The sequence below is a fragment of the Sus scrofa genome, chromosome X, assembly GCF_000003025.6.
Source record: "Sus scrofa isolate TJ Tabasco breed Duroc chromosome X, Sscrofa11.1, whole genome shotgun sequence".
Taxonomy (NCBI): Eukaryota; Metazoa; Chordata; class Mammalia; order Artiodactyla; family Suidae; genus Sus; species Sus scrofa.
In genome coordinates this window covers 87,215,291-87,351,973 of record NC_010461.5, presented here as the reverse complement: position 1 = coordinate 87,351,973, position 136,683 = coordinate 87,215,291, and the positions used below count along the sequence as shown (strand labels likewise).

The window sequence follows — 136,683 nt, the reverse complement described above, 5'->3', positions numbered from 1 at the left end:
TGGCCCACCATCCCTAGGCCTTTTAGGTGACGTGGGAGGATTCAGGAGCAAAGATTGTTCCAGGGCCTGGAGGGAGTTCTGACATTCCCTAAGCTCTCTGTTAGGGGCACCAGGACAGACAGAGGAAAAGATAACTGCTCTAGAATAGAGGGCTTTGCAAGAGGCAGCCTTTAGCATCTCAGAGCTGTTCGGGATTTTGCAGGGTTCAGTGAGCATCCCCCCAGCCCCTGCCACTCTTACCAAGTTTCGACACATTAAGGGTCATCCTTCTCTCCAGCTATTGGAAGACCCTCCGACCCCACTACTTTTTCCACAATCTGGCTATTCCATTTTACCCTCTTCAAGATGTCTCTTTCATTTTACTCTCTTCAAGATTTCTCTTTCTCTAATCACCTCTTTTTTTTTTTTTGCCTTTTTGTCTTTTGTTGTTGTTGTTGTTGCTATTTCTTGGGCCGCTCCCGCGGCATATGGAGGTTCCCAGGCTAGGGGTTGAATCGGAGCTGTAGCCACCGGCCTACGCCAGAGCCACAGCAACACAGGATCCGAGCCGCGTCTGCAACCTACACCACAGCTCACGGCAACGCCGGATCGTTAACCCACTGAGCAAGGGCAGGGACCGAACCCACAACCTCATGGTTCCTAGTCGGATTCGTTAACCACTGCGCCACGACGGGAACTCCTTTTTTTTTTTTTTTTTTTGTCTTTTTGTCTTTTTGCCATTTCTTGGGCCGCTTCCGCGGCATACGGAGGTTCCCAGGCTAGGGGTCCATTTGGAGCTATGGCCATCGGCCTACGCCAGAGCCACAGCAACGCGGGATCTGAGCCACGTATGCGACCTACCACAGCTCACGGCCACACCAGATCCTTAACCCCCTGAGCAAGGCCAGGGATCGAACCTGCAATCTCATGGTTCTTAGTCGGATTCGTTAACCACTGAGCCATGACAGGAACTCCTCTAATCACCTCTTAAATGTGAGTCCTCCTTGGAAGCCCATCCTTTTCTCAGTCCTGGCTCTGTCCCTGAGCAAACATGTCCACACCCAAGATATAACCGCCTACCCTTTCATGGCACTCCCTAATCTGAATTTGCAGCATAGAGCTTCAAAGACTTCCAGAGTGATCACCTGTTTAAAATGTCCACTGGGGAGTTCCCGTCGTGGCGCAGTGGTTAACGAATCTGACTAGGAACCATGAGGTTGCGGGTTCGGTCCCTGGCTTTGCTCAGTGGGTTAAGGATCCAGCGTTGCTGTGAGCTGTGGTATACATCGCAGGTGAGGCTTGGATCCTGCGTTGTTGTGGCTCTAGCACAGGCTGGCAGCAACAGCTCGGTTTAGACCCCTAGCCTGGAAACCTCCATATGCCTCAGGTGCAGTCCCAAAAAGACTAAAGACAAAAAAATTAAAAATAAGAAATTTAAAAAAATGTCCACTTGGAGAGTTCCCTGATGGCCTAGCAGGTTAAGGATCCGACGTAGTCACTGCTATAGCTCAGACTCAATCCCTGACATGGGAATTTCCACATGCTGCAGGCATGGCCAAAAATCAATCCATCAATTATTTAAATAACATGTCCACTTGGAAATCTCATGGGCACCTCACATTTGGCAAGTTCAAAAGAGCACTCATCACCTCCTCCGTTGCATCCCTCCAAAGAGTTCTTCCCTGGGCTCCCTGTGGTCACTGAAAGATACCTCTCTCCATCTTCTTGCACCAGACAAGACCTAAATCCCTAAATCCTGGAAGGGATTTTTTTTTTTTTTTTTAGGGCTGCACCCACAGTATATGGAAGTTCCCAGGCTAGGGGTCCAATCAGAGCTGCATCTGGGACCACAGCCACAGTAATGCCAGCTCCAGGCTGCATCTGCAACTTCCACCACAGCTCATGGCAACACCGGATCCCTAACCCACTGAGCAGGGCCAGGGATCTAACACACATCCCCATGGACACTAGTCAGGTTCCTTTCCACTGCACCACAATGGGAACTCCCAGAAGGGATTCTTGAAACCCTCTCTCACACTTAACCTTCGCCTCTCACATCACAGTCTTATCCTTGGAGATACTTCAAACCCAGGGCATCCTCCATCCCCATTGCTGCTTCTACAAGCCAAGGCTTCATTATCTTCTCTTCCCTGGTCTATGGCAATGATTTTCTCCCCGGTCTTACTTCCAATCTTGCATCCTCCAACTTCATTCTCCATGCTGTTGCTAAGTAATCTTTCAGCACTAATCTGATCAAGTCTCTGTGTAAAACATTCCAGTGGCTCCCCATCGGCTAAAGTCCAAACGTGTTTGTACACTATGACCTGTCAAACTTCATCTCTTGCCATTCCCCTCCTCATACTCTATGCTTTTGCTTAATTAAATTACTTTCAGTTCCTCAATCATGTCATGCCGACTTTTGCTCCCAAACCTGAGTGCAGGCAGCTCCTACTGTGCAGGAGACTCGGCATTCTTCTCTCTCTGTTTAGCACCTTTTCATCCTTTAGGGGCTCAACTCAGATGTCTTTTACCCTAGCCTGGGTCAAGTTCCCTTCCTGTGTGTTCTTATGGTATCTTGTGTTTATTTACCTCAATCATCGTAATATTATTCCTACTACTAATAATAGCAACACTCACATAATAAAATAGCAACACTCATAGAGTGTATCCTATGTGACTTTTTTTTTAGGGGGTCCTATGTGACTATTATAAACACTTCTTGGGAATTCCTACTGTGGCTCAGTGGAAACGAATCTGACTAGCATCCAGGAGGATGCAGGTTCGATCTCTGACCTCACTCAGTGGGTTAAGGATCTGACATTGCTGTGAGCTGTGGTTGGTGTAGGTCACGGACATGGCTTGGATCTGATGTTGTGGCTGTGGTGTAGGCCAGTGACTACAGCTCGGATTTGATCCCTAGCCTGGGAACCTCCATATGTCATGGCTATGGCCCTAAAAAGAAAAAAAAATATTATTATAAACACTTATTTACCTCAATCATAGTAATACTACTACTACTGATAATAATAATAGCAACACTCATATAATAAAATAGCAACACTCATATAGTGTATGCTATGTGACTATTTTAAGCCCTTTAATACGTTAACTCACTCATCACCACAATATCTTGTGGTAGATACTAATCCCTATAGCGTGGATAAGGAAACTGAGGTAGAGATTGTACTTATTTCACTATATTGCAATCTTCTCTTCAAATCCTTATTCTGGAGTTCCCATTGTGGCTCAGTGGTTAACAAATCTGACTGGGAACCATGAGGTTATGGGTTTGATCCCTGGCCTTGCTCCGTGGATTAAGGATCCAGAATTGCTGTGAGCTGTGGTGTAGGTTGCAGACGTGGCCCCGATCCGGCAATGCTGTGGCTCTGGCCTAGGCCAGTGGCTACAGCTCCGATTAGACCCTTAGCCTGGGCAGCTCCATATGCCACTGGAGCAGCCCAAGAAATGGAAAAAAAAGACAAAAAACAAAAACAAAAAACAAGTCTTTATTCTTCCCCAGGATTCTATGAGCTACTTGAACCTAAGGCTTGTATCTTGTTCATCACTTTGTCTCCAGGGCCTTGCATGGCACATTACCCACCAATCACACACCCAAAGAAGGGGTTCAAAAATGTCTTCTGGACCTCTTGTTGTGGCTCCATGGAAATGAACCCGACTAGTACCCATGAGGATGCAGGTTCAATCCCTGGCCTTGCTCAGTAGGTTAAGGTCCTGGAGTTGCCACGAGCTGTGGTGTAGTTTGCAGATGTGGCTCAGATTTGGCACTGCTGTGGCTGTAGCGTAGGCCGGCAGCTGCAGCTCCAATTTGACCTCTATCCTGGGAACTTCCATGTGCTGCGAGTGCAGCCCTAAAAAAAAATGTCTTCTTAATGAATAAATAAAGATGGTAGAGAGGTTTGAGGGACTCTGAGCCATGGACTTTCTAAATGAGTCGATGACACTTCGGTGTAAGATTCCAGAGCTGCCCAACGTTGGAAAAGAGAAACGATCAGAGAAAGAAGGAAAGCAATAAAGAGGGGGTGGGGAACACAGAAGGGAGGGGGAGAGAGAGAGAGAGAGAGAGAGAGAGAGAGAGGCTGTGACTGAGAGAAAGGCAAACGGAGTTTCACCATTGTATACGTATCTTCAACCAAATGCCAAAACAGTTTGAGGGAGGAAACCATACATGAAGCTCGTATTGTGCCTCTGCAGAGTCTGTCCCAAGGTTGATGGTCATCACTCCTCATCAGTGATGGTTATGGTGATGCCAAGGTGGATGCAAAGCAGTGTGGAGCAGGGGCAGGAAAACATTGGACAGGAAGTGTGGAGGGAAATCTGTTTGAATCTCATCCCTGTCTCTTGTCCGTGGGGACACTGCTCAAGTCTCTAGCAGGCATTCATCCTCTTATTGCTAAAACGAGCCCCATGCTACCTGCTCCAGTCATGATTATGCATCTCAATGGGGGCTTAAGAGCTGGTGGAAGCCCTTCTACCTCTCCCTGGTGAGTGTCTCCTGGGGACCCCTTCAAATACTTACCGGGTCTTTGAGCTCCTTGAGCTCCCTATGCTTACCTCCTCCCTACAAAGCTATCACCCTATCCTAATCATCCCCTTTTGCAGCCAGGATTCTTTTTTTTTTTTTTTTGGCTGTTCATCTTTTTTAGGGTTGCACCCACGGCACGTGGAAGTTCCCAGGCTAGGGGTCCAATCGGAGTTACAGCTGCCAGCCTACGCCCCAGCCACAGCAATGCAGGATCCGAGCTGCATCTGTGACCTCTACCACAGCTCACAGCCATGCGGATTCCTGACCCACAGAGCGAGGCCTGGGATCGAACCCATGTCCTTACAGATGTTTGTCGGGATCATTACCTCTGAGCCATGACAGGAATTCGCTCCACTGGAAATGTTCTCACCAAAGTTACCAACAATGTCCTTGTCCCCACATCCAGTGGTCATATCTCTGCCATCTCACCTTGTCCCTCTCCTTCATGAAATTCTCTACACCCTCATTTTCTAAAACCGCACCCCCAGGTCTCCCTGCTCTTCAAAATGATTCCTCTACCGCTCCTTTATAAGTTCCTTCTCTTCTACACATGCTTTAAATCTGACTATTCCTCCCACCCAGGGTTTCATTTAGACATCTCTTCTTATTCTTTTTTGTGTGCATGTCTCTTTTTTGTCTTTTCTAGGGCTGCACCTGTGGCACAAGGAGGTTCCCGGACTAGGGGTCTAATGGGAGCTATAGCTGCGGGCCTATGCCAGAGCCACAGCAACACCAGATCCAAGCCGCATCTGCAACCTACACCATAGCTCACAGCAACACCAGATCCTTAACCCACTGAGCGGGGCCACGGATTGAACCTGCCACCTCATGGTTCCTAATAGGAGTCGTTAACCACTGAGCCACGATGAGAACTCCCCTCTTCTTATTCTTTACATTCTCCATGAGTGACCTCCTCCACTCCATCTCTATGCCAGGGACCCGTGAATCCATACATCTTGCCTAAATCTCTGTCCTGAACTCAAGAATTGTAGATGCATCTGTTTGGAATGTCCCATTCTGAACAGTTTAATGGCACCTCAGACTTAACATTTCGCAAACCCGAAATCATTTTCACTCTTCACTCTCTACTCCTAATCATTTTCACTCTTCCCTCTCTACCCCTAATATCATTTTCACTCTTCTCTCTCTACACTCACACCATGTTTCCTATCTCAATGGGACCATCACTCATCCAGCAACCCAAACCAGTCATCCTTGGCTCCTCACTTCTTGACATGCAATCAGCTATGAAGTGTATCAGATCTACCTTTAAACTGCATCCTGAATGCATCCACTTCTTTGCATCTCCACCACCTAGACTATAGTCAAACCCTCTAGCTATTACCTCTGTCCAGTTGGAAATCCCAAAGGTACCTCAAATTGATCTAATTCTGCTTCTGCCCTGCCCCTGCAATCAATTATCCCGCCAGTAGACAAGGAACTTTCGAAAATGGAAATCAAGGAGTTCCCATTGTGGCTCAGCAGTTAACGAACCCGACTAGTATCCATGAGGATGCAGGTTCTATCCCTGGCCTCGCTCACTGGGTTAGGATCCGGCATTGCTGTGAGCTGTGGTGTAGGTTGTAGACGCACCTCGGGGCTGGCATGGTTGTGGCTGTGGCTGTGGTGTATGCCAGCAGCTACAGCTCCGATTGGGCCCCCTAGCCTGGGAGCCTCTGTAGGCTGACGGTGCAGCCCTAAAAAGACAAAAAATAAATAAAAAATAAAATAAAATGGAAATCAAGTCATTAGTACCACCCCACCTCTTTGCCATGTTTAAAAAACCTTCAGGACCTCATCATTGTTTTCACAATGAAGTTCAAACTCTATAGCCCAAGAAACTAGGAGAGTTCTCCAATGTCTGACTCTTGCTTTTCTTTTTTTTTTTTTTTTTTTTTTTTTGTCTTTTTGTTGTTCTTGTTGTTGTTGCTATTTCTTGGGCCGCTCCCACGGCATATGGAGGTTCCCAGGCTAGGGGTTGAATCGGAGCTGTAGCCACCGGCCTACGCCAGAGCCACAGCAACGCGGGATCCGAGCCGCGTCTGCAACCTACACCACAGCTCACGGCAATGCCGGATCCTTAACCCGCTGAGCAAGGGAAGGGACCGAACCCGCGACCTCATGGTTCCTAGTCGGATTCGTTAACCACTGCGCCACGACAGGAACTCCTGACTCTTGCTTTTCTTCCAAGGCTCATCCCTCACCAACAACCACCAACCTCATGCTTTATATTCCTATGTGCATGCGCACACACACACACACACTCTCTCTCTCTAACCGTTCCTGAACATGTGTGCTTCTCTAAAGTTGCCTTTCTCTCCGGCTCCAAACCCTTAAGCATGCTATTCAAGCATCCAATATTTGTTTGAATAATGGCTAGTCATTCTTCAAGGCTCATCCTCTCCTTGAAACCTTTCTTAAACCCCTCTTCTGGAGTTCCCATCGTGGTCCAGTGGTTAATGAATCCGACTCGGAACCATGAGGTTGGGGGTTCGATTCCCGGCCTCGCTCAGTGGGTTAAGGATCCGGCGTTGCCATGAGCTGTGGTGTAGGTTGCAGATGAGGCTTGGATCCCGCATTGCTGTGGCTCTGGCGTAGGCTGGCGGCTACAGCTCCAATTCGACCCCCTAGTCTGGGAACCTCCATATGTGATGGGTGTGGCTCTAGAAAAGACCAAAAACAAAAACAAAAACATGAGGACGAGGGTTCGATCCCTGGCCTCACTCAGTGGGTTAAGGATCCAGCATTGCCATGAGCTGTGGTGTAGGTCACAGAAGCGGCTCGGATCCTGCATTGCTGTGGCTGTGGTGTAGGCCAGCAGCTACAGCTCCGATTCGACCCTGTAGCCTGTGAACCTCCATATGCTGTGGGTGTGGCCCTAAAAGACAAACAAACAAAAACCCCTCTTCCCATCCAAGCTGGCTTAAATGTTTTCACTTTGTAGTTCCTATCCATAGCTGAGCAGTCCATGAGGGTTGGTGAGCTACCCTGAGGACTTTCAGGGACAAGGATCCCTGCCTCCCAGAAGAGCAGCTCCTGATTTGGCCTTCCTCGGAAGAGCCTGGTTTAGGTTTCTCATGGGAGTCCACAGTGTCCTCAGGAGGAGAGCCTCTCCCCAGAGCCAATTCTGACTCAGGAGGAGTAAATAGGAAAGTGGTTTGGGGCAGAGGAAAGGCAAAATTTGTTTGTTCGTTTGAGGGGTGCACCTGCAGCATATGGAAACGCCCAGGCTAGGGGTTGAATCAGAGGTGCTGCTGTCAGCCTCCACCACAGCCAAAGCCACCACCAGATCCGAGCTGCATCTATGACCTACACCACAGCTCATGGCAACGCTGGATCCTTGGATCCTTAACTCACTGAGCGAGGCCAGGGATTGAACCTGCATCCTCATGGATACTAGTCAGATTCATAACCTGCTGAGCAGCCACAGGAACTCCCAGGAGCAGGCAGCTTTGAAAGAAGTCTTCCTAGAAGTCAAGCCCTGGTGGCTTCAGAGGGACGGAGAACTCTAGGCTGTACCAGCTGAACTTGTTTTACTGGGCTTGGGGCCAACACACTCCATGGCCCAGGGGCTGGGGAAGCAGGCTTCATTTAGGAGTCTTATTTAATCTTCCTTAAGGGAGGGATTAGAACTGCAGGAGAGGATTAGGAGGGTCAAGACTGACAGCAGCCTTGGAATTAACCCCCTCTTGCCTGAGCCCCTGCCCCCGCCACTTGCCATTTCTTGCTCCAAGAGTCTTGTGCGTGGGCACTTTCATAAGACTCCATGGGATGAGACGGGAGGGGTTCTTGGGCTCAAAGAAGGATATGCAGTACTGTTGTGGGGGTGATGGAGGCCACCACGGCCCTCCTCTGTTAGCCTCATTTCTCCATCCCTTGATCTCACAGCCCCTCACAGAAATCGGAGACCCTGGCTTTCCTCCCCACACTCCACCCCCAGTTCCCAAGGGCTCTAGTAGGTGGTAAAGCCATTCCTTCGAAACCTGGCTTTCTGGAAAGCTGGTCCTTGGAGCAGTTCACCTTTCTTTCTGCATCAGCTGGTTGATGATAGCTCAGGGAACTGCAACTGGATTGAGAGTTTCTACTTACTTGAGAAAGATGTCTAGGAGCTCCTATCGTGGCTCAATGGTTAACAAATCTGACTAGGAACCATGAGGTTGCAGGTTCGATCCCTGGCCTTGCTCAGTGGGTTAAGGATCCAAGGCCGGCGGCTACAGCTCTGATTAGACCCCTAGCCTGGGAACCTCCATATGCTGCGGGAGCGGCCCTAGAATAGGCAAAAATACAAAAAAAAAAAAAAAAAAAAAGTCTAGGAGTTCCCATCGTGGCTCAGTTAATGAACCCAACTAGTACCTATGAGGATGCAGGTTCAATCACTGGCCTTGTTCAGTGGGTTAATGAACTTGCATTGCCATGAGCTGTGGTGTAAGTCACAGATGTGGCTCAGATCCCACGTTGCTACAGCTCTGATTCGACCCCTAGCCTGGGAACCTCCATATGCTGCAGGTGTGGCCCTAAAAGACGAAGAAGAAGGAGGAGAAGGAGAAGAAGGAGGAGAAGGAGAAGGAGAAGGAGAAGAAGAAGAAGAAGAAAGAAGTTTAGTTTTGTCCTGATCATCAAAATAAGGCGCTCTCACATTTGAATGCTAGAAAACACAGAAAAGTAGAATTTAGAAAACAGATACCTCCTAGAATCTCCCCAGCTATCAGCGCTGTTCATGTTTTCGTTCCAATCCCATTGTCAAAGAGGTTACTTGAATAATGTCTCAGTCCAAAGAAGAACTGCCTTTTTTAAAAAAATTGAGATGTAATTGACATGTAACATTGCATTCATTTCACGCGTACAACATAATGATTTGATCTATGTGTATAGGGCAAAATGATCACCGCAGGAAGTTTAGTTAACATCCATCACCCCACGTAGTTACAAATTTTTCTTTTTTTTCTTCTGATGAGAACTTCTATCACCTATTGTCTTAGCAACTTTCAAATACACAGTACAGTATTAACTATAGTTATCGGAGTTCCCGTCATGGCTCAGTGGTTAACGAATCCAACTAGGAACCATGAGGTTGCGGGTTCGGTCCCTGCCCTTGCTCAGTGGGTTAAGGATCCGGCGTTGCCGTGAGCTGTGGTGTAGGTTGCAGATGTGGCTCGGATCCCATATTGCTGTGGCTCTGGCATAGGCCGGTGGCTACAGCTCTAATTGGACCCTTAGTCTGGGAACCTCCATATGCCGTGGGAGCGGCCCAAGAAATGGCAAAAAAGACAAACAAAACAAAACTATAGTTATCATGCTGTACCTGACATCCCCAGGATTTGTTTATATTATAACTGGACGTTAATACCTTTGACTTCCTTCACCATTTCATTCATTCATCCCCACCCGTACTTCTGGCAACCATCAGTCTGTTCTCTGTATCTATGATTTCTCTCTCTCTCTCTCCTTTTTTTTTTTTTTTCTTTTTAGGGCTGCACCTGTGGCATAGGGAGGTTCTCAGGCTAGGGGTCAAATTGGAGCTACAGCTGCCAGCCTACACCACAGCCAAAGTAACATGGGATCCAAGCCATGTCTGTGATCTACACCACAGCTCACGGCAACATCAGATCCCCAACCCACTGATCGAGGCCAGGGATTGAACCCGCATCCTCAGGAGTACTAGTCAGATTCGTTTCCGCTTCGCCACAACAGGAACACCTCATTTTTTTTTTTTTTTTTTAGATTTCACATATGATATCATACAGTATTTGTCTCTGTCTGACCTATTTCACTGAGCATAATGCCCTCAAGGTCCATCCACGTTGTCCCAAATAGCCAGATTCTCTTCAAAGAAGGAATTTCTAATGACAGACTTGGAGACCAGTGGGAAAGAGTTATTTAAGGGCTTAAGGGGGAGACTTCACCCAGAAATCCATCTTCTGCTGACTCCCTGAGTTCATGCCGAGAGGAAGGCACTAGAGCTAGCTATGAGGGAGTCCCCCTTCCAGACCTCCTCAGCCCTCAGCCCTTGTACCCACCAAAGCTAAGCAGAGGGGTAAACTGGGCCTCTGTTCCTCTCACCCCTTCGTTTCCATCTTTTTATCCTCAAAAAGCTCCATGCATCCAAAAAATTATTATCTGATTTGGCGAATGCTTCCTCTGGTCCTATAGTTTCAAAGAGTGGAAACTGGAATTCCCATCGTGGCTCAGCAGTGACAAACCTGACTAGGATCCATGAAGTTTTGGGTTCGATCCCTGGCCTCGCTCAGTGAGTTAAGGATCCGGCATTGCTGTGAGCCGTTGTGTAGTTTGCAGATACAGCTCAGATCTGGTGTTGCTGTGGCTGTAGTGTAGGCGGGCAGCTGCAGCTCCAATTCAACCCTTAGCCTGGGAACCTCCATATGCCACGGGTGCAGCCTTAAAAAGACAAAAAAAAAAAAAAAAAAAAAAAAAAGAAAAAAAAAGAAAGAAAGAAAAGAAAACAAGTGGAAAATTTGTGGTAGTCTTGAGGAAACAAATACTACCAACCTAAGTGCTTCCTTCCCCACCCCTTTCCTCAGAAACCCAAGGTGGTCCAGCCTGGCTTCAGCATGGGCCAAACTGATAACAACTAGAAAGCAAGAACTCACCCAGGTGAATTTCAAAGCTTGCAAATAGGGAGTTCCCGTCCTGGCTCAGTGGTTAACGAATCCAACTAGGAACCATGAGGTTGCGGGTTCAATCCCTGGCTTCGCTCAGTGGCTGAAGGATCCTGCGTTGCCGTGAGCTGTGGTGGAGGTCGAAGGTGTGGTTCAGATCCCACGTTGCTGTGGCTGTGGCTTAGGCTGGTGGCTACAGCTCCGATTCGATCCCTAGCCTGGGAACCTCCATGTGCAGTGGGTGTGGCCCTAAAAAAACAAAAAAATTAAAAAAAATAAAAAATAATAAAAGCTAGCAAATAAATCAGAATCGAGACACTTACGAAGCAGTTCTCCTGCAGAGCCTTGGAGGAGATGTATGGCCCTGGAGAGGAAGGAAGGGATGCTGAGGGAGGGGAGGAAGGTGCAAGGGGCCCAGGCTGAGGTGATAAAGGATTTCTAATTGTTAGCTGCAGCTTTGCAAAATCCATCTGCAAATCTCAGCCTTGGGTCAGAGACTTATTACAGATCAGAATTAAAGCCCTGGAGGCTGTGGGAGATTGAGGTACTTAAAAAAAAAAAAAAAACTTTCAGTGAGTTTTGTGTTTTTCCTGTCAAAAACTCCAGCTGGGCTTTTGTGTGGTGACCTGTGTGGGTCCAGGAGAGATCTTGAGAGGAGAGGGAGGAATTTGGAACATTCCAGCATTGGGGTGGGAAGAGGTGGGGGCTCTGTAAACCCCCATTAGGTGTTCCTGGCTAGCGGCCTGGAGGCCCAGCAGGAAGTCAGCCTCATAAACACAGCCCTGGTGAGAGCTAGTACCTAAGCGGCCCTGTACTGCCTACAGCCCCGCAGACGCATCTACCCTGCTTTTCTCCAGCAAGTCCCCAGGCCTACCCCATGCCTAAGACTGACTACAGGCTCAAGGGCAGACTTGTGTAGGTTCAGACTCCAGTGGCTTCGAAGAGCACGTCCTGGTGCCTACAAGATGGGACTGAGGCAGCCATGATAAGAGTGGGCCTCCTGTGTGCAGCATACACAGCAGTATCCCCACTCTGTCACGTGATTCTCTCAAAAGTTTCTGTGGAGGGAGTTCCCCCATGGCTCAGGGGGTTAAGGATCTGACATGGGCACGGCAGTGACTCTGGTTACAGTTGTGGCGTGGGTTCGAGCCCTGGCCTGGGAACTTCTGCATGCCTTGGGCATGGCCAAAAAAGAGAAAAAAAGAAAAAGGGTCCATGGTGTGGAGTGTGGTGATTGGGGGTTCCTCTACAAATGGGAGAAAAGAAGGCTTTCCCATGTATTTTTTTCTGCTTAGAAACATAGATGCTATGGCAAAGAATTCCAAAAATAAAGCATAAAAAAGAAAGAGGTCCCCCATACCACAAGCAAGAGGTATAATTTTAATCATTGTTAACATTTTAATGTATATAGAAGATGGGAAGAGAAATACTTTTTACAGAATTAAATTGCATCAGTCCCCACAGTTCTATAACTTTCTACCAATTCTAAACAATATAATGATATGACATTGACCTAGTGCATTGATATGGGCCCATTTTTTATGTCAATTAAAAAGCAGAGCGTTCCCGTTGTGGCTCAGTGGATTAAGAACCTAAGTAGTATCCATGAGGTTCGGGTTCGATCCCTGGCCTTAGCTCAGTGGTTAGGGATCTGGGGTTGCCATGAGCTGTGGTGGAGGTTACAGACATGGCTCAGATCTGGCATTTCTGTGGCTGTGGCATAGGCCAGCAGCTGCAGCTCCGATTCAACCCCTAGCTTGGGGACTTCCATATGCCACAGTTGTGGTCCTAAAAAGACTATAAAAGAAAAGAAAACAGATGTGCATCATTCTCTTATGGATGTGCTCTATTCATATAGAAATATAATTTAACCATCAACTATTAGACATTTTTGCTATTTCCATTTTTTCACTACTATATCCTAACATCTTTGCATATAATACTGACAAATTTCTCGGAACAGAATTGCTAGGTCAAAGAGTATGAATGCTTCAAAGACTAACACGACGCATTACAGAAGTAGGGCAGCTATTGCTATTTTCAGATGAGAAATCAGGGGCCCAGTGAGATGAAATGAATGACACCCAGCATCTCGAGTTGAGCAGTAATCGTTAGACCTGGAGTCTAGGTCTCCAGATGCCTGGTTCAATAGACTTGCCAGTGTACCACACTCCCTCCCCCAAGAATGCCTAAGTTAAATTGGAAGACTAGTGGCCACTATTCACTGAACACTTTCTAGGTGTCAGATATCATGGTGAGGGTTTCATTATCTGACTGAGCTACTGCTGAGCAGGACCAGGTCTGGACATTAAGAGCCAATCCCTTTTTTTTTTTCTTGGGCTATTTAGGCATATGGAGGTTCCCAGGCTAGGGGTCGAATCAGAGCTACAGCTGCCAGCCTATGCCACAGCCACCACAACACAGGATCCAAGATGCGTCTGTGACCTGTACTACAGCTCATGGCAATGCCAGATCCTTAACCCACTGAGAGAGGCCAGGGAGCATACCTGGAACCTCATGGTTCCTAGTCAGATTCATTTCCACTGTGCCCCGACGGGAACTCCAAGAGCCAACTCTTAATCATTGGGCCCTGTTCCATCTTGGAAGCAATTATCAAAGCAACCATCAAAGCAACCAATCAGATTTGTCGCCTAGTGTGAATTCATCGAAGCAAATAGGAAATCACCCTCCTTCCCAAGGTGGCCTGTAATTGTCTTGGGGATGCTAAAGGGATGCTGGTCCCCCAGCAGTGCTCCTGATCTCAGGCCTTGGGAGTCTGGGGGCATGAAAGCAAGCAAGATGAGTGGGGGGGGGGGGGAATAGCAGGCTAATCTTCCAAGCAGCTGTGTGTCCCAGGGTTAAGTCTTCATCTCTTCTTTCCCCAGGTTTCACCCAGCTGACTTTCCCAAACCTGGGCTAGAGTCTATGCTGACAAGTAGAAAATTCCGGTTGACATGAGGTTGCAGGTTCGATCCCTGGCCTCGCTCAGCGGGTTAAGGATCTGGTGTTGCTGCGAGCTGCGGTGTAGGTTGAAGACGCGGCTCGGATCTGGCATTGCTGTGGCTGTGGTGCAGCTATAGCTTGGACTGGACCCTTAGCCTGGGAACCTCCATATGCCGCAAGTGCAGCCCTAAAAAAGACAAAAAGATAAAGAAAAAAGAAAATCCTGGTTGAATGCGAGTGAGAAAGTATAATAAAGGGGCACCTTATCAGCTCACAGGGATTCTGTGCAATTGACGATAGGGAAAGGCAGAATCTTAGGGGCAGGTGCCAGGGCGGATGAGGGCAGGATGTGGTTACCAGATTGGCAGTCCCTCAAGGACTACGTTCTAACTCTGCATTTCCTCCAGGTCGGCACTGTCAGATCCTGGTGGAATCATGCCAAAGACTGCGACTCCTCAGTGTTAAGCCTAGAAGCCTCTTTAGTAATCTGCTAAGACTCCTGCTGAGATGCGGGAAGCCTCGATCAGTGGGGGAAGGGAGAGGACAGGAAAGAGGGGCAGTCTGAGAAAAGCAGTATCTGGGGAAGGAGGGGAGTCAGCGGTGAGAGAACAAAGGGAGGAAAATGAGGATCTGGGAAGATACAGCCTAGGGAGGAGAGCAGAAGAAACAGGAGAGGGGTCTTTGAGGAGGAAAATCTGAGAGAGATGTAAAGCCAGGTCTTAGAGAGGGAGGAGATGCTGCTAAGAAAAGACGAGTCTAGGAGGAATGAGAGATTCTAGGGGCAAAGGGGCAGGGATGAGAGGACTATGGGAGAAGGAGTCAGGGTCGGGGGCAGAGAGGTTTAGAACCATTCTAGCCCCACTATACCACCAAACCAAGAAATTCTCATCAAGGTCACGAATGACCCCTATGTCACCAAAACCAATGGCCATGTTTCAGTCCTTAACTTCTACGCCACCTTCGACAGCCCCTCTGACTTTGCCCTTCTTGAAATATTTTCTTCTCTTGGTCTCTGTGATAGTCTCCTGATAGTCCCCATCTCTCTGGCTACTTCTTCATTGACTCTTCCTTCTCCTCTGTTGGATTCTTTTTTTTTTTTTGTCTTTTTGTCTTTTTTTTAGGGCTGTGCCCACCATGCATGGAGGTTCCCAGGCTAGGGGTCGAATCGGAGCTGCAGCTGCCGGCCTACGCCAGAGCCACAGCAACGCCAGATCCAAGCCTCATCTGCAACCTACACCACAGCTCATGGCAACGCCAGATCCTTAACCCACGGAGAGAAGCCAGGGATCGAACACAAACCTCATCATTACTAGTCGGGTTCGTTAACCACTGAGCAACGACGGGAACTCCTGTTGGATTCTAAAATACAGGTGTTTCCCAGGAGTCTGACCTCAGTCTATTTCCCTTCTGGCTCTGCATTCCCACTCTTGGGAGACTCATCTCTCTTCCAGGGTTTCAATTACCCTATGTAGCCTGATGACTTCAAATCGTCATTTTCAGCCCAGACTTCTCTGACATTCAGACCCCTATATACTGACATCTCCATTTGGCGGTCTGGAAAGCTTCTCAAACTCAACTTGTCCAAAAATTATATCCTTGATTCCCTTTGAACTAAAACCAATCCTCCCTCCATCTTCTCCATTTGAGATAGCCATCAGTTTAGACTCATAGTTAGACTTAACATCATTCTTTTCTTTTCTTTATATAATGATTTTTATTTTTTTCCCTTATAGCTGGTTTACAGTGATCTGTCAATTTCCTACTGTCCAGCATGGTGACCCAGTTACACATACATGTTTACAATCTTTTTTCTCCCATTATCATGCTCCATCATAAGTGACCAATCATAGTTCCCAGTGAATGCCACTCTTTTCTCTCTCTCTGACCCTCCACACCCCATCGCATATGATCTGTAAATCCTTCCAATCCTATCTGCAGTATATGGCTCATTCATCTGTCTATTGGTTTCCCATGTAAAAATGATAACTCCATTAGTATCCATTACCATTATCTGTCTCTCAAAATTTGTGGTGTCGGGACCACCTGACACTTTCAAAAATTATTTGGGAAACAACTCAGTGTCCTTCAACTAGTGAATGGATAACAAACTATGGCACATCTGTACAATGGAATACTACCCAGCAATAAAAAGGAATGTACTATTGGTACAGGCAATCACATGGATGAAGCTCAAATGTATTATGCTGAGTGAAAGAAGCCAGACTCAAAATGCTTTTTACAGTGTCATTTCATTTATATGACTTTTTGTTTTGTTTTGCTTTTTAGGGCCACACGCATGGCATATGGAGGTTCCCAGGCTAGGGATCGAATAGGAGCTATAGCCGCCAGCCTACATCACAGCCACAACAACGCCAGATCTGAGTTGCGTCTGTGACCTACACCACAGCTCAGGGCTATGCCAGATCCTTAACCCACTGAGCAAGGCCAGGGATTGAACCCTCAACCTCATGGATGCTAGTCAGATTTGTTAACCGCTGAGCCACAGGGGGAATTCCTATATGACATTTTAAAATGACAGAGCTATAGGGCTGGAGAATAAATTAGTGGTTGCCTGAGTTGGGGTGGGGAAAGGCATTGACTACAATGATGTGGCACATGAAATTATTCCGGATGTTGGAACTGTAAAGATTGTTGTATAACTACAATTCGTGAAATTATACACCCTAAAGAATGAATTTTATGTGTCTTTTCACATTGTGTCACACAGAATATAAAATGACATGTAGGGAATTCCCATTGTGGCTTAGCAGAAATGAATCTGACTAGCATCCATGAGGATGCAGGTTCAATCCCTGGCCTTGCTCAGTGGGTTAAAGATCTGGCATTGCCGTGAGGGTGGTGTAGGTCACAGACAGGGCTTGGATCTGGCATTGTTGGGGCTGTGGCATGGGCCAGCAGCTGTAGCTCCAATTAGACCCCTAGCCCGGCAACCTCCACATGCCAAGAGTGGAGCCCTAAAAAGACAAAAAAAAAAAAAAAAAAGAAAAGAAAAGGACATGTAGACATATTTAAAAATAAATAAATAAAAAGTATTAGTTAAAAAATTATTAAAGGCCCCAAAAGGGCTTTCATCTTTCTGGGTTATATCTATCAGTATTTAACATATTGGAAATTAAAATGGATAAATTTTAAAACTACTTTTAATTTAAAATCATAACAATAAACCCATTGCATGTTAAAATAAGCTATATTTATGAAAAATAACTATTTTCCAGAACCAAAAAATTAGCAAGAAAAACTGGCATTGTACTACATTTTTGCAAATCTCTTTATTTTTTATATATTTGTTTATTTTGCTTTTTAGGGCCACACCTGCAAAGTGGCACATGGAAGTTCCCAGCCTAGGGGTTGAATCGGAGCTGTAGCTGCCAGCCTACGCCACAGTCACAGCAACGCCGGGTCCAAGCCTCACCTTCGACCTGCATCACAGCTCACGGCAACCCCAGATCCCTGACCCACTGAGCGAAGCCAGGGATCAAACCCGCATCCTCATGGATATTAGATTTGTTTCCACTGCACCACGATGGAAATTCCCACAAATCTCTTCAATATCTGGCTGAATAAAAGAGCAGCTGGATTCTCGTACCTGCTCTTGCATTCAATCGATTGCAATATGTTGTTCTGGCTAAAGGATATGAAGATATGAAGAAAGGCTGGGTATGTAGTAAGAGAAGGGGGCGATTTAATAACTTTTTAGGCAGAATTCTAAGAATGACCCCCCAAATGATGCTTACCTATGGATAAATTTCCTCCCCTCGGAGTTCCCTGGTGGCTCAGTGGGTTAAGGATCTGTCATTGTCACTTGTGGCTCTGGTTACTGGGGAGGTGTGGTTTTGATCTCTGGCCTCAGGACTTCTTCATGCCATGGACAAAGCCAAAAAATAAAATTCACTTCCTCTCCTTTGAGAGTGTGTGTTTATGATGATTCTCACTCCCGTGATTATGTTATTTGGCAAAGAGAATTTCTCCAGAGATTAGAGATTAGAGATTCTAATCTAATCATGTGAGTCCTTTCCAAGTGGATTGCTTCCTTTGGCTAGTGGCAGGAAAGGAAGTCAGAGAGATTGGAAGCATGCAACGTGCTTGACGTGCCAATGAGGGTTTGATCGTAGAAGGGGCCACATGAGAAGAAATGTGGGCAGCCTCTAAGAGGCAGAAAATGGCTGTTAGATGACAGTCAGCAAGGCCACAGGGATCTCAGACTTACAACCTGAAAGACCGAAATTTTTCTAACATTCTGAGTGAAAGCAGATTTTTTTTTCCCCTAGAGCCTCCAGATAACAGCCCAGCCCAGCCAACAATTTGACTAAGCAGAGAACTCAGGTGAAACCCCCTGGACTTCTTATCTACAGAACTGTGAAATAAGGGAGTTCCCGTCTAGGCTCAGGAGAAACAAATCCGACTAGCATGCATGAGGATGTGGGTTCGATCCCTGGCCCCTCTCAGTGCGTTAAGGATCCAGCATTATCGTGAGCTGTGGGGTAGGTCATAGACACAGCTCAGATCCCAAGTTGCTGTGGCTGTGGTGTAGCTATGGCTCCGATTTGACCCCCGGCCTGGGAACTTCCATATGCCACAGGCGTGGCCCTAAAAAGGGAGGAAAAAAAAAAGAAATGTGAAATAATAAATGGGCTTTATATTAAGTTGTTAAATTTGCGGTACTTTGTTGTGGCAGCAATAGAAAACTAATACACTGTGCATATTCTTTTTAATAGTACATGTAAACTTCGCAAGTGGTAGTTTCTTAATGTTTATTTGCAGTGTGGAATCTGAAGCCATATCAATGAAACTTTTGTACTCTGTTATATTAAAATCCATTGACCCAAGTTGCACTTTGAATGGATCTATTATCCATGCACGATTTTGTAACATCTTGCGTTAGTCATTTGGAAAATATTGGCCCGCCCAGTTATACATATCTTCCGATTGTTGACTCATTTCATGATTATACAATATAAAAATCCACACTTATTAAGATCACTACTAATCTTATCAGAAATGTCTTCAGGATATTGAGAAACTCTTGAGCTCACAGAGGCAGATACAGGTTTTCCAGAATTCTTTTTCTTACTTGAAAGCTTAAAGTTTATCATTGACAACAGATATAATCAGTCATTTTCCTTGAAATGACTGGATCACTTTATTCATTTATAACAAAATGTTGGCCAAATACCCAAGCCTGAATCACCATAGCTTTTCTATCAGTTGTTCTTTCAAGTAAAAAAAAAAAAAAAAAGCATTCCATGAAAAACTGGCTAGTTTAGCTTGCAATTCCATCCAACAAGTGCTTTTCCTATGATAACCATCATACTTCAGTGACCTGTAGAAGAGCTTTATATATCCTTTCTATTTGTGACACAGACTTTTAAAAACAACATGTACTCAAAGGGTTGAGATTTATTCAAAATGAAGGATCTTGACTGTTTAATCAAGACATTCTTAAATGAAACTGGTATTTCTTCTACCAGGAGTACATTGATGATGAAGAAGAATATGAATATAGTCTCATGCCTTGCCTTGATCTGTGCTAAGGGGCTTGCATTTAATCCACTGTTGCTTTTGCTCTGTTGGTGCAAATGTCAACGTGGTGAAAATGGCAAATAATGTCTCAGTATTATTATGAAAGTAGCTTTGAACCCCTTGATCAACCCTTAGTGGCCCCCATGGGTTTTGGATCACACATTTAGGGTTGCTGGTCTAGGCTGAGGCTGGCAGGAGAGGTTAAAAAGGAGGCTGGTGGTAAAATTTTAAATAGGCTTAGAAATGGTCTGTGGAGTAATGTGTATATATATGTATGACTGGTTACTTGGCTGCACAGCAGAAATTGGTACAACATTGTAAATCAACTATACTTTAATAAATTGATTAATTAAGAACAGAAATGGGGCATTCCCACTGTGGCGTAGTGGAAATGAATCCGACTAGGAACCATGAGGTTGTGGGTTCGATCCCTTTGCCTCGCTGCTCAGTGGGTTAAGGATCCAGTGTTGCCATGAGCTGTGGTGTGGGTTGCAGATGAGGCTTGGATCTGGTGTTGCTGTGGCTGTGGTGTAGGCTGGCAGCTACGGCTCCAACTAGACTCCTAGCCTGGGAACCTCCATATGCCACGGGTGTGGCCCTAAAAAGACAAAAGACAAAAAGAAAAAAGAAAAACAGAAATGGGAATTCCGTCATGGCTCAGTGGAAATGAATCTGACCAGGAACCATGAGGTTGCCGGTTCAATCCCTGGCCTCATTCAGTGGGTTAAGGATCTGGAGTTGCTGTGAGCTGTAGTGTAGGTCACAGACAGGGCTTGGGTCAGGCATTGCTGTGGCTGTGGTGTAGGCCAACGTCTACAGCTCCGATTCAACCCCTAGCCCCTAGGAACTTCCATATGCCATGGGTGTGGCCCTAAAAACCAAAAAAAAAAAAAAAAAAAAAAAAAAAGGAAATGGTCTGTTAACAGAGGAGGCAGCAGAAATAAAGAGAAAATAATTTCTAGATTCCTTCCCCACAAGGACATCTGCTGTGATTTTTTTTTTTTTTTGCCTTTTTAGGGCCACACTTGTGGCATAAAGAAGTTCCTTGGCTAGGGGTCAAATCAGAGCTACAGCTGCTGGCCTACACCACAGCCACAACTACAAAGGATTCAAGCCGTGTCTGCGACCTACATCACAGCTCATGACAACGCTGGATCCTTAACCCACTGAGCGAGACAAGGGATCAAACCTGTGTCCTCGTGCATGCTAGTCAGGCTCGTTACTGCTGAACCATAAAGGGAACTTCCTGTTCCCTATTGTAGTCAATAGCTACTCTCTAAATCGCACCCCCGCCCCATTCTGAGATCTTGGTTACTCCATCTTGCAAGGTCAAAATACTAACAGAGAAACCCATCCTGGCTCATGTGCAGCTGGCACCCTACCCTAGAGCCCCAAGGCTCTGCCAGACTGAATCTGTCCAATCACTCTATGTCAAAAGGCATTTCATTCCTATGGAATGAGTGCCTTCTGTGTACCCACTCCTGGGCCTGGGAGGGAGGAGAGATGGCAAGGCCACAGCCCCTCCCCTGATCACCTCAGTAGAGTACCTGGCTTCACATCTGAAAAGGGAGCTCAGATAATAAGCCTATGGAAGTAGGCAGATATTAGCACGGTCTTGGAGGTTCCCTGGGATAAGTGTGGGTGCAATGAGGACCTGAAAATGAGATGAAGAATTTGAATCAGAGGGGAGAGAGAAGGCATTCCAGACCTAGGCAGGGGCAGAGATGATCACGTCGGGGGCAAATGTAGTGACAAGCGCCAGCTGGGAGGGAGAGGGAGAGCTGGAATCGGAAGTGAGGCTGGAGTTATAGGGGAAATTGTGAATGCCTGACTTATTCCATGAAAGCTGTGTTTTTTGGTTTTTTTGTGGGTTTTTTGCTTGTTAGGGCCGTATCCATAGCATATGGGAGTTCCAAGGCTAGGGGTCGAATCGGAGTTGTAGACGTTGGCCTACACCACAGCTCACAGCAATGCCAGATCCTTAACCCACTGAGCAAGGCCAGGGATCGAACCCAAAACCTCATGGATCCTAGTTGGGTTTGTTAACTGCTGAGCCATGAAGGGAACTCCTGCAAGCTCTTTTAGGCAGCTAAACCAAGCATACAGAAAGTATGTGGGACAAAAAGAACGAATACCAATTTACCTACAGTATTTCATTCCATCCTCACTCTGGCCTGTGAGATGGGTGCTACTGTTTTTATCTCCAGGAAACTGAGGCTCTGAGCGATTGGTTAACTTATCCAAGGTAAACTCCAGAGGAGGGATTCCAACCCAGGCCTGCTTTCAAAGCCTATGCTCTGAATAACCGTAATGATGGAGGGGCAGATGAAAATAATTAAAATGGTAACAGCCAACATAGCTTGGCTCCTAAATATGAGTCCTGCTGAACAATCTACACCCTTTTTCATTCCATCTTCACTATAATCCTGTGAGGCAGGCACCATCATTACCTTATTTCACACGGGAAAATTGGGAATTGAAAGGTTAAGTCGGAGTTCCCGTCATGGCTCAGCTGAAATGGATCTAACCAGCACCTATGAGGACGCAGGTTGGATCCCTGGCCTTGCTCAGTAGGTTAAGGATCCAGCGTTGCCCTGAGCTGTGGTATAGGTTGCAGACACGGCTCGGATCCCGTGTTGCTGTGGCTCTGGCGTAGGCCGGCAGCTACAGCTCCCATTCGACCCCTGGCCTGGGAACCTCCATATGCCGCAGATGTGCCCTAAAAAGACAAAAAAAAAAAAAAAAAAAAAAGGTTAAGTCATTTGCCCCAGGGCACACAGCTGGGATACACACCCAAGCCCATCCAACTCTAAAGCCCAAGCTTTTCCACTTTAGGGTCTACTGCAGAAATAATGAAACCAAGCAGGGCCCTGTGGGCTCCTGGGCACACAAGCCTTTCTGTGGTCCCCATTTCTTGTTTTTAGGGAATTAACTTCAGCCTCCAAGATCTTCCCTGAGTTCCAAAGGGCGGGTTCAGACAGTTGCTCATCAGGGAGGGGAGGGGATGCAGAGATCAGAGAGGAGCAATCAAGAAACAATAGCATAGCTTTGGGGCAGGGGCCTGGTCCCTCCTCAAGGAATATACATAACAATATCTTTGAGTTGTTCTGCAGAACTAACCCCCGCAAGTGGAAGATGTTAATGAAGCATTCTTTATTTTATTTTATTTTATTTTTTTGTCTTTTTGCCTTTTCTAGGGCCGCTCCCGTGGCACATGGAGGTTCCTAGGCTAGGGGTCCAATTGGGAGCTGCAGTCACCGGCCTACACCAGAGCCACAGCAACGCAGGATCCGAGTCGCGTCTGCGACCTACACCACAGCTGACGGCAACGCCAGATCCTTAACCCACTGAGCAAGGCCAGGGATCGAACCTGCAACCTCATGGTTCCTAGTCCAATTCGTTCATCACTGCACCAAGATGGGAACTCCAATGAAGCATTCTTTATTCCAGAAAGAAAATCACCAGACCCCTGACCACCAGCTTTGAAAACAATGCAAGCTTGCCTCTACCCTGATCCTTATCTGCAGCCTTATTTTTCACTCCCCAAACTATAAACCACCTCCTCGTGTCCCCTGGGGGTGGGGGGCACAGTCTTTGAGGCATTAGTCTGCTATGGCCCTCCTTTGCCTGGCAAAGCAATGCAACTGTTTTTTTCTTCCTTCTCCAAAAACTCTATCTCCGCGTTTCTCTTTGGCACCAGTGAGCAGATGCCAAGTTTCGGCAGCAATACTAGCCATTAGATGACAAGGACCTGAACTGGAGTGGTGGCCATGGTGGAGACTTGCTCAGGTTGTGGCACCAGTCAGCCACTTACGTTGGGCCCTTCTGCCAGCTTCCTAACTCCACAGCCGCACACACAGACCTCTAAGTGGGGCGTCTGGGGCGACTACCAAATGGATCGCATCCTCCACACAGCGGTATTCCCAAATCTCACAGAGTGCTGACACAAAACAGACTTCAATTCCAACCTCCGATCCATTAGTCACAAGCTATTGGGCATGTCACTTAACGTCTCTGTGCCTCAGTTTCCTGCTGGCCTTTAAATGGGAGGAATAGGAGTTCCTATCTTGGCTCAGCAGTTAATGAGGCTGAATAATAGTATCCATGAGGATGCGGGTTCAATCCCTGGCCTCTCTCAGTGGGTTAAGGATCCGGTGTTGCCGTGAGCTGCGGTGCAGGTCGAAAACACAGCTCAGATCCCACGTAGCTGTGGCTGTGGTGTAGGCCGGAGGCTACAGCTCTGATTCGACCCCTAGCCCGGGGACCTCCATGTGCCGTGGGTACAGCCTTAAAAAAAAAGAGACAATACATAAATAAATAAATGGGAGAAATAACAGTACCTACCTCATAGGATTTCCCTGAGGAGTAAATGAAATAATAAAGCAAAAAGTGCTTAGCACAGTGTAAACGCTCAATAAATGTTACTTATTTGTGTTGTAGTGGGAGTCATTCTTAGGAGTTTGTCAGGCTCCACCTCCTAGAAAGTTATCTGCCGCTAGTTACCAGTATCCGCATTTACTTAGGCAGGATCAAGAGGGCACCAAGAGTTTTAAAAAATAAATAAATAAAGGGGGTGCAGGGAGTTCCCGTTTTTGCTCAGCAGTAGCAAACCCAATTAGTATCCATGAGGATGCAGGTTCGATCCCTGGCCCCGCTCAGCGGGTTAAAGATCTGGTGTTGCCGTGAACTATGGTGTAGGTTGCAGATGTGGCTCGGAGTCTGAGTTACTACGGCTGTGGTGAAGGCCGGTGGCTGCAACTGATTTGACCCCTTATCCTGGGAACTTTCATACGACACACATGTAGTCCTAAAAAAAAACAAACCAAAACGAAACAAAAGTAAGGATGCAAACGAACCTCTTTGCAGAACTAGACTCTCACAGACTTTGAAAAACTTATGGTTACCAAAAGGGAGAGGTGGGGGGAGGGGTGGCCTGGGGGTTTAGGATTGGCATATGCACACTGTGGCATATGGAATCACTGGTCAACGGGGACCTGCTGTATAGCACAGGGAACGCTACCCAATATTCTGTGATAATCTGTGCAGGAAAAGAATCTTTGAGAGAATGGCTATGTTTGTATGTTTGACTGGGTTGCTCGGTGGTACAGCAGAAATGATCAGAGCCTTGTAAGTTCATTATACTTCCATGAAAGTTTAAAAGAGAGAGAGAGAGAGAGAGAGAGAGAGAGAGAGAGAGAGAGAGAGGAGAATGTACACCTGAGGACTCCGCATCACTGCATCTTCCTCAGGAGGCCAGGCTGGGGGAGGAGCCTGGCTCAGGGAAGAGGCTGGAGAGGCCGGTGGGCGGAGCTAGGGGCGGGGCTAGAGAGACGGAACGGAGGCCCCAGGAAGCCTGGCAGGGAGGGACCTTCCCAGGCACCCTCCCTCTCACCCCTCCTGCTTCCTCTGTTTTTCTAGGCCCCTGCAGGTCCAAATGAGGAGCAAATGGGGAGCTGCGAGGGGGCTCTGTCCGGGGAGAGCCTGGCACCACATGGGCCACAGCTCCGGCTCAAATGGCGACCCAGACGGACGCAGCCAGTGCGGGAGCAGAGCTGACCCGGCAACAAACTGTGCTCCAGAGGGGACCCCGCTGTCCCAGGCACCCAAGGGGCTGGGGCCAAGACTTGGCACATTTGGGACATTTGGACTTGAGGGCAGAGGTCCCAGTCACCATTTGCTATTTTTTGCTTCGGGGAGAGGGTTGGGCGTCAAGAAAACCCTCTGCCCTCCCCTCTCAGCACAGACCCTGCCTTGCTTCTTCCCTCCCCTTGGTCCCCATTCTGTTTTCTAGGCTTCTGGGCCCCGGCCCCAGGGACCAAGGCTCACGAGGCAGAGGCTAGAGGGAAAAGGAGTACCTCTTTTTCCCAGGGGAGAGCAAAACCTGTTCTGGGGCTTTCCACCTGGCATCCTAGGTCCTCTTCCAGTTTCCTGCTGGCCTAGGCTCTCCCTGTTCCCTGCCGCCCCCTCCCACCCTGATCCCCGGGGGCAGAACTGACAGATATGCAGTACTGTGGTTAAGAGCATAGAGGGGGAGGGAGTGGGAATTTGGGGTTAATAGATGCAAACTATTCCATTTATTTTTATTTGTTTGTTTATTTATTTATTTATTTAGCTTTTCTGGAAGATGGAACTTTATTTTCAAACCACCTGAGCTTCGGTGCTGCCCCCTTCCAGCCTGGGAATCTCATACAAGGGGGTGTAGACCCCTCCCTTTCAGAGGGAGGATGGACAGCAAATTCCTTCCAAAGGGGTTATTATTTTTATTTCTTTTAATTTAATTTTATTTTTGGTCTTTTTGTCTTTTTAGGGCCGCACCCGTGGCATATGGAGGTTCCCAGGCTAGGGGTCCAATAGGAACGATAGTGGCCAGCCTACGCCAGAGCCACAGCAACGGGGGACCCAAGCCACATCTGTGACCTAGACCACAGCTCGCCGCAACACCAGATCCTTAACCCACTGAGCGAGGCCAGGGATCGAACCTGCATCCTCATGGATGTTAGTCGTGTTCACTAACCGCTGAGCCATGACGGGAATGCCCCATAAGTTATTATTTTTAGAATGGATAAGCAATGAGGTCCTTCTGTACAGCACAGGGAACTACATACAATATCTCGTGCTAGAACATGATGGACGACAATATGGGAAAAATAATGTGTGTGTGTGTGTGTCTATATAGACACACACACACACACACACACACACACACACACATATGACCGGGCTACTTTGCTGTATAGCAGAAATTGACAGAACACCGTAAATCAACTATCATAAACATTTTTAAAAAGATTCTCTGAATGGATTCAAACGAGAGACCACAAGAGTTCCCGTCGTGGCTCAGTGGTTAACGAATCCGACTAGGAACCATGAGGTTGCGGGTTCGATCTCTGGCCTTGCTCAGTGGGTTGAAGATCTGGCGTTGCTGTGAGCTGTGGTGTAGGTTGCAGATGCGGCTCGGATCCAGCGTTGCTGTGGCCCCGATGTAGGCCGGCAGCTACAGCTCCGATTAGACCCCTTGCCTGGGAACCTCCATATGCTGCAGAAGCGGCCTTAGATATGGCAAAAAGACAAAAAAAAAAAAAAAAAAAAAGAGAGAGAGAGAGAGAGCCCAGAAACTACCCAAGTTCAAATCCCAGCCATGTTACTTTTCACTCTGTGACCTTGGGCAAGTTCCTTAATTTCACCTGTAAATGAGGTGAGAAATAGTATCTTCCTCATAGGGTTGTTTGTGAGACTTAAATTAATCCATGCAAAATGCTTAGAACAGTGCCCAGTACATAAATGTTTAACAAATGTTCTGTCCTCTTACTATCCACTTCTGTGCCAAGATTATATTTCCCCTCCTCTCTGCCTGTGTGAGCCGATCCCTGGTCAGTCGCCCCTCTTCCATGAGGGCTTCCCGGGGTCACCTGTTCTCTTGATCTCTGTGACACTCCCCGGGTGAGACTAGATGCACTGTGAGAGCAAGGACTCTGACATGAGCAGAACTTATGAAACGAGTCCCAGAATAACATCTAGTCCCTTGAGTACAATCAAGTTTTGTAAAGTGGGATCCACAGTAAGAAATGTGTTTTATAGCATAACTCAGGTCATGCATTTAAGTATCTTTTTTTTTTTACTTTTTATTTATTTTTTTATTCTTTTCGGCCATACCCAGGGTATGTGGAAGTTCCTGGGCCAGGGATGGAATCTGTGTGCCACAGCAGTGACCTAATCAGCTGCAGTGAGAATGCCAGATCCTTAACCCACTGAGCCTCAAGGGAACTCCTTGAGTACCTTTGGTTTTTTGTTTTTGTTTTGTTTTTTTCTCCTTGAGTATCTTTCAATCTAGATCTAGATACATGCACAAAACAAAAGTTTCACAGCACCATGTATACCCTTACCTCATGTGATTCCCTCTTCTATTTCCTATTCATTCATTTTGTTAAATGCTGGCCGCAGCCCACTAGATTGATTTTAAGCTCTGCCACTCACTGTGACCCATCGTGTTCTCTGTGATAAGCCCTATACAAGGTGGGATTGCGGGTGGGCTTCAGAAGCCCACAACTCTGAAAAGATGACATGTGAAAGACATGGCCTATTAACAGAGTAGGGGTCCCTACAGGGGAGATGCAGGGGAGGGGGTGCAGAGGGCACTGGAGGTTGGAGAGGCAGGCTGGGCTTAGGCAGCAAAGGGCTTCGAGGGCCACACAAAAGAGATTGGCTATTTCCCCTGGGCAATTGGGAATCACTGGAAGTGTCTAAATAGAGGATACGCATCCTCAGTCTTGTGTTACTGGGGTGGCCGTGAGGAGGATGGATCGGAGAGGCCAGTTTAAGGATGGGGGCCGATATCTGGAAGCTGCATCAGGTATCCAGGTGAGATAGGACAGATGAGGCCATGACTGGAGAAGCAACCAGGATAGTGGGGAGCACAGGAGGCAAATGTGAGAAGCTGTGAAGACCACCATGAGTGGGGCTTGGTGGCTGAGGCTTTTAGCTTGAGCCACTGGGTCAATGTGACGCTCGTTACTGAGGCAGGTATAGAAGAAGTTTGTGGGGGGGACAAAACCAGTTCACTTTTGGAATGAGTTGAAAACACCAATCAGGAGAATTTCAGATGGGAAACATAATTCTCCATTTGTCATTCATTGAGTAAGCATTAATGGGACTCACCTAGATGCTAGCATCCACAATTGCCATCATCTCAAAAAAGGAGAGACTATTTTGCCACCAAAAAAGGGGGGGACATAAGATTAAAAAAAGGACAATCTTTTTTTTTTTTTTTTTTTTTTTGGTCTTTTTGCCATTTTTAGGGCTGCTCCCTCGGCATATGGAGGTTCCCAGGCTAGGGGTCTAATCGGAGCTGTAGCCGCCAGCCTACACCACAGTCACAGCAACGCGGGATGCAAGTCGTGTCGGAGACCTACACCACAGCTTACGGCAACGCCGGATCCTTCACCCACTGAGCAAGGCCAGGGATCGAAGCTGCAACCTCATGGTTCCTAGTTGGATTCGTTAACCACTGAGCCATGATAGGAACTCCAAGGACAAACTTTTATAAGTGAATACATTTAGATTATTTTTAAAAGCTCTACTTTTGATGATTTCCCCATTGAAAGCATGACTGTGTGCCCGCCTCCTTTGAGGATGGTAACTGAGATCCACAGATTCGAGGACGGAGCAGAGGAAGAGAGGGCAACAAAAGATACCGTGAGGGATGCTTCCAGAAATAGGAAGAAAACCAGGAGAGCATGACCGTGGAGGCCAAGAGAGGAAGGAGAGCTTCAGAAATGAAGGCTTGTACACCAGTGTCTTTTGCTACCCAGAGTTCAAAGAGATCATTGAACTTGGCAATTCAGAGGTCATTGGTGACTTCTGGTAGCGCCCTTTCACTAGCAGGGTAGGGACGGGGCCAAGTCACAGGAGGCTGAGGTACGAATGCAAAGTGGGGAAAAGTGTAGACTCGACTTTCAACACACCTGAGGGCCAAGGAGAGAAAAGAGAGAGAAAGAGATGAAGAGAAAGAGCCAGCAAGTTAGGGAAGCAGGAGAACACCGCCAGGGCGGGAGAGGCTTTGTTCTGGGCCCTTACAGAGACAGGCATTTTACAATCAGAAGGGAAAGACATGATACAAAGAAGCTTAAGTTTCCTGAGGAGAAGAGTCCTCGGGCCTGGAGGAAGGGCCCAGAGAAAGAGGGCGGATGAGGCCAAGGCCCAGGTGCACAGATTAGTCTTTAACTAACGAGAGGGGCACCTTGTCCCCTGAGAAGGGAGGGCTGAAGGGGAAGGAAATTGGAGAAGCAGGCCAGTTGGGTGGGGGTGGGCCAGGGCACTGAGGTAATTCACGCTTGAAAGCCTCTGTTTTCTCAGGGAAGTGGGAGGAGAAGTTGTTCCTTGAGGGGAGAGGGGGCAGGGCAGGAGGAACGCAGGCGCGGTAGGAGCTGAAGAAAGTTTGGAAGGTGGCCCAGGGCCATGTGGAGGCTGGAGCTGGGGAGGTGGCAAGGACACAGGCTCAAGGGTGGCAGAGGGGTAAGAGGCCCAGCTGAGGTTGTTCGAGTCTGTCTTCCTCTATGTAGGTCCTATCTCCCTCGCTAGGCCGTAAGCACCATGAGGCAGTGACTGCAGCCCCTTCCTCTTTCTAGTACATTTCCTTGCCTGGCAGTGCCCAGCAGTGTCTGGCCCAGAGAGGCCCCCCAGCCCTCACAGAATGCTCTGGCAAGGAAGTCACTGACACAACCCAGAAGCACTCTAGGGCTGTTAGGGGAAACAGAGGTAGGACCGTTAGAGCCCTGACAGGAAGTCCTTCATTTTGGTTCTTCCAGACCTTTGCTGCCACCTCATTCCTGTTCTGCGCTGACAGGAGAACAGCCAGGTGCTCACTTTTGCCGAGCAAACCTGGCAGGCTTTAAATCCTTCAGGCTAGGAGAGGCCCATGGGAAAGGCCCAACTGAGGGGCCCGTGGCTTCATCTCCTACAAGCTGAATGAGGCCGAGGCAATTCTTAGGAGGTAGTAAGACAGAGCAGTTAGGTAGGGGAGAAGAAAGATCCATGGAGACAGGCCTGGGCTCCCAGAGAGGAAGCTGGGAGCTGGTGTGAGAGGAACCTCAAGGCCTGCTGTTCCGGGAGGGAACGGGCTGGACAGCCTGGATTGTGAAAAACTGTGGCTGAGTGAACACAGGTTCGAGGTTGACCGAGCATGAGCTCTGGGCTCTGGAGGAATATCTACCTCTTCTCCCTGCTCTCCCCGCTTCTGCCTATGTTCTGAATTCGTGGCCAACCAGAGATCAAAAAGTTCCCAGGGTATGACAAGAAGTCTGCTTCTTCGTCCATCACATGCCACCTTCCAGCCCAGTCTCTTCCACCTGGTTCCCTCTCAGCCTTACCCCTCATTTGAGCCAGTGACACAGGACAAGCACACTCTCAACTTCTGCAGGTAAATTCAGCAAGAAGCCTCAGAGATGGATAGAAATTTGAGCTCCCTGGCAGGCCTCCTCCCCCATCCCACCCCCCCCACACACTTTCCCCCCACCCCCCACCCCAGACTTTCCTTTCCAGGATCCAGGCTGCACTTACACAATTCAGGGACAGAGAGCTTAGTCCAGTCCAAGGCTCCACTCATTTCACCACATATAATAAACCTCTGTTTATTGAGAGCCGGTATAGTGCCAGGCCTTTGGGTTAGGTGGTGGCTGGGCTGTGGCAAAGTTTTCCTTTGATCGAGCCAAAACGTGTCTCCCTGTAGATTCTACCCTGGGCTTCAGCCCTGCCCTTTGAAGTTACAGAGAACAAGTGTATAATCTCATTGCAGCTAATCCTCAGATATTTGAAAATGGCTGTCATTTCCCGAAGAGTTTTGTCTCCTCTGTGGATAAACCTTTCTTTCTTTTTATTTTTTAATGAGTCACAACTCTTTGTTTGTTACTCACATAATATCAGGGCTTGTGGAACTTGGTAGAAAAATTCAGAAAAGCCTGAAGAAGGAAGTAAAAACCTACCATAATCTTACTCCCAGAACCGACCACTATAACACACTCCTTTCTTCTTCTTTTTTTTTTTTTTTTTTTTTTGCTTTTTTAGGGCCACACTTGCAGCATATGGAAGTTCCCAGTCTAGGGGTCGAATCGGAGCTACAGCTGCCGGCCTACACCAGAGCCACAGCAATGCCAGATCCGAGCCGCATCTGTGACTTACACCACAGCTCACGGCAACGCCGGATCCTTAACCCACTGAGCGAGGCCAGGGATCGAACCTGCATCTCATGGATCCTAGTCGGGTTCATTAACTGCTGAGCCACGACGGGAACTCCACACACTCCTTTCTTCTAACCAGTCTTCCCCCCAATCCCGCCCCTGCACACTGTGTAACTCTAAGTTATATTGCACAGGCTTCTTTTTTTTTCACTTTTCAATATATTAACTTTCCCCCAATGTTTTACCCAGCCAATTTGAATATGAAATTGTATAACTGTTCAATGATTGCTTTAACCGGCTTTCTAAAGTGAGACATTTGGCTGGTTTCCAATTTTCCTTACTACAGAAAAACACAGTGGGGCTGGAATTTGAAGTAGGCTGGAGGGAGGGAGGGGGTAGGCGAACAGAGAAAAAAAAGAGCTCTTTAATCAAATTATTCATGCTATTTTATTTATGTATGTATGTATTTATTTATTTTTGCTTTTTAGGGCCACACCCTCAGCATATGGAAGTTCCCAGGCGAAGGGTCGAATCAGAGCTAGAGCTGCCGGCCTACACCACAGCCACAGCAATGTGGGATCCAAGCCACATCTGCAACCTACACCACAGCTCACAGCAATGCCAGATCCTTCACCCATCGAGCGAGGCCAGGGCTCGAACCCGCATCCTCATGGATCCTAGTCAGGTTCTGAACCTGCTGAGCTACAATGGAAAGTCCTATTCATATTATTTTAGCATCTGAATTTTTTTTAATTTTTACTTTTGTGTTGATAACATACTTCCCAGAACATGATGGCGAGTGCCTGCTTAGTACTCAGTTGCAAGGACTTACCCTAATTAATAGAACTGGTTTCCTATTATTGGACATTGAGGGGGTTTCTAATTTTTGACGATGACACATCTGCCTGTGATGCATCTGAGGAGCTAAATAAATCTGCGCCGGTGCTGGACAACTGAGGTCAGGAGGCATATTTTCGGGACCTCTAAAGCATAAGGAACCTGCCAGTAGCTGTAACTGGAAGCTTTCTGGCAAAGGCCCAGAAGACTGGCTGAGGTCAAGGACTGTGGCTGAGCCGCTGGGCTTGCCCCCAGGTCAGTACCCATTTACCCAGCCCACGTCACAGAGTGTCCAGGCTGATGGTGCCCTTGGGGACCACTGGGGTCACATCCTCCTCTCACACGTGAGGGACCCGAGGCCCCAGGGCCAGAGATGGCCCTTCGGCAGCTGCGCAGCTGGGCAGGGCTCTGCTTTCCCCCAGCACCCTGGCTCCCCGACTGGAAGCTGAGCTCTGAGATCTGGAATCTGACCTGGAAACCCTAGAAAAATGCTGCCTGCGCTCCTTTCCCGGACCACTTCCTGCTGAGGCTGGACAGGGGATTCCGGCACTTTTGCAAACAAACCAGTAAAGGCGAAGGCGTGGAAAGAAGACTTAAGGTTCATCCCCACCGACAGGCATCCGCGCCTGCGCCTGCTCCCCGCCCCCAGAATCCCACCCCCCCCCGGCCTTGGGTGATAAGTTTAAGGGCAGGACGCTATATCAGGTCCACCAGGGAAATCTATTTGGAGTGTGAGCTGAAATCACACGTGAGTCTCTCACTTGCCTTAGGAGCCGGCTCAGCTGTCTCTTGTCGCTGGGAACTGGCTCTGCTAAAGGCCCGTCCCCCCCCAGCCTCCTCTGCCTGAGCCCTCCCCCCCCTCCCCTCAAAGGCCTTGCTGCAGCCTGGGGAATTCGCACAAATGGTGTGCGATTTGCCCCTTTTGTGTTTTTCTTTCTGACTTGGAGGTAAAGAAAACCCTTCACCCCGCTCTGACTCTCTGTTTATTCAACTGGGAGAGATTTCACACCCAGGAACACCGCTCTCCCCGGCGTGAGCCTTTTTTCCTAAATCTTCGTCGTCGTCCCAGCTATTCCATCCCTGCAGGTCCCTGAATAATTTATGAGTCCACGCTGGCCTTATAAAAGGGTCTTGCAGAAAAGGCCAAAGGAGTTCAGGAGGTTCTGAGAAATAGGAGCCCCCACAGCCTGCCTGGCTGTGACAGCCAGAGGATGGACTCTGCCACTCAGGCTGCAGCCGCCCCCACCCCAGCCCTGACCCTGGCCCCAGCTCCAGCCCTAGTGCAGAGCCCCCCGGCACTCCCTGGCCCAGGAAGCCCATTGTCCCTTCTCTCCTCTGGACAAGAAATAGATGGAAGCAAACGGTAAGTGGAACTTGGCCTTGGGCAACTTGAACTCAGACTTAGTGTGGTTCCTGGGAGAGGAAGGGACATTAGATGTGCCTTGTTCTCTGCAAAGGCAAAAGGCGAAAGCCTCACAGCCCCCAGAGGGCTCCACATCTCGGGCTGCAATATCTCAAATGGCTTGTCACCTCACAAGTCGCTCTGGCTGGCAGGAGGGGACTCGGGGACGGGGGCACTGCCAAAGCCGAAAGCTGAACTGTCATGAAACCTGGGTCGAACATGACCTAGGCTGTAGAACGGGGAACATGGTCCAAAGTCCCAAGAAGCCTGTGATGGAGGGACAGTCTCTTTCTTGACCACATCACAAGATTTTCACTGCCTTTTTCTTTTTCCTACCTTCTAAAGTCTCGTGGGGAGGTGGTGGACCCAGACATTTTTTTTTTGGCCCCTTTCCCCAGCCCAGGAAGATGGTGGAACTGTGAGCTCTCCTGCCTGGAGGGGGAGGTAGGGGGCAAGATATTTTTTCCGCCCAACCCTCATTCATCCCTCTAACCATTTAACCTTCACCAAGCATTGAGGGAAGCACCTGCTGTGTACTGGGCCTTAGGCTAGTAGGTGTTGGGGATTCAGATACAGCAGGACAGAAATCTGCCCTTAAGAAGCTCTAAGGGGAGTTCCCATCACGGCTCAGTGGTTAATGAATCCAACTAGGAACCATGAGGTGGCGGGTTCAATCCCTGGCCTCTCTCAGTGGGTAAAGGATCTGGCATTGCCGTGAGCTGTGGTGTAGGTTGCAGACAGGGCCGCACCCTAGAAAAAGACAAAAAAAAAAAAAAAAAAAAAAAGAAGCTCTAAGACAAGTAAATCAATCATCCTCAGTGAGATAACATTGTCCTGGACTCAGGGTCCTTAAGAAAGTCTTCCTGGAGGAGGCGGAATCTGAGCCAAGTTTTTGGCAGGCCTCCTATGTATCTCAGGGGGCCCACAATCCCCAATCCAGTCTCTTCTTCCTCCACCAACTGACTTCTCCTCCTTGTCCTAGAGGAGCTTGTCTGTGGAGGCCCTGGCTGTCCTCTGCAAGTGACCCCCGGAGGCAGGTGAGGAAACCTGCGGATCTGGTGAGTTTGAACCCCTGTTCCACGCGGTCGCATGTGCCCATGGCCACGTGCCTTCATGCTGAGCAGCTCCCTTCCAGAGAGCCCTCTGACCTCTTTGCAGGGCTGCAGATCCGGCAAAGCACCTCCCCAGCCTTGCCCACGTTTCGATTCCTGCAACAGCTCTAGGGAGGAAAGCAGAGTCAAGGTTCCTGGGGCGATTTGAAAGATGAAGAGACCCATTCCCAGAGCAGGAAAGAGATGTGGGCAGGCTCCAGAGCGCATCTGCTGTGGAGCTGGTGCTAGAATTCCAGTCTCCCAGCATCCAGCCCCAGTGCTCTGCCCCCACCTCATCTTTGCTGCTCCAGTAGAACTCTGTCCCCAGGTCTGTCTCCAAACAGGTGTTAGAACGGGGGCAGGAAAGCACTCCCCCCCGGACTTTATCCACTTGTTTTTCAACCACAACCAGGACAGACCCCCTTGCTGGGGCGGGGGCTGGACCCCAGAGATATCTAAGGTCTCTTCCAGATCAACTTACCTGCAGGTTCCTAACCCCTGATACAAAAGAGCCAGTTATCTGGCCATGTACTTTGAGCCACATGCTAGCTTTTGCTTTGGACAGGCCGCCGGTGAGGCAACAGGTGCCAAGGTCACCAAGGGTGACTCCGAGTTCCATCATCCTGTCAGGTAAGCATCTGGCACCAGGCTCAGAACTTGATGTAGCTCCATTAGCCACAGCCCCGTGAAGCAGGAGGAGGGAGGCACCGCTGCGATCACCTTTTCACAGACCAGGAAACTGCAGCCCAGAGAGGTTAAGGGACTTGGCCAAGGTTGCCGTCCCTGGAGTCATGGTCAATGACCCCTAAGAATGAGCCCCAAGGGAGGGGTCAGTGAACAAAGCCTTAGTAGGAGTTGGAGGACAGAGAGCTAGAGAATCCTTGGCTGAAGGCCTTCTGAGGTGGGGGTGGGTGGGTGGGATCAGTGTCAGGACCGATACAGGCTTGCGGCTGGGGCTTCCCATAGCTTTAAGCACACCAGACATTACCTTCCTGCCTGGAACCCAGTTGTAACAATCCAGAAGGTTCTGTCGCAAAGCTCTCTTTCTTCCTTTTCCTCTCACCCGGTTACTGCAGGCGGAAGGATTTAGGAGCTGGCTTCCTTCTTGGCACTACCGAGCCCTCTGCACATATGAACCCTGCTAAGTTGGGGCCATATTTCTTCTCTGTCCACAGGCTCTTCTGGCCTAAATCCCGCTCCTTTGACTACCTGTACAGTGATGGGGAGATTTTACTGCAGAACTTCCCTGTCCAGGCAACCATCAACCTCTATGAGGACTCGGACAGCGAGGAGGAGGAAGAGGAGGAGGGGGAAGCAGAAGAGGAGGAGAAACAGGAGGCAGATGAAAAGGGGCCAGAAGGGTGTGGGAAGGTTCCAGGGTCAGCACCACACAGGGCCACAGCTCCTCCTCCCTCCCTGCCCCTGACCTGTCCCAATTGAACCAGACAGAGTCTGATTGGGGTTCAGTATGCCTGGTAAGGCCACCAGGGCACTGATTAGCCAGGGATCTCCAGGCACAGCTGTCTGGATTGAAAGCTGGGGCCTCAAGTCATTGGCTCACCCTGGCTCACCCACGAGTCCAGGCCTCTGGCATCTCATTGGGTTGCTGTTTTGTTGACAGTGATAGGGTCCTAGGAGCTCTAGGGGAAGGAAGACTTGCTTTCTGAAGTCCCCAGGGAGCAGATCCGGACAGAGCATGCCCGTGCAGCGGGGAATGGTTGCTCTTCAAGGCTCTTTGACTCCCCAGCCTTCCAGGTGGTTGTATAGTCCTGTCTCCCTAGAGAAAGCCCACCTGCTGGCTTCATCTCCAGGGATATGAGAGCAACAGCAGATCCAGGCACAATTGGGGTGCCTTCCTGATGGACCTTGCAGGAAGGGAAGGGCACATCTAGAGAGTCAGCTTGCTATGGGGACCTCCTTCCTTCTACTGGGGGTCTCTGTGTTGACACGAGATGAATCAGGAGAAAAAATAAACTAGATGATGTTTACCTTTTTCCTGGAACTGAACTGATTTCTTAAGTGAACTCTGCCCATGTTGTCAAGCCGCGGACGGAGGGTCAGAGACCAGCTCAAGGCCAATTCATTGGTCTACCCGAGGTCAGTTGACAGATCATTCTTCACAGGGATGTACCACAGGGGGCCCAACATGGGACCAGGCCGTCTTTGTCAACTTGTGCAATCAGTTTAATTAACCATCAAAGACCTCTTGGAAAGGGGACACAGAGGCCCCCTAGAGAGCAGCTTAAAAGTTGGAAGGAGGGCTGGGGGGTGGGGAAAGCGATATGTGCAGCCTCAATCGAACTATGGAGATGAGCGGGTGCATGTGCGTAGGGGACTTGGGAGGCTACTAAGTCCTATCAATTTTACCTTCTCAACTCCCTCTGTATCTGCCGCAGCTCAGGCTCTGGGTCACTCTGCAACTTACTTTCTTGCCTCCAGCACGTCCCTCTGCAACTCATCCTCCCTACTGGCCGCGAGATCAGATTATGTTTTATCCCCTGCTTGAAGCCCTACCATGACACTTCATTGTCTCATCAACAATCGGACTTATTATTTTTTTAAATCACAGATCCTCATGAGAATATATAGCTTTTCTACTCATACATTTCCAAACCAAGTCTTCAACTGGATATTCTAGGCTGTCCAAGTGCCTAGACACAGGTCCTTACCTGTGTCTTCAGACTCATCTCTCTCTCTCTCTCTCTCTTTTTTTTTTTTTTTGTCTTTTTAGGGCCACACCCTCAGCATATGGAGGCTCCCAGGCTAGGCATCAAACCAGAGCTATGGCTGCCAGTCTACACCACAGTCACAGTAACACGGGATCCGAGCTGCGTCGGAGACCTACACCACAGCTCACGGCAATACCGGATCCTTAACCTCATGAGCAATGCCAGGGATCGAAGCTGCGTCCTCATGGTTGCTAGTCAGATTCGTTTCCACTGAGCCATGATAGGAACTCCCAGACTCACCTCTTGACAGTTGAAGTTCATGCTGCCTGTTCTTGAATGTGTCAGGCTTTCTCACACTTCTGTGGCTTTAATCCTCTGTTCGAAATGCATTTTAGACTTTTGCAGGTCTGATCAAGTCCCATGCATCCACTAGGACTAGCTCAGACTTCCTGTGAGACATCTCCCCACACTCCCAGGTCCAGTCTTGGAGGCCCCCCCCCCTTATTCAGCACCTCCTCTACCATTGCAGCTACCCCTCTTCCTGTGCAGGAAGATAGGGTTGTATTTGATAACCCCACGTGACTTCTCTGAACCGCAAACTGCCTGGCACAAGGGAAGTGCTCAGAAAATGTTGAAGGAGGAGTTCCCGTCCTTGGCACAGCGGAAATGAATCCGACTAGGAACCATGAAGTTGCGGGTTTGATTCCTGGCTTCGCTCCGTGGGTTAAGGACCCAACAACTGAGCTGTGGTGCAGACGTGGCTTGGATCCTGCATTGCTGTGGCTCTGGCAGGCAGCTGTAGCTGCGATTGGACCCTAGCCTATGCCATGGGTGCGGCCCTAAAAAGCAAAAAAAAAAAAAAAAAAAAAAAAAGAAAAAGATTTGCAGGTCTTAAAGCAGTTTTTGGTAGAACCCCCTCTGTCCATCCAGCCCCCCACCCCTCGGTCCTGGCCCACCTGCTGGCTTCCCATGTCTTTGCTGAGCTGTAGGAAGCACAAGGTAACCTTATCTGATTGAGGAGCGAAATGCTGGCCATATTCCTCTCCCTCTTCCCTCAATACAGTCTATTCAGCTCTCCAAGCTCCCTGGGGCTTCCCTGAATTAGACATGGCCTTGAGCGGGCCACCAAACTCACACGCTGGTGCCATCTATTGGTCAAAGTTCAGCCTTGTTCCTTAATGAAGGCTGCCAGGCAGTTGACCCTTGATCATATTAATTCCTTCAGTCCATTCTGTTTCTGCTTGGAGGTAAAGTGGAATTTACCATGTGCTGCCTGTGTGACCTTGGGCAAGTTACTTATCCACTCTGAGCCCCGCTCTCCTCATCTGTAAAGTGGGCAATGTAAGGATACTTCCTCTCGGGGTGGTTGTAAGGATTCCGCGAGGTAATATAGGTAGAGTACTTAGCACGAGCCCTGGCACATAGTAAAAGCACACAAGGGAAATTATTCATAGTCATCATGGTTGTAGTAGTGGTTGTTATTATTAACTTCATGACTGAAACGAGCTAAGAGGCTAGAGTCAGGTAATGACAGGCTTATTCAACTCATGACTGATTTGTCAGCTCTCTCCACCTGGATCCCCCGGCACTATTTGATCATCTACCCGTCAAAGCATCTTTGTGGTGTTTGTGCTCCATTCAACAAAGAAAGAAAGAGACGGGACAAATGTAGCTTCCAGGGCTACTTGTTACAGGTTTCTGGTCCCTTTTTCCTAGGAGAGAGATTTCAAAACTTAGTTTTTTCTAACCTTTTTTTTAACTTTTTTTTTTTTTTGGTCTTTTCATGTTTTTCTAGGGCCACACCCACAGCCTATGGAGGTTCCCAGGCTAGGGGTCGAATCAGAGCTATAGCCACCTGCCTACACCACAGCCACAGCAAGGCAGGATCCGAGCCGCGTCTGCAATTTACACCACAGCTCATGGCAACGCCGGATCCTCAACCCACTGAGCAAGGCCAGGGATCAAACCCGCAACCTCATGGTTCCTAGTCGGATTTGTTAACCACTGAGCCAAGACAGGAACTCCTCAAAACTTATTTTATGTGCTTTAGCAGAACGCCTTTCTTCTGAATTGAATGCAGAACCCCAAAGTACAAATCAGAAAAGATGGATCTCGGGAGGTCCCTTTCATGGCGCAGCGGAAAGAAACCCGACCAGGAACCACAAGGTTGCGGGTTCGATCCCTGGCCTTGCTCAGCGGGTTAAGGATCCAGCATTGCCATAAGCTGCGGTGTAGGTTGCAGACATGGCTTGGACCTGGTGTGGCTGTGGCTGTGGCGTAGGCCGGTGGCTGGAGCTCCAATTAGACCCATAGCCTGGGAACCTCTATATGCCACAAGCGCGGCCTTAAAAAGGGCTATAAAATTTGGTTGTGATGACTGTTGTACAACTATAAATGTAATAAAATTCATTGAGTAATTTAAAAAAAAAAGATGAAGCAGCCCTGGTGGGAAACACAGTGGGAGACACAGAATTCCTCCCTGGGCAAACTCTCTCTGTTCTCTTTCTGTGAGGCACCTTCAGAGATCCCTAGTTTGTGAGGAAGACTGTTTGGAAAGCACTCTCCCAAGGGTTAAAGCAAGATTGATTTGAAGTCCAAGGGGGATTAGTATTTTAACATGTTCAGTGTTCCGTTTAAAATCCTTGTTTTGGGTTCTAAGCTCCCAGCATTTCATAGCTCAAAAATTGCTCCAGTCCTTGTACCATAGGTAGTAGGGGTTTAAAATCCTTGGAATCCCAATATCCTTGGTTTTAGGGTATTATATAGCATAGAATTACTAATCCCTAAATCCCCAGTGGCTTAAGAACCCTAAAACCCTTGGAGCAGTAATTCTTAACTCAGAACAACCTCCTCTCACTGCCCTTCTCCTGCCCCTTACTGCGCATGTGCCGGTTGGTAAGTGGCAGCCATTTTGTCTCACTTTCCTCCTCCGTCCTGAATGGCTTGTGATCTTCTTCCCCAGACAGTGTGGCTATGCGGTTGAAATTCACTATCTGACTCCTCAGAGCCCAGCCTGCCGTTACTTTGTTATGGGTGTCTCCAGTCCTTGCAGCAACTTCAAATCTAGTGCACCAACTCAGGGGAAAGCAAAAAATCTTTGTAAAACTTAAGAGCCCTTCCTCTGGCTCCACCCCAGCTGGCCCATCCTAGTGCCCCATCCTTCCTCACCCCGTGCTGATGCCTCCTGTTTCCCCCACCCCCTAGCAACAGACAGATGGCACAGGGTTTGGGTGGGAGGCTTGTTTGATCTGGGCCTTGAAGGACGAGCCCAGGTGGAGATGGAGAGAAAACATTCCAGAAAGAGGCAGCAGTTCGAATTCCTTCCTTAAACCAATATTGAGCACCTACTCTGCGCCAGGCATTCCTACTGTAGTGGTTAAGAGCATGGGCTTTGGAAGCAAATGTACCTGAATTCAAACCTCATATTGGCCTCTACTGGTTCTATCCATAGGCCCACTCCTCTCTGGTGACAAGGTCAGCTCTCTGCCCTAAGCCCTCTCACTGCCACCTCTGTAGTCCCTTATTATAGTGCTTAGAGACACAGACATACACAGACACACACACACACACACACACACTGCATATGTGCATTAAAAGTTACCTATATTCTCCCGTCTCTGTGCAAGGAAAGCCCCTTCCCCGACCCCACCTTGTCCCCCTCCCCCCTGACTGTACCTGTGTAGTTATCTACAGTGTGTCTCCTCTCTGCCCCAGGCCCCCGTTATAAACGGTGGCCTGTCCTCCTTCCAAACAAAGTTGTTAGGTGGACTGATCTCACTGTTTGGACTTGCTGGGGGCCTGGTGTTGGTTACTGTGTTTTTGGTTTACTCCCCAGCTGGCAAGGCTTATAGCAACCTCCAGGCAAGCACAGAAACCCAGGTAGAAAACCCAGCAAAGAGCAAGTCCTCAGAAGTGGTGGCCACACATTCTGCCAGGTGCTTGCTACTCACGTTACACCCATGGTTAACTCCTAAGGGTCTATAATTGCAACACTCCTCGGAGAGAGGCACAGGAATGATGCCCATTTATATATGAGAAAACCAAGAGTTAGTAAGGTTTTTGCCCTAGTGAGCACAAGCCACCATTTTAAGGACAGGGGTCTGGAGCAGAAAAGAGACAGACTGCTCCCCACTGGGTATCCACACAGTCACCTGGGTACCAGGTGGTAACACCTGCTGAGGTGGAAGAGGGGGCTCCCCCTTGCCCAGAGGGGCCTAGACAGCAGGGCACTTTACATGTATTACCTCGTTTGATCTTTACAACGACCCTGAGACCCAAATACCATTTATTATCCCCATTTTATGAGTGAGCAAACTGATATTCCAAGAGGTCAAGGAATCTGCTCAAGGTCACACCATGAGTCAATGGCTGAGTTAAGATTTGAGAGATTATAGCACTTGGCCCAGGTGGCACCAGTGAAAAGTGTCAGGACCAGCATGCAGGTCTGTCTCATGGTAGAGCCCCAGTGCTGGCAGAAGGCAGAGTCTACAGGATTTGGTGAAGGATGAAGTCTCTGGGGAGGGTGGCCGAGAGAAGCTTTCAAATCCTGCTGGAGGGAAGTGAGTCAGAGGTTAGGAACAGTTCTGAGCCAAGAAGAGCTTCGAAGGTGTCACCAAGAGAGGGACACGTCGGGGCCTCCTGCAGGGCAGGGACAGCCTCTTATGGAGCCTGGGCTCTTTGAGGCAAGGGATGGAGGAGGGAGCACGGTTGCTGGCCCTCAGCGCTGTGGAACCTCTGCGTGGACAGGGCCCTGGCTGGGCGAGCTTCCTTGTGGATGAAGGGTCTGGGCCCAGAAGGAGAAACTACCTATGGCCCAGCTCTCCCAAGATGCACCAGGCACTGAACTCAGCCCCCCCCACCCCCACCCCCACTTTATCAAGAACAAGGGCTCGCCAAACCCCAGCAGGACGGGAGGTGCTCTCCTCATGTTTACAGACAGGAAATGGGGCTCAGAGAGGTGAAATCATGGTCAGAAAGTGAGGGAGACCCCAGTCCTGGCTCTTAACCTCTTCTGTGCATCCCTCCCTGAGAGTCCCATTAGGGCGGGCAGCTACGTAGAAGAGAAGCACATAATAAACTGTCAGGCAAAGGCATTTCTAGCCGTCACTGGGGATACCTGGGGCCGGAAGCTAAGTGGGAATTAAAAAGTGTTGAGGGAGAACCCAAGAACAATCTGGAGTCAGGCTCTGGGGTCTTCCAGGAGTCTTCCATCCCTGGCAGAGAACAGCCAGCTCCTGCAAGTCCCGAGCAATTCAATAGCTGTCCATTAACAGTAGGGGAGGCAGCGCCCCCTCGTGGCCAAGATATAAACTGAGCCTGGACCTACAACACTGGGCAAGGGATCAGGAGGCTCAGGCGCCCAGAAGGTTCTGTGGCCAGCAAGTTAGTGCCCTTTGGTTATGTGGAGAAGCTCTGAAATTACACTACACCCGTGTTGTAAGCACTGGTTCTTTGTGAGCTCAGTGATGATGGCCCAAATAGCAAATTAGTCTCTAAGCCCCAGTTTCTTCATTGAAAAGATAGGAATGATAATAATACTAATTTCAGGAGTTCCCATTGTGACTCAGTGGAAACGAACCTACCTAGCATCCATGAGGACGCAGGTTCGATCCCTGGCCTTGCTCAGCGGATTAAGGATCCAGCATTGCCGTGAGCTGTGGTGTAGGTCGCAGACGTGGCTCAGATCTGGCGTTGTTGTGGCTGTGGTGTAGGCCAGTGGCTACAGCTCGTGATTCAACCCCTACCCTGGGAACCTCCATATGCTGTGGGTGCAGCCCTAAAAAGACAAAAAAAAAATACTAATTTCATAGGATAATTCTAAGGATTAAATGATATAATACATGTAAAGGATTTAGAATCTTTGGCACATGATAGATGGGAGATACACGTGTGTGGGGGGATATATATATATATATATATATAGTGCGTGCATATATATAATCATCTTCCTTTTTGACACATGCTATCATGTTAGTACTTCTTTGAGTCCCCTCGACTTCCCTTTCTAGCTCTGTTAGGTCCCTGATGCCTCCAAGCCCGCTGTCTTTGCCCCAAGGCACTGTCCACACACTTTCCTAAAGCTTATGGCTATTACACAGGCTAAGTAAGACATTTGCTTTACTCCATGGATACTTTCAAGCACCCTGGACCGTTCATCTTTGTCCCTCACTATCCTGTTAGTAAGCTTGCTTTACACACATGCTGGGCGGGCTCTGTCCGTGCTTCAGAGCAGCCTGACATCCATGTTCTCCCCAGGAGGTCCCCAGGAGGTACTCGCATTTTTCAATGAGGAATTTGAAGATGGTGGGAAGAGAAGTGATTTGTGATGTGTCTTTTTTTTTTTTTTTTTTTGGTCTTTTTAGAGCCGCATCCGGGGCACATGGAAGTTTCCAGGCTAGGGGGTCGAATCAGAGCTGTAGCTGCTGGCCTACACCACAGCCACAGCAATGCCAGATCCGAGCCGCATCTTCGACCTATGCCACAGCTCACAGCACCGCTGGATCCTTAACCCACTGAGCGAGGCTAGGGATCGAACGTGTGTCCTCATGGTTACCAGTCATTCGTTTCCGCTGAGCCACAATGGGAACTCCCAAGAGAAGCCATCTGCTCAAGGCCACACAGCAAGTCGGTACAGGAGTCAAGACTGTGCACACCCCCCCACCCCCACTGCCATCCGGAATCTTGTGTTGAGTCCAGTGCTTCTCCTTCAACCCTTGCAATGGCTCAGTGCCCTGAGCTCTGGCTAAACGTGAAGCATCTCTAATCCAGGATTCAGCTTTCTAGTTTGGAAGCTGCATACATCACTGCATTGTGACAAAGTTTTCTTGTTTCTACCAAGGCCAAGGTTGTATCTCCAGGAAACTGTCAAACTATGTTCCTTTCTTAAAAGAAATGCCAGTAAGTTACTAGGACTGGTGAGCCAAAACAGCTACCTCTCCAACACATGCCAAGAATCCCCAGCCGAGCTGCAGGCACCGCTGAGAAATTAACCACTGTCCCCGTGTTCACAGCCAACTGGATTTAGCTACTCATCTCATCTCATGTTGGACATAACCTCAGGGGCTGGAAAGGGCAACTCTGCCCCAAGTCGGTACAAAGATTGGGAGGTGTTGATGGGTGTCACCAGCATGGGTCCTTGTGGGGACACCTGTTGGCAGGCACTAGGGGAAACAATATGATAATAGCTCTCAGTGTCACCTGACGTGACTCTGGGGGATGCAGGATTAGGGGGTCCCTGTTGTGGCACAGCAGAAACGAATCCAACTAGTATCCATGAGGATGGGTGCTCCATGACTGGCCTCACTCAGTAGGTCAGGGAGCTGTGGCATAAGTCGCAGATGCGGCTCGGATCTGGTGGTGCTGTGGCTATGGTATAGGCTGGCAGCTGTAGCTCTGATTTGACCCTAGGCTGGGAACTTCCATATGCCGCAGATGTGGCCCTAAAAAGGAAAAAACAAAAAACAAAAAACAAAAAAAAGTAGAGTTCCCATCATGGCACAGTGGCAATGAATCTGACTACTACCCATAAGGATGCGGGTTTGATCCCTGGCCTCGCTCAGTGGGTTGAGGATCCTGCGTTGCTGGGAGCTGTGGTGTGGGTCGCAGACATGGCTCAGATCCTGCGTTGCTGTGGTTGTGGCTCCGATTCGACCCCTAGCCTGGGAACTTCTGTATGTCATGGATGCGGCCCTAAGAAACAAAGAGAGAGAGAGAGAATGCAGGCTTGAGTGTTAGTACCAGAGGCTGGTCTCCTCTCGTTCTGACACACTGGCAACAGCACAAACCCCGCTGAAAGGACGTATCACGGAGCCCAGAGACCACCTCCTCCCGCCCTATGTTATGTGGAAGCCCTGGCAAGCTTGGTTCTGCTGCGAGGAAAACCTTGTTACCTCCTCCTGGAGCACTGGATCCTCGGGTGACACTGAATTTCTCTTTCGGCTGTCACTTGCTCTTCACTCTGCCATCACCATGGCAACCTGAGAGGCAGCCAGCATCAAAAGCAACTCCTCCCCAGCAGACATATGTGGAACAGCAAATGTACTGTCTCTGATACTAGGGGAAGGGAACATTTTTATTCCATGCTGCAGCCTTGATCCGTGGTGAAGAGTAGCTTCTTCCACCTACAGTTCTGGTGTTGGACAGACCTCTTTTTTAGAGCTTCCTGCATAGGAACTGCTAATCTGATTGGTGTGAGATCAGTCACGAGGCTATATCTCACCAGTGAGCCGGTTGAGATACTTCTGTGACTCTGGTGTCCATTCCGCCTGCTCTGGATGATTAGGTCAGGTCACATTTGTGCTGAAGGGCTTAGCTTCTCAGATTCAGAGGAGACAGAGTAGCTTAAGCTGCCTGTTCCAGTCCATTTGTCAAACCAGATGACCCTACAACAGAAAGAGGGAAAGGGATGGAGTGGGATTACAAAAGCATATGCTGAATTCTTGAATCAAGCTTTTACTAATAAATGGCACTTTGTTTGCTGTTCTAATCGCTCCATGTGCATATAGCTTTCTTTCTCTTTCTTTCTTTTTTCTTTTCTTTTCTTTCTTTTTTTTTTTTTTTTTTTTGGCCATACCCACAGCATGTGGAAGTTCTCAGGCCAGGGATCGAACCTGCACCAAAGCAGCGACCCAAGCCATAGCCACGACAATGCCAGATCCTTAACCCACTGCACCACACCAGAACTCTGCATGCAGCTTTCTCAGTGGAAAATCTTGAAGAGAAGAAGGATGAGTGGTGAGATTCAGGCATGAAAACTCGTTGAGCCTACAATACTTAGGAAGGTTTGGCTAGAGTCAGAATTTTTGTCTTTTTTTTTTTTTTTTTTTGTCTTTTTAGGGCCCCACCCGCTGCATATGGAGGTTCCCAGGCTGGGGGTCAAATCGGAGCTGTAGCCACTGGCCTAAACCACAGCCACAGCAACGCCAGATCTGAGCTGCGTCTTCGACCTACACCACAGCTCACAGCAATGCCAGATCCCCGACACAGTGATCGAGGCCAGGGATCAAACACTCAACCTCACGGTTCCTAGTCGGATTTATTTCCACTGCGCCACAACGGGAACTCCTAAACCCAAATTTCATATTGGGCTTCTAGTTGCATGTAGCTCTTTCACAGACATGTAGGAGCGATGGGACTTTGTTGTGAAATTGTGAGTAGTGGCTTTGCCTTGGGCTAACAGTGGAATTTCCCCTGTTCTAACAGACCCATGGAAAATTGTTTAATTATCAAAGCCCTTTTGGAAAATGGATGACAATTTCCATAGGTTAAAAAAAATTAAATAAAAATCCATTCTTTGGAAACTTATCCAACTTTATTAATGGCTAATATTTTCTAAAGTGGGAACAGTGTTGTGGAAAGAATCTGGACACTTAGGTACTTGTTCAAGTTCTGTCATTTATTTTTTAATTTTATTATTATTATTATTAATAGCTATTTCCCCAAAACAATTTTTTTCTATTGTACAGCATGGTGACCCAGTTACACATACATGTATACATTCTTCTTATCATTTTCTTTTTGTCTTTTTGCCATTTTTTGGGCCGCTCCTGTGGCATATGTAGGTTCCCAGGCTAGGGGTCTAATCAGAGCTGTAGCCACTGGCCTACCCCACAGCCACAGCAACGCGGGATCTGGGATCCAAGCCATGTCTGCAACCTACACCACAGCTCACGGCCACGCTGGATCGTTAACCCACTGAGCAAGGCCAGGGATTGAACCCGCAACCTCATGGTTCTTAGTTGGATTCGTTGACCACTGCGCCACGATGGGAACTCCACATGTATACATTCTTTTTTCTCACATTATCATGCTGCATCATAAGTGACTAGACATAGTTCCCAGGGCTACACAGCAGGATCTCATTAAGTTCTGTCATGTATATTCTCTGTAATGTGTTGACTTAGTTTCCTCAGTTAGTCTTTCGCCTGCCCACCTCTTTAGGTTTCTTGGAAATGAGGTTTGAGTGGGTAGTTATATGATGCAACCATTCTACAAATTGTAAAATGTTATATACAGTTGTATTTTGTTTTATTTCTTTTATTATTTTAGTTTAACTTAGTTTGGTTGCACCCACAGCATGCGGAAGTTCCCGGGCCAGGGAACAAACCTGTGCCACAACAGTAACCAGCCATGGCAGTGACAACACCAGATCTTTAACCCACTGAGCCATCAGGCAACTCCATATTTTAATAAGTACTGTGAAAGAAACTTCAGTATAATAGTCTTCCTTTCAAAATGCAGGCACAAGCCCCAGATATTTCTGGGAGAAACCTTTGAAGATTTGGCATAAAAGCCATTCAGGTGAATTACTGGAGGAGCTGAAGCTCATGGTTTCACACCTAGAGGCAGCTGAAATATTTCTGATTTTCTGTCTGCTCAACTTTCCTGGATACTCGATTTTCTAGTCAACTTGGGGAAGCTGTCTAAGAGGCTCTGTGTACACAACTGTGAATATGGGAGCAGTAGCTTTGTTTGAATTACCGGGAGGGGTGACTTTAGGTAGTTGCCATTGGCAATTCTCAGTTCATGTTATTTCTCCAAGGTTCCCTGCACACTTCAGTGAAAGGAACATATTATGCTGAGTATTCCGAAAGTACTCAGCATGTTGGGAAAATGGATCTTTTAATTTTTTTTAATTTTTCATTTATTTTTTAGGGCTGCACCTGCGGTGTACGGAAGTTCCCAGGCAAGGGGTTGAATGAGAGCTGCAGCTGCCACCCTCTGCCACAGCCACAGAAACACGGGATCCGAGCCACATCTTGGACCTACATCACAGCTCACAGCAACATCAGATCCTTAAGTCACTGAGTGAGGCCAGGGATTGAACCAGAAACCTTGTGATCGAACTCGTGTCCTCATGGATGCTAGTCCAGGTTTGTTACCCCTGAGCCAGAACAGGAACTCCAGGAAAATGGATTTTTTATTCTAAAAACCATTTTAAGGACTCCCACTATTTAAATTCCAACCATGGTCATGAAAGGTGGTTTTTTTTTTTAATTCTCTAAAATCATGGAAAAACTTATAGGTAATTGTAAGGTGAGCACGGAGAAAAAGAGAACGGAGCCGGGTGTTCAGGCAAAGAGAAGAAAATTGATTAGAGGGAAAAAGGAGAGGGTGACTGACCCTTGGGAAGAGCCAGCTCCCCCCTTCTCGTGGGGCCTTCTTATACCCTGCGGATGGGAAATTGGATTCCCTGAAGCTGGGGGAGTTTATCTTTCGCCTGCAGCTGAACTCTGGTGGTCAGGGAGTCATGAGAAAGTCGGAGATGTCTCACGGTAGGGTGGTCTCGTAATCTTGAGAAAGCTGGAGGTATGTGGTGTCCCACGGTGAAGGGGGGGAAGGGTCTCATAGTCTTGGGAAAGGAGGCACCAGCGGTGAAAACAGGATGTCACTTAAGCAAGGCAGGCAGTCTCATGGGTCAGCAGAAAGAGCCATTGCAACAATGAGCCCCCATGGAGCCCCGAACAGAAATCTATAAAAGAATTACCATAGGTACAAGGACAAGAGTCAAAATGATGGGAGACATCCCAACTGACCAAAACATTAAAAGTAGAATGAGGAGTTCCCGTCGTGGCGCAGCGGAAATGAATCCGACTAGGAACCATGAGGTTGCAGGTTCGATCCCTGGCCTCGCTCAGTGGGTTCAGGATCTGGCGTTGCTATGAGCTGTCGCAAACGCAGCTCGGATCCCACGTTGCTGTGGCTCTGGCACTGGCCAGCAGCTGCAGCTCCGATTAGACCCCTAACCTGGGAACCTCCATATGCTGCAAGTGCAGCCCTAAAAAGACAAAAGGCAAAAAAAAAAAAAAAAAAAAAAAGCAGAAAAAAAACCAAAATAAAAGTAAAATGAAAGCAGAGTCATGGGAATAAAAATAAAAAGGATTAAAAGTATCACAAGGAGTTCTCTTCATGGCTAAGTGGTTAACAAACACGACTAGTATCCATGAGGATGCAGGTTCGATCCCTGGCCTCGCTCAGTGAGTGGGTTAAGGATCTAGCGTTACCATGAGCTGTGGTGTAGGTCACAGATGCAGCTCAGATCCCACGTTGCTACAGCTACAATTTTTTTTTTTTTTGTCTTTTTGCCTTTCCTAGGGCAGCTCCCGCGGCATATGGAGGTTCCCAGGCTAGGGGTCGAATCGGAGCTGTAGCCGCCGGCCTACACCACAGCCACAACAACGCCGGATCCTTAACCCACTGAGCAAGGCCAGGGACAGAACCTGCAACCTCATGGTTCCTAGTTGGATTCGTTAACTACTGAGCCACGATGGGAACTCCATTACAGCTCTGATTTGACCCCTAGCCTGGGAACTTCCATATGCCATGGGTGCTGCCCTAAAAAAAGCAAAAAAAAAAAAAAAAAAAGCTGAATAAATAAAAGTATCACAAGGAGAGTCATATACAAGGAATGTGAACTTGAGGGATCAGTTTCAAGAGAAAAATGAAGAAAAAGACAGGACCAGTGAGATGACAGATGGCCACGTGCTCATCAGTATGGCCCTTTCTCTCCTATAACCTCATGAATCTTGAAGAAAAAAAATGCAAAAATCATCATGTGCTTATTGTGTTTTGATTTCTTTTAGAAGATGGTGAAAGGGGTGGTGTTTTTGACCAGGTTCTGATTAAAGGTGCTAGAAAGCCTGTGTGCATTTAGAAGCAGAGAATGATTCAGAGAAACACAAGAAAAGAGAGACAAAATCAGAGAAAGAACTCTGAGTTCCCTGTGATCCTGGAATTGAGGTTCCAGCTAAATAAACTGAATCTTTTTTTTTTGTCTTTTTTTTTTTTTTTGGTCTTTTTAGGGCCACACCTGCAGCATATGGAAGTTCCCAGGCTCGGGGTCGAATCAGAGCTGTAGTTGCTGGCCTACACCACAGCTACAGCAACTTGGGATTCGAGCTGAGTCTGTAATCTATACCACAGCTCACAGCAATGACAGACCCTTAATCCACTGAGTGAGGCCAGGGATTGTACCTGCATCCTCATGGACACTAGTCAGATTCATTTCCAGTGAGCCATGAAGGAAACTCCCAATAAACTAAATCTTTGATGAAGGCTAGGGTAGCTACTATAGCTTGGTGTTCAGCTCCATTCCATCCTCATCTTAGTGTGTCATGCAGTTGATGGAAAGTACACACACTTTCCAGACTTCCTTGCAGCTGAGATTCTTTTTTTTTTTTTTTTTTTGTCGTTTTAGAGCCGCATGGGAGGCATTTTGAGGTTCCCAGACTAGGAGTCCAATCTGAGCTGTAGCTGCCAGCCTACGCCACAGCCACAACAATGTCAGATCTGAGCCACATCTGCGACCTACACCACAGCTCATGGCAACACCAGATCCTTAACCCAATGAACGAGGCCAGGGATGGGACCTGCAACCTCATGGTTCCTAGTCGGATTTCCGCTGTGCCACGACAGGAACTCCGCAGCTGAGATTCGGAATATGATTTAGGTTCAGCTCATCAGATGCAAAGGCATGAGATTTGGAAGGTGTAACATGGCTTTTGCTTCGTTTCTGCTGCCAAGCATAGGGGTTTAGATGTTTAGTTATTTTCCAGGGGGGTTAGCAGAGGTCCCAGGATCTAGTCATTAACTACACAGGAGTCAAGAGGCAATGCCTGCAGCACCCATTTGACTGGAAGTGCAGGTGGTACTATATGTGGCATGTTTCTGGAGTTGGTAGCAGTAGTAATGGGTTCTAGATTGTGGCAATAGTAACACAGTTCCAGAGCCAGAAGTTTCTTGACTGTATGGAGAGACAGCAGCACTCTTTGCTGGCTTGGTTTCACACCATGGCCTTGAGAATCATTCTTTTTTTTTTTTTTTTTTTTTTTTTTTGTCTTTTTGCTATTTCTTTGGGCCGCTCCCACGGCATATGGAGGTTCCCAGGCGAGGGATCAAATCGGAGCTGTAGCCACCAGCCTACACCAGAGCCACAGCAATGCAGGATCCGAGCCGCGTCTGTGACCTACACCACAGCTCATGGCAACGCCAGATCCTTAACCCACTGAGCAAGGGCAGGGACCGAACCCGCAACCTCATGGTTCCTAGTCAGATTCGTTAACCACTGCGCCACGACGGGAACTCCGAGAATAATTCTTAAAGGCTCAGCATAACATCTGTTTCTTCAGCCCTCCTAAATAATTCTATAGCCATTTGAGACCCTGTAATGAATGGCTTCCTCCTTAAACTAGCTAGTGTGGTTTCTGCTCTCTGAAACTGAACCCTGACCAATGAAGGATCGGGATATAGTACCAGGAGTGCTCAAAGGCGATAGTGTTTCAAGGAAATGGGAAAATGGAATTGATTACTTAACCTGATTGGATTTGAAAGCAGCAATAATCCTGTTAGTCTTAGAAGATGAGATGCTGGTAGTTCATGATATGAAATGGCAAACCAATGAAATTATTACCAATGGGCATCTAAAATGAAGTGCCTATTGAAAGCAAGGCTTGGCGTTCCAGTCGTGGCTCAGTGGTTAACGAATCCGACTAGGAACCATGAGGTTTCGGGTTCAATCCCTGGCCTTGCTCAATGGGTTAAGGATCCGGCGTTGCTGTGAGCTGTCGTGTAGGCTGCCAGCTACAGCCGATTAGATCCCTAGCCTGGGAACCTCCATATGCCATAGGTGCAGCCCTAAAGAGACAAAAGACCAAAAAAACAAAAAAACAAAAACAACAAGACGATGGTCCAGGTAGCTGCTACTATGGATTATTTTGGCACGAATGATGAACCCAAGAACCATGGAGTGGGATGACTCCTAATTGTGCTCTAGAGGTTTCAAATAGTGAAATGGCAATCTTAGGATTTAAATTCCCAGCTCCAGAAACAGAAGACAGTATTTTCTATTCTCTTTTCTCTTGTTAACATAGAGCTGACATAGGTGAAAATTAGTTGGTTTTATCCTATGGGTTTTTTAAAAATTTTATTATTTATTTTTTTTCTTTTTCTCTTTTCTAGGGCCATTCCTGAGGCATATGGAGGTTCCCAGGCTAGGGGTCTAATCAGAGCTATAGCCACCAGCCTACATCACAGCCACAGCAACGTGGGATCTGAGCTTCGACTGCGACCTACACCACAGCTCATGGCAACGCTGGATCACTGAGCAAGGCCAGCGATCGAACCTGCAACCCCGTGGTTCCTAGTTGGATTCATTAACCACTGCGCGCCATGATGGGAACTCCTCCTATGGCTTTTTAAATTTCAATGTCCATTATGTTGAACTCATAGCCTTGTCGGGGGTCATTTTTGTGAAAGTAAGGGCATTTAATTGAGTGAGTCTCCCTAGAATGGAAATGAGGATAATTTGGGTGAATTCAGATGACTTTAAATACTTCACCAATAAGCCTTCTTTTTTTTTTTTTTTTGGTCATTTCTTGGGCTGCTCCCACAGCATATGGAGGTTCCCAGGCTAGGGGTCTCATCAGAGCTGTAGCCACTGGCCTACTCTAGAACCATAGCAATGGAGGATCCGAGCCGCATCTGCAACCTACACCACAGCTCACAACAACACTGGATCCCCAACCCACTGAGCAAGGCCAGGGATCGAACTCGCCACCTCATGGTTCCTAGTCGGATTCGTTAACCACTGAGCCACGACGACGGGAACTCCCCCATGAGCCTTCTTTGTCAGTAGAAGCATCCGCAGCTTGAGGAAGCTGGTCCTGCCTTGCTTAAACACCCTACAAGTTACTTGTAAGGGAATGTCGGTTTTCCACCATCCCTAATACCTCTCACTGCTCCCGGGCTTATAACTAGAGTTAGATCACGGTATGCTCCAAGTGTAGGAGAAAATGTCCCAATAAAATGGTAGAAAGGAGAGACCCCGGCCATGATGACTAAGCAAAGGCCAGCCAACGGCCCCAACCACCCTCTGCTTCTGTAAACTTGTTTCCGCATCTATTACTTTGCCAGGTCTCACTCTGGTCCGCCAAGCACAGACCCGGAAGAACTAGCCCATAAAAGCCTTGTGATACAATAGCCAAAACATGGAAACAACCTAAATGTCCATCGACAGAGGAGTGGATCAAGAAGATGTGGTACATATACACAATGGAATATGACTCAGCCACTAAAAAGAACAAAATACTGGCATTTTTTTGCAACATGGATGGACCTAGTAACTATCATGCTAAGTGAAGTCAGCCGTACAATGAGACACCAACATCCAATGCTTTCACTGACATGTGGAATCTGAAAAAAGGACAGACGGAACTTCTTTGCAGAACAGATGCCAACTCACAGACATTGAAAAACTTACGGTCTCCAGAGGAGACAGTTTGGGGGGGTGGGAGGAATGTGCTTGGGCTGTGAGATGGAAATCCTGTGAAATCAGATTGTGATGATCATTATACAACTACAGATGTGATAAATTCGTTTAAGTAATAAAAAAAAAAAAAAGCCTCATGAAACCCCTCTTTGGGGCTCAGACTCCGGAGAGCAATCTCCTCTGAGCCCACTGGCGTAATAAACCTGAGTTCTCCAACTCTCCGAGTGCTTGCTTGGTTTCTTGCTGGGTGAAAGAGCTGCTGGAGCTGGTACACTGGCCATAGGGCTGCCACCAGAGCTGATACACTCCGGCCTTGGGCTGCTGACAGCCACCGCAACACAAGGACACAAATATTAAGGTCTGAACTGGAAGGAGGGAATTGCAAAATTTTGCTAACTGATAGTGGAAGAAATTCAAAGAATATGTGCAGGAATGTATTTTGAGAATACTATACCGGGGAGGAAGGAATGTAATTTTAGATGGGGCCTAATATTTCAACACCTGAATACTCACCAGAGTTTCTGTATTCAATTACTCGCTTGCCCAATTGGAAGTGTTGCGGAACTTGGCCTTTGCTTGCTGGTGCCAAATAGAAATATGGAGACAGAGTTTTGGGCAGAGGAGAAAAAAGTTTTATTTCTTTGCCAGGCAAAGGACAGTCATAGCAGGCTAATGCCTCAAAGACTGTGGGGCCCCCCCTTAGGGGATATTGGGAGGTGGTTTTACAGTTAGGGGAGTGAAAAACAGGTCCACAGACAAGGATCAGAGTAGAGGCAAGCATGCATTGTTTTCAAAGTTGGAGGTCGGGGGTCTGGTGGTCTTCTTTCTGGAATAAAGAATGTTTCATTAACATCTTCCATTTGTTGGGGGTTTAGTTCTGCAGAAGAAATCAAAGATATTGTTATCTATATTCCTTGTGGAGGGACCAGGACCTTGCTTCTATTTGCTTGGTTGATTGAAGCTAAGGCTGAAAATTAGCCCACATTTGGTAGTTCCCGTCGTGGCACAGGGGAAACAAATCCAACTAGTATCCATGAGGATGCGGGTTCGATCCTGGCCTCATTCAGTGGGTTAAGTATCTAGCATTGCCGTGAGCTATGGTGTAAGTCAAAGATACGGATCCCGAGTTGCTGTGGCTGTGGTGTAGGCTGGCAGCTATAGCTCCGATTTGACCCATAGTCTGGGAATCTCCATATGCCACAGGTGCAGCCCTAAAAAGCAAAAAAAAAAAAAAAAAAAAAAAAAAAAAAAAAAAAAAAGAGAGAGAGAGAGAGAGTGAGAGAGAGAGAAAATTAGCCTACATTAAATGAAGTTGATATGCCGGATATCCTTGGTATAATATAGAGGAAGTACTCCAAAGACTTAAGAAAATAGAAACATTGGAATACACTCAGGATACATGACTCACACACCTACATCCTAACCATGTCCCCGAGACATTGAAAAATATATCAATGAGAGCTGCCTTCTGATAGCCTTGGGACATACTACAGAGATAGAGGCGACAGGTGCTGACACTGAAAGGAACTTGCTCATTTCAAAGAAAATAATGGGATCTTGAATGGCAGAGACCTAGTGGCAGCATTTAATGACCAGAGGTGGGGTGAGCATGGTTAACATGACAGAAGCTTGGCCAGAGAAGTAATTGGAGTGTTTTGAGCTGCAGAAAAGTTTGGTAATGGCTCCTTGTTCTTCAGATCCCTTAGAGGGAAATAGATAATCAACCTATTAATTCCTACTTGATCTGTATAGCCAAGACATTTCTGTCCGGTGAATAAAAATCTAATTTTAGCTATTATCATGGAGATTCATGGCCTCTCACCTAGTTTGGAAACCTGAGTCAGTTCACACACCCAGAGGCCCCGGATTCAGCAATATATAATAATAATAATAATAATAATAATAAATGTTATATATTGCATATTATATAGTATACATAATACATATATATAAATTATATTATATTATATATTATATATAATACAATATATTATGTATGTTATTTAATATATACACTATATTATATATTTTTATATTAATGAATAATATAAATAAAAATATAATAAGCATGTATTACAGATTTTCTTCCTAGCTTTTCTTTTTCTTTCTGCCATCGTTTACCATGGTAGCCATGCACTGGGCAACTGGAACCCGTAATAATTTTCAGAAATTACTGGACACTGACCGAGTTCACATTCATCTGGGGCCAATATGGGAAGTCGGGGTAGCATTTGGAGCATGAAGTTCATCCAGCGGTCACAGTCAGGGGTTATGGAGTCAAGAAACATAATTTTTTTCTTTTTTCTTTTTGTTTTTTATTCTTTTATGGCCGTACCCGCGGCATATGGAGGTTCCCAGGCTAGGGGTCTAATCCGAGCTGTAGCTGCCATCCTAGGCCCCAGCCACAGCAACTTGGGATCCGAGCCACGTCTGCGACCTACATCACAGCTCACAGCAATGCTGGATCCTGAACCCACTGAGCAAGGCCTGGGATTGAACCTGCCTCCTCATGGTTCATAGTCGGATTCGTTTCCACTGCGCCACAGTGGGAACTCCAAGAAACATAACTTTATCTCAGATCCATCTACAATGGGTCCAGTGGATCTGCAAATGCATCATAGGGTCCTTGGTTTGTGAATATTTGAAATAGCAATATTTACCAATGGGTACATCTACTGTAACCAAGCAGGGCTCTGTGGGCTCCTGGGCACACAAGCCTTTCTGTGCCCATTTCATGTTTTTAGGGAATAAACTCAGCCTCCAGGACCTTCTCTGAGTTCCAAAGGGCAGGTTCAACAGTTGCTCATCAGGGAAGGGAGGGGATGCAGGGACCAGAGACGAGCAGTCAAGAAACCATAGTGTAGCTCTGGGGCAGGGGCCTGGTCCCTCCTCAACAATATGGATGAAACAATATCTTTGAGTTGTTCTGCAGAACTAAAACCTCCAACAAATGGAAGATGTTAATGAAGCATTCTTTATTCTGGAAAGAAGACCACCAGACCACCCCAACACCAACTTTGAAAGCAATACAAGCTTGCCTCTACCCTGATCCTTATCTGCAGCCCCATTTTTCACTCCCAATCTCGCCTAAGGGGGAACAGAGTCTGAGGCATTAGCCTGCTACGACCCTCTTTTGCCTGGCAAAGCAATGAAGTTATTTTTTCTCCCTCGCCCAAAACTCTGTGTCCGTGGCATTTCTATTAGTCACCAGTGAGCAGAGGCCGAGTTCTGACAACACTACCCAATTTGCTCCCTGAAGGGTGTAGGAAGGGCTATTTATGGTAGGAAGGGCCATGTAGAATTCACTGCATCTGTCAATACTGTATCCCTGGGGAAATCACGGAGGCGAGTACCTACAGAAGATGGGAAGGATGTGTGTGTGTGTGTGTGTGTGAGAGAGAGAGAGAGGTGGGAGGTGATATCTTTTTTTTTGGTCCTTTTGCTATTTCTTTGGGCCGCTCCCAGGGCATATGGAGGTTCCCAGGGGAGGGGTCGAATCGGAGCTGTAGCCACCAGCCTACGCCAGAGCCACAGCAACGCCAGATCTGAGCTGCATCTGTGACCCACACCACAGCTCACAGCAACGCCGGATCCTTGACCCACTGAGCAAGGGCAGGGATCGAACCTGCAACCTCATGGTTCCTAGTCAGATTCGTTAACCACTGAGCCACGACAGGAACTCCAGGAGGTGATTTCTATTACCTCCTTTAACTTGCTTGTCTGTTTTGCTGCAAATCATCATACTAAGTGACGTTAGTCATACAGTGAAAGACAAGTCCTATGATATTACTTATATGTGGAATCTACAAAAAGGACACACATGAACTTATTTGCAGAATAGAAACAGACTCAACAGACTCCGAAGGAGGAAAGTGTGTGGGGAGGGGGAGAGGGGAAGGATGGACTGGGGGTTTGGGATTGGCATATGCACACTGAGGTCTATGGAATGACTGGCCAACGGGAACCTGTCGTATAGCACAGAGAACTCTACCCAATATTCTGTGATAATCTATGTGGGAAAAGAATCTGAAAGAGCATGGATAACTGAATCACTTTGTTGTGCAGCAGAAATAATCACAACCTTGTAAATCAACGATACTTCAAGAAAAGTTTAAAAGAAAACTTTCCTGTCTGAACTGTGCAAAAGTTAGGCAGCACTTGGAGAATAATAGTTGATAACCAAAATTTAATAATTAATGCAAAACAGGATTTCTTTTTTGGCCCCACCTGCAGCATACGGAAGTTCCCGGACCAAGGATCAAATCCAAGCCACAGCTGCAGCAACACTGAATCCTTAACCCATTGCACTACAGCGGGAACTCCCCAAACGGAATTTTTTAAAGAGTTAGATAAATCATAAGAAACTGCAGAACACTGGCAACACTGAGATCTTAAAAGCAGTCATAAAGAAAACATATTACCTGCAAAGGAAAACAAGTAGAATTAGAAGCTAGGAAATCTACTGCTTGGTGCTTTGGTGACGGGGGAAAAGATGCAGTACTGATGACAGAAATGGAAGCTTCAGTATAAAGTGAGATTAAGGACAAAACGTCCTTCTGCCTGCAGTCGTAAGCCTGGGATGGTAGCTACCAGGATAATTTGCTTGCTGTGCCTTGAGTCAGTGCTACAGGGCTCTAAGTGTCACATGTATCAATCTGACTTTTTCTTTTTGGTCTTATTTATTTTTTTTAAGAGCCGCACCCATAGCATATGGAGGTTCCCAGGCTAGGGGTCCAATCGGAGCTATAGCCTCTGGCCTCCGCCACAGCCACAGCAACTTGGGATCTGAGCCGTGTCTGCGACCTACACTACAGTGGTTCAGGGCAACGCTGGATCCTTAACCCACTGAGCAAGACCAGGGATCAAACCCGCGTCCTCATGGATGCTAATCGGGTTTGCTAAACCACTGAACCACGACGGGAACTACTCAGTCTGACTTTAGAAAGCCAAAGCAACAGATTCTGGCTGATAAAAGCAGAACAAGACTTTATTGAACTGTTGGGCTCATAGATTCACTAAGAAGCCTGCCCCCTACCCCCGCCCAACCCCTGCCAAAAAAGGAAGGATAAACTCTGGGCATCTAAAAACACTTTAAATGCTATTTAAGAACCGGAGTGTTGATATGAAGATGTCACCACTGCCACCAGAATGTATTCTCCACTTGCGCTCCTGCTTTGCCACAGATTGAGAAATTCAGGCAGAAGCATCTGTTTAACCAATCCTTGGTCACGTGGCTACAAGAGGCAGGGATTGTGGGAAAGCAAATATCTAGTGTTTAATATGATGGACAGAAAACTGATGAGGGGCTGTTCGGGGTAGGGAGGGAGTGTGACTGTGAAGGGACAGCAGGAGGGAGTTTTCTAGGGTGATGGGACTGTTCTGTGTTCTAATCGTGATGATGGTTACAGGAATATATACCTCTGTTAAAAATTCCTACACGTGTACACCAAAAAGAAGTTAACTTATTGTTTGATAATTCTAAACAAACAAAAATAAAAGACAACTGGAGTTCCTGTCGTGGCGTGGCGGAAACCATGAGGTAGCGGGTTCGATCCCTGGCCTTGCTCAGTGGGTTAAGGATCCGGTGTTGCCATGAGCTGTGGTGTAGGTCACAGATGTGGCTTGGATCTGGTGTTACTGTGGCTCTGGCGTAGGCCGGCAGCTACAGCTCCAATTCCACCCTTAGCCTGGGAACCTCCATGTGCTGCAGGTGCAGCCCTAGAAAAGGCAAAAAAATAAAATAAAATAAATAAAATAAAAGACAACTATGGCCTCGTAGAAACAAGGACTGCAGTAGCTACCCAGTTTCTGCCTTTCTCTTTTAGATACATATATCATATATATAATAATCAATGTGTCGATTTTCTACTTTTCCTCTACTATTTTATAAGGTGAGTTGATGGTCATTTTTTTTTAGTCCACATCTTACAGGATATCGAGATGGAGTTGAGACTGAATTAGGAGTGGACATTACCCATCGAGGGATCCAAGTAACGAATAGACACTTGCATTTTCCCCTAGGAGAGAGGATCAGTGCATTTTTGTTGGGATGAGGGAGGCTTGTGTTATAGGCAGCAGCATGCCATTGATGTGATTAGCTTTTATGTAGAAGTACAGAAGAGTTGGACAGACTCTACACTTGCACCATAATCCCTGCCTCTTGATGTCCACACCCTTGTGTAATCCCCTCTCCTTGAAAGTGCGTGGGACCTGTGACTTGCCTTTAAGCAACAGAATATGGCTTGAAGGGGATACGTCATCACTGTGAGATTATATTATGTAAGACACTGTCTTGCTAACAGACTCTTCTCGCTGGATTGATGAGGGTAAGTGGCCATTTGGGGAAAACCCACATGGCAAGGTTGGGCAGCAGTGAGGAACTGAGTGAAGCCTCTAGGAGGTGAGGGTGGCCTCCAGCCGACTATCTGCAAGAAGCTGGGCCCTCCAGACCTATACCCATACGGAAATGAATTCTGCCAACTGCCTGAGTGAACTCATAAGTGGATTCTTACCCAGTGAAGCCTCCATGTGAGAACCAGCTTGGCTGACACCTTGGTTTTGCAGCCTTGTGAGATCCTAAGCAGAGGACCCAGCTGAGCTGAGCCAAGAGTCCTGACCCATTGAAATGGTGAACTAGAATTCTGGATGTATGATAGGCCAATCAGATGGCCTATAATGTGTGTTGTGGTACTTTGCTACACAGCGATAGAAAGCAAATACAGTGCTCAGTGTCCATTCCAGCCTCTCAGTGTGCCTTCCTGTACAGCAGGGGCTAAAAAGCTAAGAAGACATCTCCCAGCTTCCCTTGGAACTAGGATTCTGGATGTATTTTTTTATAGGCCAAGCAGATACACACTCGTGAAACTTAAACAGCAGAAGGGAGGTGGCGACTATGCTTCTGCCATTTCTGCTGGTACACGTGGTTGTGAAGATGTTTGGTTGTTCTACTGCAAGTTAGTCACTAGCTTATGGATGCTGAGAGGCAGGATGCTTGGTATCCATTTTGCTGGTGTAAATCATAGCAGGTGGAGCGTGGTTCTGGAGGTAGCAGCTGTAGTGTTGGCTTTTCATCATTGGCAGTAGGCAGGAGCAATTTCCTAATCACAGAAAAATGAGCAACTCCCTTGGTGGCCTGGTTCTGTGGTGTAGCTTTGGAAGTTGTTCTTGAAAGCTCAATTTTGAGTCATTCCTCTTGGTAATTCTGTAAGCCACTTAATGTCTGGTAATAAATCTTTTCCTGACTAAACTAATTATAGAGTGACTTCTGTTCTCTGCAACTGAACCTTAACTAGTATAGGAGGGAAGTCCTCAAGTGATAACCAAGTTAAGTACAAACAAAAAGACATCATAAGAAATAATGGTAAGATCTTTAAGTAAGCCATTTTTTCATGTTTATTATAACAGATTTATAACATTTATTTTTAGAAAGACCAGGAAAGCCACCTTATAACATTTAATTTAATGTAAAAGGTATAATGCACTGGTTCAGTGTGACACAATTACATAAGATTTTAAGTATTAAGAACAACCCATTTGCTTAACAAGGTAGCAACTACAAAACTATGTGTTCAGCTTATTTCTCCTGCAGACTCAGAAAATAAATGTCTGTCTTTTTAACTTACACTTATAATCTTTCTGCAACTCAAAAATCTCTTTAAAGTATTCAATCTTAATCTAGGCTAAAATACAATACTAGGTAATCTTCAATATTCTGATTTCAAAAATCATATCAAATATTAATAACATATGCTCTTAAAAAGTATCTTTTTTGTAAATACAACTGACAAAATTTTGAACAAAGTATTGGCAATAGTGCCTTTGCACATAAGCATAGAGCCTTGTGGTTATAGAGCTATTGTAGTGTAGTTTAACAATTACTGTATAATAGTTGTGATAGTTCTCATATAAACTATTAACTAACCACTAAAATTTGGACATGTTTTAGTCAAGCCACTTCTGACAAAAGGGACAATGCTTATTTATTGTCTCTTTAAGTGGCAATTTCCTTGAAAAGATAAGACTGGCAAAATCATTTTAAGAACACGACTAGAAGTGTTTGACCAAGTCCAATTTACAACATTTTCAAAAGCTCAATTTTGGAACAACTTGGAAATTCTTGGAACTCTCTGAAAATAACATATTACATGGTGATGAAGCCTCTGTGTTAGGTCTGTTTCATAGTGGATTCCTGACAAAGGCTGACTATACCAATTCTTTCCAGAAAGGGAGATTTCTTGGGTTGCTCTAAAGGATGTCTGCCCTTTCATTGTTTCAAATCTGAAAAGTCAAAAAGGCTTAAATCAAAGTCTTTTGTGAAGAAAGACACTCCAATGGATGACGTCTCCCCACAATGTCTAAATTAACTGATTAATAAACTCTCTTCTCAGAAACAGCACAGAAGATTGGATGGGTGTGATTTTTTTTCTTTAAAGTGCTAACAAAGCCCATTATCTCTAAATGAACTTGTATTGTAATGACTGAAATATAAGCAGCATAAAGTATATTGAGATTACACATCTCAATCAGATAGATTACAGCTTCTGAGCTAGATGCCAGGAATTCGATACATTATCTTAACAATCATCATGCACAAGTACGGGCATACCTCAGATATTGCAGGTTCGGTTCCAGATAACTGCAGTAAAAGTGAATATTGCAATAAAGTAGGTCACATGAATTTCTTGGTTTCCCAGGACATATAAAAGTTATGTTTACACTACAGTATAGTCTATTAAATGTGCAATAGCATTATGTCTAAAAAACAATGTACATACCTTAAACTATTTTATTGCTAAAAAATGCTAACCATCATCTGAGCCTTCGGTGAGTCATAATAGCAATGCCAAAGATCACTGATCACAGATCACCACGACAGACATAATAATAGCGAACAAGTTTCAGATGTTGCAAGAAACATTGGACACACGGAGGCAAAGTGAGCAACTGCTGTTGGAAAAATTGGCGCCACTAGACTTGCTCAACACAGGGTTGCCACAAACCTTCAATCTGCAATAAAACTATAGTATCTGTGAAGCGCACAATAAAGCAAAGCTCACTAAAATGAGGTATGCCTGTACACTTTGTGAACTTGCCAGACTAATACAATAATTCAGTCTATCTGATGTAACTTAAAATACAACCGGTGAAAATCCAAAATCTAAAACTATAACCAAAGCAGTCACAAGCTACTCTGAGACAAATGCCACGAAGGGCAGCACTCAGAATTTCAAGTAATATCGCAGCCTAATGAGAGACCTTCGCACAGGAAACTGTACTGTTTATTAAGCCTTCTGAATTGGCTGGCTTGAACCAGCTCAAATCCAAATCCAATATTGTTTTTCTTTATATCAGCCCAGAGTTTTGAGTTCTTTATTTTTATCAGTAACAGAGCTAGAAGTGTGTCAGCAGCTTCTGAACTGCTCAGGTGGGGAGAATGTAGAAATTACTAAAAAAAATATTATTAGAAGACCGAGTGAGATGTACTCTGAAAACTTAATATTATTTCAGTTAGGTAACTTGAAAATGAATTTCCCATTGGGTAATCGTGTGGATAATTAAGGCTACAGATCTAAGAGCCTGGTTTTCTAAAGCATTCTAATAGGACTTAGGCAATTTGGAAAGTAGGATTTATCACTAATACTCAAACGTAACGCCACATTTTCAAAAATCCTCAGTAATTCACATGTAAATAGCAAGACAAACTAGGAATTTCCTTACTAAAAGTGATATGGTGGTGCCCTCTGGTGGTAACATTTAGCATACTCCCCCTGATAGTGCGTGTCTTAGGAAATACAAAAAGTTTATTTGAATCAGAGAATATCAAAATATCAAGATATGACCACAAAGGAATAAATCATTGTGCTTCCAAATGTCTTCTTTTTAACCTTCAAATATATTAGTAACAAGATAAATCCCCGATTCCTACTCCCAGGAATCAAGCTGACAACTACAAGAATCTTGGTAAACTTGTCTATAGTAGGCAATTCCTGTTAAGAGACTTACTTCTTGGTTCTAGAACTTAACTGAGAGGTTTTTGCATTTTCTAATTTGGCTTTTACATCTATAGGTTTCTCAAAAAACTTCACCAATGCTGGCTCATTCAACAAAGATGCGAGAATCTGTTCAAAGGCAAATGACCACTGAGGCTCTTCCCGAGGGGAGGAAGGATCTTTCTCCAAGTGGCTCTTGGTTTGCCCCTCACTAGGTCCTCCAGAAGCACACACTGCACCAGACAGTCCTTTGGCTGATGACGTAGGGCTATGGAGTTTCCTTCCAACTTCTTCCATCCTGAGCAAAAGGCTGGTTACAACGGCAATGGCTTGATATAATGACTCTTCTTCAGGGTCCCCATGAAATAAGTTATATAGCGTCTTTGAAAACTGAATAAATTGTGACTAGAAGACACAAGTTAGAAATATCGCATTTTATATTAGACTTAGCACATATAAAGAGAACTTGAAAGTGAATTCTATTTAGAATTGGTACCATGTAACTTTCACTATAGAAGTTATAAGAACTGATGATTAATCCTCAAATAAATCTTGGTTCTAGAAAGATGAGTATGAACCATGAAAGAAATTCTGCTTAAGTCTTATCATTTCTTGCCTAATAAAAGTAAATTATGTACATATATTATATATACACAATAATTCCTGGACAGTATCCGCTGGCATTCCTTCAATGTTCGGTGGTACTTTTGATTAGGCAAAGTCCCTAATTTCCCTACATGTAAATCATTCATTCATTAACCAATCTTCTTTTTTTTTTTTGGCTGTAGTAACAAGGCCAAATCCTTCACCTGCTGTGCCACAAGGGAACTCCTCATTAATGAGTCTTAATGAACAGATTAAGAATGAGTTCCCCTTGATCTCCTCAAGAGGTAGAGTAGAGTGGGCAGCTAAACTAAGATGATTTAAAAAGACCAAAAAAAAACCCCAAAAAACAAAAAAACAAAAAAACAAAAGGGAGGTCCTGTCATGGCACAGTGGAAACGAATCTGACTAGGAACCATGAGGTTGCAGGTTTGATCCCTGGCTTCAATCAGTGGGTTAAGGAGGCAGCATTGCTGTGAGCTGTGGTGTAGGTGGAAGACATGGCTCGGATCTGGAGTTGCTGTGGCTGCAGTACAGGACAGCGGCTGCAGCTCCAATTAGACCCCTAGCCTGGGAACCTCCATATGCCGAGGGTGCGGCCCTAAGAAGACAAAAAAAAAAGATGACTTAAATTTAAGGAAGAATGTTTTGGGACCTATTTAGTAGCACAAGGTAGCTCAAAGGAGCCCATTTGGAATGTTTCTCTTTAAAGCTTCTTTTTTAAAGGCTCAAGGAGCGAAATAAACTGGGATTGTTTGCTAGCTGCCCCTAAATAATCCATAGATAATCCTAGAAGATATCTGTCAATTAAAAAAAACCTATTCTAACACAAAAGTCCTATAGATCAATGTCCTACAGACAAGTTTATCTATAAATAAAAAGCAAGTAAAAAAGATATACTTCATAAAAATATATACCAAAATTTTAAGCTTTTATTTAAAGTCTGTAGTACCGTTTATTTAAATTTTTGAATAAATATATCATGTTGATTAATTTTTAAAAGTACTTATTCAAATACCAAATTACCTAGTCCATTGAGAAAAACTAAGTTATTTCATATTTTTCATTTTGGCAAACTTCTGGGAATCATCAGTATCTATACCAAAAGATTTTCATTAGAAAATATAAGAATATATAATGACTGAATAGTGTACAAGAAAGAGATAGATTTAGAATGGTGCCAATAGTAGTCATTAGTACTGTTTGAGCAGGTTCAAATACAAGATGACTAGAAACCAGGGTGTTATAACCTATTTTAGTTATTTCTACTACCTAGCATTGGGCATGTCATCTTACTAGGCTCTAAAAAATGTTTACTAAATAAATGAACATTTCTAATAGAGCTAGAACTAGAAAACATTGAAATATATGTTACACATACACACATCATTTCTATATGGTACAAATGTTGCCATAGCAGAGGACTGGACTGTACTGAAACTCTAGATGCATTTAAGGGTTTAAAGTAGAAAATCATTTAAAATTTACTCCCAGTCTTCTATGCTCATCTGAAATGTACAAAGATGATACATAGATTATTTATGTTTGTAATACCATGTTAGCTATTTTAGATTTGGATACAACCACACTCATTTAAAACACACACACACACACACACACACACATACACACACAAAAGAAAACCAGAATTTTTCTTTGAAAATACCACACCTGATTCATTTTTGGTAAATCCTTAATGTTTTCTTCTTTTTTTAAAAGCTCATCTTGCCATTGACTTAGATACGCTTGAATATCAACTTTTCCTTTTCCTGAATAAGGGGAATAAAACCATTTCATAATGATCAACCCACATCCCAAAAAGAGCAACTATGACTGAAAGATATTTCATTGAGATAGAAGATTCCAGAAATGGATCTGACTATAGCTTTTATTTCACTCTCTGGTTTTCAAAATACATTCTCTATTTCCATTAAACTAAAACCTTTACTTTGGAAAGGCTGGAGACTAGGGAAGATGTGAGTAGAGAGGGAGAAGGATGCATTTTAGATTCACCAGTACACTCCAGCTTGATGATGTAAATTTCATGGAGATATTCTCCTGCATGCCACTAAGTTTAAAATAGCTTCTATCTGATGTTCTTAATATGCAGATACCAAAGTGGTCTTTGGTGGCTCTTTTTCAAAAATTCAAAACAGGAGTTACCTGGTGGCCCAGTGGTTAAGGATCTGGTGTTGTCACTGCTGTGGTGCAGGTTTGATATCAGACCCAGGAATTTCTGCATGCCATGGGCATGGCCAAAAAAACAAAAAGGGAGTTCCCACTGTGGTGCAATGGGATCTGCACTAGGACGCAGGTTTGATCCCCAGCCTGGCACAGTGGGTTAAAGGATCCAGTGTTGCCTCGGCTGTGGCTTAGCTCACAACTGGCTCAGACCTGATCCTTGGCCCAGGAAATCCCCATGGATGCAGGGTGGCCAAAAAAAGAAAAGAAAAAAAACCCCCAGAAATTCAAAACAGTATGTATTCACTCATTCCTTTGAAGAATTTTTTTTTTCTTTTTTTGCTATTTCTTGGGCTGCTCCTGCGGCATATGGAGGTTCCCAGGCTAGGGCCTCAATCGGAGCTGCAGCCACCAGCCTACGCCAGAGACACAGCAACGCGGGATCTGAGCCGCGTCTGCAACCTACACCACAGCTCACGGCAACGCCGGATCGTTAACCCACTGAGCAAGGCCAGGGACCAAACCTGCAACCTCATGGTTCCTAGTTGGATTCATTAACCACTGCGCCACGACGGGAACTCCCCTTTGAAGAATTTAACCATGATGATATTAACATGACTTTATCATGATTACTTAGATCTCTTGGAAAACTAGGATATACTCAACAGCCTGGTGAGGTTGTCATATTTAAGCAGACCTTCAGCAATTGTTTTTTAACTAAATGTTACTCAAAAACATAAAGAATGATGAATGTTATATTGGAGAACAATATAACAATAACAATGTTATATTGGAGAACAATATAACAACCTCTATCAAAATGTTAAATGTGCACATTCTTTGTGACCCAAATTTCTCATTCTTCTAGGAATTTATCCTATACTAAAAAATACATGTAAAAGTATCCTAAAATGTAAGTATAAAAAAATCTTTGTTGGAGCATAGTTTGCAATATAATTAATTGGGCACAACCTAAATGTTCAGCAATTTCAAGCCAGTTTCTGAAATAAATGGCAGAATACTCTGTACCCATTAAAAAGAATAAGATAAATCCAAATGTACTGACATGAAAAGATGTCCGTGATACACCACAAAATCAAAAAAGCAATTTGCAGGACAGTATTTATGAAATAATCCTTTTTTAAAAAAGAGCGATATCTATTTATTGTAGTTTATACATAGACACAGGCCTGGAAAGAATATAAACCAAAGTGTTTTCACATTTACCTCAGGGTAATGTGAAAACAGGTTGGTTAAAGTGTATGATGATTTCTGTACCATTTAAATTTCTTTTAGAAGGATTATATATTACTTATGTAATTAAAATAGATATTTTCAAAATAATAACATTAAATCAATGTGGGAGCTTCCGTCATGGCTCAGCAGAAACGAATCTGACTGGCATCCGTAAGGACGCAGGTTTGATCCCTGGCCTCTCTCAGTGGGTTAAGGATCTGGTGTTGCCATGAGCTGGGGTGTAGGCCAGTGGCTATATCTCCTATTTGACCCCTAGCCTAGGAATCTCCATATGCCATGGGTGCGGCCCTAAGAAGCAAAATAAATAAATACAGAAATACAGAAATAAATAAATAAATGTCATTTACTATTGTCTATAACTTCTGAGACTTAAGTATTAAGAGAAGAAAGAATAAATTATTAAATTAAAACAAAGGAAACTGAAAAAGCTCTCAGGACAAATCAATAGATTTAAAAGAAATGCATGTTTCCCTTTTGTGTAGTTAACCCTATTCACAAAAACAACAACTTATACTAAATGAGACTCCTAGGTCATATACCTTTTTCAGGGCTGTGTTTCACTGACTCTGTTTCCTTCTCCTCTGCAGGCTTGGAAACTAGAGGAAAAGAAGATAAGTGCATTTTGTAGAATATTTAACAAATACCTTTTGAAAGTAAAATAGTGTTTTATGTAAAGACTTAAGAATACTGGGGAAAAATCCATATAAAAATGCTAGAAGTATACCATATATTAAATATTTATTTTTGGGTGGTATGTGATATTTCCTTCCTTGTGATTTTCTTCAAATTGTATTATTTCAGAGTTCCTGTCGTGGCTCAGTGGTTAACGAACCCGACTAGCATCCATGAGGACGCAGGTTCGATCCCTGGCCTTACTCAGTGGGTTAAGGATCTGGCGTTGCCGTGACCTGTGGTGTAGGTTGCAGACACGGCTTGGCTCCTGCAATGCTGTGGCTGTGGTGTAGGCCGGCGGCTACAGCTCTGATTCGACCCCTAGCCTGGGAACCTCCATATGCCACCGGTGCAGCCCTAAAAGACAAAAAAAAAAATATTGTATTATTTCTATTATTGGGGAAAAAAAAACATACTGGAAGTCAAAGGACTGAGCTACTAGTCCTGATTGTGATAAAACCTCACTGAAAAATCTTTCACAAGTCACTTCTCCTTTCTAGGCCTCAGTGACCTAAATGTAATTAAGGAACTTGAGGAATTCCCATTGTGGCTCAGTGGTTAAAGGAACCCGACTAGGATCCAGGAGGATGCGGGTTCGATCCCTGGCCTCGCCCAGTGGGTTAAGGATCCTGAGTTGCTGTGAGCTGTGGTGTAGGTCACAGACGTGGGTCAGATCTGGCATTGCTGTGGCATAGGCTGGCAGCTATCGCTCTGAATGGACCCCTAGTCTGGGAACCTCCATAAGCCGTAGGTGCAGCCCTAAAAAGCAAAAAAAAAAAAAAAAAATTAAGGGACTTGACTGGATAATTTGTATTTGTAAGGTTTCTTCAAACTTAATGTTCAAATGCTAACATAGAGTAACCATAAACATATATTAATAAGGACTTATCCTTCTATAAGACATTCATATTTATGAAAAACAAGTAAAACACAAAAATGAGCTCATAATACTTTCAAACTGTGTCTTGGAGACAGACTCATCCCTGTCTCCTACAACTACAGAGATTTATAATAAGTAGTCACTGTCTGAATAATAGCTATGACCTTCGATCATCAAAAATACCATTGTCTTCAGTGCATTTTAACAAGGCATGAAAAACGGTCTGATACATTTTAGAAATTTCTGCTACAGAAGTAAAAATAAAATGCGTTTTTTTTTCTAATTCTCCAGTAAACAAGAAATTCCATAAATCAAACCCCCAAATGTAACCTAGTTAATCAGGCAAATATTTATAGAATACTTACCATGCATTTAGGGCTGTGTGAAGTGTTACTGTAGCACAAAAAAAGTATAATTGACCCAAATTTAACTAGTGGTAACTGGGTAAAGAATATTTAAGCCAAGAAGATCTCTTGAGTATCTAATCATCGAAACAGATTTTAAACAGATATTTACCATGGAGCTGACTGAAATAAAGTAATTCTTCCTTGGAAAGTTCATCTCCCCTTGAAGGGTCCTTAGCATTCACCTCAGTATAAGCTGAAAACAGATAACCCAAATCATATTTATAACAATGAGGGACAGAAATGGGTCCTATAAGTGGTCCAATTAAATCTGGGGGCAGAGAATTAAACAAAGGGTTCCTGTAAAAGAAAGACATACATGAAGAAACGTGGAAGTGGTACTACTGTATAGTATTTGATCATTTTCAGTTCTGTTATTTCTGCAAACTACATGCTTTCTAATAAGTTTTCTGAGAGCCATTATAAGTTGAAATTTAAAAATCTGGCACGTGGGAATCTCTGAAAATATAACCTCAGTTGTTTAAAAATGTCTTTAAGGAGTTCCCATCGTGGTGCAGTGGTTAATGAATCCGATGAGGAACCATGAGGTTGTGGGTTCGATCCCTGGCCTTGCTCAGTGGGTTAAGGATCCGGTGTTGCCGTGAGCTGTGGTGTAGGTCGAAGACGTGGCTCGGATCTGGCGTTGCTGTGGTTCTGGTGTAGGCCGGTGACTATAGCTCCGATTTGACTCCTAGCCTGGGAACCTCCATATGCCACGGGAGCGGCCCTAGAAAAGGCAAAAAGACAAAAAAAAAAAAAAAAGTCTTTAATAATAAGGAAATCATTGAGAGCTCTAACAGATATACAGTGCTTTTTTTTTTTTTGATACTTCTACTGAAAGTATATTCATTCTATGGCAATCTTAGACATTCTGAGGACAACGTAACTTGACAATGTAAAGTTCTTCATAATTAAATTATTATTTGGCTTGTCTGTTGTTTTTAATGTTGTATTTGTGATTTGAGTTTGTGAGGGGTTAAAGATGGCTTTTAGATTTTTGGTCTGCCTGGTAAGAATGGTTCCCAGCTAACCTGGGAAGACTCTAAGAGACCTCAGGTACAGTTTTAGACAAATTACGATGTATGTTTTTTGGAGGGAGGCAGTGAATCACCCTATCTAAGCTTAAAGGTACATTTGCGATGTTCCTTTACAGCCTAAAACTGTTTTCCCAAAATATGAATCAGGCCATTAAAGGCAGTATGGTAAAATACAAAGAAACCTGAATTTTGGATTCAAACTTCAGTTTGAATGCCAGCTATGCAATTTATTAGCCATGTGATCTTCAGCAAATTTAATCTTTCTCTTAGTTTACTTATTGTCAAAATTGGAAAGATAATACTACCTTTCCGAGATACCATGAGAATTAAATAAAACAATGCATATTAAGTAAATAAATGCCTTGACAGAACAAGTGTTCAATAAATGGTAGCTTTCATTTTGCTTCCTTTTCTAAATGTTTAACATCCCTGCTGCCTGTCTCATTGTTCTGAATAATTTATGGTACTTCACAAGTTTGGCAGTTTGTCTAAAGTTAAATTCTATGCTCTAACGACAACAGCAGCAGTAATAAAAAAAATTCAATATTATACCAATATTCAAATGATAAATAGTTCTTATACACAAACTACTTATCATGAAATTGACCACTAACAGGAAGGAAACTTGTGAACCCATCTGTTATACAGAATCTCTTCCATAGATTTCAGCGTAACTATACATTAGCAAAAATACTGGCAATATGATCCACTGGCCACAATGAAGCAATGACTTTATGTCATGTGGAAAGTTATGTTATTTGTTAAAATGGAATGGCATGTGTAATATATAGTGGTTAAAATGGAGTCAACTTCCATACATCACTAACAACTGTTAAACTCTTACCTGGAGGAATATGCAGCTTAAAAAGCAGCTTAAGCTTCTCGGTGAAACTTCCATTGTACATTATGTCTGTTCAATAAAATTAAATTGCAAATAATCACATCTGAAGAACATTGAAGCAATTCCAGCAACACAGATTATAAAGATACAGCTATTAGCCAGGAATTAGGGTTCAGAAACTTTCTGTTACTTAAACTAACAGTTAAACCACCACCCAGTCAGCCAGATTCTTTCCTTGAAGTATATAAGCAAAAGATCCTTTATCAGAGGAATAAATAAAATGCTCTCCTGTTGAATTCTCTTCCTCCAATCCCAATCTAAAATTAATGTTTTTCTTTTGAATCAGGCTTTATGCTTCATTTGAGGAGAGAACTCTTCTTCAAGGGGGAGCCCCTGGTAGGAAAGCATGAATAGGGTGTCTGGAAAAGCAAAGGAACGATATAACTGATGGACTATCTACAGGCACAAAATGTTCCCTGAATATTTCGCTACCATTTTTCTAGGCTATGTGGTTGGATTTTTACTGAGGGAGACTGTCCTCTGAAGTATTCATGTGCCCAAGTGTGGGAAAAATCAGGACATTATCTTCCTTCATGTTAACCATTAAATCATCTGCATCTAACAGCTTGGTTTTCTGGAAGGGTTGAAGCAAAATTAGACAAATATACTTAGCTTTAGTGACAAACACACAAAATTGTCCAGTTTTCGCTAAAGCTGGAGACAATGTAAATAAGGCTGATAAAATCTAACGAAAGTGGCAATAATAGGCAATACTAAGTATTTCTAAGGGTACCTTTATTTTTTGTTTTTAAGAAGAAAATTATTGGACATCATCCTACCAATTACAGAAGAGAATTCTTTGAAGTTTATAAGGCAGTCGGAGTTTTCATCCAAAAATCTAAATGTCCATAAAGCTAGTGAGTCTCTGTTTGCAGAATGAGCCCAGGGACTCAACAAGTGATACAACACTCTGAACTGCTGGCAGTCAATCTGATACTGTTCCAAATATGGCAGACTGGGATCATGGTGCTTCAACACTGGAGAACTCAAACACCAATAATAAGAAAAAAACAACTCTTTCTATTTAAAAAAAAAAGAAAAAAAGGAAAGTCATTAGGTCAGAAAAAGTAACTTTGTACGATTTTTTTTCTTTTATAGTTGAGTGGCTGTGGTAAAATTATGCTAAGAATATTATTTTTCATTTAAAGAAGGAAAATAGTACCTTAAAGATGACATAAAGTTCATCCAATTCTTGAAGGCTCAACTTCACATCTTGTGATACAACACGCAACTTTAAAAAGATCAGAAGCAATGTAGAATTAACACTTCAGTTTAGAAATTCTCTTTGAATATAATTAAAAAATCTTTCTCTGCCAGAATAAAATATTTTTCTTTTAACTTTTTAAAGGGCCAACAAAAGTAAATGTACCTATTTTGCCCTTTAAAAAGTTTGTACATAGACTATAGTTCAATTTTACTGATTATATAATTTGACCTTCATCGCTTCATACCTAGAAATTACTCCTAAAGGACAGCCACTTAATGTCTAGAAATATAAGCAACAGTATTCTATGTCTTTTTTCAGCTATTCCTGTCTTGCTACATGAGCAATTTGTTAAGTTATCATGTGAGATTGTCAGTAAACACTTGAAAGGAATTGGGAGATATACATTCCCTCTCTGTGTCAAGAAATGTAATCCTAGAAACAATTATCTTAGAAAATATGTAATTTCATTCGACTCCATGAAGAATAAGCACTATGGGAGTTCCCACTATGGCTCAGTGGGTTAAGGACATGAACTTGTTTCTGAGGATGCAGGGTTGATCTCTGGCCTCACTCAGTGGTTTAAGGATCTGGTGTTGCTGCAAGCTGCAGTGTATGTAGGTTGCATATGTGGCTTGGATCCAGTGTTGCTGTGGCTGTGGCAGAGGCCTTAGCTACAGCTCCGATTCGACCCCTAGCCCGGAAACATCCATTTGCCATGGGTGTAGCCATTAAAAAAAAAAAAAAAAGCACTGATGGTAAAATGGTTTTACTATTTAAGAAATTTTAAAGATGGGTAAAGACAAAGGCTAGAATTAATGAAACGGGTAATAAAAAAATAGACTTGATAAATAAAAGAGTTGGTTAATTGAAAAAGTAAGTAAAATAAATATGTGGCAAGTATGATAAAAGAAATAAGAAATCACAAATAAATATCATTGAGAAGGAAAAGAATACTATAAACATATCTATAGAGCTCATTAAGTGTCCAGGACATAAAAAAGTAGCATTATCTGTTGAATGAATTTCATAAGCTTTATGAAAATATATCTGTAAGTCTAGATGAAATGGCTAATTCTCTAGGAAAATATAAATGCCAAAATTAACTCAGGAAGAGCAAGTTCTGAATAGGCTAAACTGGTAAGCAAAGATCTGCCTCCCACCAAAGGCAGCAGATCCAGATGGTTTTACAGGCTCATCTCAAACTGTCAGGTAATGGATAATTCTTATGTGATTTAAACCATCTAAAAGCATAGGAAAATATGGTTTGCTCCAAAATCCATTCTATGACATGAGCGCAATTTTTTTTTTTTTTTTTTTTTTTTTTTTTTTTGTCTTTTGTCTTTTAGGGCCGCACTCGAGGCATATGGAGGTTCCCAGGCTAGGGGTCTAATCGGAGCTGTAGCCACTGGCCTACACCACAGCCACAGCCATGCCAGATCCGAGCCGCATCTATGACCTACATCACAGCTCACAGCAATGCCAGATCCTTAAGCTGCTGAGCGAGGCCAGGGATTGAACCTGCAACCTGATGGTTCCTAGTTGGATTTGTTTCCACTGTACCATGCTACCATGCTGGGAACTCCTGTGAGCACAATTCAAATACGAAAAATGAAGTTAGCACACACACACAGTAAGCCAACATCACTGTAACATAGATATAAAGAACCTAGCTACACTATTTAGGAACATTATCAAAGCAGAATATTAAAAGAACATGAACAAACAGAATTCATTGGAAGTCTATTTTTTTTTTTTTTTTTTGTCTTTTTAGGGCCGCACCTGTGGCATAAGGTTTCCCAGCTAGGGGTCGAATCGGAGATGTAGCTGCTGGCTGACGCCACAGCCACAGCAACATGGGATCCGAGCCTATACCACCGTTCATGGCAATGTCAGATCCTTAACCCACTGAGAGAAGCCAGGGATCGAACCTGTGTCCTCATGGATTCTACTCAGATTTGTTTCTGCTGAGCCACTACAGGAACTCCTAATATTACGAATTCTTTTTTTTTGGTCTTTTTGCCATTTCTTGGACCGCTCCCGTGGCATATGGTGGTTCCCAGGCTAGGGGTCAAATCAGAGCTGTAGCTGCCGGCCTACACCAGAGCCACAGCAATGTGGGATCTGAGCCACGTCTGCGACCTATACCACAGCTCATGGCAACGCCAGGTCCTTAACCCACTGAGCAAGGCCAGGGATTGAACCAACAACCTCATGGTTCCTAGTTGGATTTGTTAACCACTGAGCCATGACGGGAACTCCAGGAATTCTTTAATGGACTTGACTACATTAATAAAGTAGAAAAATACATAATCTCAAGATATGGAAAAGTTATTTGACCAAAGTTAACAATATTGATGATTTTTTTTTTTTTGTCTTTTCTAGGGCTGCTCCCACGGCATATGGAGGTTCCCAGGCTAGGGGTCTAATCGGAGCTGTAGCTGCCGGCCTACACCAGAGCCACAGCAACGTGGGATCCGAGCCACGTCTGCGACCTACACCACAGCTCATAGCAACGCCAGATCCTTAACCCACTGAGCAAGGCCAGGGATGGAACCTGCAACCTCATGGTTCTTAGTTGGATTCGTTAACCACTGCGCCACGATGGGAACTCCACATTATTGATGTTTTAAAAATGTCCCAAACCTCTTAACCTAGAAACTTAGTGAAACTCCTTAATTTGATAAGAGGCATCCTTCAAAAATCAAGAGCAGGAAGTTCCCACTGTGGCTCAGTGGTAATGAGCCTGACTAGTGATGTGGGTTCAATCCCTAGCCTCGCTCAATGGGTTAAGGATCTGCCGGCATTGCCATGAGCTGTGGCGTAGGTCGCAGACGCAGCTCTGATCCCAACCCGTAGCCCGAGAACTTCCATATGCAGCAGATGTGATCCTAAAAAGCAAAATAAATAAATAAATAAATAAATAAAAATCAAGAGCAATCATCATACCTAACAATAAAATACTAGAGGAATTCCTATTAAATCCCAGAATAAGACAAGGAAGCTTGCTTCACTGCTATTATGTAATACCTCTATGAAAATTCTACCCACTATAATACCCCCCCCAAAAGAAGTATACATCCTAGGAAGGGTCAAAACTCTAAGACTAGAAATGATAAGCTTGTCTATTCAGAAAACTGGAGAAATTCAACCAAAAAAAATTAGAATTAATGAGTCAGTAACACAGCCACTGAAAAAAGCAACGTGTGCAAATCAATAGCTTTTACACATACTGCAATAAATTAGAAAATATAAAGAAAAAAAACCTCATTCATATTAGCAATAAAACCATAAAATACACAGGAGTAGATAAAACACAATAAGAAATATATAAAACCTCTATGATAAACAATAAATGCTTACTAAAGGACACTTAAAAAGACACTTAAAAAGACAGGTGAAAGTCCAGATTTCAAAATGGACTATAAAGCCACAATACTTAAAATAGTTTGGTGGTGTTGCAGAAAAAAAGACTCCAGAAATAAACCCATGTATGGAGTTCCTATTGTGGGTCAGTGGTTAATGAACCCAACTAGTATCCATGAGGACGCGGGTTTGATCCCTGGCCTTGCTCAGTGGGTTAAGGATCCTTGTTACACTATGAGCTGTGGTGTAGGTTGCAGACACAGCTTGGATCTCGCGTTGCTGTGACTGTGGTGTAGGCCAGCAGCTACAGCTCTGATTCGACTCCCTAGCCTGGGAACCTCCATATGCTGCAGGTGCAGCCCTAAAGAGACAAAAGACCAAAAAATAATAATAATAAATAAATAAAAATAAAATTAAAATTAAAAAGCTATATTGCCCTCTAACCCCCCATTGTATACACGTATGTCTATAGATATTTAGAAAAAAGGTCTAGAAGGATATATGGCAAATCATTTTAATATTGGTTACTCCTGGGGTAGGAAACTTACTTTTTTACATTTCTATAATGTCTAAATTATTCAAAATAATCATGTATTGCTTTGGTATGTTTTTTTAAAGTTAATATAGAAAAACTAAAACAAGGGGGCTCTATGCTAACTATGTCATGGTAACATCATTGAATTACTTGTGATCTAAACCTGTAATCTTCAGAAATGTTAATTTTCCCAGATTTGTATCTCTGTGGACTTGACCTTTAAGCATTAGGTTTACAAAAACAATACATTCTCATGATAAAAGCTCAGACAGTACAGAAGGATTTATACAGCAAAATAAAGCCCTCCCTCTTCGAACCAGCAATCTGTTAATGAGTAGATTAATTGATTAATCTATTAATCTATTAAAGAGGCAAGCAATATTAACAGCTTCTTATGTAGTCATCCAAATATTAGTAAGAAGTACTTAAAACATACCGCTTCATAACTTTTTCACTTTATCTTAGGTATCCAAGGATAATAATACATATTAGCAGCATAAACTACTATGTGGGTCAGCTGTTCTTATTGATGAAGCGTATCACAAATATGTTATGCTTAAATGCCTACATCATAGCATTCAATACTAAAGGTCAAATAGCACAGAACATGTTGGAGAAACCAATATAATTCAACCAGAAGAAAATAACTTCTTTCCTCTCAAAAAATTTACAGTAAGCTAAGCTATGGCAAGAATCTAGCTCAAATGTCTATAGTTATTTTATTTTCTTCGCATGGAATGATCATTTTTAAAAGGAAGCTGAGAGAAAAAAATGTGACTCCAATTGGTTTTCTCCTATTGGGTGGATACTCACCACATTCTGCTTTGTCGTTTCCTCTAGGGTCTGTATCACATATAACCTATTTCGACAGCGCATGCTATGTATATCCTCATAGCGAATACTGCCATATTTCTGCAAGAAATACGATTTCAGTAGATACTCATTCATAATAAATATCCACTTCTCTTACAATTGAATTTCAGCAGATTCAATTCTCAGAGGCCCTGGTTCTATTTCTAGCTATTTTCCTAACTTGTGCAGTGATTATGCAAATTTTCACCTCCCACGTTTCAGTTGTTCTGTATATTCACAGGAGAGGACTCCATCTACTATGAGTCTAGACTAAGTACAAGGACATCGGTAAAATTCTTAGTCTCTACATCGAGCATATTTTCCACCTTTTTATACAGTGATAGATATTTGAAAGTGGATATTATTTGTGAATAGTTTCATTTAATGAAAAGCAAACTGAATCAGAGGAGGCTCTATAACTTAGGAATGGTTCACAGAACTCATTTTTAAAGTGAAGTTGGGTTTTAAATTACTTTATCTTTATTTATATTATCTTACTCTTAATATACCACTAGAGCTAAAACTATAGTATCTATCGTTTAAATGTGCTAGTAATTATATATTATGGCATAAGAAAAACTTACCTCATTTGACTCTCTAATCAAATCTGTAATATCCACTCGACTATGGCTGCTTTTATCATCACTTACATTTGAACCCTGCTGCACACTTGAAGGCAATGGGCTATCCTTATTAGTGACATTGTCAAAGAACCTATCCAAAAGGGATAGTAATAACAAGAATTAGTAGAAGTAAAATGCCAAGAAAGTGACAGCTAATTTCTCCCTAGTTAGTCAGAGGTTAATTTCAACCAAGAGGACAAGGGACAGTCTTAGAAGGAAGTAGAAGTTGAAGAGGGTTGGGAATTAGGAGGACAGAGAAGCAGGAAATGGGATGGTATGAAATGATGTCAGAGGCAGGGAAGGAGAGCACAGAGAAGCAGACAGGCTCAGAGAGGACTCAGCAAACAGCCCAGTGGGGATGGAATATAGGGTACGTAGAGGTACCTAAGGAGAAATAATTTGAGAAAGATACACGGAGGCCTTAACATGGAGAGTTCTAAATGCCAGAGTAAGGTGTTTATACTTTATTCTGTATATAAATGGCATTTGATGCACCATCACAACAGTTCCCAAATATTTATTTTTTTTATTTTTATTTTTTTTGTCTTTTTGCCATTTCTTGGGCTGCTCCTGTGGCATATGGAGGTTCCCGGGCTAGGGGTCTAATCGGAACTATAGCTGCCAGCCTACGCCAGAGCCACAGCAACGCAGGATCCGAGCCACGTCTGCAACCTACACCACAGCTCACAGCAACGCCGGAACCTTGACCCACTGAGCAAGGGCAGGGACCGAACCCGCAACCTCATGGTTCCTAGTCGGATTCGTTAACCACTGCGCCACGACGGGAACTCCGCAAATATTTATATATACATTCATTTAATATATACATACATAGTATATACATACACACAACACATGTGTTACAATACAAAATAGAATTCACAGAAAAGGCACTAGGCAAATAAAGCTCGGCCTATCTGATTGAAACCACTTAGAAACCAGAAAAATTTCCTTCACTGGATATTTAATATTATATAATGTTATATAGTATATAATATAATAATTATAACATGAATATAATATATACTGTATAATAATATGAATGATAATATTATATTGCTACATTTCCCCCTTCAAATTACCTGTACATGCTTTAATTTATAGCACAAACTGGGACACTGAAAGTCCCAGCATACTGAATCAACAGTATTACTGTAAATGTGTATATAACCTAGTGGTTTACATCAAAGTGACTTACTTTTGTTATATTCTGGAAGCAGAAGAGTAGACTCTAGGCCTGGCTTTTCATTCAACTAGCTGGTGAGCTTGGGCAAATTATTTAAAGTTCCTAGGGCTCGGTTTCCTCATCAATAAAATAAGGGGCTTGAACAACATAACCTCTAAGGTGCTTGCCAGATTTAAATGCTGTGGGTCTCACAGTACCTGTTTAAAGCTGTAACAGCTTCAGCATCATCTTTACAGGCCAGCAGTTTGTCTAAATTATAGTCAAGTATTGCCAATCCCAGTTGTAAAATGGCCTTTATTCCATCATAGAAGAAACAGTCTACTACGTTCACTGCACTCTCAATAGGTAGCACACTAATAAAAAGTGTGAGGAACCATGAGAGAGAAACTGAGGAAAAGAATGTCATATCAGTCATGTGTTCAGTCAGCTGGGGAAGGTGATCTCTGATAAGCTCTTCAAAGACCGCCTGATCCACCAAGGCACCTGGAGAACATAAAAAGAAACTTAAAAATAAACACCTTTCAAGAGGACTTGTTTTTGATACCTTCCCACTTCTATTAGTATGCCGATATATTTTATTTCTCTTAAATTATAAACATCTTCTGTGCCTTCTCTATATTTCACACATCTCTTTATCTGCTAATGGTATCATGCATCAAGAAGCACCTGAGAAACTCAATTCATATTCATTTGAACAATTATTTATGGAATCTTTATTATGTGCAGACACTTGTAATAGGTGATATAAGAGATATACCGATTAATTAAATGGCTCATCTTCAAAGAGCTTAACATCTAATAGAACTTAAGATAAATACACAAATAACTATAACACAAGACAATACAATCGATGACCTGGTCATGATACCAAAGGTTTATGATGGTGACAAAGGAGAGACCCTCTATGGTTTTAAGAGAGGGGATCACAGATCTATAAATATTTGATGACTAAAGAAAATATTATATAATTAACAAACTAAGAACTTGATCCTTTGAAAGCCTGCATATATCTATACAGTTCATAAAAATGTGGAGATTTTAAGCTGATTAAAATCTCTCTAATCAAGAAACAATTACAAATTTTCCAATAGCTCCAGATGCTTCAGATCACCACTGTTTTACCAATACAGAGATAGTAAACTTAAATTTTCTATTTTATAAAGAAACAGACCTGGTACTTTATCTTTAAAAAACAATATATTAAACAATCTTTCCAACTGTATATTCAGTGCAAAAAGCTCTTCCCTTGAGCATGTCAGTGAATGTGACATTTTCATATTGCTTACATTTTTTTGTATTTCAAAACTTAATTGATCAGTTCTTCCATATGCTAGGTAATTGGATAGACAAGGGGCCTATAAACTGTTTAGAAAAGAAATATGTGTTTGTGTATGTATATGTGTGTGGTTTTTTTTACCAATGATTCGACGATTAAAATAATCAGGTAACATTCGTTCACATACAGCAACCAGAAGCCAAAAAGCTTCTTCCTCTTTTGCATACAGAAGCAACACTGAAGTCAAAATGTTCATCGCCTAAAATTAAAAAATAAACATTGCTTGGCCAATAATTACATTTCTTCTTCAAACACAGTAGTTTTCAGCAATAACAACCATGAGAGTAATCATAATGGAAACATAAGAACTCTGAGCCAGTCCAAAAAAAAACAAGGTGAAGTCAGGATAACATTTGCTAATCAGTTATTTCACATGGTAAATTCAAGGAAAATGAAGAGGTAACATCATGAACACAGAACACAAGTAAAACCTCTCTGATTTAGACTACTTTCAATGAGTAAAAAATATTAATTATTGCAAATCTTAAAAAAACACCTACTTTCAAGGACATATTCAAATTGTAGAAACAAACTTCATCTGTATTTTCAACTCCCTCTCTTAGATGTCCATCTTCCTCAATTGTGTCAGAAATCAAACATCTTCTTTCCTCTATTAAATAGGATTCCCATCTTTGCTCCCTTAATTTTGATCATGCTAGAAGCCCTTTATTTACCACAACTGATCTGTCTTCATATCCTAGTATCTTCTTATAAAATGTCTTTTAGATTTGATTTATCCTCTCCATTCCCACAACCACCCTAGTGTCCACCTTCTTCTAATCTATCTTCCATACAAATGTCAGATCATTACTTTTATATTACATTTGGCCATGGCCCTTATTATAAAGGTAATAAACCTTTAAGGGACAGGGTCTGGAAAGAATGGAAAGGCATGAAGAAAACAAAATCTCCTATATCCTACCTACCCAGAGATCACCACTGTTAACAAGTTGATGTGTACTTTTTGTGTTTTTATTTTTTCTTTTACCCCTTCTAAAATGTATACCAAACTATAAAGTTTGATTTTTTTCACTTAACATTATATTATTCATTTTCAACACCATTAAATAATTCTAAAACCATATTTTCATGACTGTAAAATAATCGAGGAAGTTGCATACATTATAAATTATTTAACCATTCTACTATTATTGAACATTTAGGTTGATTTCAACTTTTCACTACTATATATAATTCTGCAAGGAATATCTCTGTATATAAATCTTTACTATTTTCTTAGAAAAGATCCATAGAAATGAAGTTATTTGGTCAAAGAACATTTAAAAAAAATTTTTTTGGCTGTGCCCATGGCATGAAGAAGTTCCCAGGCCAGGGATAGAACTTATGCCATAGCAGTGACAATGACAGATCCTTTAACCACTATGCCACCACGGAACTCCAAAGAATATTATTTTTATTTATTTATTTTTATTTTTTATTTTTTTGCTTTTTAGGGCCACATCCACTGCATATGGAAGTTCCCAGGCTAGGAGCTGAATCAGAGCTGCATCTGCCCACCTATGCCACAGCCACAGCAACACGGGATCCGAGCCACGTCTGTGACCTACAACACAGCTCACAGCAGTGCTGGATCCCTGACTCACTGAGTGAGGCCAGGGATCGAACATGCATCCTCATAGATACTCATTGAGTTCATTTCCACTGCACCATGAAGGGAACTCCCTAAAGAATATTATTATTATTGTCTTTTTTGCCATTTCTTGGGCCGCTCCCACGGCATATGGAGGTTCCCAGGCTAGGGGTTGAATCGGAGCTGTAGCCGCCGGTCTACGCCAGAGCCACAGCAACACTGGATCCGAGCCGTGTCTGCAACCTACACCACAGCTCAGGGCAATGCCAGATCCTTAACCCACTGAGCAAGGCCAGGGATCAAACCCGCAACCTCATGGTTCCTAGTTGGATTCGCTAACCACTGAGCCACGATAGGAACTCCAAGAATATTATTTTTAAATGACTCGATATTACTGCCAAATTGTATTCTGGAAAGGCTCTACCAATTTATATTTCCGACTTAAAGTGTTTGAATGCTTACTTCACTGCTCTTTTGCCAATACTAAGAATTATAATAATTTTAATTGTCTTTGCTGATTTGATAATGAAAGTGGCATCTCATGGTTTGAATTTGGATTTGAGGTTGAACTTTCTTTTTTAGACTTTATTATCAATCTGTATTTTTTGTTCTATGACAAATCTTTTCATGTCCACTGCTCATTTTTATAAGTTAGTACTTTTCTTATAGATTTATATATTAAGTATGTCAGTTCTTTGTCACTTCTGGCACAATATGCGACCTCAAGTTCAATTTTTACTCCACCACTTTCCTGTTCAAGAATCCATTATGGGGAGTTCCCGTCGTGGCACAGGGGAAATGAATCCGACTAGGAACCATGAGGTTTCGCGTTCGATCCCTGGCCTTGCTCAGTGGGTTAAGGATCCATCGTTGCCATGAGCTGTGGTGTAGGTCACAGACGCAGCTCGGATCTGGCATTGCTGTGGCTCTGGCGAGGCCAGCGGCTATAGCTCCGATTAGATCCCTAGCCTGGGAACCTCCATATGCTGCAGGTGTGGCCCTAAAAAAGACAAAAAAAAAAAAAAAAAAAAAAAAAGGAAAAAGGATCCATTATGGGAAATTCTTGTTGTGGCACAGTGGGTTAAGAATCTGCCTGCAGCAGCTTGGGTCACTGGAGGTGTGGGTTTAATCCCCTGCTCGGCGCTGGGTTAAAGGATCCAGCATTGCTGCAGCTGTGGCATTCGGTCACAGCTATAGCTCAGATTCAATCCCTGGCCTGGGAACTTTCATATACCACAGGTGTGGTCATAAAAAATGAAAAAAAATTTTTTACTTTCGAAAAGAAGCCATAATCAGAGCAGCATCAGTGAAGATGGCAGAATAAGGCTCCTGAAAATGCTCTCTCTATAATAACAACAAGAGTATGAGCAAAAATTATCAAAAATAATTTTTCAGAACTCTGAAAATCCACAAGCTTATAGCAATCCAGGAAGCATTTATTTAACAAAATGGCTGAATCTCAGTAAGAAGAGTAAGCTCTGTGGTATTTTAAATTGCTCAAGTCCCAGCCCTCTTCAGTTTCACAGAAGCCTGAAAAACCAACACTCAGCAATCACGGTGAAAAGCAGCACCTAGCAGACACAGGAAGGAACAGAATGGGGCTGGAGTGCCTTCAAAGTCTCATTCCCAGAGAAGTGTCATTATTGGACCTGTCTGGTGGTTCCCTGGAAGACTGCACTCACAAGGCTGTCTTTATTTGACCCGACACAGAGCTCACCCAAGGCAAACAGACTTTTCTCCAGCATGTTCCTTGAAAAAATCAGAGGCAGCTGTTGAACGTGTGGCTGCCTGAGGCAGTGGGTAACAGTTGGGCCAAACAACAGGGTAATACAGGGTTAAAATGAAAAGCTGAGGAATGATATATCCATAAGGGACTTTGGAAAGCTGTAATTTATTCCTGGGAATCTAGAAGGCCAAGTGCATGTGGCTTATATGTCTGCCCAGAGCTGTATGTATGCTCAGGAAAGAACAGAAAAGGCTCTATTCCCTTACCTCTGGCTAATCTTGAGGTTCTGCACAAACAGGAAAAAAATAGGGGAAAAATCAACAAAATTAAAAGTTGGTTCTTTGGAAAGCTTTAAAAAACCCTGAAACTCTTTAGGTAGCCTAACCAAAAATATATATATATATATAAAAAAAAAAAAAACAGAGAGAGAGAGATAGAGAGAAATTAAAATCAGTACTTGGCCATAAAAAAGAATGAAATAATGCCATTTGCAGCAACATGGATGGACCTAGAAATTATCATACTAAATGAAGTAAATCAGGTAAAGACAAACATCATATAAGATCACTAATATGTGGAATCTAATTTAAAAACGATACAAAAAACTCATTCACACAACAGAAGTGGACTCAAAGATTTCAAAACCAAACTTATGGTTACCAAGAGGGAAAACATTGGCGGGAGGGATAAATTAGGAAGTTGGGATTAACATATAAACAATTCTATATATAAAATAGATAAATAAAAAGGACCTACTGTATAGCACAGGGATATATACTCAATACTGTGTAATAACCTACATGGGAAAGGAATCCGAAAAGGAATGGATATATGTGAAACTGATTTACTTTGGCATACACCTGAAACTAACACAACATTGTAAGTCAGCTATATTCCAATAAAATTCTTAAAAAATTAAAATCATCCTGCTGTGGAGAACTGGGAACTGTGTCTAGTCACTTATGATGGAGCATGATAATGTGTGAAAAGAGAATGTGTACATGCATGTGTAACTGGGTCACCATGTTGTACAGTAGAAAAAAATCGTATTGGGGAAATAACTATTAAAAAATAATAAAAAAATTAAAATCAAGAAATAGATATCATTACCATCAACCTTAACAGAAATAAAAAGGATTATAAGGGAATAAGATGAACAACTGTGTGCTAACAAATTAGACAACCTAGATAAAATGGACAATTTCCTAGAAAAACCACCAAGTCCAACTCAAGAAGAAATAGAAAAATCTGAATAGATTTATACGTAGAGAGATTGAGTTAATAATGAAAAAAACTTTCTGCAAAGAAAACTCTAGGAAGAGATGGCTTCACTGGCAAATTCTACCATATAGTTAAAGAATTAACACCAAATTCTTCATTAACTCAAGAAAATAGGAGTGGAAGAAACATTCTTTGAGACCCTGTACCAAAACTAGACAAAGACATCACAAGAAAACTATGCATCAGTATAAGTAAAAAAATCTCTAACAAAATACTAGCAAACCAAATCCAATAACATACAGCATGACCCAGTAAGATTTATCCTGTGAATGTAAGGATGGTAAAACATGAAAATCAACAGAAAACATGATGTAAAAAATTAACAAATGTAAACCTCAACTAAATAGAGTTGGTGGACAAGAAGGGGGTGTGTTGATGCCCTGCCACTATAGCAGAGACCAACAAGTAGAAAAACTCTTCTTTCCTGGAAAGGCCAATGAAAAATCCTAGACTCTTAGTTTAGTATAACCCTTCCAACTTCTTTCTTTCTCTATAAAAGCATTCTCCTCCCCTTGCCATGGGGGGAACTTGCCCATTGCTCACCATGGCTGTCCCTGTATTGCAATTCTCTGGTGTTCTCAAATTAGCCTGTCTTTGATGGAAAAAAAAATCTGGCAGTCTATTTGTTTCAGGCCCACAACAATATTAATAAAATAAAGGAAAAAACCCCACAAGATTATCTTAATAGATGGAGAAAAACTACTTAATAAAATCCACCACCCTTTCATGATAAAAATACTCAAACTACGAAATAAGGAAACTTACTCAGCATGATAAAGTAAATCTACAAAACTCCCACAGCTGGAGTTCCCGTCATGGTGCAGTGGAAACGAATCCAACTAGGAACCATGAGGCTGCAGGTTCGATCCCTGGCCTCACTCAGTGGGTTAAGGATCCAGCGTTGCCATGAGCTGTGGTGTAGGCCACAGATGTGGCTCGGATCTCGAGTTGCTGTGGCTGTGGTGTAGTCTGGCAGCTGCAGCTCTGATTAGACCCTAGTCTGGGAACCTCCATATGCTGCAGGTGCGGCCCTCAAGAAGACAAAAGACAAACAAACAAACAAAAAACTCCCACGGCTAACATCATACTTAATGATGAAAGACTAATTGCTTCCCCCTAAGATAAAAAAACAAGACACAATACGCATTCTCATCACTTCGCTTCTACACTGCACTGAAAGTTATAGCCAGGTCAATCAGGCAAGAAAAAGAGGGGAAATAAGGCATCTGGATTGGAAAGGTAAAAACATCACTATTCAGATTCCATGGTCTTGGGAGCTCCTTGGTGGTCTAGTGGTGAGGATTCAACACTTTCCCCACCATGACCCAGGTTCAATCCCTGGGTTGGGAACTGAGATCCCAAATGAAGCTGCTGCACATTTGGGGCCAAAAAAGAAAAAGGAACAACAACAACAACAACAGAATCCCAACAGATTCCCACAGTCTTGTATGTAGAAAATCCTAAGTAAGGAATTCACAAAAAAATCTGCTAGAACTAATAAGCTCAGCAAGGTTGCAGGAGAGAAGATCAATATATACAAAAATTAACTGTATTTCTATATACTGGCAATGAGCAGTCCAAAAATAAAATCAAGAAAACAATTCCATTTACTGCAATGTCAAAAAGAATAAAAAACTTAGAAATGAAATTAGCAATGAAGTACAAGTCTTGCATATAGGAAATGATTTCTCCAGAAATTGACAATCTTAAAATTCATATGAAAATGCAAGAGACCTACAAAAGCCAAAAAATTTTTTGAAAAGTTAAAAAACTCACATTTCCCAATTTCAAAATGTACTGCACAGATGTAGTAAAAAAGACCATGTGATACTGGCATAAGAATAGAAACATAAATCAATAGAATAGAATTGTGAGTCAAGAAATAAACCCTAACATTTATAGTCAATTGATTTTCAGCAAGTGTGCCAAGGAAATTCAAGGATAGAAAGATTTTTTTTTCAACAAATGACATTGGGACAACTGGCTATCCACAAATAAAAGAATGAAGCTGAACCCTTTCCATACACTACACAGAAAAATTAACACAAAATGGCTCAGAGACCTAAATTTAAGCATTAAAATTATAAAACCTTAGAAGATAACATAGGAATAAATCTTTTTGACCTTGGATTAGGCAATGGCTTCTTAGATGTGATATCAAAAGTACACACAACAAAAGAAAAACACTAAAACTTTTGTGTTTCAAAGAAGTGAAAAGACAATCCACAGAACAGTAGAAACTTTTTACAAATATTATATCTGATAGATGATTGGTATCTAAAATATATAAAGAACCATTACAACTCAACAATAACAAGATAAATAACTTTAAAAATGGGAAAGGACTTGGGAGTTCCCATTGTGCCTCAGCAGCAACAAACCCAGCTAGGATCCATGAGGATTTGAGTTCAATCCCTGAACTCACTCAGTGGTTTAAGAATCTGGTGTTGCCATGAGCTGTGGTGTAGGTCACAGACGCGGCTCGGATCTGGTGTTGCTGTGGCTATGGTGCAGGCCGGCAGCTGCAGTTCCCTAGCCTGGGAACTTCCATATGCCATGAGTGTGGCCCTAGAAAAAAAATGGGAAAGGACTTGAATTGACATTTCACCTATGAAGATATACAGATGGCCAATAAGCACATTAGAGAAAGGCAAATCTAAACCATAATGAGATACCACTTCACATTTACTAGGATAGCTATAATCAAAAATAAGATAATAATAAGAGTTGTCAAGGATGTGGAGAAATTAGAAACCTCATACATTGCTGGTGGGAATGTAAAATGGTACAATATCTTTGAAAAATAGTTTGGCAATGCCCTAAAATGTTAAACAAAGTTACCACATAACTTAGCAATTCTACTTCTAGCTAAATACTCAAAAGAATAAAAAACCACATCCATACAACAAGTTGTACATAACTACCCATGGCAACATTATTCATAACAGCAAAAATGTGGAAACAACCCCAAATGCCTATCAACTGTTGAATAAACAAAACGTGATATATCCATACAATGGACTATTATTCAGCCATAACAAGGAATACAAAGAATACAAGGAATACAAGGAATAACAAGGAATAACTAGGAAATACTAACACATGCTACAACATGGATGAATCTTGAATACAAAACGCTAAATGAAACAAGGCAGACACAAAAGACCACATATTGTATCATTCCATTTAGATAAAATATCCATAATAGGCAAATCTATAGAGACAGAAAAGTAATTAGTGACTGCCTAGGGTTGGGGGTAGGGGGAAATGGGGAATAACTGCTAATGGATATGGGGCTTCCTTTTGGGGTGATGAAATTATTCTTTTTCTTTTTTTTTTTTTTTTTTGTCTTTTTAGGGCTGCACCCGCGGCATATGGAGGTTCCCAGGCTAGGGTTGAATCAGAGCTGCAGCCACTGGCTTACGCCAGAGCCACAGCAACGCCGGATCCAAGTGGCGTCTGTGACCTACACCACAGCTCATGGTATCACCGGATCCTTAACACACTAAGGGAGGCCAGGGATCAAACCCGAGTCCTCATGGATGTTAGTCGGGTTTGTTAACCACTGAGCCCCGATGGGAATAAAGGAATATAGATCAGATAGATGGAAGGAAGGGACAGAGGGAAGAAGGAAGAGAAGATAAAGTCAGTCAGCCAGCCATAATAAGTCAGTATGGATCATCCGGGGTTGTGATCAAAAGCAATAAAACCTGCTTACCGTATTAAGTTCAAATTTTTCCCAGGCTTGAAAGATTCACCATGATCTTGCCTCACAAAAACTTATTTCCTTCTTGATTTCCAGCATGAATCTAGCCAGTCTGATCTCCATAGTAGGCTTATTTTCACCGGAATGGTATTGCTCATAGAGTTACCTAACTCAGAATAACTTTCCTCTGGCTCTCCATGTTTCTAAGTTTGCTCTCATTTTTTAGAAGTCAAATATCAAGTATTGCCTACTTTGAAGCTGCCTCTAAACTACTGCATATAGGTAACATCGCAGGCTCTGTGAGTATATGCTCTGAGAAAAGAAGCATTATGCGTCTTTTTAGCTTTCAGAGATCCTAAAACATCCTAAATACTTGTCATTTAGATAATTCATTCACTTAAATTGCTTTTCAAAAATACCTCTCTCGGGAGTTCCCATCATGGCTCAGCAGTAGCGAACCCAACTAGGATCCCTGAGGATGCAGGTTCAGTCCCTGGCCTCGCTCAATGCACCGGGGATCTGGCATTGCTGTGAGCTGTGGTGTAGGTCAGCAGCTGTAGCTCTGATTCAACCCTTAGCCTGGAAACTTCCATATGCTGAGGGTGCAGTCCTGAAAAGTAAAACAAAACAAACAAACAAAAAGACACCTTTCTCTATTGACAAGTTTCAATGGATAGATAGGATTGATACGGAAGTATTATGGGTGTTTAACCCTATTATGAATGAATGACTATGTGGCTGAGAGTGTTAAGCTATCCACCATAATCCAATTGCCCCTTCTTCCATAGCATCAGAATATATGTGTGTGACACAAGTGTGGCTATGAGACCAAGATCCTCCCATAAACTGTGGGGGAAGTGATGTATGCAACTTCCAGGCCTGGCCAACAAAATCTCCCACAATTGTTCCTCCATGCTCTCTCCCCCTTCCTGTGAGCAGTATTGGCAATGAAAGAGCACCTTTGAAGCCATGTTTTGAAGATGATAGAGCCTGCTGTCAGCCTAAATCCCTGAATAATCACATGGAGGAGAGCAACCTGCTGACTTGAATACTTGCTATCCTCTGTTTACTCCTTTAAGTAAACTTCTATTGTGTTTGAGCAACTATCTGTTTGAGATTATTTGTGTCAGCAGTCTAGCATACCCTAACTAATATAATGTGCTCCTAGAGGATTTTTTCTCAATGATTCCTCTACTGCTTACAAAACATAATTCAACCACCTGACCCTTCCCAATCTACCTCATTGATTTTTTTCCCTCCAATTATTTTACTTCACCCACTCTACGCTTCTACTAAATAGAACATGGTCCTACATATATTCCACATTTACTTCTGTGCTTGGTTAACTGATCCCTTCACCTAGAATGGTCTTTTTTTTTTTTTTTTTTTTTTTTGTCTTTTTGCCATTTCTTGGGCCGCTCCTGCGGCATATGGGATGTTCCCAGGCTAGGGGTCTAATCGGAGCTGTAGCCGCCGGCCTACACCAGAGCCACAGCAACACGGGATCCGAGCAGCGTCTGCAACCTACACCACAGCTCATGACAATGCCGGATCGTCAACCCACTGAGCAAGGGCAGGGATCGAACCTGCAACCTCATGGTTCCTAGTCTGATTCATTAATCACTGTGCCATGACGGGAACTCCTAGAATGGTCTTTCATTCCATCTCCATACATCCAAATTTCATCAATTTCAAGACTTATAAATGCCACTTCTTCTATAACCCCTTCTATGTTCTTCTAACTTATCCCTATTATAAATCCTGGCAAGACTTAATATTTCTCTAATAAATTGTCTCATTTGTTTTTCATTTGCATATGCATATGTTTTAATACCTACCAGTCCATATAATTTTAAGGGCAGGATCCTTATCTGATTCAGTTTTACATAGTCTTGAGCACCTAGCGCAGTCTCTTTTACAGAGCAGAAATTCAATAAGTATTTGTTAAATATAAAAGAAAAAAAGAATGAATGAAAGATAAAGTCTAAGTTTTCCCAATACCATTCTACTTAGATTAATAATATTCACTGTATCAATCTTAGCCCAACCTCTGTCCTTATTAGTATAGTTGGATTTGAGCTGATTTTATCATTTGGAACATGTAAACAGTTGAGCTCATAATGAAATCATACCTGGCAGTATCCAATTTTGGGATTCCTGAATGCATAAGCAGTGAGTACCCGTCTCAGAGCAGATATGCCAGTGTCACTTTGAAAGGCTGGATGCTCAGGCAGTGAGCGACGCAAATCACGTTCAATTTCTTCAGTAGCTAGGTTGCAGGTCCCTAAGGACTGCTCAACCACCTCAGCATAATAGCCAGGATTAGCAGCCATGTCATTAACAGCACCTATAAAGATGATTACATTTAACATACAAAAGAAGAGCAATAAAACAAAGTGACTACTTGCAGATATACATGAAGAATTGGATTACCTCTAAAAATAGCTTTATGCTCAAGTGTTATCTGAGTGTAAACAAATAAAAGGGAAAGCTTCACACTAACATCGGTAACATCAGGAAACCAATCTTGTTCAAAAGAATAACATTTTCATAAACTGTCTTTTCCCCTTAACTTTTCTCTGACATTAGAGATTCCCACCCCATCCCTTGCAATTAGCCATATTTTTTTTGGGTCTTTGTGTCTTTTAGGGCCACACCCATGGCATATGGAGGTCCCCAGGCTAGGGGTACAATCGCAGCTGTAGCGGCCGGCCTGCACCACAACCACAGCAACGTGGGATCTGAGGAGCCGCATCTGTGACCTACACCACAGCTCACGGCAACACCGGATCCTTAACCCACTGTGAGGCCAGGGATCGAACCCACATCCTTATGGATGCTAGTCAGGTTCGCTAACTGCTGAGCCACGACAGGAACTCAGAATTAGCCATATATTGCCTAATAAACTAATCTGCTCAGACAATGGATGTGTGGATATATAAGTAAGTAAACAAAACTACTCTACTCTCTGACTAGTCTGAACTCATGATGAGTAAGACTTAGTCCTAGGATCTTTGTAATTATTTTCATTTAATTTATTACACAACTCCTAGAAGAGGCATAGTCATGTCTATCAAATAAAGTGAATAAATGTAATACCTGAAAAAAGCATCCAGAGCTCTCCTCTTAAGGTCTCTGGAATTCCTCTTACAACCAGATCACGAGTCTTTTTGGTTCGAAACATGCTAACACCACGCCCACATTCTGCAAACAGTATGTTCCATGACTGTTCCTTCATCTTTTCTTTCAACTATAACAAAAAAAAAAAAATCAAAGCAACTAAACATAGTGAGAAATTAACTTAAAAATAAATTGATAACTCTCTTCACCATGAAACAATACCTATGGAAAACAAGAACATAGAAAGTAAAAATCAGTACTCACACACTGGCCAAAAACTGGACCACTGCCATCACAAAAATCTTTTATATCTGTGTGAGCATAACAGCTTTAATTTACTATTTTAGTTTTTAACTAAACTCATATTAAAATGGGAAAAGCATAACACTTAGGAGGTAAAGCTTTGAACCATCATTCTCACTAAATCGCCCCAATTAGGACTGATTGTTAGAAATCTATGCAAATAAAACGCAAGGTTCAACTTCATCTAATTCTTGATAATAGTCCTATTATGTAATGGAACCAAACATGTCACCTGCTAGAAAAACTTTTCAAGCCCCAAAAGAAGAGTTTTCAGTTGGGATACCTTCTGGTCTAGTCTAAGATTTTTATTTTTCATCAACTGTTTCAATACATAGATTTAAATATTTTATTTTCTTACCATTTTGGAATTAAGAGTCTCCAGGTTCTGAGGGTGAAATACCGTCATTAGGGCTTCAGTGTTTACAGCTTTACTGCATTCTCTCTGACACGTCAAAGACTGCACCTCAATATTATCAGATGGGTCTACAGAATCAGAACTAACAGGAACCTGAAAAAGAACGAATATAATTGTCCCAAGTGTATGCCTAAAAGTTTCTGCCAGAAAAAAAGTGCTGTTTTGTCATTTATAAACCACAATTTAAATAATAATAACTATTAAAGCAATCTCTCAAGAGACCATCGTTTTTCTATCAAAATTAGAGATGTCCACAAACTAATGTCTAGAACATCAAACTCAGGACCCCAGTGAATCAATTCCCCTACATGGGCAACAAAATACTGGCAAAAATTAAAAACAAACAAAAAACAGTTCAGACATTGGAAATTTCTGAATTGAATAAAGCAACAGAATGAACTGAAAGGTATCAATTTCAAAAAACAAAACAAAACAAAACTAATGAACCTCAGTAAGAACACCAGAGTCTTGTGAAGTTTTAACTTGAAGCTATTTCCATTCTCTCTCCCTTCCAAGCTCGGAGGTGTGAAAGCCATGAAAGCCAGTATTAGCACAGCCAATGGACCTTTCAGAGTTTTTTAAAAGCCCATCCCCAGAACAGTCAATATTTTCACCAGACTATCAGCTCCCTGGAAAATCTCCATCCCCAGGGTGTTGTTATCCTGTGATTTGATTCAGAGCTCGGCTCTGCGTAAAAAGCCCCGTCCCCAGGGCATTCCAAAAAACCACAGCAATCTGCTGATAATATCACAGCTGCCTAAAGCTGTGATTTCAATTTGAGGCAAAAGGAGCTTGGCTAAAAATTTAAAAGAAAAACCTTGAGAATCACAGGGGAACTTTGAAAGGTTCCAATATATTCTTGGGGATCTGGAAAGTATACGTGCATATGTACAAGAGTGTGAAACTGCCCAGGAAAGAAATGGGACAGGAGAAGGCTCCACTCACTCAACTCTGGCTGACTCTGCAAATAAGAAATGAAAGCTAAGGCTGATTTATAAATTGCCTAAAGTTTGAGGTATACCTTTGCACAAAGATCCCTTTGGCAAAAGATGGATCAAGGCATTTAAGGAAATATTTTGACCCATCACTGGCTAACCACTGATTTATACTGACTGGGGTGGGGGGAGGGTGTGACCTGAGGAAGCCAGGCTTAAAAATATAAACAAGAACTTAAAAAAAGCAACCAGCAACAACAACAAAAAAGTCCCTGAAGGGGCTCATTGCCATGATTTTCTAAACTAGGAATGGGAAGCATTTATTACATATATACTCAAAGAACTAAGGAAATTACTTAAAAAAATAAAGGAGCCAGTTAAAAAGTGGGCAAAAGATCTAAGCAGAGACTTCACCAAAGAAGATATAAAGATGACAAGTAATTATATGAAAAGATGTTCAATGTCATATGTCAATAGGGAATTGCAAATTTAAACAACATGATACAGTTGAACACCTATTAAAATGGCTAAAATTCAAAATACCAAGTGCTATTGAGGATATGGAACAACAACTCTTATTCATTGCTAGTGGGAATACAAAGCAGTACAGCCAATTTAAGAGATGGTATGACAGTTTCTTACAAAGCTAAACATAGTCGAACCATGTTATTCAGCAACTGTGCTCCTGGGTATGTACCCAAATAAGTTGAAATTTATGTACACACCAAAACCTGCACAAGAATGTTTACAGAAGAATCAGAGGGGAACTTTGAAAGGCTCCAACATATTCTTGGGGATCTGGAAGTATATATGCATGTACAAGAGTGTGAACCTGCCCAGGAAAGAAATGGAACATGAGAAGGCTTCACTCACTCAACTCTGGCTGACTTTGGAAATAAGAAATGAAAGCCAAAAATTGGAAGCAACTAAGATGTCCTTCGATAGGTGAATGGATAAATACTGGTATACCCATACAATGGAATATTTTTCAGCAATATAAAGAAATGAGCTATTAATACAACTAAGAGTTGGTTTTTCGATAAGATAAACACAACTGACAAACCTTTAGCTAGATTTGCCAAGAAAAAGAAGGGAGGATTCAAACATAAAGTTAGAAGTGAAAGAGGAGACTTTATGCCTGATAACACAGACGTTAAAAAGATCATAAGAGTAAATCAACTATACTTTAATAAAAAAATAGAAAAAAAAATCATGAGACTACTATGACCAATTATATGCCAACAAATTAGATGAAACTGGAGTTCCTAATGTTGCACAGCAGGTTAAGGGATTCAATCCCTGGCTTGAGAACTTCCATATGCCACATATGCAGCCAAAAAAAAAAAAAAAAAAAAAAAGAAGGATGTCATACAAGAAATGGACAAATTCTACCAAGACTCAATCATAAAAAATAGAAAATCTGGGAGTTCCCATCGTGGCAAAGCAGAAACGAATCCAACTAGGAACCATGAGGTTGCGGGTTTGATCCCCGGCCTTGCTCAGGGGTTAAGGATCCGGTGTTGCTGTGAGCTGTGGTGTAGGTCGCAGACGTGGCTCGGATCTGGCATTGCTGTGGCTCTGGCATAGGCTGGCCGCTATAGCTCCGATTAGACCCTTAGCCTGGGAACCTCCATATGCCACAGGTGTGGCCCTAAAAATGACAAAAAAGATGAAAAAAAAAATAGAAAATTGAACATAACCAATAACATATAAGGAAACTGAATCTAATCCAAAACCTCCCAACAAAAACAACAACAAAAAGCCCTGATGGCTTCACAGGTGAAATCTACCAAACATTTAAAGAATTAATGCTAATCATCAAACTCTTCTAAAATATTAAATAGAAGGAAACACTCCCAAACTTATTTTACATGGCCAGCATTCCCCTGATATCAAAGCCAGATGGGAACACTACAAGAAACAACAACAACAAAAAACAATAAGACCAAAATCCCTTATGAATACAGATGCAAAAATTCTAAAGAAAATACTTGCAAATTGAATTCAACGGCACATTAAAATGATTATACATCATGATCAAGTGGGATTTATCCCTGGGAGGCAAGGACGGTTCAAAATACACAAACTGATAAAATGTGATATGCCACATTAATAGAATGAAAGGTAATAATCATATAATCATCTCAGTAGATGCTGAAAAATTATTTGACAAATATTCAACATCTTTTCATAACAAAAACTCTCAACAAAGTGGGTATAGAAGGAACATAACTCAATATGATAAAGGTCATATATGACAAGCTCAGAGCTAATGTCATACCCCATGGTGACAAGTTGAAAGCTTTCTCTCTAAGATCAGGAACAAGATAAGGGTACCCACTCTCACTACTCCTATTCAACAAAGTACCATGAGTCTTAGCCAGAGAAATTAAGCAAGAAAAAGAAATAAAAGTCACCTAAATCAGAAAGACATAAAACTCTCTGTATGCTGATGATATGATCTTGTACAGAGAAAATCCTTAAGAATCTATATATAAAAAAACCCTGTTAAACTAAACAAACAATTCAGTAAAGTCTTAGGATATAAAATCAGTTGTGTTTTTATACACTAGTAGTGAACTATCTGAAAAAAATTAAAGAAAAAAATCTTATTTACATTAGTATCAAAACAATGAAATACTTAGAAATAAATTAACCAAGAAAGTGAAACGCTATACACCAAAAATGGTAAGACCCTGAAGAAACTGATGAAGACACAAACAAATGGAAAGATAGCCGTGTTCATGGATCAGAAGAATTAATATTGTTAAAATGTCCATACTACCCAAAGCCATCTAGAGACTCAAGGCAATCCCTACAAAATTCAAATGGTACTTTTTATAGAAATAGAAAAAAATCATAAAATTCATATGGAACCACAAGAGATCCTGAATAGTAAATGCAATCTTGAGAAATAACAAAGTTGAAGGCATCACATTTCCTGATCTTGAACTTTATTACAAAGCTATAGTAATCAAAATGGTATGGTATTGGCATAAAAACAGACACATAGACCAACAAAAGAGAACTGAGAGCCCAGAAATAAATCGACGTATATATAGTCAACTAGTATTTGACAAGGGAACCAAGACAACCCAATAGGGAATGAATAGTCTCTTCAATAAAGGATGTTGTGAAAACTTTATATTCACATGCAAAAAAATAAAATTGGACTGCTGTTTTACACCATGCACAAAAATTAACTCAAAATGGTTAAGGACTTAATCATAAAACCTGAAACCATAAAATTCCTGGAAGAAAACACAGAGGAAAAGTTCCTTCACATTGGTCTTAGCAATGATTTTTGGATAGCACACCAAAAACATTATCAATAAGCGGGACTACAAAATGCTAAAAAGCTTCTGCACAGGAAAAGAAACAATCAACAAAATGAAAGACAACATATGAAACAGAAGAAAATATTTGCAAACCATAAATCAGATAAGAGGTTAACATGCATGACATATAAGGAACTCATACAACTTAACAGCAAAAATATAATCTGATTAAAAAATGGACAAGGGACCTGAATAGATATTTTTTTAATAAAGAAGACAGGCAAAAGCCCCGCAAGTAAATGAAATGGTGCTGAACATCACTAATCATCAGGAAATACAAATTAAAACCACTATCAGATATAACTACACACCTATTATCAAAAAGACAAGAGATAAGCATTGACAAGGATGTGGAGGAAAGGGGACTCAAGTGCACTGTTGGTGATGATATAAATTGGTACAGCATTATGGAAAACACGTGTGGGGGTTCCTCAGAATGTTAAAATTAGAACTACCATATGATCTGGTAATCCCACTTCTGGTATATATCCAAAGGAAATGAAATCACTGTCTTGAAGAGAGATCTGTACAAGTATGCTCATTTCAGCATTGTTCACAAAAGCCAAGACAACCATAACTGTTGATAGATGAATGGATGAAGAAAATGGGGTCTATATATTAATATATACACATATACATATATATATAATGAATTATTATTTAGCCATATAAAAGAAGTTCTGCAATGTGCAATGACATAGATGGACACTGAGGCCACTACACTAAGTGAAATAAATTAGACAGAGAAAGATAAATATTGTATGATCTCACTCATATGTGGAATCTAAAATAGCCAACTTTGGAGTTCTCTGGTGGCTCAGCAAGTTAAGGATCTAACATTGTCACTGCTGTGGTGCAGGTTTGATCCCTGGCCCCCGAACTTCCACATGCCACTGGCGTGGCCAAATAAAATAAAATACAATAACCCATTGTATAGAAGCAGAGTAGAATGGTGGTTGCCAGGGGAAATGAAGAGATGTTGGTCAATGCATACAAACTTCTAGTTTATATGAAAAATAAATTCTAGGAATCTAATGTACAGCATGGTAACTACAGTTAACAATACTTGAAAGCTGCAGTGAGAGTGGAATTTAAATGTTTTCACTATAACAAGAACAAAATGACAATTACATGAGGTGGGGGATATGTTAATTGATCTTACTAAGGTAATCACTTTAATATGTATCAAATCGTCACATTGCACATCTTCAACTTATGCAGTATTATATGTCAATTACCTCAGTAAATCTGGGGAAAAAAGAACCCGACAGTCCCTCACACACATAACTGAAGTTTAATAAATATTTGTTGAATTTTTCTAAATTCAAAAAAAAATGAGAAATGAGTATCAAATCACAAAAATATATATAGAGGAAGCTTAAGTGCATATTGCTAAGGAGCCAGTCTGAAAAGGATATATACCATTCCAAATATACAACATTCTGGAAATGGCAAGATTATACAGAATAGTAAAATGATCAGTGGTTACCAAGGGTTAGAGGTAGAATAAACAGGTAGAACACAGGGGATATTTAGGGCAGGGAACTATTCTGTATGATACTATAATGGTAGATATATTATGCATTTGGCAAAACCCATAGAATTATATACCACCAAGAGTGGACCCTAATGAAAACTACAGACTTTAGTTAATAATGTATCAGTATTGGTTCATCAATTATAACAAATATACCATTGCAATGCCAAAATGGTAATAACAGGGAAAACTGGGCAGGTAAAGGGTGGGTGGACGTATATGGGAACTCTCTGTACTTTCTGTTCAGTTTTTCTGTAAACCTAAAACTGCTGTAAGGAATAAAGTCTATTAATTAAAAGGATAAAAAGGAAAGTATGACAACTATGTACCATCAAATAGAGAATATCATCCAAGAGACAAAATTATTAAAATAATCAATGAACAATGTATGAAGGATTTTAATTTCTTTGCATTCTCAACATTTGTTATAGTCTGTCTTTATTATTAGAGACACCCTACTGGGTGTGAAATGGTATCTCATCATGGTTTGTTTGTTTTTTTTTGTCTTTTTGCCATTTTTTGGGCCTCTCGTGGCATATGGAGGTTCCCAGGCTAGGGGTCGAATCGGAGCTGTAGCTGCCGGCCTACGCCAGAGCCACAGCAACGCGGGATCCGAGCCGCATCTGTAACCTACACCACAGCTCATGGCAACGCCGGATCCTTAACCCACTGAGCAAGGCCAGGGATCGAACTCACTACCTCATGGTTCCTAGTCAGATTCGTTAACTACTGAGCCACGACGGGAACTCCTCATCATGGTTTTGATTTGCAGTTCCCTAATGACTATTTACACTAAACATCTTCACATGCTTACTGGACATTTCTTCATCTTCTTTGGTGAAATGTGTATTCCAATCCTTTGACCTTTAAAAAAAAAAATAGGTTCTTGCTTTTCCTCCCTGGCTGCTTGAAGACTAGCAGCCATCATGAATAACACAGTTTAACTATCCGGACCTGGAAGTTCATGAGCGACTGACTACTTCAGCGGAAACAAATGGTCACTGATGTCCTTCAACCTGGGGAGGCAACAGTACCTAAGACAGAAATTCGGGAAAAACTAGCCAAAATTTACATGACTACACCAGATGTCGTCTTTGTATGTGGATTCAAAACTCATTTGGTGGTGGCAAGACAACTGGCTCTGGCATGATTTATGATTCATTGGATAATGCAAAGAAAATGAGCCCAAACACAGGCTTATAAGACATGGCTTGTATGAGAAAAAAAAAAAAGACCTCAGAAAAGAATGCAAGAACAGAATGAAGAAAGTAAGGGGAACTGCAAAGGCTGGTGCTGCCAAAAAGAAGGAGTAAAGATTCTGCAGTGACTCCGTCTGTGGTGATTGTGCAAACTTTTCGTGAGAGGATTATAAACCAAGAATTTGAAAAAAAAATAAAAATAGGTTCTTTGCTTTTATTATTGAGTTGTAAGAGGTCTTTATATATCCTGGATAGATGTATTACCAGATATATAATTTGCAAATATTTTCTTTCTGTGAATTATCTTTTCACTTTTTTAAAAGTTTACTGTAACTTTTTATTTTAGCAATATGATTTTTTTCTTTATTTTTATTTTTGGGGGGGCACATCCTCGGCATATGGAAGTTCCCAGGTTAGGGGTTGAATCAGAACTATAGCTTCCAGCCTACGTGACAGCTACAGCAACGCCAGATCCGAGCTGCATCTGTGACCTATGCCACAGATTGCTGCAATGCTGAATCCTTAACCCACTGAACAAGGTCAGGGATTAAACCCGAATCCTCATGGATACTAGTCAGGTTTTTAACCCGTTGAGCTACAATAGAAACTCCCGTTTTTGTTTTCTCTTTTTTGGCCACACCCATGGTATGCAGAAGTTCCCAGACCAGGGAACAAACCCCAGCCACAGCAGTGACAACACTGAATCCTTAACCACTAGGCTACCAGGGAACTCCATCTTATCATTTTCTCTATGGTATCATTTATAGAACAAACATTTTTACTTTTGATATAGCCTAATTTGCATATTATTTTTGTTGTTTCTGTGTCATAGTTTAAAAAAAATTGCCTAATTCGAGGTCATGAATATTTTACTCCTCTGTTTTCTCTAAGAGTTTTCTAGTTTTAGCTTTTACATTTAGGTCTTTGATCCATTTGGGGTTTATTTTTGTGTATGGTGTAAAGAAATGGTCCAACTTTATTTTGCATGTGTAAGTGTGTGAATATCTACTATCCCCATACCATTTGTTGAATAGACTGTACTTCCCTCATTGCATCTATTGGGTACTCTGTTGAAAAATCAATGGAAGTTTATTTCTAGACTGTCAGTTCTCTTACAGTGATCTTTATGTCTACCCTTACAGCAAGATCACACTGTCTTGCTTACTACAGCTGTGTAACAAGTTTTGAAGAAATGTGAGTCCTCCAACTTTGTTTTTCCTCTTTAATGCTATGTTGGCTCTTCTGGGTCCCTTGCATTTCCACATTAATTTTATGATCTCCAAGGCTTTACTCTTAAAGTGTATCTGTTACCCAACTTCTGTGGATTATAACTATACCTGAATTCTAGAGTTACCACTAGAGGTACTAAAGAAAAAGACTTACTTAATATCATCCCTTTAATTTTAGGAGTGTAAGAAAGATGAAAAGACTGTCCATGACTAAGGTGACGAAAAAGTAGCAGCTTAGGGTGGAGCACTCCAATAGTATTTCAGCCTGAAACCAAAGAAGCCGACAAGACCTAAAAAGCTTAGAATTTAAGAGGATTCAGGGAAAGTTAAAAAGGAGTATTCGAATCAATGCCTGAACATAATGGTAGGACAGAAGAAGCTTACAAGGGAAACGATAATTATTAGTACTATACATCCCATATTACAACACTTTTCTTTTTTAAAAAGTTTGTTTCGATGAGTCTGCTTTACTATTCATGTTAAATTTTGCTGTTCTAATGAGGGATTATGTTTTTGCAAAACCAGCTAAAAAACTTCATGGTTATAGTCTGGATCTCGAGCAAAATACATCCCCTTAATGTAAGCCATATGACTGAGGAAGCAGTTTATCTATTTAGTAGTCTATCCAAACTATAAGAAAAGTAGCCAAGACGGAAAAGAAAAATAACCTCTGAAATAATGAAGCCCCAAACATCAATTTATAAAAGAGATGGCAAATGTACCACTTCTATCCATGATTACCTTTTGAGTATTCATAAAATCACATTAATATATTCACCTTCAAAGATGTTGGTTTACATCAATTTACTATTTGAATTATTTAAAGAGTATAAAAGTAGATTATTCAAGAAACTAAGCTTAAATTTCTTTGATTATTTTTTTTTTTTGCTCTGGCTCTTCTGAATGGGAGCGTTTCACCAATTCTATATATTCTATATATTCATTTATTTGGATGCTCATACTTGTGACAGCTATAAATCTGGCACTCATCAGCCATTTAGTGGCAGAGCAAAATCCAATGACATGAGGAAGCAACATAGGTTGTTGACTTTATAAGAGGTATTTTTAACACTGGTTTGGTTTATGGTATCTGCTATTTAGAAATAGCATATGGCATCTAAAAGTGAAGGAAAGACGAGGTAAATAAAGACTAATATTTATGTGCAACTTTTCCACAAACTAGTAATTAGACCTAAATTAGAATATTTCACAAAACTCAACATAATAATAATGGCTGGAGGCCAGAGTTGACCTGTGAAACCAAAAATTACAACAAAAATACAAAGAAACACTTCTCTTAGGTATCAGAAGCTTACTTTGTTCATAGTACATAATTTAAAATTAGTGCTAATTTTATTCTTAATAAAATTTCTGGTTTCCTAATGCTGAAATAAATCTAGTCCACACAGATTAAAAATCTCTACTTAATTTATACTGTAGTTACAGAAAATGCATTACTTTATTCTTATTCAGGCAAACACCAGTTGTGTGGGTTAAACTATTATTCTTATCTGCATTATTATGTAGGATAAGGAGGCCACTACTTTCAATTAAAAAAACTTAGGAGTTCTCGTTGTGGCACAATGGAAACTAATCTGACTAGTAACTATGAGGTTGCGGGTTCAATCCCTAGCTCAGTGGGTTAAGGATCCGGCATTGCCATGAGCTGTGGTGTATGTCACAGACGGGGCTCTGATCCAGCCTTGCTGTGGCATAGGCCAGTGGCTATAGTTCCATTTGGACCCCTAGCCTGGGAATCTCCATATGCTGCAGGTGCAACCCTAAAAAGCAAAAACAAACAAACAAACAAAAACTTAGATAGTGTTGTCTATGAGAATTAATGAAACAAGTATGTTTATACATGCTTTGATAATGTGTAGAAGATATCCGCCCTTCTAAAAACTTCAAGGCATAGTTCAATTTCTACCTCTTTTTGACATTGTAGTTCCTATGATCCACTTATAATACAGTTTCAAAGCATCAAGTAAATGATCTTTAGCAGTAATTTCCCTTCTTAGGCCACTTTGCTTAAAATTAAGCTAAAAGAGCCCATTTTTCTTTCCTTTAGTATAGTTTTGAAAAACTAACATATCTGGTAATATTTCTTGAGCATATGTGTAAATAAAAATAAAAGATTAATGTGTTTTCTAATTATTTGGTTAGATTTTTTCAAAACTTGTATATGCACCCAGATTTTAACGTAATTTAATAAAATGTGGAGAATTATTATTATTATTATTATTTTTTTTTTTTTTGTCTTTTTGTTGTTGTTGCTATTTCTTGGGCTGCTCCCGCGGCATATGGAGGTTCCCAGGCTAGGGGTCTAATCGGAGCTGTAGCCACCGGCCTACGCCAGAGCCACAGCAACGCGGGATCCGAGCCGCGTCTGCAACCTACACCACAGCTCACGGCAACGCCGGATCGTTAACCCACTGAGCAAGGGCAGGGACCGAACCCGCAACCTCATGGTTCCTAGTCGGATTCGTTAACCACTGCGCCACGACGGGAACTCCCTTTTTTTTTTTTTTTTTTTTTGTGGAGAATTATTTTTAATGGCCGTGCTCGCAGCATATGGAAGTTCCCAGGCCAGGGATTGAAGCTGAATTGTAGCTGCAACCTATGCCATAGCTGCAGCAGCACCAGATCCTTTAACCAACTGCAGCAGGCCGGGAATCATACCTGCACTTCCACAGTTGAGCCACTGCAGTCAGATTCTCACCCCACTGTGCCACAGTGGGAACTCCATGGAGAATTTTAATTGACATATTTAAACATATAGACAATAGTACCTATGTATAATCCCAATTGTTTCTGGGAGGATTTTTTCCCCTTACATCACATTTTGATTCACTCATGGGAAAAATTTCCTAGTCCTTCCAGGATTCATATTTAGCTTTGTTGATTTATACTTCTTTGAGATTTAGAATAAAAAATCCCATTGTGTAAATTTTACCAGATACGGTAAAATTACAGAATGTAATTTTTTGTTTTTGTTTCAGTATGCTAGGTGTAGCTATAAAATACAATTACAATTTCTGTCATTTAGAAATCAAATGGAACCCAGCTCTCATTTAAAAAGCTTTCTCTTCACTATTTTAAAATGTACTATAAATAAAGCTAGACATATACAGATAATACTAAAACGAATTCATATTCTTCCTCATTGCTAAGATAAAAATCTTAAGTGAAAATAGAGTGTATGACAATGTTTAATTTTTTAATTTATTTTTATTTTTAGGGCTGCACCTGTGACATATGGAAGTTCCCAGGCTAGGGGTCAAATCAGAGCTGCACCTATAGGCCTATGCCACAGCCACAGCAATTCAGGATCCAAGCTACATCTGCGACCTACACTACAGCTGTGGCAATGCCAGATCCTTAACCCACTGAGTGAGGCCAGGGATTGAACCCGCATCCTCACAGAGACTAGTCAGGTTCTTAACCCACTGAGCCACAATGGGAACTCCATGACAATGTTTAAAAAATACATTTCCAAGCAACCAGTACGTTGACTGGTATTTTGTACATATTTTTCTTAACACCTCTAAAAATTTATAAGAGGACCTAGAAAACCTTGGAACTCCAACACACATCTGAAAAGATGGGAAACTCATTTTGAAACAAAATCATTTCTTAACAATTAAGCACATCCAACTACTAGAGGCACCTGAGAGTTTTCAGGGGAGAAATTCCAGTTCTTCAGTTCAAGAGACACAGGTAAGTTAAAGGAGAAGGAAAGATAAGCAAAGCATTAAATCTAATGCAATCTGAAATGGAATAGGACAAAAAAAACCAAAAGTGATATATGTAAGAATATGGGAGCGCTAAGAGAGAAACTACCAAGACTGATCAGATTTTACCTATGTCCTCCCATCAACAATGGTATATCCTGGGTACATATTTGAAGAGAATGAAAGAATAGCAAGTTGGGGTAAGAAAACTCTTGACAGCCAACATGAAGGTTCTGTGTCTGGAACTGAGCTGAGATATATGTACTTTTTAAGTTATATGTTTTCACTATGCTTTTTCTATTATTAAAGAGTTAGTCTTGGAGTTCCCATTGTGGCGCAGCGGAAATGAATATGACTAGTAACCATGAGGTTGTGTGTTCGATCCCTGGCCTCGCTCAGTGGGTTAAGGATCTGGCATTGCCATGAGCTGTGGTATAGGGCTCAGATCCCGAGTTGCTGTGGCTGTGCTGTGACTGTGACATAGGCCAGCAGCTGTAGCTCCAATTCAACCCCTAGCCTGGGAACCTCCATATGCTACAGGTGCGGCCCTAAAAGCAAAAAAAAAAAAAAAAAAAAAAAAAAAAAAAAAAAAAAAAAAAGTGTCTTGTAAATCCCACATTCTAATTGATTTAGCATAATATTTTTAGTTTCTGCTCTGGAGAAAGAAATAAAAGCCTCTATAATCCAGTCTAAGTAAAATCACATAACCAGTGAAGCCAATGTTGATTTCTTCTTTGAATTTTTAATTAAAATATAAATAGTTACCTTTTATGTTTTACCAATCTATTAAAACATGAAATTCCTTGGCATTGAAAAAGAAAATTAATTTGAATTGAAACAATCTACATTGCCATGAAAGACAAACATCAAAATCAGCCTTTGCCAAGAATATCTGCCTTCTCTAATATTTCACTAGTAAATAGATATGTCACTATTTTGCTTTGGCCTAGATTATGTAAATAAGGCAGACCTACTTGATGTTAAATAAAAAGATATTCAGACTGGTTCAATATTGCTCTTTCTAGAGCAATAAGAGGAGAATCCTTTTCAAGTCCTTGTTGAATTCTCAAATATATTTTGAGTTGTTAAAAAAACCATGTTATGTTAAAGTACAAGGTATGATAAACAGCAAATGCAGTCAAGAAAAATCAAATGATAATATTTTTTTCAAAAGTATAAGTTCTTAAAAAAGAATAAAGTCCTTACTCTCACTTCTGCTTTAGGATGTGACTTAGAGAATATAATTTCTTTGGTACTCATCTTTTTCAAAAAAAACCTAAACCCAAGTATATAAATAGGAAAGGCTATGGATTCCTTTTGAAAGAATGGACCAAACATAAACCTTTTTCTTCAAAATGATTTGAATGGCATATAATTACCTCTGTACTAATATCATGATATTGAGTTGAAGATGCCCCGCACTTGAGCCGGAGTTTTGCCACCAATTCCTCAAATTCTTTAACTTCACTGAAGCGAAAAGCTGTTTTTCCTTTGATGCTAATGATGACAGATTTGCTGGAATCATTTGTCTTATCTATAGCTAAGACCTGGGGGGTGAAGACATATTATAAATGAATCACGTTTTTCCTTGTTACAGAGAGTCAGGCAAAATGTGTTTAGCTGTGTGTATGAGTGTGTGTGTGTGTGTACGCGTGTGTGTGGGGGAGGGCAACAAGTTTTGATCTATGGTAGGACTTAGTTAAGAGACAGACCAACATCAAATGCTATCACTTACATGTGGAATCTAAAAAAAAAAGGACACAATGAACTTCTTTGTAGAACAGATACTGACTCACAGACTTCGAAAATCTTATGGTTTCCAAATGAGACAGGTTGGGGGGTGGGGGGATGCACTGAGGGTTTGGGATGGAAATGCTATAAAATTTAGTTGTGATGATTGTTGTACAACTATAAATGTAATAAAATTCATTGAGTAATTAAAAAAAATAAATAGACTTTGGGTACTAGTTATGCAACTGATACAAGCACCCTCAGTGCAAGTTATTATACTTCTTAAGGAAAAGGTTTAATTAACATGTAACTTTTAAAAATGACAATACAAATGTAAAAATGCAATGCCACAATACTGACAATTGATATCTGACTTAGACAAAAGCTATCAATTCTATTCTGTTTGACTATGTGTACTAAAGTGATGGTACAAGTTTTGAGATTCATGTCATAAATGTCCAAGTGATCATGCTCCATGTTGAGCCAGCCTAAACCCTTGTTTATAAATTTAAAATTCTTTTCTGTTTTCATCTTCAATAAGTACTCTTATCCTGAGGAATGGTACTCTTACCCTGGAGAATATTACTAAAAGTAAAAAAACGACTATTTAAAAACTACTAAAAAGAGGCGTTCCTGTCATGGCTCAGAGGTTAATGAACCCAACTAGCATCCATGAGGATTCGGGTTTGATCCCTGGGCTCGCTCAGTGGGTTAAGGATCCAGCGTTGCTGTGGCTGTGGCGTAGGCCAGCAGCTACAGCTCCGATTTGACCCCTAGCCTGGGAACCTCCATATGCCGCGGGTGTTATCCTAAAAAGAGACAAAAAGACCAAAAAAAAAAAAAAAAAACAAAAACAAAAAAACAAAAAAAACCCCAAAAAACAAAAAAAAACTACTAAAAGGAGGAGTTCCCATAGTGGCTCAGCAGTTAACGAACTCAACTAGCATCCATGAGGACGCAGGTTTGATCCCTGGGCTCGCTCATTGGGTTAAGGATCCGGCATTACCATGAGCTGTGCTGTCGGTCATACATACAGCTTGGATCTGGTGTTGCTGTGGCTGTGGTGTAGGCGAGCAGCTACAGCTCTGATTCGACCCCTAGCCTGGGAATCTCCATATGCCACAAGTGAGGCCCTAAAAGGCAAAAGAAAATAAAACAAAACAACAAAATAAAACAAAAAAACTCCTAAAAGGATGTGGTATAACTGAGTTTTTAATAATTTACAGAATTAAAAGGCTATTTTACTCTGTGAATGATAACATTTTCGAGCTAAAAACCAATATTTAACCAAATTTATTTTACCTCTCGTAATGGAATAATTACACTACATAGATTGCCATCCTGGCTAGCAAAGCAGATATAATTTTCTGAGATGCACATTTTTCCATGAGTGTTGAAGTGGCTGAATGGTACCCATAAGAAACATTCATGTACTTCTTTCAAAGTCTCTTCTTTGGGCAGCCTAAAAAAGGCATTAAACTGCTCGCTGTGGGCTCGATTTTCCAGACCTCTACAGGAAAGAAAAAAAAAGGGGGCTCAAATGACGACTTCTAAAGTGTACACATGTCTATATTGATTCTTCTAAGTGCACTGTAAAGCAGAATGATTAAATACTACATGCTATGCTCTTCAACAAATTATGAAATGGAATAAACACACTAACTCCTAACAAATTCATTTTGTTTGTGCTCCCATTTTGTATTATTAGTAGATTACAATGCACAAAAGTTAGAGATGACATCTGCTAAGGAGTGATTTGCTGGGGGATTACTATATTATTATATATTCATAGTATATGAATATGGCTAAAGCCAATCTTGGCAGACAATAATTTTTCCACCTGGTTATCAGAAAATCAAGAGTTACCCAGTTCAAACAAAATAAAATAATGGAAAGTTATGGCATCAAAATTTTGATGGGAACAATAGTACATAAAATAATATTAATGGAGTTCCCATTAAGGCACAGCAGAAATGAATCCAACTAGCATCCATGAGGATTGCAGATTCGATCAGCCTTGCTCAGTGGGTCAGCGATCCGGCATTGCCGTGAGCTGTGGTGTAGGTCACAGACGTGGCTTGGATCTGGCGTTGCAGTAGCTGTGGTATAGGCTGGCAGCTGTAACTCTGATTTGACCCCTAGCCTGAGAACTTCCATATGCTGCAGGTGCAGCCCTAAAAAGCAAATAATAATAACATTAAAATTAAGTGAAGCAAAACTTCAAATGTTTAAAAAATTCAAAGTAGAGGCAAGATAAAACAGCATGCTTGCATAGTATTGGGCACAGGATGAGTGTCAATAAATACAGATGACTTGTTAACTGCTACATAAATATATAAATAAAAAAACAATTGCTTAAAATAGTACAATTTTTCTAAAGGCACTAAACACTTGTGCTAAGCAGCAATACCATCTGGGATAGTAAGTATATTATGCAAGTTCTAACTCAAAGCCAACAAAGTTAAAACTAAATTTATCCTTCCAGCAATATGTGGTAGTTCACATCTTTCAAAAATAATTTTGATAAATATGAAAAGAAAACCACATTAATTTTTACCTCACTTAAATTGTAGTTTGGTGGATTATTTTACTATTATTTAAAAGGATAGGATAAGATCTCTTTATATGAATGAAGAGATACCCATGATATATTATTTTACGAGGAAAAAAATTTATCAAACAATATATGTTTAGTCCCATTCATGTTTTTGGAAAATATTTTTTAATTCATGCATTAAAAGGCCTGTTATTTAGCTATTATTATTATGCTTCTGTGTTGTTTAAATTATAGAATACATATTTTTTAAAATAATAAGCTGAAGCAATAAAGATACCCATTTTAGAAAAAGGCCATTTGGAGACAAAGTCTAAATAAGATATTGCTCTTTTTAACTTACTACAAAAACAGGATTTAGGTAATTTTCAATAGGCTCTTTAAAAACGCACATAGACAAAAATCAATTTCCTATACCTCATTTAAATACAGACTTGGTAATGAATAACTCATTGATAGATGGCCTTTTAGGCTATTTTAAGGGAAATAAAATGGCTAAAAAGTTTATGTTTATGGTGGCCAGTCAAGAAACAACCTGTAGGAGTTCCCGTTGTGGCGCAGCATAAACCAATCTGACTAGGAACCATGAGGTTGCGGGTTTGATCCCTGGCCTCGCTCAGCCGGTTAAGGATCTGGCATTGCCGTGAGCTGGGGTATAGGTTGCAGATGCAGCTCAGATCTGCCATTGCTGTGGCTATGGTGTAGGTCGGCAGCTGTAGCTCTGATTAGCCCCCTAGCCTGGCAACCTCCTTATGCTGAGAGTGCAGCCCTGAAAAACAAAAACAAAAACAAACAAACAAAAAAAAATCCCAAAAAACAAAAAACAAAAAAAAAGAAACAACCTATAAAAACAAATGTCTCACTATAATATAACATAAATGATTCTTAATCCTTACAGAGTTCTATTTATAAATCATGCATACTAGGACCTAATTTTGGTGATAAGGTGTTAAAAAAATTCACATTGCTAATCTATTTGCAGAAATGCAAGAAGGCTCACAAAGGAATTCTTATGTATATAGATGTTAGGAATGGTTTAAGAATAGGCAAGAGAAACAACTGCACTCAGTTAGGGCTATGTAGCAATCACACAACCCTCCAGGTCACTTGTTCTGGTCTATCCATAGGATTGCGGCTTAGGTTCCTCTTCTTTACACTTTCCCATACAGTCTAGACCCTTATCCTTCTTGCCAGAAGCGGCTCTCACCAGCTATTTCTGGATTCTCTCTGCTCTCCCTCCCCTTTGGCATACTCATTTCAGTCAACTGTGCTGAGTGTTGAGCAGGATGAAAGGGCTCTGGGCCCCTCCAGCAAACCAAATATAGTAGCAAACAGCTTTCAGACAGATACTTCTGATGCGGACGCTAAAAATGATTAATATTTATCTAGTGCTTTAAATTTTACAAAGTGCTTTCACTCATTATATTGCTCATTCCTCACAAGTGCTCTCTGAGGTACAAATGATGAGAAACTGAGGTCCTGAGAGATTATGACTTGTCCCAGAGTTGCTCTACTCTCATCCTAAAGCCCATGTTCCACCGACTCTACTAACTTACCCTTATATTAAAAAATGAAACTGTGTATAAATTACGTTTAAAAATAAACAATAGGAGTTCCCATCACGGCTCAGCGGAAACGAATCTGACCAGGATCCATGAGGATGCAGGTTTGATCCCTGGCCTCGCTCAGTGGGTTAAGGATCCAGCATTGCCCTGAGCTGGGGTGTAGGTCGCAGACGTGGCTTGGATCTGGTGTTGCTGTGGCTGTGGTGTAGGCCAGCGACTGTGGCTCCAATTCGACCTCTGGCCTGGCAACCTCCATGTGCGACGAGTATAGTCCTAAAGGCAATAAATAAATAATACATTTAACAATTTCAGACCTAAAACTATCTAGGCTATTCCTCGAACTAACCGTGCACACACATAAAAAATCTCTATGCTTCTAAAAGCACTCCAGAACAAATCCTACTGAGATCTAAAGAAATAATTTTCAAACTTAACTTCCATCACTTCTTACAATTAAATTTCATGGGGAGGATACTATTTGTGAAACACGCATGAATGAACTAAAAAAAAAAAAAGCAAAAAACAAACCCACACATCAGGAATTCCCTGGTGGCCTAGGGGTTAAGGATTCAGTATTGTCACTGCTGTGGCTTGGGTTCAATAGCTGACCTGGGGACTTCCGTGTGCCGTGGTGCGCCCCCCCCCCAAAAAAAAAGGAAGAAAGAAAAAAGAAAAACACACATCAATGATTACCTCAAAGAAAAATTATCATACAACAAGAACAGCTAACTTTTAATGCTATTTAAGACTACCATTCTTTGGTCAAACAATACTTTAAAAAGTAAATATTAATTAAACTTTGAATACCTTTTAGTGATTTGTAGAGGATCATCAAGGATTGGATCATTATCAAATGTTTCCTTATCAAAAATTCTTTTTATGGCATAGTTTGCCAGCTGTTCCATAAGAAGGTATGTTTGGTTAATATGCAAAAACATTGAAAAGTAGTGATTCTCTCCTTGCGAACACACATGAATACTCTCTGTCAGTATGACATTTGAAGTCTTTTCAAGTTTTGAAACTGCATCCCAGGAGATAATGAGTTTTACTGTAAACAGCAGTTATAAGCAGATATGATTAACTTTCTCAATGTTGATTAATATTTATCAATTGGATCTTTCAAAACAATAGTTAACCACTTGAAAAATTCTCAGAACAACTAACATACTTTAGAGTTCAAGATTAGTTAAAATTTTGAAGCATAGCAATGAACATACAGCAACTGGTGATTCTAAAGATAGACAATTTAAAATTTTTCTCTGATATGATATTTAAATCATATATTAAATTTGATATATAAATTTACACAATTATATAACCATTGATGTAAAAGCTATACATGTGCTATGAACAGTACTGTTCGATTCTTCTTTGTAGCTGTGAGCCATTAGGGACTATGGTTACTAAATTTATATTGTATGTTTAAAACAGGATTAAGGGAGTTCCCATTGTGGTGCAGTGGTTAACAAATCCGACTAGGAACCATGAGGTTGCGGGTTCGATCCCTGCCCTTGCTCAGTGGGTTAACGATCCGGCGTTGCCCTGAGCTGTGGTGTAGGTTGCAGACGCGGCTCGGATCCCGCGTTGCTGTGGCTCTGGCATAGGCTGGCAGCTACAGCTCCGATTAGACCCCTAGCCTGGGAACATCCCATATGCCATGGGAGCGGCCCAAGAAATGGCAGAAAGACAAAAAAAAAAAAAAAAAAAAAAAAAAAAACCAACCAAACAAACAAAAAAAACAGAAAAAGGATTAAAATGAAAACATAGATTGAAGAAAGTAGGTAATTTAGAACAAGAGAAAAAGGAGTTCCCACTGTAGCATAGTGGGTTAAGAATCCAACTGCTGGAGTTCCTGTTGTGGCTCAGTGGGTTAAGAACCCGACAGTGTCCATGAGGATGCAGGTTTGATCCCTGGCCTTGCTCAGTGGGTTAAGGATCCCGTGTTGCTGCAAGCTGCAGTGTAGGTCACAGATGCAGCTCCGATTGATTCCCTAGCCTGATAACTTCTACATGCCACAGGTGTGGTCCTAAAAAGCAAAATAAGTAAATAAATAAATAAAATAAAATAAAATAAAATAAAATAAAATCCAACTTCAGTGGCTCAATCCCCAGCCTGGCACAGTAGGTTAAAGGATCTGGTGGGGTTTTTTTTTGTCTTTGTTTTGTCTTTTTGTCTTTTTAGGGCTGCGCTCGTGGCATATGGAGGTTCCCAGGGTAGAGGCCACAGCCACAGCAACTCCAGATCCTTAACCCACTGAGCGAGGCCAGGGATTGAACCTGCAACCTCATGGTTCCTAGTCGGATTCGTTTCCACTGCACCTCAACAGGAACTCCAAAGGATCTGGTTTTGCTACAGCTTCGGCATGGGTCACAGCTGTGGCTCAGATTCAATTCCTGGCCTAGAACGTCCATATGCCATGGGCGTGGCCATAAAAAAAAAAGAAAAAGAAAGATAAGAGTTAATATGCCAGATCACCATCATAGTTTAATATTCATTTGCTTCCTATAATATGCAAGGCATTCTTTACAAAATTCTAATGGTTCCTATGTCAAGCAACCAGTCTTAAAAGGATTTGTTCCCTAGGTGAAGTGAACTTTTAAATGTACAGTTTAATTACCCTTAATATCTATCTAATCACTTTATACACCACCTAACACCACCACAGAGCTGATAGGTCAGTCTGCAAGTTCAAAGTCACAGGAAGCAATAGAAACCACTTACTTTCTGATCCCAACAAAAAAGAATAGAAGCTCAGGAAGTTGGTGCTAAGATACAGCCAACCCTGACAAGGAACTCGTCCTTTCCAATAACTGCATGAGTAATAGGTCACTAACTTTTCCTGCTCTGGTAAACCAAAACATTTTTCAAATTTCAAAAGGGCTTCTCGAAATTTCTCAGGATCATCTTCTTTTGCAAAGGAATGCTTTCCCTCTTCAGCAATTAATCCCTAAAGAAGACAAGATATTTTTGGAAAATTAGTAAGTAACTACCAGTAAAAATTATTTCACATATTTAAACAATTAGTTGAATAAACCTGTGTATAGCCACACAGATACATATCACATACACATATGTATACATACATCTCTTAGGGCAGAGGTGAGCAGATTTTCTTTAATTTTGTAATTAGGATTTTTTTTTTGGCCATGCCAGTGGCATGTGGAAGTTCCCAGGCCAGGGATGGAACCCATGTCACAGCAGTGACCCAAGCCACTGCAGTGACAATGCCAGATCCTTAACCCACTGTGCCACAGAAAACTCCTATAATTACACTTTTTCTAATGCCTCACAAGAAACTACCACAAATATAGGTGCTAAATAATCATTTGATTGAGTGAAGGGTTCATTCAAACTCCAAACTCAGTTTGGAAATGAGGGAAATGAAAATATCCCTAAGAGTACTCACAAGGGCACCGAAGACTAACCACTAAGTATAATTTTTTTTTAGTTCTGATTCTGATATTCATTCGTATACTCCAGCCAACCCTGAAAGGTGCCAGTAAAACCAGGACCTTCCACGTAGCTTTGATTCCCAAAAAGAGGGTCAAACATTTTAGTATTCCATCTACAAAATATATCCATGCCACTTACTCTTATCTTTCCTTGTACAAAATTAGTAATATCTTCATTTGAATCAAACACAGATAGAGTCTTCATGATATTTTGTTCTAACCATTCCCAATGTTTGGTTATTTCTTCTCTGTTGGCTCCTGATTAATAATAAAAGAGAATGAAATACTCAAAGAATCTCCACACACAAAAAACTGCTCTTGGAGGAAGGGAATGGGATGAACTGGGAGTTTGGGGTTAGGAGATGCAAACCATTACATAAAGAATGGATAACAATAAGGTCCTACTGTATAGCACAGGGAACTATATCCAATCTCCTGGGATAGACAATAATGGAAAATAATATAAAAAAAATGAAATATATGTATGACGGATTCACTTTGCTATATAGCAACAACATTATAAATCAACTATACTTTAATAAAAAGTAAAAAAAATGCTCTTGATATTTATAAGCTTGGTTTAAAAAGAAATAAAATTATATTTGCTCATTTTTAAAAACAATCATCATAAAGGAACAGGGATATTACTTTTATTCTCTATTTCATCCCAATATGTGGGTATGAACACTATTTTTCATTATAAATTGAGAGAATAAGATATTTCATGAAAGTGGAGAAAACAAAACTCATGAAGAAAGACATAAAATTCTGAAAACAAGGTGCCAGTAACTGGTACCTAAGGCAACCAGTTCTTTTAAGAGAATATATAGAATATAAATATACATACAGAATATAGAATATAAATATACATAATTTAAACTTTGGCCCTCAAATAATATAATTAGTACTGTGCCTATCTCTGTGACTGAAAGTAGCATGCACATGACTAATCCTATGCACAAGGTATACACATGAATTTCACTTGTCACAACTCTATCTCAGAAAGTATGAAGCCTTTGCTCAGAGTCAACTCTTTCAGTAAAAGGCCTAGTCAACTTCAACAAATTTTATGAAAAGAGTTTAGAAATCCTGTAGCAAGGTTAAATCCATACAGTCTGTTGAATGAGTGTTGGGTGGCTTACTGAAAGTTAAATACTACAGTTAGCTCTGAGTGGCTTTGGCTTGAAGAACATTTCATTGTCTGTCAATTTCCTCCTATAACCCATGTATCTTTAATATCTCTACAGTACTACAGATTATACAAATCTCATTCAAAAGAAATGTCTTGACTTCTAAGCATGTTTTATGATACTTGGAGAGGGAGACCTTAAAAAAATTTACTGACACTGCGAAATTGTCTATTTCCCATAATTCAGTTAGAATTGTGTTCATTACTAAAGTCATCACAGAATGTATAATATCCTTCTTTAAGGAACCACAAATAAAAGCCAGGGGGAAATTTTTAAGGCCTTTATTTTGGTCCTTTAGGTATAAAGAAGTTTCATTAGTTGGTAACTACTATATTTCTGTATCAGGTTAATTTGAGGGAATAAGTTATACCATCATGCTTTTTCTTAAGTAAAAAGGACATTTTTTTCTAGATAATTTCTACCAACTAGATTTAGAGTTGAGGTTGTCAGCAGGTATAATATCTTCTTCATTTAGTTTAAATGGCATTCTTTTATTCTTTTTTTTTTTTGCTTTTTAGGGCCACACTCTTGGCATATGGAGGTTCCCAGGCTAGGGGTCGAATCAGAGCTACAGCTGCCGGCCTACACCACAGTCACAGCAACACAGGATCTGAGCCATGTCTATGACCTACACCACAGCTCACAGCAACACCAGATCCTTAACCCACTTATCAAGGCCAGGGATCGAACCCTCAACCTCATGGTTATTAGTCAGATTCATTTCTGCTGTGCCACAATGGGAACTCCAAGGCATTCAGTTTAAAAGAGCCAGGATAAAACACTCACCAGGAACTCTAAAGGAAAAGTAGAAAAATACAAAAAACAAGCCACACATATTGTTAAAAAATTAATTGTATACTTTATGTTTATACATGTGAACTGTTCAGACATTCACATGTGTTTTTTTGTTTGTTTGTTTTTGTTTTTGTTTTTTTGTCTTTTTTTAGGGCTGCACCATGGCATATGGAAGTTCCCTGGCTAGGGGTCAAATAGGAGCTGTAGCTGCCGCCCTACACCACAGCCACAGCAACACAGGATCTGAGCTGTGTCTTCAACCTACACCACAGCTCACGGCAACGCCAGATCCTTACCCTACTGAGCAAGGCCAGGGATCGAACCCGCATCCTCATGGATACTAGTCGGGTTTGTTAACCACTGAGCCACGATGGGAACTCCCACATGCTTTTTTTTGAATCTTACTGAGAAGAGGGGAAAGAAGAGAGAAAAAGAAAAAGGCAGCCTTTCAATATTAAAAAAGCCATACATCTCAGATTCCAATTTAGATTAACACTATAATACCATCATAAAACAAGTAACAAACTGTCATTAATTTTGAGTTGCTTTGTTAGGAAGAATCATCCTAATTCCTCTTCTACCACAATAGATATGTGTAGAAGCATCTGAACCACCGTAGCGTGGATAAATATGTAGCATTACCTGTAAGATACCCTTTCATATTTCAAGGATGCCTTTTATAAGAAAGTAGGTACATAAAAAGGCTCCATGGAGTTCCTGTCATGGCTCAGTGGTGATGAAACCGACTAGTATCCATGAGGACATGGGTTCGATCCCCGGCCTCATTAAGCAGGTTGGGGATCTGGCCTTGCTGTGAGCTGTGGTATAGGTCATGGACGTGGCTGAGATCCTACATTGTTGTGGCAGTGGCATAGGCTGGCAGCTGTAGCTCCGATTCAACCCCTAGCCTGGGAGCTTCCATATGCCACCAGTGTGGCCCTAAAAAGCCAAAAAGAAAGGGAGTCCCTGTTGTGGCACAGCAGAAACGAATCCAGCTAGTGTCCATGAGGATGTGGGTTCGATCCCTGGCCTTGCTCAGTGGGTCAGGGATCTGGTGTGGCCGTGAGCTGCGGTGCGGGCCACAGATGCTGCTTGGATCCTGCATTGCTGTAACTGTGGCATAGGCTGCAGCTACAGCTCCAATTTGACCCCTAGCCCAGGAACTTCCATATACCAAGAGTGTACTTCCCCCACCAAAAAAACAAAAAACTCCGGAGGAAAAAAAAGGCTTCAGTTTTTCAGGCTTATGTTTTCTTAGGGCTCAACCTTTAGATTTTGAGTTTGATTCTCCTCATTTGAGTTATTAGAGATGAAACAAAGTACTTCACGGGGAAATTCTCATCTTCCTAAGCAGTTGGGTTAAGCAGGAGAGGCAAGTTGAAGAAAAGAGTCCTACAGCAGTAGCACTGACCAAAATTTGCTCAGAACACTGTAAACCAACTATAATGGAAAAAATAAGAATCATTAAAAAAAATTTGCTCAGAATCAGCGCTGTTAGAACATATGCTTCATGTCCCTCACATTGATGGATTTAAAAAAATAATAATAATCTGTAATCCTTCTTAAATAAATAGATATCTTTCTAGTTTCTCAAAGCAGAGTTGCGCATTTAACTCATTTCTAAATCAAAATAACTGGAGAGTATAAATAAATTTAAATATTCAATTTCTTAGTGTCCTTATTTAGTTTGAAATCTATGTTTTGAAAATCATACTCACCACATGCAATTGACAGGTAAACTTGAGAATCTGGTGTTTGGTGTAGGATACGAAATGGAGCTACTTTAGCAGTAGAGTCTAAGACTGAATCAAGAGTCCCAACCAGAAGTCCTGTTGTAATAAAGAGACTATTGAAAAAAATATCTTTCAATAAAAGAATAAGTCACGTTCAGCTGTCTAAGCCTCATGATATATTTGCAGCACTTATTTATCTACTTTACAAGATTGTGTATAGAACAGATAAGAATGTAGATTCTGGTACCAGAGATTACCTAGGTTTGAATTCTGGCTCTGGTATTTTCTTGTGTCCATTTGAGCCAGCTGTACTTACCTTTCCTTCGTCCTCAATTGTAAAATAAGGTGGTAAAAATGGAGCCGACCACAAAAGGTGGTTGTAAAGATGAAAACACTTAGAGCAATGCTTAACACATAGTAAAACACTCAATGTTAGTTAACACTATTATTATATAAGAAAACATTGGGTATTTAAACAAGATAAAAACCTTGATTAATTAAAAGGCTTAGGTAAAGGGATTTTCTTTTTGACATGAATTCTCAATCTGGAATTCAAGGTTTTGATCACTTAGTTTCAATTTAATCATCTGATATTTCCTACTCCTCCCTAAAATAAAGTTCGCTGTTTCCTTAAACAGCTAATTTCTCCCTTAAAGTCTGCTCAGCAAGTCTCTTTTTACCTAGAACTGCAAAGGCAAGTCTTGTAGCCCAGTCTAGCTAATCCACATTCTACATTTTCTTCAAGACCCAATTGTCCCACGAAATCTTCACTGGCAATTCCAGGCAATTATGCCTTCCATTGCCTCTGATTACTTACAGCACTTAAAGTCTATATGACACAACCTAGCATTTTGATTATTAGGCTGCTTGTTACAACTACTTTCTAAGTGCTTCTCGCATATTAAATCTTGCCTCCTTATAGATTATTAGTTCTCTGAGGACAAAAATAATGTCTTCTACCTCCAGGTTTGCATCCCTAACTTTTAACACATTGCTGGACACAGCAGGAGCAAAATTTGTTGACTTAACTGTATCAATGACATGGCTGAAATACATAAATCTACCTTCCTTTTCTGAAAGCTTTGATTGGTTGAGTGTTGGTTTTACTTTATGAGACATCCCTCTTTGATTTAGCATACAGACTTTTGAGGGAAAAAAATCAATTATAAAACAGGTCTTTGGCTGTTTTCCTGCCTTTACCCACTTGAAAGGAGTTAAGATTTCAAGCAAGCTTTGAATGAGAATATAGGTAAATTGGCAGATGTGAGGTAGGAAGTCATAAACATAGAGGGAGGTAGATTAGAAGAGTAGGAGAAGGAACAAAAAAAATAAAGGGAAATTTGGCTCAGCTGAAAGGAAAGAGTGGGAGAGTAGATGTAGGAATTGGTAGAAAGTAAAACACAGGGGTCACAAATGCAGCATTAATATCAATTAGCAATCTGACAGAAGGTTTTGATAGTAAAGTATAAAGAATGAATATTATGGCAATCATAACCTGTGCAGATTATACAGCAAAGAAATCTGATATGAAAAAAGCTATAATATGGTTTGAAGACTAAGAAAAAGCAATATGAACATCCAGACAAATATTATGAAAGATGGTACCGGGGAAGAGATAATGGGAATGAGGAGGAGAGACAGAGGAAGAGATTATATGCCAACTAATGATGAGGGAATTACTGGAGGATGTGGAGGGAAAAGGTAAAATAATTCTATCACTTTCAGCCTGAAAAAAAGTGGCTGTGAGAATTGGAGATCTGCCTCAGAGATCAAGGATAAAGTAAGAAAAGTGGGAGTTGGTCAAAGATAAAGAAAGAAAAGTGGGAGCTAAACATATCCAGATGGCCGCTTCAGAGCAATGTTATTGAAATTATTCAGGAAATGCAAAAAAAAAGGAGAATGTTCTCAGTTTGAAGATGATAAAGTGAAAATACTCGAAAAGATAAAAGAGTAGTAGTACAAGACAAACAAAAGAGGCAACTATCCTCAGGTTGAAAAAATGGAATTATGTGTACAAATGTCTGAACATGTAAAAACTTGACAAAATTGTCAAAATAAAGGGATTATAAGTTCAAATAAAAGCATTCATTAAACACCGCACTGTTTTAGCTGCAGGATTTACCTTCCAAGAACTTAAATTCTAAAAAAGCTTTCAAAAAAGTGTTTTCAAATTTGCAAGGAAAATCACTTGTTTCCCCTTTACCATATTTTAAATAAAAGTAGCTCGAATTGTATGTCCTTTTTTTTTATATACACTAGAAAAGCAGTATTACAAGAATGGGAAAAAGAACAAAGAGGTAAAGAAAAGTTTTCAGCTGGAAGTTAACAGTGGGAGTGTGGATGCGTGAGAGAGGAAAGAGAAGCCACAGATAATCATTCCTGGGTAACAGAACAACAATTAGTTCTTTGATAGAAAGTTTGCAACTGGGGACAAAGCAGTCAAAATCACTGGCATGAAAGCTTTTTTTCTTTTTTGCAACCGAAATGTTTGCAAGATTTTAAGTGCCTTGTGCTATTCAGAAGGGAAATTGTTCAGTTTTTGTTAAGTGTTTTAAATCAGGCAGTTAGTGTAAAACCATGCAATAATTTGGAAGCTAGTGCTAGAATACATTCCCAGTCACTTGAGGAAGGCTTCCAGCTCATTAAAGCTATAATCATGTCCCTGCAAGTCATTTAGGAATTAATATGTGCCAATGTCTAAGTTCTAAGTGTACAAGGAGACAGACAACTTTGGGTTGCTTTTCCGTATTCATATAGGTTTATCATCTGACAGACTGAACACTCAAGTTCATTTAAGCCTACACATGGGCAGTTCTACAGCAGTACTAAATTGGGAAGAGAGTAGAAACTGTCTATCAGCTGCATGCTAGAACAAGAGATTTTAAAATATCAAGAAATTCAAATCATCCTTTGAAGATCTATAACTGAGTAAAGTATCAAAGTTCTAGACCCTACTAAAGGTCTATGTGGTTTTGGTAGCATCCTGCCATGTAAGTAGCAACAGACTTCGGAAGGAAACTCATCATCATAATTGGTGTGAAATACTTTTTATTAAATGACACAGCAAGATAAAAAGCAAGATGGAGGGATTTCCCGTCATGGCTCATGGGTTAACGAACCCGACTAGCATCCATGAAGAGGAGGGTTCGATCCCTGGCCTCGTTCAGCGGATTAAGGATCCGGCATTGCGGGAGCTGTGGTGTAGGTCATGGCTGTGGTTCAGATCCCGAGTTGCTGTGGCTCTGGTGTAGGGTGGTGGCTGTAGCTCTGATTGGACACCTAGCCTGGGAATCTCCATATGCCGCAGTTTGGGCCCTAAAAAGACAAAAGACAAAAAAAAAAAAAAAAGATATAAACCAAGGTTCTATTATTAAAAAAAAAAACAACAACGGGCATTTTCAGGTAATAACAACAACAATAATAATAATTACTATTATTATTATTATTTTGTCTTTTTGCCTTTTCTTGGGCTGTACCCATGGGAGGTTCCCAGGCTAGGGGTCTAATCAGAGCTATAGCCACCGGCCTACGCCACAGCCACAGCAATGCAGGATGCGAGCCTCAACTTCGACCTACACCACAGCTCACGGCAACACCAGATCCTTAACCCATTGAGCAAGGCCAGGGATCGAACCCGAAACCTCATGGTTCCTAGTCAGATTCGTTAACCACTGCGCCATGATGGGAACTCCAATTATTATTATTTTTAAACAAGTGGCCGCACCTGCAGCATATGGAAGTTCCCGAGCCAGGAGTCAAGCCACAGCCAGTGCAGAAGCAATGCCGAGTAGTTATGCTTCGAGCCACACGGGAAGTCCTAGGTAATAATTATTGTTCATGAACCACTTATTTTTGGATGGATAGAGATAAAGCACCACTGACATCAGAGATGAAAACTATCCTAGCAGTTTATGTAATCCAATGACATACGTTTATCTACTCTATAGTATTCCTCAAAGAAGCCCAGCTTTTTCCTTTTTAACTACAGAGTTCTCCCCAAGGCAGCCATTGGTGTGAATTTCTACTAATTAGAAAGTTATTTCTAAAATATTTTTGGAGTTCCTGTTGTGGCTCAGCAGTAATGAATCCAACTAGCATCCCTGAGGACATGGGTTCAATCCCTGGCCTTGCTCAGTGGGTTAAGGATCCAGCATTTCTGTGAGCTGCAGTGTAGGTTACATACATGGCTCAGTCCTGGCGTTGCTGTGGCTGTGGTGTAGGCTGGCAGCTACAGCTCCAATTTGATCCCTAACCTGGGAACTTCCATATGCTGTGGGTGCGGCCCTAAAAAGACCAAAAAAAAGAAAAGAAAAAAAAGGAAGGAGACACACTTCTTAGACAAAAGCGTAGTACCTGTGATTATAATGTCTATGGAAATTTGCTGAAAAAAATATTTTACAGATGACCCTTGAACAATGAAGAAGTTAGGTGCGTCAACACCCATGCAGTCAAAAATCTGCATGTAACTCCATAGTTGGCCATCCATTATCTGCAGTTCTGCATCCTTGGAAAAGATACATGTATTCCAATATTCACTGCAGCACTATATACTATAGCCAAGACATGGAAGAACCTAAATGTCCATTGACAGAGGAGTGGCTAAATAAGATGTGGTACATATACACAATGGAATATTACTCAGCCATTGAAAGGAAAGAAATCGCATTTGCAGCAACGTGGATGGATCTAGAAATTATCATGCTAAGTGAAGTCAGACAGTGAGACACCAACATCATATGGTATCATTTGCATGTGGAATCTAAAAAAAGAACACAGTAAACTTCTTTGCAAAACAGATATTGACTCACAGACTTTGAAAAACTTACGGTTTCCAAATGAGATAGGTTGTGGGGTAGGGGGATGTGCTGGGGGTTTAGGATGGAAATGCTATAAAATTTGGTTGTGATGATCATTGTACAACTATAAATGTAAAAAAATTCATTAAAAAAAACTGCGGATCATGTAGTACTATTGTATTTATTGGGGAAAAAAACCCACAATGTAATATTATTCAGCCATAAAAAGAATGAAATAATGCCATTTGCAGCAATATGGATGGACCTAGAGATTATCATACTGAGTGAAGTCAGAAAAAGACAAATATATGATATCACTTATATGTGGAATCTAATAAAATGACATAAAAGAACTTATTTATAAAACAGAAACAAACTCAGATTTCAAAACCAATCTTATGGTACCAGAGGTGAAACCATTGTGGGGAGGGAGGGTGGGAATAACATATACACACGACTGTATAAAGTAGATGATTAATAAGAACTGGCTGCATAGCACAGGAAAATCTACTCAATAGTTTGCAATAACCTGGATGAGAAAGAAGAATGGATATATTTTTATGTATAACTGACTCACATTGCTGTACACCTGAAACTAATACAACATTGTAAGTCACCTATAGTCCAATAAATTTTTTCATTAAAAAAAACAAGATTAGAACTATGTCTAGATACTCATGTTGCAACAGAAGAAAGGGTGGGGGAAAAATGCAATTGCAATGTATACATGTAAGGATAACCCGACCCCCTTGCTGTACAGTGGGAAAAAAAAAAAAAAACAAGATTAAAAGAAAAAGAAAGAAAACCCCACATAAAGGTGGACCTAAGCAGTTCAAACCCTGCATTGTTCAAGGTTGAACTGTATATATACAGATATTACAGTAAAGTTTGGCTTCATGACTTGCCAATAGGGCCTCGTGCTTAGAAGGGCTCCATGCTGGCTACTTTATTTTATTATTTTTAAAATTTATTTATTTTTTGTCTTTTTGTCTTTCTAGGGCCTCACCTGTGGCATATGGAGGTTCCTAGGCCAGGGGTCGAATCGGAGCTGTAGCCGCCTGCCTACGCCACAGCCACAGCAATGCAGGATCCAAGCCACGCCTGAGACCACCATAGCTCACAGCAACGCCAGATCCTTAACCCACTGAGTGAGGCCAGGGATCGAACTCGAAACCTCATGGTTCCTAGTTGGATTCATTTCCGCTGTGCCATGACAGGACCTCCCATGCTTGCTATTTTAATACTTCTCTCTCACCATCTTAGCATTCTTAATTTTTGGAGTTTCCGTTGTGGCTCAGCAGTAACGAACTCTACTATTATCCATAAGGATGTGGGTTCAATCCCTGTCCTCGCTCAGTAGATTAAAGATGTGGCCGGCATTGCCGTGAGCTGCGGTGTAGGTCACAGATGTGGCTCAGATCTAGCACTGCTGTGGCTGTGGTGTAGGCCAGCGGCTGCAGCTCTGATTCGATCCCTAGCCTGGGACCTTCCATATGCAATGGGTGTGGCCTTAAAAATATTATAAATAAATAAAAATAAAATTCTTAATTTTGGGGGGGTTTCCATCGTGGTGCAGCAGAAACGAATCTGACTAGGAAACATGAGGATGTGGGTTCAATCCCTGGCCTCGCTCAGTGGGTTCAGGAGTTGCCCTGAGCTGTGGCGTAGGTCGCAGACACTGCTCAGATCTGGCGTTGCTGTGGCTGTGGCGTAAGCCAGAGGCCACAGCTCCAATTGGACCCATAGCCTGGAAACCTCCATATGCCATGGGTGTGGCCCTAAAAGACAAAAAGACCAAAAAAAAAAAATTCTTAATTTTTGAACAAAGAGCCCTGCATTTTCATTTTGCATTGGGCCATACACATTAGGTAGCCAGTCCTGGTTTCAGTGGTTATCTCTGGGCAGCAGGATGATGAGTGATCATTAGTTTCTTTTTATACCTATACATATTTTTCTAAAAATTTTCCAATGTACATTTTTTAACTTTTAAGATAGAAAAATAAAGTTATTTCTTAACGCATTTAGAAAACAAAGAAAAAGGAAGGTCTTTCTTAGGATAAGTAAAATGCTACTGCCTTGCAACTTTGGGACAAATACAAAATAAATGCTCTATTCAACATGATAGGTCTTCAAACACTATGATTATAGTTATCTTCTTTCACCTTTGTTATTCTTCTCTTCTCCTAGCTTAAAATATACCTAGTTCTTTCACATGTTTGTTATATGATTGTCTGGGCTTCTTATTTCTTCAACCATTCTCTTAACATATGTATTTGCCAAAGCCTCTTATAAAATGTGTCATTCAAACCTAAATACTAGATAAGATCTGAACAAATGCAAGGTTTTTTTTTGTTTTTTTTTTTTGTCTTTTGTTGTTGTTGTTGCTATTTCTTGGGCCGCTCCCGCGGCATATGGAGGTTCCCAGGCTAGGGGTCGAATCGGAGCTGTAGTCCCCGGCCTACGCCAGAGCCACAGCAACGCAGGATCCGAGCCGCGTCTGCAACCTACACCACAGCTCACGGCAACGCCAGATCGTTAACCCACTGAGCAAGGGCAGGGACCGAACCCGCAACCTCATGGTTCCTAGTTGGATTCGTTAACCACTGCGCCACGACAGGAACTCCGGTTTTTTTTTTTTAATATTGTGGGCTGCATGGTTCTATTAATATAGTGAACAATCATATTAGTTTTAGTCATACATCATATCATCACCATACTAAGATTGTGATCAACTAACCTGCTTTGATCTTTTTCACAAATAAAAGCACCAACCTAGGTAGTCTCTGTCCTGTACAGCTGATTTTAAAAAACCGATTAAATGAAGTTTACATTTACCCCTGTTAAATTTTATCTCACTGATTTCAACTGTGTATTTTAACTTGTCCAGATCTTTCTGAATCTAGATTTTTATCTTCTATGATGGTGATTCTCAACCCTAAACGCAAATCTGAATCATTTGGAGGAGTTTAAAAACTACTCAAGCTTAACTTTTAAAACTATTAAAGCCTGGAGATTCTAATTTAATTCATCTGGGATATGGCCCAGGTCTTCTATTTTTTTCCTTAAGTTAGTATTATAAAAATTTTCAAAAAGAGAATAATATACTAATACTTCTATGTGCCATCACCAAACTTCAAAAATATCAACATTTTATCATCTTCTATTATTTGTCCCTCTTAGCGTATTTTTTTTTTCTTTTTAAGGCCATACCTGCGGCATATGGAAGTTCCTGGGCTAGGGGTAGAATCTGAGCTGCAGCTGCTAGCTTATGACAGCCACAACACCAGATCTGAGCCGCATCTGCAACCTATGCCGATCCTTAACCCACTGAGCAAGGCTAGGGATCGACCCCCATCCTCCTGGATACTAGTCAGGTTCTTTTTATTTTATTTTATTTTTTTATTTTTAATTTTTTTTTGTCTTTTTGCCATTTCTTGGGCCACTCCCGTGGCATATGGAGGTTCCCAGGCTAGGGGTCGAATCGGAGCTGTAGCTGCCAGCCTACACCACAGCCACAGCAACGCGGGATCCAAGCCACGTCTGCAACCTACACCACAGCTCACGGCCACGCCGGATCCTTAACCCACTGAGCAAGGGCAGGGACCGAACCCACAACCTCATGGTTCCTAGTCGGATTCGTCAACCACTGCGCCACGACGGGAACTCCCTAGTCGGGTTCTTAACCTGCTGAGCCACAATGGAAACTCCCCTCCTAGAGTATTTTAAAGTAAATCCCAGATATCGTATCATTTTACCCATACATACTCCAGGATCATTTAGTTTGTATAAAAGGTTCTCAGTTGACTCTAACATGCAGCCAGTGTTGAGAAAACTGATCTATGGTATTAATTGTCTCTTTCGACTTTCAGACATCTGCAAAATTGATAAACATTCCTTTTTTACATTATGTTAATGATAATGACGAACGAGTAGGTCCAAGGGCTGAGTTTTGGAGGAAGGGATACTATAAAATAGCCAACTCTTGAAGATGGTACTCATTATCAATGCACTAGTTTAGTACACTTTCATTTGACAAGTGGCTCTTTCTGCTTGTAAACTAAATTGAGGACACTATGTAAGGCAACACTGCCTGAGCTGCAGAAGTGTCATTAAAATGAACTTCCTAATACAAACAAGATTTAATTTCCATTCTAAGTAAAATGTTTGATTATAAATTTTAGCCAAAGAAATGACTGCTGGAACTTTAGAGTGGATTCTGTATCCTGTCTTAAGTTGCCACGTTTACCAAGTCAAACAAGTACACCTTCTTCACTGAATTTTTTATAATCTCAAGTTCATTAAATGTTAATGAACAAAGTAATTAGTAAACTGACAACATACTTAGTAGGAAAGAGAGGAGAAAGCAGTGTTCTCAGTAGAGGCTGTAGGTTTTCCTGTTTACTGCTTTTGCTACCAGATGTAAATCCTTAAAACAAGACTGTGAATGCTTATTTGATAATAATCGGATAGCCACCGTTGACATTTTGAAAGCTGCCAGCTTTGGAAAACAGTTAATAATTCTTTTGTCCTGTTTTCCTTCTCGCTGTATTCCTTTAAAGACATTTACTTGAAAGCTGGATCTATGTAAGCACTCATTTCCTTCCCTAACTGAAATCTATGTTTCATTAAAGGATTTAGAATTTTTTAAAGGTAAGTAATTGATGCCAAAAATGGCAGATTACAATGTCATGTGGGGAAAAAAAGAATACATGAATTACCGATCAAACTCAGCTAAAGATTAGAACCGTCTAAGGATTAAAACATAAGAAATATGAGAATTGTTTACCGTCTTTATTTACAGCGCCTTAATACACTTTAAGACTTATGCGTCAATGTACAAAAAGAGTAGCCCTCAGAAAATTAAAGAAAATACATCTGAATTCCTAGGTGCAAAGTAAAAACCAAGTGTGGCAGCAAAAGAATAAATTTATATATAGTACAGTACTTTAAAAACATTATTTAGAGGAGTTCCCGTCGTGGCGCAGTGGAAATGAATCTGACTAGGAACCATGAGGTTGCAGGTTTGATCCCTGGCCTCACTCAGTGGGTTAAAGATCCGGCATTGTCGTGAGCTGTGGTGTAGGTCGAAGATGTGGCTTGGACCTGGCGTGGCTGTGGCTGTGGTGTAGGCCGGCAGCTGTAGCTCCGATTGGACCCCCCTAGCCTGGGAACCTCCATATGCTGCAGGTCCGGCCTTACATAGCCAAAAAAAAAAAAAAGAAAAAAAGGAACTAAACCTGGCCATGATTTTGGTTAGTTTAAACAAGAGGACAACTACTATAATGATAAAAATCAACAAATGTGATTATCTTGTTTTAAAAAGTCACTTTTTTTTATACTGGAGTAAGAAAGTAAAAAACAAGACCATCTAGGTTGGAGTTGAAAGGGCAGTGGAGACAAACAACAAAGGTTTAATTCTCAGGTCCCTTTAATTTTCTAACTCAGATTTCCTAGGTTTTCCTCTTTTGTTGATGAGGGCATTGCTCTTCAACAACTTTTCTAGTTGCTCAGGGCACTATACCTTGGGTCTCATATTTTTAACCACAAATATATGAATCTGGAGTACTTTCTGTGTCCCCAACAAATGCCATCTTTTGCTTTTGCACTATCGTATCATTCCTCCCACTTAGAATGTCCTCCCCAGTTCTCTCCACCAAACCACATTCCAGATATCGTTAGTGCTGAGAGATGGCTTATTTAATTAAAGAACAATCCAAATGGGTTTTTGGCAAGTTGCTCCACAGATGTCACCTTGGAATTCTGCCACTAGAATACCACCTATTGTTATTAATCACTGCTTTTAGGAAATCTTTGTATTATTTAACAGGACATTGGATAAGCACACATTACACCAGATCCTGGGCCTGGAAAATCGCTTTGGGAGTTTCAAATACTCCTCGTGCACGACTATGTATGAGCCACTCGAACCAGGCTGATATTATTATTGACTATCCCAGTAATTACATATTCCCTTGCTTTCTTGTTTATTATTTTTCTGTCCCATCAGATTATAAAACCTGTGAGGGTAGACACTATTTCTGTTTTATTCATGGCTGTGTATCAAGTACACAGGACAGTAGCCAGCTACCACACATTTTTCTGCTTCCCTTCACAGCAAAATTCCTAGCCAGAATTATGTATATTCACTCTGCTCCCAAATATCTGCTTGGCTCATACACTCTAGTTCCTCTGGTCTGTGTTCATAGGTCACCTTGAAGAAGGCTTCCTGGACCAAATTTATCTAAAATACCGAATCCCTACTCTCTTTAATACTATACCTTATTTGATTTTTTTTTGTATTGATTACCACCAGCAGCCATATATTTTTTTGTCTTCTTTTTAGGGCCACACTCTCAGCATATGGAGGTTCCAGGGTAGGGGTCAAATCGGAGCTGTTGCTGTCTGCCTACACCACAGCCACAGCAATTCAGGATCCGAGCTGCGTCTGCATCCTACACCACAGCTCACGGCAACACCGGATCCTTAACCCACTGATCGAGGCCAGGGATCGAACCTGCATCCTCATGGATACTAGTCGGGTTCCTTACCATTGAGCCACAAGAGGAACTCCTTTTTTTTTTTTTTAAGTAGCTATATATTATTTATTTGTCTCCCTCAACTAGAATGTTAGCCCCATGAGAAAAGGTATTTTGGTTTTGCTCACTGCTGTTATCTCTAGCACCTAAAAGAGTGCTGGATTTTTCAGAAGGCACTCAGTAATTATGTGTTGAATGAATATATCTTGTACCATCAGATTAAGGATTTATTCTTGTTTTTTGTTTTTTGTTTCTGTTTTTGTTCTTTTTTTGTCTTTTTGCCATTTCTTGGGTCACTCCCGAGGCATATGCAAGTTCCCAGGCTAGGGGTTGAATCGGAGCTGTTGCTGTCTGCCTACACTACAGTCACAGCAACTCGGGATCGAGATCAGAGCCGCATCTGCGACCTACACCACAGCTCACGGCAATGCTGGATCCTTAACCCACTGAGTAAGGCCAGGGATGGAACCTGCAACCTCATGGTTCCTAGTTGGATTCATTAACCCCTGTGCCATGACGGGAACTCCAAGATTTATTCTTATCTTTTGTGCTCATATAGCAGCAGCAAAAGGTGGAAAACTGGGCAGATTTTCTAACATAAAAGCAATAAAATGCTACAAATTTAGACCCTATTTGATCTTCAGGCACAGGAAATGGCACTTAACATCTTATTCCTTCATTAATAGATAAGGGAATGTTAAATGTTTATATAGTTGCTCATGGGTTCCAAAACTCATTTGACTCATAAAAATGCCCGTGAGATAGGAAAGATAAGTTTTGTTCCCATTTTACAAGTGACAAAACAAAGCCTTTACAAAATAATTACAATTGAATAGGCACACAAAAATATTAAAGAATCGGGAAAATAAAGGAAGCAGGGTTAATGGGGTAAGTAGAATTACTGGGCAAGGTGATATATGTGTTATTTGCAGAGTTGTGCTTGTAGTTCACTCATTAAAATCTCACATGCTAACCCCTGAGAAGGGTAAATTACACTGTGCTCAGTTCCTTCCCTGGAACACTTTGATCCACGTGAAATCAAGTAAAAAGTCACCTTTAGAGATCTCTTTGAATGATAGAGAACAGCTCTGTAGGTTTTGAAAAATTAAGGATGGTCAGTGGCATTGCTTTATTTATTTATTTTTATTTTTTTATTTTTTTGGCTGCACCTGCAGCATATGGAAGTTCCTGGGCCAGGGACTGAATCCCAGCTACTGGCGGATCCTTTAATCCACTGCTCGGGCCAGGGATCAAACCTGTGTCTCCCCAGTGAGCCAAACTGCTGCAGACAGGTGTTTTCTTTGGGTTTTTGGGGTTTTTTTGGTCTTTTTTTGTCCTTTTAGGGCCACATCCACGGCATATGGAGGTTCCCAAGCTAGGGGCTGAATCAGAGCTGTAGCTGCCGGCCTACACCAGAGCCACAGCAACTCGGGATCTGAGCCGCGTCTGCAACCTACACCACAGCTCACAGCCACGCCGGATCCTTAACCCACTGAGTGAGGCCAGGGATCAAACCTGCAACCTCATGGTTCCTAGTCGGACTCGTTTCTGCTAAGCCACCACAGGAACTCTTGTAGGCAGGTTCTTAATCCACTTTGCCACAGTGGGAACTCAAGTGTCATCACTTCTTAGTCTTTTATTAGAATGAAATCTACTTGACAGCAAATATTACAGATGTGGCTCGGATCCCGCATTGCTGTGGCTGGCGTAGGCCGGCAGCTATGGCTCTAATTAGACCCCTACCCTGCGAACCTCCATATGCCGAGGGTGCAGCCCTAAAAAATGACAAAAAGACAAAAAAAAAATGAAGTCTGAGAGGGACTGTCAATCCAACACACAAGAACCTGCTTACACTATTCATATATGGAAAAATTCAAGAGTAAAATACTCTCAACAAACTATCTAGATTAAAGCTTCCTAATTGGCAAATTTTCCTAAGTCCCATATACTAGTGTACTTAATAGAATGTAGCCCCATAATTTCACTCATGTAGTGGCTCCCATCTGCCAAGCAGAGCAAATTGTTGATTTGTGCTTAATAAGCCAAATATGCATAAATTATTTTTAATTACATAAAGCTAGGTGCTAAATTTAGGTGCCAGAGAAAAGTCATCACCCTACCAGCCAGGAGGAACAAGCAATAATAAAAGGTAACTGCAAAAAACCAGAAGGGTGAATTACTTCTCTTAAGTGAAAACCACTTTATCTGAAAAATAATCTTATGTATAACAAAACTCACAAGATACTCCACCCTGTTGTGAACTGGGACAATTAAGATAAAGCTAGGCAAATCCTTAGTAATCTATCAGATATCCACTAGAAGTGTTTCAGAAATTTAGAAAAGGCCTTCAGAATTCTAACTTCCAAATTAGCCTCCTGCTATAACCATTCTAGGATTCTCTGTTGCTCCAATTCCATTATTAGAATTTTAAAAAGGCCAACGAACTTCACCAAGTTCATAACTAAAGTCATTACATTGCTGGTCCTTACTGCCAATTATCACATGGCCAAGAAATGAAATCTTAAAGAAAGTACAACTATTAACATTTCTAGATGGTCATTATCTTTTCTTCATTAAAGCAAAATGTATAAATGAATCTTTTAAAGGAGGAGCACCTAACACTGGATTTTAGCAAACAAAATGGACAAAGGCAAGCTTATGCTGGCGCACAAACTCCTATGAGAGCTAATGCAAACGTAGATTTGTGGTAAAGCACAGCAACGCTCTTGGCTTCATAATTTTAAGTAAGAATACAGTAATTGAGCAGCCATGAAAATCAGTACACATTTTTGCTCTGGACCAAAGAGAACTAAACAAACCTTAAAAACATCTATTTGCTTCATTCTGATGCATTTTATTTAATTTACATGAAATATAGTGGCCCCTCTCATGTGGTAATTTCAAGCATCTTGACAATACCACAGGTAAAGCGAAAATGCAGACATACAAATGGAGCACAAAAACGGGGCTCTGGCTATTCTCAACACACAGGTGTGGCAGAAATCTTGGCTTATTTCTTCAGACAAAGCACTTAATCTAGAGAGATGGAGCTAGAGTAAATGGGAGTGGGACAGAGATAAGAAATTGGTACAAGAAACTGATCCATGCTTTAAGAAAGCAGGTCAAATGAAAAACCAAACACAGAAAACAGTTATTTAAAGGAAATGTGCAACAAGTAAAAAAAAAAAAAAAAAAAAAATTTACTACTATATAACAGGGCTGGATCCTCAAAAATCTGATTTACCTATTACTTTCCAGGAACACAGTTGTATAAAGTGAAACACATTTATTTGGTAAATGTGAGCAAGAGCACCAGGAAGATTCTGGTCAAGTAGAGTTATGGGGAACCGAAATATGCTGTGACCCCAAGCTGGAACATCTATTTTAAATATATTCTGATCTGTTCTCAATGGACTCAAGTGGATAAATTACATAACTGGGTAACTATGAACATTGATTCTCAAATTTTAATCTGGAAAACATAGCCATCTATTAAATGGAAAGACTCCTCTGCACAACAATATTTGTAATTTTTGAAAATCAGAAAAGGACAAAATGTGAAGCATTTGGGGGGTGAGTTTTTGGGGGTTTTTGGTTGGTTGGTTGGTTGGTTTTAGGCCGACCCGACCCAGGGGCATGTGGAAGAAACCTGCACCACAGCAGTGACCCAAGCCGCTGCAGTGACGCCAGATCTTAACCTGCTGTGCCACAGGAGAACACCAAAATGTGATCAATGAGGCAATTCTTGTCGCTGTATTTTCAAGAAAGCCTTTTTAGAAGCTGGATAGGATGAATGGGTCTTGCAGGATTTTTTTTTTTAATGTCCCACAGAACCTCAGAATTCTCTCCACACTGCGGGTGTTTAGAAAAAAAGAAAATAACAGCACATGTTCATCACCATCTCAACAACACACACTGATTTGGCACCTATTTATTATCTTTCATTTTATCCTCTCAACTCTGAGGTAGACACCATTTAACAGGAGAGAAAAAGCAATGTCATCTCCTCTGTGAAGCTTGACACAATCTTTCAGTTATTTGATTCTAATTACAATTTGCTTGGTTTAGTAGTTATGGGTTATATTTACAATTTGCATGGTTTGCTGGTTACTTCCCCCAAACCCGGCCCTCTACCACTTATCCAGATTATGAGTACTTTAAAGGCAGGGAACTGAATCTTAATCATCTTTGTGCCCTAGCATTCCATGTGGCACATAGTAGGTGCTTAAGTTTGAGTAAATGAAAGAATTTGTCAAATGTCATTCAACCAGAGATTAAGGATGGGACTAAAATGCAGGTTTTGGGACTCGTTCTTCCCATTCCTTCTCGCTGCTTAGTTAAGCCTGGTCCATCACTTCAAGGCCACAATACCAAAGGAGAAACTGTCACGAAAAAAGCTCTGATCTCCCCGACGACCAAAACTTTCAATGCCCATGCCCTAGACGACTGGTCTCAAAACCAAATTCCTTGGAGGCTTTACACCTTTGACCCAGATAGAGTTCTTGATCTGTAAATCAAAGTGAAGGCAGGATGGATTAGGCGGGAAGAGAAACTTCCGTTTGTTTAAATGGTTTGCTTACAACCTTGGCTTTGAAAGAAAGGGCAGCGCCAAACTCTCAAGAGAAATGAATTACGACAGTTTCTTTGGGAGGGGATCCCAAGCACAGAAAACTTGGCAACAAAGAGGAAGATGCTAAATCGGGGTGGGGGTGGGGTGTCAGCAATTCTGAGACCTACCTCTCGCCCTCCCCTGCCCCGGACTCCCTATTCTCTCATTTGATGTGGATCCCTCGAGATAGGACTGGAGCGCCTCCTTGTCTCCTCATCATCCCCCCTCCCACACAATTACCGCCCCCCGACTCCGGCCCGGGTGGTGATGATCTATGGAGGGGGGTGAAAAAAAGTTAAGTCCACAACTGCGAGCCTGCCCTAGTCACCTGCCAAAATGCGACCTGCCCACGTCTAACGCTCGTCACCAGCCCCCTCCCCCATGGGAAGCGACAGGGCAGGTACTCAGCCTCAGAAAGAACCCCCTCCTTTACCTCGGATTGTTCCCTAGCCTCAGAAAGAACTCCTCCTCCCTTTTCCGGTCCCACTCAAGGAGCGACAACCGATCCGGGGAGGCGTTCTCGGGACTCGATGAGGGGACCGAAAGGTGGCGGGAGAAGAACCCTAGTGCCCCTCCGTCACCCCCAGCGCCCAGGGTTTAGCACTGGGCACGGGGCGGCGACTAGTAACTGACTCCCTCACCACCTTTTAAGGACCAGCAAACACTGCCCCGAGGCGAGATGGGGGGCAGTGGCCACTGCTTACCTGTGAGTCCCCCTCCGCCTTCCTCTCCGTAGCCCCGACGCCGCTGCAGCACGAAGTAGTCGTTGGACCTTTCCATCAGCCACAGCTTCAGCGCATTTTTCAGGAGCACTTCCTCGGGCTTCAGCCACATAGCGAAGAACTTTGTGCCGCCCGGGGGCAGCGACCCAGATGCCCTCCTCACCTCACCCCCTCCACCCGTTTCCTTCCCTCTACTTCTCCTCCCACCAAATCCGCCTCAGGCGGCAGCCGCTCAGATTCTGGTTTTCCACACTTCCCCCAACCCTCCCTTCTCTCCCACGTAGGCAGAGAGATTGCCAATTCCCTCCCACAGCGCTACCGCCCGACTGGGAAATAGTCCCGTTTCTTTCCCTTCTGGGAGTTGTAGTTTTCTCCCCGTTTTTCTGTATCCAAGCATCAGCAGCGCAGGACTACACTTCCCACAATCCACAGGGGGTGAGAACTAGGTGGGAGTGCTTTCAAAGCGGGTCCCGCCACCAGTTAAGTGGATTTTGCCTATGGAAAGTTTAAAACGGTTTTGTGTCAAATGAGTGAGTCCCGGGTATAAAACTGTTGTTTCTTTTCATCATTTTACAGCCGAGGTGTTAAACTGTAGAATACAAATTTTCCGGAATTTGGGAGTAACGGACGGCTATTCTGGGAAGGAGCAGCAGCGGCAACCAACGTTTAATGAACTCTTACTATGTACTAAAGCGATTTCACGTACAATGCCTCATGCAATCCTTACTGAAGTCTCACGAAATATATCTCATTCCTCACTTAGCACATAAATAAACCAGTGCTCAGACAGGTTAGGTGACTTATCCAAGGTCACACAATAAGTGGACTCTGATACGATTCTTTGTCTGATTCAAAATCTGCCTTAGATAAAGCTTTTTCTGCCCTTCCTGTAGGAAGAATATAAAATCTCCAGAAGCTATGTAGTGTTTTTTATGCCATGTGCTCCTCCCTTCCCCGATTTCTTTATTGAACTATTGTAATATGCCACAGAAAATGTCATCCAACTTTGCTTTGCTGGATCTAAACAATTTATGAGCAGTTTTTTCTTTTTCTTTCTTAAGCTCTTTAAGGAAAATAAAATCGCTTTCAGGGAAGCCTGCACCTCTTTGTACCTTGGCAATGATACCCTTAAACATTAAGGTGAATGAGGTCAGTGGTGTGTGAGACATATCTGTGAGGAATTATTTGAAGGACGATTTTATGTACTACAATAACTAAACCCACCAGAATTAAACAGTGCACTAAAAGCGAAATCAGGCTTGTAGGAAGGAAGGAGTAGGGAGGGAGGCAGTGCACCAAATCAAGGGGCTCTTGGCAGGGTCTTTCCAGAATGAAGCCTGAAGGAGCTGGCTTTTAAAAACAATGGGGTAGAGCACACCTGGATGCCAAGTTGTGGGGTCAAAAAACTCCGCCTTTGGAGGAGATTCTCTGGCTTAAACCTCCCAAAATATGGGCCAGCCCAAAGGAGGCAGGTGAGAGCTACAAACAGGGATTTTTCTTGGAGGTGAGAAATGGGTCATTTGGGGATTCTCTTCTTCTAAAATGCAGTCTTTAGTCCCAAGGCAGCTTTCTGGAGAAGATGGGGAGAGGCAGTTTTCCCAGAGCCTAAACTGCAATATATCCTTGGGAAAAGCCATCCTAATTTGGATGTGTGCTAAAGAAGATAATTTCTCATCTTCCTGGTGAAAGATCCGTAAATGTGGCAAATGTAGAGATGTGAGATATCCTTTCTTTTTAACTTTCCTTCCTCTTTTTATTTCCTTCCTCATCAAACCACATTCTTTTCCAATACCTTTAAACTTTAGAGTTGCAGAAAAGGGCTGTCCAGAACTAGATGATTCCTCTGCCTCTTTACTCCACAACTCCATTCAGATATACCCACATGCTCCCTGTTATAGAATCAGACCCACTTTGGGCTCCGAACAGGGAGGGCATTTAGCAAGCTCCTGCAATAGTAAACAAACATTTCATTGATTATATAAAGAAAACACTTTGAAATTACGCCTGTGATATAAAATTTTAATCACGAACTGTATTTCAAGACTTTGCAAATAAAAGTGTTTTTCTGCAAGTGCCTTAAAAAAAAACCAGAGCATGTCACTCTATTCAATTGTGTATGTTCACATGCATTGTTTTTAGGGAAGAAAGACTGGAATTACAAACTGCCTTGGATGTCACTGCTGATACTGGCTGGTAATAACCCTCATTAATAAGCTTGTACATTTTTACATCCATACTTTGCAGATGAACAGGAGGCTCAGAGAAGTTAAGTAACTTGTCTAAGATCATGTAACTACATAAATG

At 42.1% G+C, this 136,683-nt stretch overlaps 2 protein-coding genes and 1 pseudogene across 3 annotated transcripts; 2 read left to right on the top strand and 1 right to left on the bottom strand.

Moving 5' to 3' along the window:
• On the top strand, positions 32,394-36,619 carry RIPPLY1 (ripply transcriptional repressor 1). 2 transcript variants are annotated; one of them, XM_013986325.2, is made up of 4 exons: positions 32,394-33,495; positions 34,517-34,571; positions 35,191-35,255; positions 35,801-36,619. In XM_013986325.2, exons 1-4 carry the CDS (start codon positions 33,344-33,346, stop codon positions 36,063-36,065), a joined length of 537 nt encoding a protein of 178 aa, XP_013841779.1. In that variant the 5' UTR covers positions 32,394-33,343; the 3' UTR covers positions 36,066-36,619. The 2 variants fall into 2 exon arrangements, with proteins under 2 accessions (XP_013841779.1, XP_003360456.1); XM_003360408.4 differs by having other exon boundaries at positions 34,517-34,592.
• On the bottom strand, positions 60,920-134,647 carry TBC1D8B (TBC1 domain family member 8B). The gene is made up of 21 exons (XM_003135293.5): positions 134,362-134,647; positions 117,702-117,812; positions 114,138-114,256; positions 113,268-113,493; positions 111,353-111,593; positions 107,729-107,936; positions 106,075-106,242; positions 92,670-92,819; positions 91,988-92,138; positions 91,021-91,235; positions 80,666-80,783; positions 79,446-79,731; positions 78,024-78,153; positions 77,401-77,499; positions 72,645-72,713; positions 72,262-72,502; positions 71,426-71,491; positions 69,657-69,740; positions 68,128-68,184; positions 65,822-65,919; positions 60,920-63,952 (listed from the first exon to the last, which is right to left on the bottom strand). The coding sequence occupies exons 1-21, from the start codon at positions 134,489-134,491 to the stop codon at positions 63,557-63,559; spliced, it is 3,363 nt and encodes a 1,120-aa protein (XP_003135341.2). The 5' UTR covers positions 134,492-134,647; the 3' UTR covers positions 60,920-63,556.
• On the top strand, positions 94,325-100,098 carry LOC106507010 (annotated as a pseudogene).

Coding starts and splice junctions, on each gene's coding strand:
- RIPPLY1 (XM_003360408.4), top strand. CDS start 33,344: ATGGACTCTGCCACTCAGGCTGCAGCCGCCCCCACCCCAGCCCTGACC. Junction 33,496..34,516: donor GAAATAGATGGAAGCAAACG/GTAAGTGGAACT, acceptor TCCTTGTCCTAG/AGGAGCTTGTCTGTGGAGGC. Junction 35,256..35,800: donor GAGTTCCATCATCCTGTCAG/GTAAGCATCTGG, acceptor CTCTGTCCACAG/GCTCTTCTGGCCTAAATCCC.
- TBC1D8B (XM_003135293.5), bottom strand. CDS start 134,491: ATGTGGCTGAAGCCCGAGGAAGTGCTCCTGAAAAATGCGCTGAAGCTG. Junction 114,257..117,701: donor TTACCTGTCAATTGCATGTG/GTGAGTATGATT, acceptor ATTATTAATCAG/GAGCCAACAGAGAAGAAATA. Junction 65,920..68,127: donor GAAACACAGCCCTGAAAAAG/GTATATGACCTA, acceptor CCCCTTATTCAG/GAAAAGGAAAAGTTGATATT.